At 32.0% G+C, this 144,179-nt stretch overlaps 4 protein-coding genes across 7 annotated transcripts; 1 reads left to right on the top strand and 3 right to left on the bottom strand.

The window, feature by feature from the left end:
- Window positions 1-7,458: 7,458 nt before the first annotated feature.
- On the bottom strand, window positions 7,459-23,251 carry LOC143043563 (transcription intermediary factor 1-beta-like). 2 transcript variants are annotated; one of them, XM_076215815.1, is made up of 4 exons: window positions 23,124-23,251; window positions 14,029-14,154; window positions 12,178-12,968; window positions 7,459-7,693 (listed from the first exon to the last, which is right to left on the bottom strand). In XM_076215815.1, exons 1-4 carry the CDS (start codon window positions 23,136-23,138, stop codon window positions 7,684-7,686), a joined length of 942 nt encoding a protein of 313 aa, XP_076071930.1. In that variant the 5' UTR covers window positions 23,139-23,251; the 3' UTR covers window positions 7,459-7,683. The 2 variants fall into 2 exon arrangements, with proteins under 2 accessions (XP_076071930.1, XP_076071931.1); XM_076215816.1 differs by lacking the exon at window positions 12,178-12,968.
- A 33,707-nt stretch (window positions 23,252-56,958) lies between these two features.
- LOC143042658 (heart- and neural crest derivatives-expressed protein 2-like) lies at window positions 56,959-70,809 on the bottom strand. 2 transcript variants are annotated; one of them, XM_076215074.1, is made up of 2 exons: window positions 70,051-70,809; window positions 56,959-57,598 (listed from the first exon to the last, which is right to left on the bottom strand). In XM_076215074.1, exons 1-2 carry the CDS (start codon window positions 70,607-70,609, stop codon window positions 57,579-57,581), a joined length of 579 nt encoding a protein of 192 aa, XP_076071189.1. In that variant the 5' UTR covers window positions 70,610-70,809; the 3' UTR covers window positions 56,959-57,578. The 2 variants fall into 2 exon arrangements, with proteins under 2 accessions (XP_076071189.1, XP_076071188.1); XM_076215073.1 differs by having other exon boundaries at window positions 70,055-70,809.
- A 16,808-nt stretch (window positions 70,810-87,617) lies between these two features.
- Window positions 87,618-121,983, bottom strand: LOC143043796 (coronin-7-like). The gene is made up of 26 exons (XM_076215977.1): window positions 121,916-121,983; window positions 120,957-121,056; window positions 120,165-120,245; window positions 119,457-119,527; window positions 118,111-118,309; window positions 117,031-117,155; window positions 115,884-115,970; window positions 115,099-115,181; window positions 114,035-114,089; window positions 113,092-113,149; window positions 111,266-111,408; window positions 110,727-110,822; window positions 107,579-107,704; window positions 106,727-106,964; window positions 105,820-105,998; window positions 105,181-105,289; window positions 104,249-104,335; window positions 103,464-103,606; window positions 102,639-102,743; window positions 100,365-100,450; window positions 98,742-98,880; window positions 95,645-95,851; window positions 95,144-95,279; window positions 94,716-94,807; window positions 93,454-93,540; window positions 87,618-87,644 (listed from the first exon to the last, which is right to left on the bottom strand). Exons 1-26 carry the CDS (start codon window positions 121,976-121,978, stop codon window positions 87,618-87,620), a joined length of 2,922 nt encoding a protein of 973 aa, XP_076072092.1. The 5' UTR covers window positions 121,979-121,983.
- A 3,112-nt stretch (window positions 121,984-125,095) lies between these two features.
- On the top strand, window positions 125,096-139,217 carry LOC143042657 (dnaJ homolog l(2)tid, mitochondrial-like). Of its 2 annotated transcripts, XM_076215072.1 has the most exons (13): window positions 125,096-125,257; window positions 128,096-128,238; window positions 128,945-129,028; window positions 129,468-129,576; window positions 129,971-130,119; window positions 130,981-131,133; window positions 132,722-132,869; window positions 133,706-133,770; window positions 134,335-134,463; window positions 135,198-135,313; window positions 135,905-135,999; window positions 136,738-136,878; window positions 137,208-137,345. In XM_076215072.1, the coding sequence occupies exons 1-12, from the start codon at window positions 125,101-125,103 to the stop codon at window positions 136,842-136,844; spliced, it is 1,455 nt and encodes a 484-aa protein (XP_076071187.1). In that variant the 5' UTR covers window positions 125,096-125,100; the 3' UTR covers window positions 136,845-136,878; window positions 137,208-137,345. The 2 variants fall into 2 exon arrangements, with proteins under 2 accessions (XP_076071187.1, XP_076071186.1); XM_076215071.1 differs by lacking the exon at window positions 136,738-136,878 and having other exon boundaries at window positions 137,208-139,217.
- Window positions 139,218-144,179: the final 4,962 nt, after the last annotated feature.

The raw sequence follows: 144,179 nt of genomic DNA, 5'->3' as shown, positions 1-144,179 counted from the left end.
GACGTTGGTCATGTGATCTCTGGTCGAGGTCGTTTTAACGTTGTGTATGCATTAATTTTTTGTCTTTCTGACCATAACGATCCTCTGTATTATTCATGTATGACTGTTCAAGCAAGGGATAATCACGAGGACTATCAATAAATGTTAAATTGTGTTTTGAGCCGAAAAGACCATGTGAAACAGGTGTGGAATTATTTTCAAAATTGTGATAATTGACGGCGTCCTGCTGACGTTCTTCAACGAAATCATTTTTGTTTTCATTACTTGCGATCATGTCTGGATCTCGGAAAGTGATATGTTCACGACTTACAAAAGGAGAATTTGTGTCTTGTTCATATGTATTAATATGACGAACCACAGAACTGTCGGAAAGCTGACCTCGGTTTGACCCCATTTCTTAAAGCAACAATAGACGTCATGTGATTACCATATTTGGGCATTTTTTTTCCAAAAAAAGTGAAGCCCGTTTTGGAATTTGTAGTTTTTTGCATGAATTAAAACTAATTTCATTTTAAGTGAACATTCTTGAGTATATAAGAAATATATTACTCAACTCAACTATGGATTAAACTCATTTTTTCTCTCAAAATGTGTCTTCAAAGTCAAGGTGTTGACGAAAAAAATTGGTCACAGAAAATTAAAATCGTAATTTTCTTTCTTAACTTCTCGGGAAGCTATGCTGAATTTAAATTATGTTATGTAACATAACTTGGACTATGATATGTCAAATGTGTGCCACTTGATACGCTAAGATACGCAAATGTGCCACTTTGATGTATCGATATTTCTGACGAAGCAGGGTGGACGGTAATTCACGAGTTACGTCCCTTTGTTTGACACTATCATGAAAAAACTATTGTTATATCAAGCACCATATTATGCTGTTATTTACATGTGGATATTATTAAAATAATCTAATTAAATATATTTTGATACTGTAAACATGTGCAAAAAAATTAGAGAAACACATTTTATCACTTTTCAGAACTCAGTCCAAGTGAAATAGGCCCTATGTGTCCCTATGTGCCATAATGGGGATAATATTTTAATATTAATTTAATATTCTAAGAGTTAATTTAATATTTATGTTTTGGTAAGTATTTTTACTGCTGTAACCAAATTATTTTAATACAGAAATAAATTTCTACTCAATTAATACAAGGGGTAGTCAAAATATTCATGAATAATGGATCAAGACAGGATCAAAATGATAAAAAAACAGGAGTTCCTTTTCATTACTGATACCTGGTCCTACCTTTTTCATTTAGACTTAAAAGAGATCATAATAAAAGTATTCTGAATGTAAAATCTTCATTATTTTAAATAAAAAGAAATTAGTTTGCAATCCTTGTATGAACAAACTAAATATAACAATAAATGTTGTCTCATTGATTTTATGCAAGTTAGTTCTTATGAATGGACTCAAATTATAAAAAAAACCACACTAAACCAATAAATAAATGGTGCTTATCATGAACTTGAAAATAAATAAAAACAAAAAAGACTCAGTAATATTTTTCTTCTTCTATTTGAAAAAAAACTATGCATTTTTATATTTATATAAAAGTATTTCAGAGCAGTTTCTGGGGGCTAAGTCAACAATTATGTTTTAGATCACAAGTCAAATTAAGTCACACTTCATGTCAGTATGATCATGCTTTGCATAAGATTGATTAAAATGCTACTCTGGAAGAGATTGTTTTAAGGCAGCAACCATTTGATTTTCGGGGAGGGGATGGGGGGGGGGGGGGCTATGGATTTTTTTCCAGACAAACTTTTTTTCCGCAAACAATCAATTTTTTGGCGACAAGTTGAAAACAATTCTTCTCTTTCAATTTTAGCATTTCATTTAATAGCAGTTGAGGGTAAAACAAACATTTTTTTTTTCTCATGGTCAAAAACAAATTATTTTTTTATCCAAAAATTGGAAACAAACTTTTCAAAAAAAAAATCCCCCCAAATCCCCCCCCTCCCCCAAATCTCCCCACTCCTTCACCAGAGAATCAAATGGTTGTTAGCTGCCTAAGTTCAAATTTAGGACAATACTTTTTCGTTTATCACAAAAAAATTATATTATTATAAACAATGAATGAGTTTTGTGTCAGTCATCTAAAGCAGTTAAGGTTGTGCAAAGACAGTATAAGATTTCCTTACCTTGTTTTTAGTTAAGTCAAACATTTCACTGACTTAAAGAGAATTGTTAATCCAGTCAAATATTCACAGCTGAACACGCTGTTGTTATTTTTACAAACAAACACACTAAATGTGTGTACATTGTGTTCAGATGCCGGTTGACATCGATGTGTAAGATTAAAAAACTACAATGTCAAAAAATGTCTTTCGTTTGGAATTTAGTTCCACTGGTGGATTCCTAAGGGGTGATAGAACGTAAGATTGTTTTTTTTTAACTTTGAGATACGTGATCATACGTATTAGTTATCTTTTATATAGTATATATAATCCTTGTTTATCTGTGAAAAACGAAGAAAAATAACACTGTGACACTATAAACAGACAATTTCGCATAATTTATAAACGTCGACCAACGGCGTTACGTAATTGTTAAAAGACGGCCAATTTAACATGTTTAAGTATTATTATCTTTAATAAGAAGAACCATGATCAACCATGCTTTAAAATATCAAAGGAAATCTATTTCTGACCTTTATGGCAATTTAAAAACAGACAAAAGAAAAAATTCCAAATTGGCGCAAAATTATTTTTTCCGCGAAATTAACGCAATTTCAGAATGGCGGGTTTTTAATATCAGTCCCATTGTTGTCTTAATAAAGAAGCAACAACGGTCGTTTCTAAGGGCTTGATTCCGACTGAGAAGGAGTTACTGTGTTTTGTTCGTGTATCAAATGTGTACTAAAATCCCGATTCTGTGTATTTACTGTACTGGGATTTTCAAAGTTTAAAAAATGTTTTTGGATGTTAGTTTCAGACTCCGGTAAGTCAATTTGTTCATTATTATTCTCTGAAAACTTATAAACTTGATTGCCATAGGAGTGAGACTCCGATTCCTTACTTTTACACGGAATTTTTTTTTTGTCCCGGCCGGTCCTATCGGAAGTGGACTGACAAACCCTAATAGCAAAACGACCATAAAGCCGTATAAAAGCTATTACAAATTAATAAACATAAAAGCAAATTCCATTACAAATCCATACAAAATGTGTCATTTTGTCACAACCTGTAGCTTTAGAAAATGTGCAGTGACCTATCATTTTTATTATAATTTTGAACAAATAGCAATACTTACTACGTTTTGGCAAAGTATGAACAAATTCTATAATTTTTAATTTAGACTCCCATACCACCTTAAAGTACCAGTGTGATTAGCTGTGAAACCGTAGCTCTAATTAATTGTCTTTATGATATTTTGGTCCATAAATTGTCAAAAAATAGCATACTGACCAATTTGAGTAAACAAGGAAAGAAAATAGAATAATGGGGTGCAAAGGTATAAAAAATAACTACTCGAACTAGTGTTGAAAATAAATCAACAAGGCATTAAAATACTGATTACAGAAATGAATAATGTACATTATCAAGAATACATCTAATTCATACAGAAAAAAAATGATAGTGAAAGCTAAACTAGTCCGCCGTTTTATCTATAGCTTCGCACCGTCAATGTAGCGATGAGTGAACACAACATTGGTCCAGTTTAAGTGAAAGCATGTTCATGAAGTTTTGAGTATAAGCGTTAAAAAGATATAAAAGAAAGTCATGGAGATTTAAGAACGCAGAAATTAAAGCCCCCTCCATACGCAACATGTGTGTGTACTATCGCCGTAAATATTGTTCTTTGTTCATAATATTTTGAAAGAAAAAAAATAAGAACTTTCATATTATCTTTAAAAAGAGCGTTTTTATTCATGACTGGTACTTTTACATAGATGTATACATCTGCGTCTTCTAATTTGAAGTGACCGCCTTCAGAACTTTAAAACATTTGTACTCGGCGCTGAACGCTTGCGCTTTTTTATACGACATTTGCGCTTTTTTAGCTCACCTGGCCCGAAGGTCCAAGTGAGCTTTTCTCATCACTTTGCGTCCGTCGTCCGTCGTCGTCGTCGTCCTTCGTCGTCGTCATCCGTCGTTCGTCGTCGTTGTCAGTCGTCGTCGTCGTCCGTCGTCGTTAACTTTTACAAAAATCTTCTCCTCTGAAACTACTGGGCCAAATTAAACCAAACATGGCCACAATCATCAGTGGGGTATCTAGTTGACAAAATGTGTCCGGTGACGTGGCCAACCAACCAAGATGGCCGCTTTGTCTAAAAATAGAACACAGAAGTAAAATGTAGATTTTGGCTGATATTTCTGAAAATAAAGCATTTAGAGCAAATCTTACAAGGGATAAAATTGTTTAACAGGTCAAGATCTATCTGCCATGGAATTTTCAGATGATTTTGAGAACCCGTTGTTGTGTAGCTGACCCTAAATTGGTAATTGTAAGGAAATTTTGATGTTTTTGGTTGTTATCTTGAATATTATTATAGATAGAGATAAACTGTAAATAGCAATAACGTACAACAAAGTAAGAGATTCAAACAAGTCCACTTTGTTCTTCCCTCCAGTGGAATTCGAACACTTGTTTCTGTAACATCTTGCCAAAACCGCCGTGGCTTTTGATGGTTGATGTAATGCCTTTCCTTTACGGTTATATGGATTGTGATTAAATTTAGTTGTTGGTTAAACACTATCTCTAAGGAAAAAACACAAACAATACAAATAACATCATTTATGATTTTCATAGTTTTTTTATTTGTACCGAGTTTATTCAAAAGTTTGATTTGGTCATGTATATATTTTAAAAGGCTGTAGAAGTTACATTCACCAGTAATTTTAAATTGTATTTGTCTACAGCGGAGAGAAGTAAACTTTACTAACCCGCTATTGTGTGTTGCATTATTGCCATGTTTAATAAATGCACGCATCTTTTCAGGATTGGCACTTCGGATATCGCTACTGGATCAGAACTTTAGACCGTCCAAGAGCATTTGAGAGATTACTTCTGTTATGTTGGGGTGGAGTGTGTGTAGCATATTTTTTACAATTTTTGTTTTTAATGTTTTATAGAATGATGTTTGGTTTTTGTTTTCGAATTTTCTATGAATATGGTGTTGTCTGTTTTTCTTTTATGAAAGGTTGAGTTTTTCCGTGGTATATTTTACCCTTTTGTGCTTAATCATAATAATAATATCTTTATTTAAACTGTTAAAGAGAGTAACTCATTTGGATTAAATCAATTTCCAATAAGACTCTCTACATACAATATCAACTATATGAATAAAACATAATTAATCTACTATTTCACAAATGTAAACACTAGATGTATATAAACAAAATATATTAACAACAACAACAACAAAACCACATACAGTATTCATTATGGCTTTACTTCACACTCATTAAAAATATAATGACTTGTAAGAGTATTTGAAAGCAGATATACATTTTGATTTTTTAATTTCACTGGATGGTGAATTCCACACTTTTGGGCCACTAATAGAAAAACTTGATTAAATTTGTATAAATCTGTATTTGATTTAGGGACAAAAAAATATCCGATGATGAAAGTAGAGTATTGCACGATTGTTTACTATTTGTAGGCACATTAGATTGGATAAATATTTTGGTGCCAGTTTATGTTTTGATTTAAACATTAATAATCAGAAGACGCGTCACATCCAAAATTAGATTATATCAAATTGATAGAAAAGTTTGCGTGCTGTAACTCAAAATAAGAACAATGTTATGAGTTCGGTATTTTTCATATTTTACTTTTTTGTCCACTCTATGAGAGATATAAACACTAACAAACCATAACAGACAAGTGTTACCAGCAAAACATTAGATTGTTGAATTTTGCAATATATTTTGAGTTGCTTTGTCATTAGTTTACCCCTTAAAATCCCTTTATTAACCAAGCGTCAAATTGGTTGACTATAATACACACTAAGTATTATTATACTTCGCGTTAAAATGCTATATTTTGATGGCTAATACGAGGGTGTTAATTTACTCTATCACGTGGCTAAGCGGGTTACTATTTTTTTAATGTCACCGTCTCGTCTAGACCAATAAAAAATCAATAAGTTCTACCTTTTGGCTCAGCCTCTATTATTTTACTGTCAAAAAAAAAAAAAAAAAAAAACATCTTGCTTCACTTCTGTTGATTTTTATAATACCCGTAACGTTGTTATGTACGTGACGTCATAGAAAATGCTTTTAAATAAAATTCATCTGTAAAAGGCAAAAATGATAGGACATTCAGTATAATAAATTAAATAACACATAGCTGAGAGGGTGATAGAGCAATTGGTATCCCTCGAAACAGCATTGTCAACTTCGGCTTCGTCGCGGTTGAGAATGTTTTCTCGGGGTGAGAATCTGCTCTATCACTATCTCAGCTATGTTTAATTTATATAATGTTATTTCCACAGTGTTAAATTTCGACCTTAAATTATAGTCAGTACATATGTTCCTAATATGCCGACGATAACACCCAAATGTACATGGTTGAAAGTAAAACATAATGTGAAAAGGATAACAGACGGAAAGTATTTCACCAACAGACGCCAGTGCTCAGATATAAACATATAATTATGCCAAGACAAAAAATCAACAGTTAAAATGTACGTAGGTTAACAGACAGTCGTCACACATGAAGTTTAAAGCTAAGATCATGGTATCTTGATGAAGTTTAATCTATAAAACGATCAAGCAGAAACTATGGTGACTACGCCATGCGAGTACTTGTGTATAAGTAAAGACAATAGTTTGCCGCTGTTAAACAGTCATAAATCGATTGAGACAAAACCTACTCCGGGTTACAAAGTGAAATCGAGGAAAACAACGAAACAATAGAAACAAACATAAATTATTTAATAAATATGAAAAAGTATGTCCAAATATGCCAATGTTACTGTCATACGAACTATATGATATTAACAATTTATATATGTATTCACTGAAGAGACATTAATTGTCGAAATCCGGATATGGTGTAAAAAACATTAGCACCTCATGTTTGTGGTTTACCATCGTTGCCGCCAGTTTATTGTTTTCTGTTTGGTATTAAATTAACATAAGATCCATTTTGTTTCATAGTGTGATCAATTTATTTGGCAATCGTCAATGGCAGTTAGCAGGGTTTAAGAACATCAGTTGTTCGATCTGTTAGTCAAATGCGGTTTTTTTAAATATACTTTTTAACTCTTTTGGTCTTTTTGAAAATTTTGTTTGTGCTGTATTTAGACCCTTCTACAACAAGATTTGTTTTACATTCAAACGTATAAAAATTGTGGGTTTTATTCAACGCAATCATACGTTTGAACGGGGTTTTTTTCAATTTAGACTTGTCTGTATTCATATAATTATAGCTTTCATATAAAAGTACTGTTGTTTTTATTTTAGGAAAACAATGACACTAAGACAAATATAACAAACTACTAAATAAATTTATAATTCTGCAAATGTCAATAATCATAATAAAATGTATAAATAACAATCACTTCAACTAAATCAATAAAAACAAATTAACAAATAATACTTAATCAAAAAGAGAAAAATAAAAACCGAACTAGAGTTAATATATAAATAGCAACTTTGGACGCAAATATTCTGCTTTCTTTTCATTGCAGATTATGCTGTACACTCCTGGCATTTCTTCTATTTTAATCTGTTAAATATAAGAATTTATATTTTCAGGAAAACAAATCTATCATATCATGTAAACTGCTTTAAGCAAATATAATGAGACATAGTCATATAATTGTGTATGTAGATGTATCTTAATGAGACTCTCAATAAGATCAATGTTGCATGCTCATACTCTATGGTTAATAGTTATAGGAAGATGTGGTATGAATGCCAATGAGACAACTCTTGATCCAAAAAAACAATTTATAAAAGTAAACCATTATGTCACAATATTTTAGATTTTAACGAGAGAAATTTATGTATTACTGAAAAATTATTACACCAAGGTTTTCGATATCACAAACTAGTCAAAACATTTAGTAGATTTGATCATCGGTATAAGGACATCATTCGTAAATATAGCTCAACATGCAGACTTCTTATACGTTCAGGTATTTCACATCTTAATTTTTATGGAAATATTCTTTATAAATCACAAAAATGTCAGTATTCACCTCAGAAGCTAACAAAACCTTTAAATAGACTTATTAAGAAGGGATATAGTTACGATAATGTTGTCAGGTTATTAAAGATTGCATATTTTGGCGTTAATATTGATTCACTTATACCGTCTTTGCATCGGAACTAAACACATTTATTTAAAAACCAGTTGTTGCCATGACACAGGTTATGTTCTTCTCATATATGTTATGATGGTATGATACTTAACCCCTAACGGGAAGGATTGTGCCTGATATTCATATGATGAAGACATAATCTTTCAATCAGTTTAATTGAAGTCTGGAGCTGGCATGTCAGTTATATTTTCAAGAATATTGGACATTTCCAAGCGAGAAAATCCAAGTTTTTTTAAGATTTTTTTTGGAAAAAACTCTGATAGTTTTAAATTGCTCACCGAGATATAATTTATTATGACACATGATATCTCGTGTGTGTGTTTTAATTAAATTAAATTTTGGTAAATTGACATAACCTCGGTTTTGAATGTATATGTGTTATTCTATTGTTCACTTTTTTTATCGAAATATATGATCGGCAGTACGGTATATCAAATTCATAAACAAAATACGTCATTTTGATACATTTTTCTGTATCAGATCTCTTAAAATTCGATAGAACTTTGAATAACAATTACAACTTTTTATTTCTAAATAATGAAAGTTGACAAAGCAGAAACTTTTATAAACTTCAGGGCCAACATTAAAAATATCTTTGTTTCCCCTCTCCCGACTGAGGTTGTTAGGGTATGGGTAGGTAGGTAGGCAAATTATTTTATTTTATTCCTTGATATGGTTTTCTATATTGAATTTGTACAAAACTCAACTGGTTAGGCTCAAGTCAAGTAAAGTGGGGTATTTCCTGTATTCTAATTCAGTGTACACCCCAGTTTTCTGGTGTTAAAAAAAACAGTATACAGGGACCTCCCTTTTTTCCTATTCATTTAATGTAATGAAATCTACAAAAGTGCACATTCTACTTGTGATAACCATGCTTAATGATTGCAAGTGTTTTTTTAGTTAAAAAATCAAGCTTATTGCAAGTCTAATTTGATGCATAACTCACAACAAAACAATTCCTTTGTTCACCAATTCATACCTTGATCATCAATTATGAGATGACAAAAAGATACATGCTGGGAACAGTATATATATATATATGTTCCTGATGTATGTTAATCACTTGGGAATTAAAATTCAATGAATAATTTTTTTTAAATAGAAGTGAACATAATTCAGTTATGTTTAGTTACACCTGGATCTTGCAGCTTGGTCAATTGATTCCTTAACAAAGATTTGTATGTTTTTTCGAGTTCTAGAAGAAACAAGGCTTCACTTTATATTCATGTTTTGTATTTCCTAAAATACTTTTAATAAATATTTACGAATTCTACTGATGCAGTTATATACGTGGCCTTTTGTAATTTTCACGCCATAAATTAAAAAAGGAAACCCCATTTAAACTGGGTTTGTTTTACACCAGAAAACAGGGATGTTCCCTGAAAGCAGGGACTACATGTATCCCACATTTCCTGACTTGTGCCCGACCTGTTCAAAGACAAAGTAGATAGATTTTAAAGCACGAGTCAGACCATTTTTACTCAAAGTCTTTAAGATTTTAACCTTTAAACAGGAACAGAGGTTAGACACAAAGCAAATCAAGATGCAATCAGCGAATTGAAAGATGCTTCAGTTTTGTTTTTTTTTCATAAAAGATCACCCTTGCACAGAAACAAATCGTTTGGCAAAGCATTTTGTTTGTTTTCCTTGATTCCGAATCATGTAGACGCTTCAATGCAAAAATACCTTGATTTAAAACGCTCGTTGACTACAGCATCGGAAAGGTATCACCAAAACCCAACGCTCGTTGACTACAGTATCGGAAAGATACACCAATAACCAAAATAGAAGAAGAAAAAATAGTGGACAAGAATGGCCAATAAAAATTTTCGGGTCGCGGTGATTTTATCGGGTCGTTCGGGTGAGGGGAAACAAACAATATTTTATTTTTGGCCAAGTCAACCTTTCTATTCTGTCGATCCATTTGTATTCTGTACATACGACACCTGTCGAACGGAGGTTTGGAGTATGCTTTTCAAAATGCAGTTGACAACAGAAAACATTGATTTAAAAAAAGAAATTTCTTGATAATTAGATTGGTTCATTATTTTTCAATCTTATCTGCTATGGAAAAATTAACTGCGACGAAAAATAGAATTTTTATGATTTTTTTATAGTCAAAGGTGAAATGACTACAATAGAAACATAGAGGGAAAAGAAAAAAATATGAACGCTTTTTTCAAATGGCCATTGACAACAGTAAACGCTGACTTAAATTTGTTTTTTTGAAGAATCATATTTGGAAATCCTCCTAAAAGTTCACTTGCGATGGAAATTTTTTTTATTACATTTAAGGTAAAAAAAAAAAGTATATATTACAAATTATAACAGGTTATAAGTTTTTCCCATTTAAATCAATGATAAATATTTATACGATTTGTCAATGACATATCACGTGTTCTGATTAATGTAAAAAATACATGTCCTTCATTATTGTGTATGACTGCTAGTAGTCTGTTATCATTTATGTATTATTGTCATTTTGTTTATTTTCTTTGGTTACATCTTGATTAGTTAAAGTGTATTGTCGAGGTTCATTGCCAAGGTAGACATCAACCTTTTTTCAGTCATTTCCACACATTAATTACATATAACTTCACAGACTTCAACACAGTTTTCATTATTATGAAAGGTTTAACGGGTGAGATAACTTTGTAATCGTTATACTCCTGTTATTAAATGTACTTAAATTATATTAATGTTCTGATTTCTAAATTAAGGTTTATGACCCCTTCTGTAGTCAGTTTAGTATGAACGTTTCAAACCGCAATAGTATCAAAACAGCAAATGTAATGAATAAAGAGTAGGGTCATTTGTACATTTACTAAGAGGAAACTTGGTGCAAAACATTATTATTTACGGTTTTATTGCATTTAATAGAAAAGAGGGACTTGGTGGAAAATAATTTATATAGAAATTCCCCAGACCTTAAGTACAGCGATTTTTGTTATAAAATTTTAAACATAGATTACTTTATTTTCTATGATGTGCTAGCGTTTATTGTTTACAAAAAGTTCTAAACAACTTTTAAATTTAAAAAAAAACGTGTGCTAAGTTACTAAAGTCGAGCGAACCCTAAAAGGTGTACTTGATTTAGTCCATATTTATATTTGTTTCAACCAATAACTGAATAAATAAACTTGTTTTAAGGAAATCAATGCTAGCACTGCATGCAATAATCATCTATCTGTCAGTCGTCGAATTTCCAATTATGAGAGTACAAGGGGAAAGGCTATGAATTTTCTATGAAATTTCCATTAAGCATTTAAGGTTCATCATAACCTTCTGACTAAAATGGCCGTATTTAAACCACAAATTTTACTCTAGGAAAAGACAAACCTTCGCACCTGGAAAAGCTTTAAGGGATGGCAGGAACTAGATAAATAAATTTTAAATGCATTTTATGTTTCAGAAAATTATAAACTTAACTAGATTTTGCTATTCAGTTTTTTTTTCGTTCCTGCAGAAGGTACCAATATAAACTAAGTAGGGAAAGAGGTTTGAGAATCTCCTCTCATACAATTCATGTTATAAGTAGTATTGATTTAAATGGACAATAGACATCTGCAAACAATAGGTGATTTAAACTGTGTAACTGAGTGGACAGTATCAAATGAAACTCGGGTGTTTTGTTTATTTTGCTACCATCTACAGACTGGAAAAAAACTGCACATCAAAATCCAGGAAAGTTTTAAATTTTCTAAAACGTATACTACATATAACTTTTATATGTCTAGTTCCTGCCATGCCTTAAAACTTTCAAAGGTATATCAGTTTGTTTGTACTCAAACTAAATTTTGAGGTGTAAACACCACCATATTTTTCACTTCCTTATGCTGAACCTTAATCAACACAAGGGTACATAATCCTTAAATGTAAATCTTACTTCTTTCTGTACTCCTGCAAAGAATGAATGGTTTCATCGAGAAACCCTTTTAGATCTGGCGCCCGTGTGTGATATGGTTCTATATCATCCTGTGCCTCATTGGTCAGATCGCACATATCCCTCTTTAGGGTTTGATAAGACATCAAGAATGATACTGCATGCTCTTCTGACAAAAGTGTTTTAAGACTTTCATACACAGCTGTTTGTTTTCTGTGAATTCTTTCTTTATTTTTTAAGACACTTTGTAGCTCCTCTTTTTTCCACTGAGCTACATCCTGAACTTCGTTGACTTTGATATCAGCTTTTGTGCTAATTAGCTTTTGTAAATCCTTTTCAAAAGAACGGATCTTAGCAACAGCCATTTCTGATTCGTTATCCAAATTTGGTATGTGGACCATCTTTGTTTTCTCAGCCAATTTTGACACGCTCTGAAGTTTGGCTTTCATATCTGTTAGTTTGGTTTTGGCTAGTCTTTTAATTTCTTCGGATTTTTCTTTCATACCGGACAAGCCATGTTCCTTGTGATCGGAAGTAACGCATATGTTGCATACCAACGTATTGCATTTAATGCAGTAAAACGTGAATTCAGATTTGTGTAATTCGCATCTTAATTTAACTGCTGATGGATTAACACTTTTTAAGTCGATAACGGAGTGTTTTTTTGAAGGTGGTAGTTTATCATGATTTTCTCTACATGGTTTACAAAATGCTGACTTGCAGTCATAGCAGAAGAAAATACCTTTGTTTTCACAAAAGACACAAATGCTTGTTGAAGTCTGTGCTGAAGATATCTAAACAACGATACATTAAGGAGAATTATTTTCAAATCGATGTCTCACCGAAAGTGTACCTGTTGAAATCTCAAAAGTGTATGCCATTCACAGTGGCGGATCCAGAAATTTTCATAAGTGGGGGCACATTGACTGCCTAAGAGGAGGCCCTCTCTTAACATGCTGAGGTGAATCCCTATCTAATCAACCAATTTTTCCCAAAAAAAGGGGGACACGGGCCCCCTAGGCTCCCTCTGTTTTAGATATCCTATAGTATTTGTCGTTGATAGAATATGTTCGTTGTTGTTCTCCAGTTTGCATGTTAAGTCGACTATTATATTATTTGTTTATGCGTTTCCCTGATAGAATGTAATTGTGTCTGTTTGTGTTCTATTTTAGACTCGTTGTTGTTGTCAGTTATTTAACATTGTGTTTTTCTGTCACGAAGTGTTTTAGCGTTAATGTTTTGTTATGGCAAAAAGGCCAAACATTCCTACATCTACAGATTCATAGATCGATTGAATGATTGGATGTTGATCTTTAACGCCAATTTCAGCACCATTCGCTTACCGTGGTGGGCTGTTTTCATATTAGGAAGAAGCCGGATTCCCACCCTAAATAAGCAACGACCTACGGCAGGAAAACTGACAATCATAATTACAAACTTGAAAAAGATTTACAAAAACTTGCAATAAAGATTAGTAGAAAAACAATATTGAGGTACATGTACTAGTATTTATTGGTCAAACAGACAATAATAAACCATCCAAGGTCAAGAGCCTAGTTCTATAGGTGTCTTAATTTATTTCCAGTCAGTCATTTGGTATTGATAACAGATTTGTTGTATTCTTTATTTGATTCAATCCCCAGACATTTGAGAAAATGTTATACATGTTATATGACAAAGAACCTCTTCCACTGTTGATGATTGTTTCAAACCTAGTGTATTCCTTGTTTTTGTGTTGCATTGTTGCTGTCTCATTGACGCATTTTAAAATTCATCTTTGAAGAAACGGAGCAAAAGTAGAAATATGTATGTTGTATATGGTCGAAAAGATCTGATAAACCAAAAAAATCTTACGTCTCTTGAAGATTGTGATGGTGTACATGATGTTTTTGGTTGTAAATTTTCTATGCCCATAAGCTTTTCATCCATTTCCTTCTTTTGTTCAGCCAATTTAGCTAGTATTTCCGTTAACTGCCAGTTCTATTAAATAAAAATCATTTGACGTATATATATATGTATAAACAGTAAACAAGTGCATTTTTTTCCCGTTTATGACGGAATGAATCTTTATGAAGACGTCTCGAGTAGTTCAGATAAAAAGAACTTATTTTGCACTCATACCTGAAGATACCCTTTTCTTTTATAAACGATACATCGTTCAAGTAAAATACACAATAAAAAGCAGTACTACTATAAACAAGTCATTCTCCGCCAGTTATATATTAAGTAAAATTAAGATAACAAAGAAGATACTTCACTGTTGCAGTTTTTAGTACAAATATACTTCAGAAAGTACAAAACAAAACTAGCAAAAAAATTACGACTGATCGTTGTGCTACAGAAAGGCTATAACGAAAATGATCTATATCAAAAATGGAATCCAAAACAGTTGTACACCTTCCAAGTGTGGCACAGGTTCCTTAACTACAATCCCGTTTTCTTTTCAAGAATGTGTCAAACCGAATTTGACTATTTACCGCGTTTGTAATAACATGAGCAACACGATGGTTGCCCATATGGAGAAGGATCTGCTTACCCTTCCGGTGCCCCTAAGATTAATCCCAGGTTTTGATGGGGTTCGTGTTGCTAAGACTTTAGTTTTCTTTGTTGTGTCTTGTGTAATAGTATGTTTTATCGGTTTGTTAAAGGGATGTGTAGTTCATTCATAAATAAAATGGATTAATGATTTTGATTCCCAATAAGGATTAATTTCAAAGATATGGTGAGTAAATATTTGTTTATAATATGAACCTGGTGATACAGCATGTCTTGTTACAATTATATGATATACATGAATATATACACAACAGAAATTACATGTAGGGAGTTGAGAGCAGTGTACATATTATTATTTAATCAGTATCAAAGAGGTCATTGCACTGACCTGACCACGCAAAATATATATTTATATACAAAAAATGTCACACATAGTGGAAAAAGCTTCGATTTTCGTATTCGGTTTAAGATATTTGAGCAAAAACTGCATTTCATGTTTTATCATATTTAAAATCACCGATTTACTTATCCCTTTCTTTTGATATTTTGCGATATTTCTAGTTTTCCAGATAACCCATTTCGTGATTAAAAGCACCGTATCTAAAATTTGGGTATAAGATGCATCTGCATTAATGACCCCAAAAATCATACTTGTTTCCGATTTTTGTAATTTTTGGATATTTAATTTTGAACAAAATTCCCTTATTTTCTCAAAAATTTCCCGCCAAACGTCTTCCACCAGTTTACAATAAATAAAAAGATGAAATAGTGATTCTTTTTCATTGCAAAAGTGACACTTCCCGTTTGAGCGATTCATTTTTTGTAATTTTTCTTCAGTGTAAATTATATTATGTAGTAACTTCCATTGAAATTGTTTAATTTTCCTGTTAGCTAAATTGTTATTCAAAGTTTCCCAAATGTAATCCCATGGTAGTTCATTCCCAAAATGTAAATTCCACTTCAACTGACTATTTGGAGCTGTTTTATTCTCATAAAAGTATCTAATATCTTTAAGGCATAATTTTTTGGCATCAACGACAACTCCATTTTTTATAAATTGACAAGAATTTATTATTTTTATAGGTCTATCAGAATTACTTTGTATGCTAGAATCTGTTTTTAAAACGTCAATTTGTTGAGGTGTTAACGAAGATTTAATGCGACTATATTGTGCAATCCAATTCCTTTTATCTTTAAGACTTTTAAAAATATCAAAAGAAGTTTTAAAGGATTTATTGTTTAAGTCCCATATATCTTTAATTTTTTTTTTTATTCCACTGGATGCAAAGTTTGCAAAATATAATGCATGTCCCTTGAACTTAAATTGACAATTGCCGAAAATATTTTCTTCTAAAAGGTCCTCTTTCGTGACCGATTTTTGGATTTTCTGTAAGTCAGTCCAGGAAATTAAAAGTTCTTTATAATATTTGGACATTTGTATTTGCCTAAAACATGTAGTGTCCGAACAAGAACATATAAAAAAATCTGTATCATATTTTTCGTCTAGTGACGTTAACCAGTATTTTCCTATTGCATTTCATTTTTGTGTTTTTGAGTTGACAATACTGTACATACTTTCCACTTGTTTTGATTTAATAAAGTCCCTTAAGTTTATCATTCCTATCCCCCCTTTTTCTTTCGGTAAACAGCACACTGTTCTAGCGATTTGGTTTGTTTTCCCATCCCATATAAAGGACCATACAATATTATTTATTTTTTTTCGTATATATCCGGGACGTGGTAAATGATCACTCGACCAGAAATTTAATGTAATAGCAAAGATCGGCTGTACTATAAATGAAATTAACATAACAAAAGACTTGATGTACGATAAAATTAAAACTGCTTAATAAATACAGGTAGCCTTTGTGAGAAATAAATAACGATAAAAACATACATTATTTAAATAATTATATATGGTGAGAGGTATAGATATATAGATCGATAATGATTGCAGGTACATGTACATTTGTCCAAGGATAGATAATATTTATAAAGGTGGATGTTAATAATTTATAGTGGGAGGTTTTTTTTTCTCATTTGCTTTTTCCCCGACAAATGAGTCTGTAAAAATTGGGGCCCCCTTAGTTGTTTCCCTGGGCAACTGAGGGTTGATGTAACAGGTGATTGTTAATAAAATATGTTTAATATTATAAAAAAAAATTTAAAAAAAATTGACAAATCGGTTTGATGAGTACACCACAAATAATATTAGTCATGAATACTTGATTGAATATAACCTTGGGATGTATCTATGGTGAACGTTCCAAAACGGGCCGCATTGAAGAGTAGATGAGTGTTTTAAGGCGACTTTAGTTGAAAGTTGTCACAGTTGAAATTTCTTATCGTAGTAAAAGTTAAAGCTCTTGACAACGCCGAATAATTCTTTCTTATTGATCTTAATCTTCGATCGTAGATCTGAATGATAAAGCTTGGCGTACGTTTTTTTTTTTGTCCTCCTTGTACAATTATGTACCTTGCCAGTTAACACACCTGTCCAATACGTCACTCGTTCTCTTGGTACAATTATGTACCTTACAAGTTGGTCTTACAGACTTAAACTTGTCATATAAGGTACAACAATACGGATCACCTTGTAAACGTACAAGTCCGTATTTCTAACAGGCAACAACCTGTTCTTTATTACACTTAGTAATATTATCTAATATATACGAGATAGCGATCTTGAATATCAACGTACCGTACCTTGGTCTTATGTCTCCGTAGACTTGTGACAATCGACCCTGAGCAAGGAATCTCTCTTGCTTATATACCCCAATGGTAACTGTACCATTCTTAAAGGAGGGTTGTTCTACCAAAGTGCCATGTTACTAGTATCCGAGTTTCCTTTGGAACACCCCTTCACATTTGACCTGACACAAGGTTTACCCGCGAAACATCTGATTCTTTTCTCTGTTTATTATAGTTCATATAAATGTATACAATACGGCTTCTGCTGAACTGTAACTAATGCAAAGTATTAACCTATGATACAAACTCATCACATAACTTACGCCTCAAAAATACCTAAACCTTAAAACGGATAAAACATAAAAAATACTATGTACACATTTTAATTCAGATAAATGTACAAAATTTATTCAGCAATATAGTCTGCCATCCATGCTGGTTTTCGCATTGTACGGCGCCCTTCAGGACTATTTTCTTGTGTATCTTCCTCGGGCAACGTTGCCTTGTGAACAGCAATGTCTTGTAAATAAGGAGTCTCTTCTTTGTCATCTTCGGCATTATTGTTTTCAGCGTATAAGGGACTAATAGTGCTATGATTTTGTTCTGTCTTTAATGTCTGTTTGTTCTTTTTCTTTAGTCTGTCGACCTGTAAAACTAGTGGTTTCCCTCTGTCTACAGTCAACTTTATACGTAAAGTCCCCATATTTTTCTAGACTTTTGAAAGGACCCTTCCAGAAACTAGTCAGTTTTGAAGAAATCCCAGGTTTCTTTACTGGAAAATAAATATACACCTCGTCATCTTTTCTGAAATTTTGGTATGACAATTTGAGGTCGTGATAGTGTTTCTGTCTTCGAATTTACCCTTAGGTTTAACCTCTGACAAAACTGTGAGAGTGTTCTAACTTCTCCTTAAGCTCCCTAGCCCACTTATGTGCAGGTATGTCTTTAACGGATGGTTGTATTTCATACATAAAATCTAAAGGAGTTGAAAGATCTCTACCTAACATGATACTTTTTGGCGTTTGTTCAGTCGTCTCGTGTTATGATGCTCTTAATGCCATCATGACAAAAGCAATGAAGAATAGGATCCCAGTTACGGCAACCAGTCCGGTACCCACGAATGCAGTTTAAAAAAAATATATAACCTTTATTTAAAATGGTGTAGTGTTATTATTGCACTAGTTCTGTAACTGAATGTAGATTTATTTGAAAGGGTAGGCTTTCTAGTTTGAATTTCTGTAAATCATTTGTGTGACTTAAATGCAATATGGCATCAGTTTATAGACTAAATAGCCTTTATTCTTCCCCGAAAGTAGACAGAGTGAGACTGACCCTATTATCAATGAAACAAAATTTTGAAACGGAATACCTGTCATGAGGCACTGAGATTGTACTTCGACACTTCAAAACAAATGCCTGACATGAACTAGAAGTTCCAAGGTGGCTATCAAAATTATTAATTGAACAGGACCCCATTTATTTACTATGATTTTCAATGGGACAATTAAATGGGTCCCCGTACCATGTATTCATCCCAGTCTCTGGTTCTTATCCACAATGTATTTAACATTGTTGCAAGAGTCTTATTAAATCTTGCAACCATACCATCAGATTTCGGATGATATGGGGTGGTACGTGTCTTCTAAATGTTTGCCAGACGACACATCTCTTGAAACAAAATCTTTCAAATTGCCTGCCTTGATCTGAGTGTATCCAATGAGGAACATCAAATCTTACAATGACTTCTTCAACTATAATGTAAGCCACATATCTGGCATGGCAAAAGATTCAGTCCACTTAGTGTAGTAGTCAGAAACTACCAATTTATATGTTTTGCCATCCTCTGTTTCGGGCAACTCACCACGGATATCTGTGGCTATCCTTTCCATTGGCCCATTAGCTTCTACTAAAGCCATTGGAGGTCTTTTGGACCTTTGTGAACTTTTTCGCTCTGCACAATTTTGTCCTGACGTCATTTTGTAACCCAGGCCAATAATGAGATTGTCTAATTTTTGCCAAAGTTTTATGAATACCTAAATGAGCAGAACATGTATCATTATTTAAAACCTTTCAGCGTTGTGATAAAGGAATGATAGCCTGCATTTAAACAATTTTTGTTTCAGGGTCTTCGAACCGTCTGTAGATAAGTCCGTCTCTTAACTCTAAATTGTTCCATTGATTCCAAAGTGATCTTAAGAAACTCCTTTATCAGAAATATCTTTGCTATCAGGTCGTTCATCTATTTCTATCAATTATGTCACTTTTTCAGGCTATGATCATTTTTCTGAATTTCTTTAAAAAAAGATCATGATGTGCACTGTTATCATCTTTGTCATTACTACCATCAACACGGGTGATAGCATTAACAGTGTCATGTTGGTCTTCAGTCTCAGTCGAAACAGTCTATTTTTCTAAACCGGAATGATACCCGCATTGTTTGCAGGGGGTGCGACTAAGTGCGTCTGTATTCCTTTGTCGAGTTCCTGGTTGATTTTTGGATTTGCACCTCTGTCATTCTGGGTTCTTGAAGTAAGCAACCACTTTAATGATCCGTGATCAGTTCTTACTCTGAACTTTCTACCGTGTAGTTATGGTTTAAAATGTTTAACATGAGTTTGAAAGAGTACGACTAGCGTAAGCCACAACATGATTCTAGCCCTTCGTCAGATTTCTGAGACAGGACAACTCCGACTGCCAAATTACTTGCATCAATTTTCAAAATGAATTCTTTATTTAAATCTGGATATTTAAGAACTGATACGTTTACTAATTTACCTTTCAATTGATCAAAAGATTCTTGACATTCTGAAGTCCTGTTATTGTCGAGCCTGCAACTTTTGTTGCAGAAAGCTCTACATACGGATAGTGATCAGGCGGCGGCGGCGGTGGCGGCGGCGCCGTTAGCTAACTTTCTAAAAGCTTTATATTTTAGAAGGTGGAAGTCCTAGATGCTTCTTACTTTGTAAATAGATGCCTCATGTTACGAAGTTTCCGTCAGTCACATGTCAAATGTCTTTGACCTCATTTTCATGGTTCAGTGACCACTTGAAAAAAAAGTTCAGATATTTTGTAATGTTGAATTCTCTATTATTATAAGTAATAGGATAGTTATATTTGGTATGTGCGTACCTTGCAAGGTCCTCATGCCCATCAGAAAGTTTTCACTTGACCTCGACCTCATTTCATGGATCAGTGAACAAGGTTAAGTTTTGGTGGTCAAGTCCATATCTCAGATACTATAAGCAATATTCGGTGTATGGAAGGACTGTAAGGTGTACATGTCCAACTGGCAGGTGTCACCTGACCTTGACCTCATTTTCATGGTTTAGTGGTTATAGTTTTTGTGTTTTGGTCTGTTTTTCTCATACTTTATGCAATAGGTCTACTATATGTGTTGTATGGAATGATTGTAAGGTGTACATGTATAGCGGGCAGATGTCATCTGACCTTGACCTCATTTTCATGGTTGAGTGGTCAAAGTTAAGTTTTTGAGTTTTGGTCTTTTTATCTAATACTATATGCCATAGGTCAACTATATTTGGTGTTTTGAAATATTTTATGATCTATATGTCAGTCGCACAGGTTTTATTTTACCTCGACCTCATTTTCACGGTTCATTGCTCAGTGTTTAGTTTTTGTGTTTTGGTCCATTTTTCTTAAACTATAAGTAACTATATTTGTTGTATGAAAGCATTATTAGCTGTACATGTCTGCCTGGCATGGGTCATCTGACCTTGACCTCATTTTCATGGTTCATTGGTCTTTTTGTAGTTATCTTGGTTAATGTTAAGTTTATATGACAGTTTTTAATAAAGCTTTATACTTAGGACTATCAACATAATATCAATGATTAGTAAAGAAGGCGAGACTTTCAGTGTGTGCACTCTTGTTTTGTTAAATGGTTTAGCAATATTTTGATATTATCCATGTTGGGGACTTTTATAGCCGATTTGATGTATGGGTTTTTCTCATTGACTAAGTCCGTACAGTTGCCTATAGTTGCAATCATCCACTTTATCCAAAATTTGGCATCATACTTCAACTGCTTTATGTAATATATAAGCTGTTATTTCTGTAAAAGTTCAACAAAAACATTGCGGTTTGATAAGTTGAAAATATGTGGGTCTGCTCCTGATCATATTGAATGCACATATACTGAGCCAAAAAAGTTAAGCAACACTTATTTTAAATATTTTTTTTTGTTGTTTCTGGAAAAAAAATATTTAAACATCATTAATATAATCCTTAGTTTTACCTGTAATTCAAAACAGACGTACTTTTTCCTGGGGATTTATTTCGCGCCATTTCAGCTTTGAACGTGTAATTGATGTTTTACCTTCTGTGCCTGTACTTTTCAAACGATTTAAAAAAAATCTTTTTCACTAACGTTCAGAAAAACACCATTGGTAAGAAAAACACATACACCTTTGACAAAATTGCATGGGGCGTCAACCAGGCCTCCACGAAAATGACCGTCAGAAAGCTCTTGGAATGGTTGATGCCGGAATGAGTGTTGCTGACATCGTGGCTCGATTTAATGTGCATAAGGCAACAGTTTAGAGACTAACAAACAGATATCGACAAATTGCAACTGCACAGGAAAGGTCGATATCTCGTAGACCAAAATAAAACTATCGTCAAGGGAGGAGCGCTACCTTCGCTTTACGTCAACACGTGACATTGTTTTCCGGCCACAAAAGTAGTGCATTGACTAAGGGCAGCTGCTGGTGTGCCTGCCAATCCTTCATTGGTGCACTTAGGGCATGGCTGAGAAATTGATTTTGAATAACGCTATACTAATTTCTGCATTTTGACCCTTCCGCGCTCCATACAAAGAAAATCCTAATGAATGTGAGTGATAAACATTCATGTTGCTTCTGACATGTCATAATTCCATTTTGTTATTATTAAAATTATATGTTGTTATGATTTTGTAATAAAATAAAATTTCACATTTTTGTTGCTAAACTTTTTTTGGCCCAGTATATATATACTGGGCCAAAAAAAGTTTAGCAACAAAAATGTGAAATTTTATTTTATTACAAAATCATAACAAAATATGTTAACATTTTATTGATTACAAAATGGAGTTTCATTTCATATATATATGTGAATTTAATTATGCCACCTCTATCATGTCTATTAACATAATCCTGATGGTAGGACAAAGTTTTTTTATGATGACATTGTTAATATCCTACCACTTTCTACTACATGACCTATATATAGGTCATGTAGTAGAAAGTGGTAGGATATTAACAATGTCATCATAAAAAAACTTTGTCCTACCATCAGGATTATGTTAATAGACATGATAGAGGTGGCATAATTAAATTCACATATATATATGAAATGAAACTCCATTTTGTAATCAATAAAATGTTAACATATTCTTCAACCTAAAGGTGTATGATCACGATTATTATATAAGACTTTTTTATGTATAAATTATGGTTAGAAATTCTTTATTTAAAGAACTGCATGTCTGATATATTGTTTCCAGACCCCCTTTTTCAAAGTCCTGATTCCAAAAATTGGTTTTGCTGCTGTGGCCATAACAACAACTGCGAGTTCAAGTTACACTTAGGTCTTGTCATTTTCTTTATTCATCCGATAGTTTCATCAATATTATTATTCAAATAATCCTTTTTTTCCAAAATTTACTTTCGGTTTTGAGTTTTACTTCCTCTTATTTCACCATTTTTTGTCCTTTAAAATGTATTTAAACATAATGTTTAAGATTCTAAATAACATTTACTTACGCCTTTATCTGCCATCTTTCACCACACAAAGATTCAAAATGAATTAATTACTTAAATTTGTTTGGAATTCTAAGTTTACTTCTTGACAGTTCTTAGGACATCACAGATTTTAAACTATACAGAGTTATCTACCATGTTAAGTAAACAATCTATTATTGTTGTCTCCTTTTTCCCACAAATATTTCAATTTTCAATTTTTTGTATGATAATTTTTTCAAAAAGTCATACATTTCAATTCATGCAATGCATTTGTGTTTTGAATAAAAACTTTGATTTCCAAAATATAGTGTCAACTTAAACAGAAACTATATACAAAGCCGACACTTGGTTACATCTATGGGTTAAGTTAAGCGACCCTCGTTGATATCGACCCTCGTTGACACAACACATTTTTTACCAAAAATTTCCCGTTAAGATCCAACTCCTAATGATTCTATGTATTATTTAAGAATTGAAAACTTCTTTTTTTTAAATTCCAACAATGGAAATTTTGGCGGTTCTGGCAAAATAGCCTCTTAGACACGGAAAACTTCAAAATGTTTTACAAGTGTTAAAAAAACAATGTTTGTTTTGGTGTATTTTTTAGTCGATGCTGCTAACTACAAGTGCACATAAGACTTGATAGATGTTGTTGGGGTTGGGTTTTTTTTTAAATAAATGTTTTATTAAATGTATTTTAGCGATTATATCTCTGTTTTGTTGTAGTATAATGCACTATATAAGAACGCACTTGTTAGTGCATTTTGGGTTGATCAACAGAGATCAATAGAAAGATGTTGAATAACGGACAATTTTGCAAGCATTGAAAATTTTAATTTCTGTCCTGTTTCTCATTTAAAATGCGTGCCGCAATTCGCAATTAAATATATTAAGTTATAAACGAAGGTACAGATAAAACAACTTGCCTCAGAAATAAGACCGACCAATTATCTAATAGTCATTGGGGTGTAAAAGCGTTGACCGAAACACATGTTGTATCACGGAGTACTATATAGTATAATTTTCAATTTGATTAATTAACCAATTAGTCTATGATCACTTATAATAAACTTGTCATTTTATGTTCTATGCACTAGATACCCGGTACATACCCAGCTAACACAAAATTATGTGTGAATTTCTGATGTAAACAAAATGTCTTTAAATTATTTTTGTGAAAATATTTCTGATAAACATATATATTACCAGTCAATAATATCATAAAATTATTTTGTTTGCTAATATAAAAACATTTTTTTGTAAATATTTTAATATATAAATAAATATTCTTTGCTGATGTTTTTTAAACGTTTAATAGACAGTTTTATAAATCAGAACATGTATGTCGAAGAGACATTTCTTTACAATCTTCAACAAATATCTGATGGACATTTTTATTTTATAATTATGATATATATTTGTAAGATGTGTAAAAGAAATGTTTATAACATTTCATATAAATATCTGCATAAAGCATTTGATGTATAATAAAATATCATTGTAATGTGAAAAAGAAAAGACAGTTCAAAGAGAAAGAAACGTAAGCTTTTTGTAATTTACAAAATACGTTATTGATATACGGATCCGACTGAATCTTATTTTGTCCTCGGCCAAACTTTAGCAAAACAAAATCTGGCTTTGAATGGTTTGTAGGGGTAAATATCACAAGAAGCTGAAGACGTTACTTTTTTAAATTATATGTATGCAGTGTTATAATTAAACAATAGGAAATCATGAAAAAGTGAACTACATCAAAAGTTATACATAAATCAAAATGAACGGTAATTATGTAAATGTAAAAAAGGGGGTACAACGTGAAAAAAAATAACACTTCAGGATATTTCTAAACGGAAAAGTGTATACAAAATTCGTGTTTCAATTAGTACCTGAAGTATATTCTTTTAATAACATACAATGTTACATTCTCATATAGATTTATAGGTCAGGTATTTGAGTACTACATAGGACAAATTAAATCAAAGTCCAAAAGGAAAAGTAATATAATCATTGAAAATATTCTGGCTAGAAAATGCATGGAAATGGAGATGAGACAAAATGCATTCTACCATTTGATAGCCCAGAATGAATTACTTGAAGTAAGTAACATAATAGCCATCCTTTATGCTACATCGGATTTGATATTCGCAGATATATATGCATAAAATTTTTAATTTTACCGTTAATGCTAACTAAGTATCACTTTGATTTAGATTTGACATTGTATTTTTTCACTTGAATTATTTATTTGGTTGGAACGTTTTTTTTTTTTTAGATAGTTCTGATTCCTGTATCCATATCATAATCAAAATAACGGCATAGATGTAATCTAATTAGTATAATACAATTAGTTTGATAACGTTTGAAAACAATTCAGTTTGACTTAATATCGGCTTAAAATTTTAAGTTTTAACATTTAATATGTATTTCTTCTTCAGAAAGCAAACAAGAAGAGGAGGGTTGCAGTAGAAGATACAGACTCTGACTAATCAATAAAATGTTAAAATGCTATTCAGGAAAATTCGTTATTCATTGACAGTCATAATTAAGTCTTGTCATATGATTAATAAGCTATAATTATATCAATGGTTTTGTGTTGGCAGTATACAATGTCATGCTTTGACTGCTTTTAATTGTCTGAAAAATATCAAACAAAAATTCAAATATCCACAAGTCGAAGAAAAAACAATCGCATTGTAAAATAAAAAATATATAATGGTAGAACAAGAAACGGGTGCCCTTAGGAAAGCTGATAAATGTTAGTCTAAATATGCATGATATATTTGCAAGCTGAGAGTTGACCTGAACTTTTTTGGAATATTTATATCATGTTTTTTTTACAAATATATTACCAAGATATTTTAAGAATATTGGGAAGACATCCATAATACATTGTTAAAATATTTAATTCACATTTTTAAGAAATAATTCTACCTAAAACTTGCCTCGGATATTTTAAAAACATTTGGTTGACATCCATAAATCATATTATAGGCATGAAAAGGATATTTTTGTAAAACGTTTGAAATATATGTTGTCTAGATATTTTCAATTGACACTGAATGCTATCAAAATTATGTTTATGAAAATATAGAATTAAAATATTAAAATATAATGTTCTTTAAACATTCGGAACAAATTTTTTCCGGAAAATATGTTTTTCACATGATTACAGCCATATATTTCACGTCATAAAATAGTTTTGAATGATATTTTTGTGACATTTTGCAATATATTTTAAAAATATCAATACAATGTGTGTGTGCTACCTGTGTAAACATAGTATGTGTGCAACATGGCATACACTCTTTGACTTTGGTATGTGATATAGTACTATTACTGTCAACACAAAATTAGAGAGATTTAAATGTACGATTTTCACATTTTTTCCATTTGGAAAAAATAGGGTACTGGAGAGAATTTGTTCGTGAGTAAACAAGAGAAATATGAGTTGGAGATGAGAAAACCACGTACAATTTCTTCCAAACTTAAAACAAATGATTTAGTATACATGCCTGTTTGATAAAAAGTAAAATCACAAAAATACTGAACTCAGAGGAAAATCAATTCGGAAAGTCCATAATCACATGGCAAAATCAAATAACAAAACGCATCAAAAACGAATGGACAAGAACTGTCATATTCCTGACTTGGTACTGGCATTTTCAAATGTAGAAAATGGTGGATTGAACCTGGTTTTATAGCTAGCTAAACCTCTCACTTGTATGACAGTCGCAAATTCCATTATATTGTCACCGATGCGTGAACAAAACAAACAGACATAATAGGTAAAAATGTCAAAAATAGGGGTACAGCAGTCAACATTGTGTTATCATCTTAATCACTATAAAAACAACAAATGTAACGAAGAAGCACACAAAGGCATACATCAAATTAACATCCTCAGTTTGATTATATTATACGATTATATTTGTCTATGTAAAATGCACCCATCAAGGAAGGAGGGTATGGGTACTGGTGTAAAATTGCGCGTTTGAAATTCGCACAGGTAGACATGAAATAATTTTGTCGTTCAAAGTATGACGGGATGCATAAATACAGTCACGTAAAATAGATATAACAAACACTGACTTAACAGTTAAAGTAATAATAATAAATAAAGTAATAGTGTGGTTCAAAGTATGACGTGATACATAAGTACAGAGTCACGTAAAATGTATATCACAAAAAAAGTTGGTTAACAGTAAAAGTAATATTAATAAATAAAATAATTTTGTCATTCAAAGTATGACAAGATACATAGGTACAGAGTCACATCATAAAATAATTTTGTCATTCAAAGTATGACAAGATACATAGGTACAGAGTCACATCATAAAATAATTTTGTCGTTCAAAGAATGATGGGATACATAAGCACAGAGTTACGTCAAAAGGATATCTCAAAAAACAGACAACAGTAAAAGTAATATTAATAAAGACAAATAAAAGAATAATATAATACGTAATTAAGACGATAAACAACGTCAGTACGCAAAATCTATACTTCAAGACCATCGTGTATTATTTGTGAAGTTGATACGGAATATTTATCAACAAGTTCTGGGTACCTTCCGATGAACTTTTTTAGGAAAAGGACGAGACGTTCTTTGACATACCCCTGGTTCATCAACTTTCTGCTCAGACACTGGTGACGTTTTACAAAGTCTGAGTAGGAGCTGCAAGCTCTTGAATACCGAATAAGTTGGGAAATGTATATTCCATATGCAGGTGAAGTTGGTATGTTGCTACTAAGGTGGGGGAAATTGATAATTTCAAAATCAAAATCGTCTCGTTTGTCATAGATTCTGGTACTAAGATGACTGTGTATGTCAAATTCGAGGTATAAGTCTAAAAATGAGGCGGATGAAGCCGTGTCTGTTGTCTCTTTAATTTCTAGTTCTGATAAATTGTTGCGCTTTCTGTATCAATAGTAACGGACCTTTTAACTAAAATGGCAGAAGGATGAAAAGTAAGTCTTGCGGCCGGATGGTTGGACGTCAACGCAAAAGGAAAAGGGGTTACTTATTCCGTGCAATAAAGCGTTTTCACATTTTATCTACTAATGCAATTATTTTGTATCAATAGTTCTGATTGGTTGACAGTAAGCGTAACATTCTTTATCTCCTTGTCTGTAACTAAGGAAGCCGATATTTTTAATTGCGGAATGTATTGACATGTAATTTCTACAATATTAAGCAAAACAACTCAGATGCTGCACCTAATAATCTTCTTTTTATCAAATTTTATTACATGCTGAAGCGGGAAAATGCACCCATAAAAGATTGAAAGGTTTTAGGTACTGGCGTAGAATCATGCGTTTGCCGTCACACAGGTAAATACAAAATAATTTTGTCGTTCAATGTATGACGGTATACATAAGTACAGAGTCACGTCAATGGATATCACACACACAGACTTAATAGTAAAAGTTATATTAATGAAGACATATAAAAGAATACTACAATACGTTATTAAAATGATAAACAACGTCAGTACGCAGAATCTATACTTCAAGACCATCGTGTATCATTTGTGAAGTTGATGCGGAATATTTATCAACAAGGTCTTTGTACCTTTCGATGAACTTTTGTAGAAAAAGGACGAGACGTTCTTTAACATACCCCTGGTTCATCAACTTTCTACTCAGACACAGGTGACGTTTTACAAGTCTTAGTAGGAGCTGCAAGCTCTTGAATAAGTTGGCAAATGTATATCCCAAATGCAGTAAGTTGGTATATTGAACTAAGGTGGGGGAAATTGATAATTTAAAAAATTTAAAAAATCACCTCGGTTGTCATAGATTCTGGTAATGAGATGACTGTGGATGTCAAATTCGAGGTATAAGTCTAAAATTCAGGTGGAGGAAGCCGTGGATGTTGTCTCTTTAATTTCTGGTTCGGGAGGGGGGTATATTTAACGGTTTCATTTCAGTTGATGAGTTTTGATTGTCCTTATGGTATCGTCCATCTCCTTTTTTATCTGTTTCCTTATTTAGACTGTTGTGCTAAGTAACAGTCCGCATTCATATTTGAGTCAACTATGGGATTCTCCGAAATAATCAAAGGAAGACAAAGAGTTCAGTATTTTTATGTTGTTTTTTTATTATTGACACGAGCAAAATGTTGTGAACTATTTGAGAAAAGTAACTGCTAATTCTTCTATTCCACAAGATATATTGATTGTATTTGTTGTGTATATGTGTTGTAAAATTCTGAGATATGTTTTGTGAACTGTCTTTTTCTCTCTTTTTTTTTGCACCTTATGTTGTCTTTTTTCGACTGATTGTTTTTCAATCTCCTTGCTGATCTATGCTAGTTGCAAGACTGGTATTTTTTATGTGTTTTATTATTACTTATTTGAAACCTTCATATTTTTCGCTGAACTGATTTGATAGGTTTATCAGCAGAATTTTTAGATATATTTTATAAAGTGTGTCTATGTACAACTTTATACTAGTGTAGATTTAACGGTCTCTGTATGTAGATAACAGCAACTTTGTTACCTGTGTTACGGTATCTCAAATATATATCCTTGGATTCATTTTCTGTTAAAATCAGTTTAAACTAAGTTCAATTTTGGACCCTTTGGACCTTAATGTAGACCAATTTGAAAACGGGACCAAAAAATAAGAATCTACATACACAGTTAGATTCGGCATATCAAAGAACCCCAATTAGTCAATTTTTGATGAAATCAAACATAGTTTAATTTGGGACCCTTTGGGCCCCTTATTCCTAAACTGTTGGGACCAAAACTCCCAAAATCAATCCCAACCTTCCTTTTATTGTAATAAACCTTGTGTTTCATAGATTTCTATTTACTTATACTAAAGTTATGGTGCGAAAACCAAGAAAAATGCTTATTTGGGCCCCTTTTTGGCCCCTAATTCCTAAACTGTTGGGATCTCAACTCCCAAAATCAATCATAACCTTCCTTTTGTGGTCATAAACCTTGTGTTTAAATTTCATTGATTTCTATTTACTTATACTAAAGTTATTGTGCGAAAACCAAGAATAATGCTTATTTGGACTTTTTTTTTTGGCCCCTAATTCCTAAACAGTTGGAACCAAAACTCCCAAAATCAATTCCAACCTTCCTTTTGTGGTCATAAACCTTGTGGCAAATTTCATAGATTTCTATTTACTTAAACTAAAGTTATAGTGCGAAAACCAAAAGTATTCGGACGTCGGACGACGACGACGACGACGCTGACGCCGACGTGATACCAATATACGACCCAAAAAAAATTCAATTTTTGCGGTCGTATAATAATAACTGAAATGAAATAGATGAATTAAAACGTATCCACAATCCTGAATCAAAACAGGCCACTAGCAAATTAGGCTCCTTTTAAAAAAAAAAAGTCACTAAGAATGAGGGCAGGGGTCCTTGATATAATATGAATCTCTTAAATATATATATATATATATATATATATATTCTATACTATTAAACGAGAAGACCTCATTTTGGGTGTCGCTTCTCTTCTTTCCACAATTAATTGATCAACACGCCTCTGTGTCTTATAGGTACAGTGCATAGTGCCATTTGTCATCCATTCATATGATTATTCAGATTGACTTATTTTTGGAGAAAAACGAGAAAAAAGGCATCCGGATATTGTCCCAAAAAATCTATGCAAATCATTATTCTTTTGCCTTATTCATGTATACTCTGTGTGCCCCTTGTGGGTCCTTAATTGGAAATAAAATATGTTCTGATCTGTTCTGTTCTGTCCCGTCATTGGACAAATTTTAAGTAAGATTATACTTCCGGTTTGCGTTTTTCTGTATACTTTGAACGTACATATACAAAGAATAAAGTGTATTTTCAGAATTCTATCTGCTATCATTTTCAAGTTTACTATCCACGGCAGTCACAGAGTTTATTAAATAAGAGGGTCTGTATACTATATCAATGACCACTATGGATCGATTAGTAAAGTAAATACATGTACACTATATTTATATAGTAATGAATGTTCATAATATACAGATAAGCGCTAAAAATATTCATGTGAACTTTTGATACCTTTTCTGAAATTCTCCTGTCATTAAATCTTTTACAAAAATCATTGATTACAAAAAAAGAAGATGTGGTATGATTGCCATGTTGAGACAACTCTTCACAAGAGACCAATATGACACAGATATTAACAATTATAGGTTACCGTACGACCTTCAACAACGAGCAAAGCCCATACGACCTTCAACAACGAGCAAAGCCCATATTCAGCTTTAAAAGGCCCCGAACTGACAATGTAAAACAATTCAAACCAGAAAACTAGCGGCCTTATTTATGTACAAAAAAATGAACGAAAAACAAATATGTAACACATAAACAAACAACAACCACTGAATTACAGGCTCCCTACTTGAATGTTCATAACATACTAAATGTATGTTCATATTGAAATTGATAGAAAACCAAAAAATGGGAATATTGGAAATAAAGGAGGAGGGATAAAAAAAAAAAAGCATTTTCCTGTCCCCAATAACCTATGACTTATGATACTTTTGCTGAAATTCTCCAGTCATTAAATATTTTACAAAATTCTTCAAACAACACTTTACATACTTTAAACTACGCTTTGAATGCCCGCGATTTCGCGGGTGTGTTCTAGTATATATTGATTTAAAGAAAGACAAGGATTATAGTAGAAAGTGTCAGCATTGTTTATTTTCATTGTTTATATGTAAACTGTGTATACCTATCTTCCAATACCTATATGTATAATGTTTTTTTAAAAGCTTGGGGCCGTGTCAATGAAAGTATCCTAGGACATGTCCCTAAGATAGGTCTTATGACATTATTTAGGATGGTCTTAGGACGTGTCTGAAACATGTCTTAGGATGTAAAACAAAGCTATCTTAGGACAGTCCTAACTACGATGGTCCTAGGACCATCCTAACACATTTATTTAATTGAAAATATATGTAGAGATTTGTATGACATAGATTGAATTGTATTTTAGAACATATATGTAAAGAGAGGGAGGATGACTCTTATATAGAAAACAATTAACGCAAAATAAAAGTGTTTACGGAATACTAATAAATACGTTATTAAATATGATAAAAGATATAAATGAATTTAATACGAAAACAAAAGAAAATGGTCACAAAACTTTGTGATATTCGTGCTGCAATTTTAGTACATAAACTAGTTTTGTCCTTAGGTCCCCTCGATTTCATTACATGTATCGAATCAGGATTAGGTAAAAAAACGAAGTAAACTTTTTCCCATATTTGAATTATTTAAAATATGTTGCTTATGGTGATAGGCTTCAAAAAAGGCAGCACGAAATATTTTAATATAATACAATTAAATCTTTAACAAACATTAAACAATATTTGTTTTTATTAATTTTATCTAATGATAGTTTAATATTGTATTACATGTAGTATTTTTAGTATTGAGTTTATGTCATTTTTGTTGTTTTTATTACGTTTTAGGACGATGTAACCTTTAGGACTATCCTACGACACCTAATTGTATATCCTAACTTTATGACCAAATTTAGGACATATCTTATTTTAGGAAACTTTCGTTAACCCGACATAGGACTAAGACGTGTCCTAAGACCATCCTAAGACATGTCTTAGTCCTAGGACAGCTTCGTTGACTGGTTGACACGACCCCTGGCATTTGCCCATATGGGCGTGAAGTGCTTTTCAGTAAAGTAATTAATTACTCAAGTTTAGACAACAGAACAATTAGAACTTGCTTAAACATGGAAAATGGACAATCACTGGAACTAATTCACGTCCATAATGTTTGGTTTGCGAAATTATGAAAAAAATGCCAGTTAACGAGCAATCTTGTTTTTATCCAACATGAAAAGCAACAAAACAAAGTATAAACTATGCAAGTCTTATATTACTATATAATAACTCAAATCAATAAATGTGTTCGTAGATAGTAGATGCATGTTTTTGTGTTCTGTTAAATTGTTCCTTTTAAAATTGTTAAACGATGATGACTGATGTACCCATATTTTGACTATTATATTTATTGTGTCTGTTTATTTAACGCATCAATGTAAAAATATCGGAAATTGATGAGACTGTCATTAAAGTGAGAGGGTTAGCGCTATAGAACCAGGTTTAATCCACCATTTCTACATTTGAAAATGCCTGTACCAAGTCAGGAATATGACAGTTTTGTCCATTCGTTTTTGATGCGTTTTGTTATTTGATTTTGCCATGTGATTATGGACTTTCCAAATTGATCTTCCTCTAAGTTCAGTATTTTTGTGATTTTACTTTTTATAATATATATTGGTAAATAACTTCCATGCAGAGACGTGTAATAAGTATCTCTACAATGTTCAGATCAATTATGAATAAGAAATTCATTAGTCAATTAATATGCAATTGGTATCAAAAGAGTTTTTTTAAATCTACTTTTGGTTTTGAATTTGAATCTTACCTCCTCTTATTTTCCAGTATTTTCTTATAAAACTTTTATTCTGATTTTAAAATGGTCAATTCAACAAATGAACTAAATTGTACTTACTATTGTCCGGTTCATTATCTTTTTGTATAATCAGCTTTAATTTTTAAAAGCGATTTCAATTTCAAATTTATAAGTCTTCCCAGCGATCAGTTATTTCGTCATTTATGATTTTAAACTTCACAGAGTTACCTCCCGTGAACTGTTAATAGATTTGGGAAAGATTCTATGGAATGTGTAGACGTTAACTTAAAAAGTATTAAAAGATTTAAAATTGTAATCTAGGTCCTGGGAACTATTTAATAAAACACGAACCCCCAGTTTTTGGTTGGGTTCGTGTTGCTTTGATAGTCTTAATTTTTTCATTCTCTTGTAACACCCTTCATTCTGTAGTAAACTTCACTATATATATAATACTAGTCTCATGTACGTCACCCCTTGATAATGTATGCCTTAGAAAAACCTTTACTGTGAAAGTATAAAGAATACAAAACTCATAAATAAAGTGCAAAGCTACACGACAACGCCGCTGCTATGTTTATTTAATATGTTACACATGAACATTCATATATATATAAACACTCAGGAATCTGATGTACAGTAGTTGTCGTTTGTTTATGTAATATATACGTGTTTCTCGTTTCTCGTTTTGTTTATATAGATTAGACCGTTGGTTTTCCCGTTTGAATGGTTTTACACTAGTAATTTTGGGGCCCTTTATAGCTTGTTGTTCGGTGTGAGCCAAGGCTCCGTGTTGAAGGCCGTACTTTAACCTATAATGGTTTACTTTTTAAATTGTTATTTGTATGGAGAGTTGTCTCATTGGCACTCACACCACATCTTCCTATATCTACTAAGTATATATATATTATACACATATACACAACTATATACTCCACACAATATATTACCAAAAAGAAAAAACAACCCTCCAGACCTATCAATCCTATATATCTTATAAATAATTAAAAAAGGGGGGGACTTATTGAATAAATTAAAATTTACCAAGTATTTAGAAGAGGACCGATCGCTTTGGCGCTGTCGTGCTGAATGACCGAAACCCCCGTTTCGGCGGGAAACTGACCACACGATAGGTGCGACACCTATATACATCATGAAAAGACAAGAGAAAATAATTTCACTCTAATTCATTACGTTCAACCGTATGCAATTATATATATTGTGTTTCGTTAACTGTCGTTTGTTTGTCATATTTTCTTTTTTAGCCATGGCGTTGTCAGTTTATTTTCGATTGATGAGTTTGGATGTCCCTTTGGTATTTTTCGCGCTTTTTTCAATTTTTAGCATGGGAAGGGAGAATTGTACTAAATATCACTAAAAGCTGTGTATTCAAATTGCAAAGATCTTGCATCCTCATTCAAGCATTGAATGAAATTACGGGTATATTCAAAACTTGCTCTGAAACATGACATTTATTACAGCACATTTATATTAAATGAATTTTATTTTAGGTAAATCCAATTTAAGCTATGAAGGAAATTTTAGGGTTTATAAAAATCCATTTAACTTAGCTTCGCTATAAGAACTTCAGTTGTATTATCAATGGTGAACTATTGATTTACTACAATGTAATGTACAATGATGGTTTACTGTATAATATTTGTAAGTGTAACAAAAACATGCCTACTTATAATATTGCCGGTATTCATCCATACATTATATCTTTAAAAAAAAAAAAGAAGCTGAATATTCAAAATTTAGAGGCTGTGAACGAAATGTACTCTTAATTTTTTTGAAGACGAACAACATTTATTACTATTTGTCCAGCATACAATGAAAGGGAGATATTTTTTAAGGAGATAAACAGTATTTTTCATTATTTTTTATGTTTCACAAAAGAGGAAAAAATTGTTTGGTTATTTACTAATGAAAATGCGTCCGTCCTAAATTATTTAAGAAATAATGTTATGTAATGTCTAAATGTCTAGATGTTAGACGAAATGTAAATTAATATAAGTAATAACAATGCTATGATCTTATTGTTCTGGTCCTTGCTGGAATTAAATGTACAGGATTTATATAGAATAAAGAAACATGTGGAGTGGTTTTATGATAAATCATTGTATATTGTTTTATGTGTATTTATTTCATGCTGCCCATCTTAGGTCCGAGACCACAATTATTTCTTAGTGCATTTATTTTAGAAGATAAATGAAAATTAAAAAAATCCCACCTGCGCTTTCTTAATGAAATTTTTACAGTGTGTTGTACTACTTTTGGGACAAATTATATCAAAATTATAGAAAACTTCATCGGCTCTAACTCAAAATATGGACAATTTTATGTTTAGGGCGTCTTGAAATCTTTTGACAGCTTCCGAAGTGCTAATTTTCAACCTTTTTCAGCTGAACCAAATCACTACTTTCCTTCAAAATTATGAACCAAAATTTTTTTACAGTGTAATTTCACCCCCTTCTTGCAATTTGAGACATTAAACATGGAGAAATAAATTTGGAAGAGGTATACAAATTAATGGCAAGTAACCCACTGTCAACACTAGGGACTATATTTGTGGTCTCGGACCATCATGGGTCCTTAATTTTCTTATTCTTACAACAAAAGCCGTGGTAGTTATCTAACTTACCTCACAAATACTTGGATGCATTATTGTGTATCGTGTAAAATGCATTGTGAAGTATATTCCGAACTAAGATGAGATGAAAAACTTAATGTTACATACGAGGTAATAACTAATAAATAGGGCGGTTGGGCAGTAGATGAGGCGCGGATCCAGCCATGTTTAAAACGGTGGGGTTCCATTACGTGTAAGTTATTAAAAAAGGGAGTGTCACCAGATATTCCCATACAGAAGCGATTTAGTTTGTAAAAATAAAATCGGGGTTTGAACTTTACTTAATCTCCCTGAATACAATATGATTTAAATTCAAATATATCGTAATTCGCTTAGTCGTTGATCATGTACAGCGAAATCAGAGATCTACATCTTAAATTATAGATTTCGTGAATTGAGATTGACACAAATTCCAAAAAATAATAACTTATTTTGAAATGAATTTTTATTTTTTTTTTATTTTTTTAACGTCAGGTACTCTGGTCCAAATTCAATAGAAAACTTGGCCTTTTTCCAACATTTCAAGTCCCTTGAAACGGTGGCGAGAAGTGTTTTTATTCCAAATTGTTCAATTCAAATTTAAGGTTTAAGATTGGGCAGTCCTTTACAACCCATGTATTGTTTTCTGTAGATTGTTGTACTTGTTTATAAACCTAGGATCGATGAAATATCTCTTATAGCCTCTGTTTAATTTATTACGTTGCATGTCTGTAGTTTAGAGCTAGATTTTTTTAATATGCATATATAGATACGTTTCTTTAATAATGTCAGTATGACAATGTTTCATTTGTAGATATCCTTTTGAGTTGTTGATTTTCGTCTTATTGATATACAATGTATATATTGTTTTTACATTTATATGATGTTTGCTAAAAATAAAAATAAAATATATTAAATGACCCGTTAAAACGTTTTATTCCGTTCACTTGATTTTTTTTTTCAAATTTGATAAAAATAACACAAAAAAAGATTGATTTGGGCCTCCTGTATGGATCTCAACGAAAATCAATTTAAACCCGGTTCCAAAATGTAAATCTAAATAGACCGTTAGATTCTGCATACCATAGAACCAAAGACTTTGAATTAAACCTCTATACAAACTTATAGAAAATTGTTATAACTGGCCCCTTTTCCTTAACTGTTGGTGGCCCATGACCCCAAATCAATCCCAACCTTCCCTTTTTGATATGGAACCTTGTGGTACAATTTCATAAAGATCCATAGATTTATTTACTCACGTTATTGTGCGGAAACCAGAAAATCCTAGTCTGCCCTTTTTTGCTCCTAATGATTAAAGGGTTAGTGCCATAACCCCCCCCCCCAAAAAAAATCAATCCAACTCCTACTTTTGGGGTATACAACCTTGTGGTACGATTTCATAGAAATACACAAGTTTTTGTCCTCACAACAAACACAAAATGCTTTTTTTTGGTGTCAATGTTTTGACTCTGTTTGATCCTTGATTCCCCAGATTCAATCCCAACCTTCCTTTTTATTGGAACGAACCATGTTGTTAAATTTTAAAGAGATCCATTCGCTTCTCTTGAAACTAGATGTATTCGAACAACAATAACAATATATGACCGCAAAATGTTGGATCAAAATGAAAAAATTTGAATTATCTGAATTATCATTTATCTTTGATGGCGTAGAATAAAGGAAAGATTGTACATTGATTTAGTAGATCATCGAATTTACTGATAACATACATGTTAATTGTATAAAGTGACAGACAAGTTCAAGATCTTTCCTTAATCATAAACATTTATGATGAGAAAACTCTTATTGAAATTAGTCAATCAATTCAGAATCTCTGTGTTTTCATTGTCTGCATAAACATGTCAAACTTTATTCTGCAGCCGAATCTACCGAAGTATTCAACTGTTCAACTTTGAACAAAACACATAATATCATGAATATAGAAGACAAACTACTCTGCTTGACCATTATTGTCAACGGCCGGGTCGCTGGGAACATAGAAAACGGGCGTCCGTCTGCATGTCTGTTCGTCCGTCTGTCAGTTCGTCTTGTTAACGCTCTCACGTGTAAATTTTTTTCCAAATTTTTATGAAAGTTGTATTATAGGTTTCTATCAGCAGTGTCTTTGACGAACTCGAAAGTTGATGGGCTTTTTAATCTATTTCCGAATAGTAAAGTTTTTTTTTTAATAAATGCAATATTTTTCTTTTTTGGGGGTTCCAAAAGTTATCGAAAAATTATGAGAGAACTGGAGTTTTAAACGGATTTTTTTCTGCATTACTCCTATAACCACGATTTCAGTAGAATTTTGCAAGACGACAGCGCTTCTTATAGCTAGAGCGCATGAAACCCTTTATAACTTTCTCAAGGATTATGATAAGGTATACGCGTTTTTCCCAGAACAATAATTAGGGCACGTGATCAAATTATAACAGGGAAAGTTATATTCACATGATTCCATCATTAATGTATATATGTTTACTGAAATCATTCTAATTACTTATAATGACGACTGAACATGGGTTAATACTACATCTGGTGTATCTCAAACAAGATGGCTTCCTTCCGCACTGGCTACTTAAAAATAATTTATTGAAGAATTTCTTCTCATTCTTTTGAAGAAAACATTAAAATAAGTGTAGTAATGTCTCGTTCGAATTATCATTATCATTGATTAATTTGTTAGATGATTGATTGATTGATTGGTTGATTGGTTGATTGGTTGGTTATTTGATTGATTAAATAATATTTGTCACATTTCAAGATTTTTTCTCAAAATTCCAAATTGTGTGACAAAAAGTTTTATCAAGGATTAAATCTCGAAAAGGTTAAACGATTACCTCTCTTCCATTTGCTTCTCGTTGAGAGTCAAACTCGGAAAATTGATAAATCCAGATGCGGTCATAAAACTTTCGAGTCAGTTTTTTGTACTCGTACTCGAAAATCAACCAATTAAAATGCTGGATTTCATCTTTCGAGCATGATTTTTGTGCTCCGAACACTGACCAAAGTTTAATGCCTTCAGGTGCTTTGAATGATACCAGAGTCATATAAAGGCAGCTCTACAAAGATAGTTTTAACATTGATATACAATTGTATCTTTCTTCTTTCTTTTTTCTTTATTACACATCAAATGTCATGTGTCTGGATGCATGTATATAGTCATTGGGACCAAATAGTTATCAAAGGTACCAGGATTATAATTTCATACGCCAGACGCGCGTTTCGTCTATATAAGACTCATCAGTGACGCTCATATCAAAATATTTATAAAGCCAAATTACTAGTACAAAGTTGAAGGGCATTGAAGATCAAAAATTCCAAAAAGTTGTGCCAAATACGGCTAAGGAAATCTATGCCTGGGATGAAAAAATCCTTAGTTTTTCGAAAAATTTAAACTTTAGTAAACAGGAAATTTATAAAAAAAAATGACCACATTATTGATATTCATGTCAAAACCGAAGTGTTGACTACTGGGCTGGTGATACTCTCGGGGACGAAACGTCCAAACTGATGAATAGTTCCTGAGACTACTATAACACATGTGTTTTAGTAGTCTCAGATTGTTCGTATCTTTAAAGTATATCATATATTTTTTGAAACATATTTAGATTTTGACAGATCTCAAGCTTATTATGACATATTACTATTATCCTGACCAGGTCCTGTTCCTCTGAAATTCCATGTTTCAAATTAAAGCACGGTTTCATTTGCTTTTGTTTTTTTTTTCATGTGTGTAGCAAAATTACAAGTATGTAATGAATTTGAACAAAAAAAGAGGTGTCGGTTTACGTCCATGAGACAGCAAACCACCGACAAAAAGACTACGTATACTGACATACAATCGATTATATGACGTTTTAATCTCGCTGTTTAGTAAGGCATTGAGATAAACAACAGCAACAAAACCGAGCACTATTACATTGTTTATAAGGTTTTTAATGTCTTTCATATTTTTATTCACCCTTATTCTCATTTGTAGGAAAAAAACAGCCGCTAGCAAAATTTAAGAGACTATTTAGTTAACTTTACTTTATTGAAAAGCACTTTACGCCAATATGGGCCAATGGCTTAAAACATTATACATAATATACATTTTACATATATAAAACAATGAAAATAAACAAAGCAGACACTTTGAACTATAATCCTGGTCTTTCTTTAAATCAATATATATATGTATATATAAGAGATTCAAATTATATCAAGGACTCTCTGCCCTCAGTCTTAGTGACATTAATAGTATTTGTTCTGTTTAATTTTTAGAAAGTACATCTTTGAAAATGTCGATTCTATAAAAAAAAAAAAACTAAATAACTTTAAGTTCACTTAATTTGGTTTTTATTAAATCAACGTTAAACTATAAATTTCACCAAATATTAAAATTAAGTTATTAACACCATAGAGCGATTATATATTTTCAAGTTCACTTTTGTAAGATAAGACAAACGCACTGATTAAGTACTACTATAATTTAAATGGTTCATTAAAAATTCAGCCACTTTATGCGAGAATAATTCTAAGTTCCGACACTTTTTATTGAATTACAGAATAACATGTCGCTTATGTCAACGAAATCTTGTAGTGTCGACGGAACGAAAGACGAATATCCTCCCACAGGACTTGATCTTAACGAACCATTACATTGTTAAGATACCGTGAAGATTTAACCACATCTGACACCAACTTCGTAGTAAAAAGATTTGTTAGATTAAAATACTGTGACGAAAAATTAGATCGCACTAAAGTGTCTGAAAATATCCAGTAGCTATTTTAAAGGAAGATTTGAATATGTGAAGAAAAGTTAGGGAAGTTGAAAAAAGTTTAAATTCGATTTATACCTATGTGAAAATAAGGAGATGTGGTATGGTTGCATGTCTATGGTATATTTTTTTTTTCACAACAGATGTAAACAACTACTAACCCATTTCAAATTTGGAGCAGTGGAATTAGGACACTTATTCCGGATTTTTTTTCCTTACTGTTAATTTTCTTTTTCGACCATTAAAACAACCTTAAAACATAAAAAAAAAAGAGACTAGCCCCTCTTAATCCACCTTTGATAAAATTAAACTTTGAACCCACGCATGAATCTATAACTGTGATTCTCCATAAAAGAAAAAAAGAAGGTAAGAGACAATGCCCATCGGCACCATATGTAGTAACCCTACCCCTCGCTGCCTCCCACCACCTGGCAAAATAAGTCGCAAATATATCGTTTTTCAAGTTTTGTTTTACTTAAAATCTTAAAGAATTAACACAGAACATTGGGACTCCAATCGCATCTGGATATAAAACCTATTTTCGAATCTCAAATTGTAGTCTGCGAACTTCTTGCACAGTTTTCCATCATTCTTACTTTCCAAATGTATACAAATAAGATGTTATTAAAATACGCGTTCAGAAATTAACATGTTTTATACAGATAAATGACAATTCTTCTCATTTTCCAGTGACATTTTTCACCTAATCCTATATACTCTTTGAGGGAGGTATATTATGATTGACGTTCAACACAATTTAATATATCAAGGAAGCGTCCCCTTTCGCCCTCAAAGAAATAAAAGATGGCCATGTGTTTTATGCAGGATTGTAAAAAAAGTACTTTTAATCTTGGTTTAATTTTTTAATTGGGATTATCATTATCAGATTAGATACAAATCATAGTAAGACGTAAACAAATCTTTCCAAAACACTGATAACTGTATAGTCCTTTTTTCTGTAAATATTTTTTTAAGGGAGCGACCTTTTTTTATTTTGACAGGACGGTCTTCGTAATTTTGTTTAACGGAACAGATGAATATCAATTTTCAAATTTTTACCAGAGAGAATATTTGCCTAATAGTTCCCTACAGACAAATCGAAGGTGGCTTTTGGTTTGCATTCCGTCCGTCTGTCTGTCCGTTCGTCAGTCAGTCAGGCAAATCAGTTTTCCACACTTTTTTCACTGCTTGAAGATATTGATTTTCTTTTTAGTGTATTAATGTTTTAAAGTTCGGTAATAATATTGTTTAAACCTCAATCGTTAATCCACGGTGAATCCGCCACTCTCCTTCTAGATGAAGGTACGGAATTGGCCGAGTTGTGACGAAAGCAAGTTGTCGGAGACTTGAGAACTTACTTGTCCAATCGGCAATCCTCGGTTGAATCCGGTCCTTCTACTTGAAGGTACGGAATCGGCCGAGTGATTTTAACCTTTTCGCCATAATATTGTTATTAAAGCAGCCTGTCGAATTGTCAACGTATATATAGTTATCCCTTCTCACTAGCTTATATTTTTGTTTCTTAAAGATTTTTTTACTATGCGTAATTTAGTTTTGTGTATCATTATCTTAAGGTAAATGTTCCTGCTACAGATTGGAGTTTGCATGACAATTTGAGACGATTTTTTTTATATAAAAAAGAAGATGTGGTATGATAATTTGTCTAATTCAAAATTGACGACTTGGCTTAATCATGAAGTATGCCAAATTGATTTGAATTTTAAAAGTAGATAGAAACAAGTGTAGATAGTTATTTGTATTTTAAACATTACATCTATTCAAGTTCATTTATTACATTCAATCGTGACGAGATGACACGAGAGTGGACGAGATTTTTGAGTGCAGTTCAGCAGTAAATAAATTGCAATATTGTTAACTTATCTTCAAGTGCCATGCAAAATTATGCTTTCGCCCAATTGAATCATAACCTTCCATTTGTTTATCTTCTTTTATCAATCGGTAATTTCCTATATTACCCCATTAATGAATGATATATCTATAAACATGTTGTCTGAAGAAAAAAAACATTGATTCTTTTTGGTTTTATTTTCAGTGAGAATCTGAATGCATTAAACGTTTTTCGGCGACCGTCAGTCTGCCATGATCGAATTTCTAACTACGAGAAAGATGATCACTTGGGCGGTCTGGTTTTTATTTCATTCAGATGTATATAAGTAATTCATTGATTTACGTACTACGTTTAATACTTCTTTAATAAAAGTTGTATATATCAGCCATTTACTCAAGTGCGCCCGTTGACATTCCACGAAAAATGGCATTTGTGTCACGTGACTGTAGAAAGTTAAAGCAATACACAAACGAAATGGATTTTTCGTGTTAACCAATCAGTCAGCTTCTTTCCCACAAATAATTTGGATTAATAAGTGCCATTTTGGGGAGGCGAGGATATGGTGTCCCCGGACGTGATACATTTTCGTATATCTTAAATGTGATGATTGACCAATGGGGGTAGGGGATAATGCGTCCAATGAGAATATATAAGATCGAGAATTCGATGCCTGTATTATCTGTAGTTCGAACAACATATTTTAGAAGCTTGAATTTCAAAAACCACTGAAATTCAACCAGTGTACGGTCCCTCCCGTTTGTATATGTAATGTTTTGGCACTTCTTGTCACCCCTAACAATTTGATTAAGCTTTCATAGAGAGGATTATCGTTTTGGTACTGATTGTTAATTTATTTCTGATAATAGCTTTAGATAAAAGTAAGTAAGTTACCAATCCCTGAGGATTTCTTGCTTGTAGATCTAAATTGGTAAATTTACGTTTAATCAATGGTAAAATTTAAGAAGATTACAGTTCTTGTAAAGAGATAAGGATTAGGAATTCTCATTTCAACATTCCCGCCTTTTGCATAATTCATCCTGTTACGATTTACTGCGGTTTCTTATAGGGTTGAGATTTAAGTAAAATGTTGACAACCAATGCACTCCTTGTGTTTTTTTAAGCTCGCATATCTACGAGCATTCACGATATAACATCCCGAAAATAATGAACAATACAGGGAGGGACTGAAATGCAACCCGTTTTGAGTAAATTCACGGATTATTTTTTTTTTATATAAAAACTGTCTGCTACTAATGCTTTCTTACATGTTCATATAGGACTGCTACTTCGTAAATATAATATTTAAACGGTCTTAAATTTTCTCATATTTTATTTTGTATTAATTTCAATCATGATTATACTCCCAACTGCAATAAGACACATTTTGAGTGAAGTTGAACTCCTTTCTGCCACTTATGTTATTTTTTTAGTTACTTTTTATAATCATTTTAGCGCGGAGTTTACACTGAATATACATGCTTAACTTTAACCATAAGAGTTGACTGTTCATACAATGTGGTCATCTTTGAAATTCTGCCATCAGTCAAATGAACAATAATCAAAGTTTTCCGTTACATTTGGCTGTTTGTAATGTGTAAATATCCAGTCACGTCTGGTCGAAACGGGAACGTTGAATCCTTTCTTCTTGTACAGTGAGTTCCACGCTCTCTGTTCGACAATGAACCATAGAAAAAATTTCTGCAAAAGGGCAAAGGGTAAATATCATAATTTTTCGGTTTCAGCCCACAGTTTCCGTCCTTCATCCCGTTAAATTAATTTATAGACCTATTGTTATACCGGTTATTTTTTCGTCGTCTTGTTTATATGAGGGTGGTAATACCCTTTACCTTTAGGCGTCAAACGGTCATTTTCGGCTACCGTTAGCATCAAATTGGTTAAAAAAAAAAACCGTAATTCGTCAAAATATCCTTATCGGGATTCGTCAGATGTCTCAAATAATTATCGTTATCGTTATTTTTGGAAAAAAATAGCATGATTCGTCAATTTCAGCTGATTTTTTTTATCGTTTAAACGAAAGTGTACATATCATCCTCTTTGCATTAAAAATTACCGATAACGTCATTTGGCAAGAACTTTTACCGTTATACGTCATGAAGGTCACTTCCCTCATATATATGCATAAAATAATTGGCTCTGGACGTTGAACAAACTTAAATCTGGCTTTCACTTTTACTTTCTAAGTGTCGTGATTGTTAATCAAGATAAACTGGTCAAAGGGCATTCAAAAATCTGAAATCAAGGCAAAGAAAAGACTTCAAATTCAGCATATTATTATATACACGATTTATCTGTGCTTGTACATAAAAAAAGAATTGATACGTAATCACCCCAACGACAATGCTGCAGTCTCATTGAACAATTATCTAGACGTAAAAAAATAGATATTACACAATTTTGACATCTACATCGTTTATTATTACGTATATTTACTTATCTCAAAACTTAAGATTAAAAACTGTAAAACGAGCGTAAATGTCATTTCTAATTTAAACATGTTTATATCATTCTATCCTAGACGGTAACGTACGGTTAAAGACTGTTGTAACCTGCCATTCATTACGTCACGAAAGCGGGGATGCCAATTGATCGTGTATTTTATATGACGTAATTCTGCGGATCGTTTTGGAAACAACCGGAAGCATCAGTCATTATATTCTTTCAACAGTTCGTAATTATGTGTCTAATTAAATTAAGAGGAAACCATTTTCAGGAGAGTTATAGTTTTTCATTTTTAAGTTATTTAATGTAAAGGAATATCAAATGATTTGTCCAGATAAGAACCATTCAAAGTACCATATTGAGGCTCTAAACACCGAGCCGCTATTGTCATTCAACTAGGCCTATGTTCAACTTAATGGACACTACAGCAATGAAGACTGACTGAAATCTATCTTTTTTATTTTGTATCTTGATCATTTTTGTTTTTGTTTGAATTTCTTTCATCCGCACGACAATTAAAGACAATAGTACCTATAAAGACAAATGTAGTAGATGGAATGTTATGGTTTCTTATGTATTTAATTTGAAGGGATTTGTTAAACTACTTGGTCAAAGTTACTTCTAGTGGATATTACGTCCATGAGTGTATGGTCGACCCAGTCGTCCATATCACCAAATATAGATTAATGTGCATGGTCTTTGTCTGTAAAATAATTTTTCATAAAATGTTAATAAAATCATTTGTAACACTAAGGTTTTTCTCCAGGCATAGATTACTATATACCTTCTTATATATAGAGGGGACTTTTGTGGGTAGTTTTCTACGGTTAGGGATGGCTTAGCCAGATATAGGCCAACCTTTTAGGAAGTTGTGTGTGCTCTTCAGCTACATATTATTGATTTGAGGTTTCTGGTGTTTTGTTTCGAGCGCCACTGGCGAGTCGTAGGTAGACGAAACTGTTCTTTACCAATTATTTTTTTTCATTATTTTTTATCTTAATGACATGGACATTTTTATATTCAGGAATCAATATTTATTGTGACACACTGGGATTTCGGGATTATAAATAGTTTGAAAAACAAAGTTAGCTACCATACCCTTATTTTTTACATTTTTACCTCTTATGTCTGTTTGTTGTGTTCACACATCGTTGTCAATATAATGGAATTTTATGCGACTGTCGTACAAGGGAGAGGTTTAGCTAGCTATAAAACCAGATAAGAAATTGCCTGTACCAAGTCAGTAATATGACAGTTGTTATCCCTTCGTTTGGTGTGTTTAAGCATTTGACTTTGTCATTTGATTAAGGAATTTTCGTCTAGAATTTTCCTCGATTTTTTGTTATTTTTAAAAATTTTTATATAGATTTCGGGATGAGAACCATTAGTATACCTTTTATTTTAGAATAAAAATAAGACAGTCTGGATAAAACGTAAAACATGTCTTATATTTTTTGTGGTATGAAATTCATTATCTTATTAACCAACAGCAATTGTGGAATATCTGACGCCAAAACTGTTGTTTTCCTAAATAGAATGAACTTGGAGATATGCGGAAGCATGGTTAATAATTAGGGCCCTCATGGGGTTTTTGATTATGTGATTACTTGGCCGTTTTTTTAATGATTATTTGATTATTAAGCCAAATATTTCATGATTATTTGATTACCTAGGACTGTATTTTTAGTTTATGATTATTTGATTACTAAAGATAAGCAAATATTTAATGATTATGTGATTATATTGGCAAAAAAATGGTGATTATGTGATTACTAGGACCCCCCCCCCCCCATGAGGGGCCTCAATAATTATGTGCTCTCGCTCCTACAGTTACCAATGTCCGCTTAAATTATTGTTATTTAAAGATAATTATCTGTATATGCTTGGTAATAAAAATTCATAACTTTCACAGGGAGGGTTAGTCTGGTAGTTACAAAACATGGCCCCTTAATCAATTATTTATTAACTTCGTAAAAATGGTAATCTCGTCATTAAAATATTTCAGTGTTCTTACATGCAGCAATTTGATAATGAAATTATACAATCACGGCGCATGTGTAATAAATTTGACAGACATCGTTCTCCGCTGCTAAACCAGTTAAACTGATGGTTATATTCAGTAGAACATTTATTAGGCAGACTTCGTCAACACTGTGACATGTTTAAATGAAATTGATGTTACCTTGTAAAAAAGGTCATGTTTTTGGATTTTCTAGTAAATGATCGTTATATAAATTTTTCTTGCAGTGTAAAATAAAACCTGGTGCGCTCTAAGAAACACCCGTGTTCCCTAAAAAAAGAAAAAAAAGATGATAAAATCGTTTCTTGTATCTTGTATCCGACCAAAGAACATAAAGCATCTCAAGGCCAACAATGGGTCTTCAACTCATCGCGAAAATCTTCCACCCCGACACGGACTTTATTTGTCCTCCAAACAAAAAAGAATACTAGTTCAGAGAAAATGAAAGTCCTAAACATATCGATGAACCAAAATTTTATAACAAACAAAGGCCAGAGATTCCTGACTTAGGACAGGCGCAACAATGCGGCGGGGTTACACGTGTTTTGTGATATCTCAACCCTCCCCTACACCTCTATAGCCAATGTAAAATTAACACACACATACATGTAGCAATACGAACAGTAAAACTCAATTTAAAAGAATCTTTACATGAAAACATTCCTTCGTTTGTTTTGCAAATCACGAATGTCTATTCCATTTGGTATTTTGGTAAAGGGTTGTTGTATATATATAACCTAAGGTATATACTATCTTGAAATTAAGATCAAAAGTATTTAACTAATTTCCTTGATCAGCTGATTACAGAATATATTTCATATATCTTGTAATCCAATCTCTTGTATATTACTTACTAACATTTACCTTACTTCAGGTGATGATTTTGTCACTTTTTGATAATGATCCTTAACATTAAAATTTAATTGTTTAGGGCATAAGTTTCCCCGCATTATCACTGTACAAATGTGTATATCGAATTCTTTGTTTTCTTTTTCTTAAAGAGTAGTTCGGTTGTGTTGTGATTGTACATGTTTCTGTTCCTATATATTTGGGGGATGTGTGTGTGTTTATATAAATTTAGGGTTATCTTTGGTGGGTGAGGGGTGTGCTTTTCTTCTTCCTATGTGTTATACTGATATTTTTAGAACACCTGACCCGAAGTGTGGGATTATGCCATCACTTGGCATCTTGATCCGTCGTCGTCCATCGTCTGTCGTTGGCGTTGTCGTGATAATATGTCGTCGTCGTAACCTATTTCAAGAATCTTCTCCTCTTAAACTACTTGGCCAAATACTATCAAACTTTAACAAAATGTTCCTTCATTTTTAAATTTCATTTTGTAATGAGGCAAAAATAGACTAAAATAAGACTGAAACATTTTACCCAAGTATAATAATAGGACGTTAGACCCCTTTCTAATGTTATAAATAGACTGATAAATCTGCCTTAAATCTGATCGATATTGAGCGAAGGTACCAAGCCAGGGGACAGCACTCGTATGACTACCACTCCCAGTCATAGTTTCTGCTCCCATTGCTCGGTATCATGTACGCTGCTATTTTATTTAGAGTATTGCCCCATACTATCCCTTATCAAAAACTAATTTCCAAGACTTGACGTTGATTAATGTCTTATGGTACGTCATCAGAAAAGACCAACGGCGCTAATGGGGAAAACCGCATTAACCTGCGTACACTTAATCGAACAGACCGTTATCAACAGAGGAGGCGGTATCCGAATTACACACTGCCAATTCAACGTAAGTAAAGTATTTTTGAATTAAGATTTGATGTACGAACGATCAGCGGGCGATTATTAAACTACTGTGTGTAGAATCAACGTTGATTGCATATCATCTCGATCATAACTGGAACACCGCTGTTACCCCATAAAAAAGGAAATATATATAAATGTCACGAAGAAGAATGTATATGAAAAGTTTTGCAAGGTTAAAAATATGCTATAAAATATTTACAAATCTGCATGATGAAATGTAAAGATTGGTATCATGAAATATCGTTTTCAAGATGAAAATATAGGATTTGTCTGTACCAATTATAATTGTAGTACGACTTGAAAAAAGGGGTTTGAACGAAAGAAAAAAAAAGAGTTAAAAAGAAAAAAGAAGGTAACTTGGTTAGGGCAAGTCAGCCAGATAGGATATAAATTAGCTGTATCATTCGCAATGTTTTGGAATATAGGGAAAATTTTACAGTACAAACGAGTAGAATAAAAGACAAGACATTTCGGTGAACTACATTTCAGAATACCTTGTTATTCAAGTACAAGATTGATTTCTGGGAAATCAGAGCGATCAATCTTTTAAGTTTCCTGAAAAGTTGTTAATTTTGATCAAAACGATTGCTCTGTTCAATTTTTTTTTCTAAAATAAATTACTTTGATCTTATTACTCCGCAAATCTATCTATTTATCACATTTCAGCTATTATACATATCTTTACATATATATCTTTATTTCCTCCAATAATGAAGAGCGTTAGTCCCAATCTGGTGACAAACGGTCTGAAACAGGAGAAAGGAGGACGATATGGTTAATATTACGCATCATAAAACATTGACGCGCAGGTTACACTATACTTTTTGGACATTTTAGATTATAGCTCTTCATCTTTTATCTAAGCTTCGGATTTCAAATATTTTGGCCACGAGCATCACTGAAGAGACATGTATTGTCGAAATGCGCATCTGGTGCAAGAAAATTGGTACCGTTAATTTTATTAGAATTGTGTATAGGAGACATCATGTATTATAATAATTTGATCTCAATTATTAGGCTCGGCATTCTGGAAAAAATTCGGTTGCAACGAAAACAAACAAGCAAATGCGAAAATACTTTTTCATATTGGCTTCTCTTTGCTGTATGAATTGACTTAACTGAGAAACGTCAATGAGACAGCAACCCAAATGACAAATACATTCAACACAAATAACTCCATGGCCAATTTATGTACACGGTGTTTTAGTTTTCATTTTCCGTCAGTAAAGTCGAAGTCCATGCAGAGATATTTAATTCAATAAAGAAACTCCTAAATATGTTTTTTTTTATACTTTTATTAGTACTTACCGCATTAAATATAATGATAGTCCATTATTTCATTATAAAACAGTTAGCACTTTTAGATATACTCGCAAAAACTACGAATATACAACAAAATCAGTGTAGAAATGACAGTTTCGTCAAGTTTCGGCCGTTATCTTACGTCGATTGGCGCCGACATGCTGGTTTGTGAATTAAATCTACAAAAATATGATGGAATATTTTGTGCCTGTCAATTTTAGTTATCAAATATAGATATGAAATATTGACATCTTGTTATTTTTTTCTTTACTATACGAGTTTTCATTTTTTTACAAAAGAGGAAAAAAGGTGTAAAAAAAGATAAGAGTTTTTTAAACTGCTTTATCGGCTTTTAAGGGGCGGCAACAGTAGAGTGGGAATTTAACAGAAGTATATATAACATTTTGCATATACAACTGAAAATTGAAATAAAAAAATTATTCCATTCACCGATTTTATTATTCGTGTATAAGACGAACTGTTTTTATAATGGATAATTACTACATGGCATAAAATATGTATGAAAACTTAGGGACAGTGCAAATAATTTGCGTGGTTTATACCAGAATATATTTGCGTTTTGATAATAGAATCATATTCAAAACAGTGTAGCTGTGGCCATTGATTGACAACCTTAAATTATCCCATTGACTAGGGCAGATTAGGTGAACGTGTGTCTGTAACGACAATTGCTCACTACTTACTTATTATAGAATTTAAACTGTGGGGTCACCAAAGGTTCTTAACGCCTTTAATATTAAAATAGTTCGAAAAATTAATCAGGAATTACTTTATGTTTTGATTTATATTATTGATATAAATCAAAACATCGTGTTATTCCTGATAAGTTTTTCTAATTTCTTTATTTAGCAGTTGAGAACCTTTTGTGACCCCATAGTTTAAGAGTCTTTTAAAAGTGCATAATGAGCAGTTGTCGTTACATACAAACGTTTACCTAAATTGTCCTAGTCAATGGATGAATTTAATGTGTCAATCAATGGCCACAGCCACACTGTTTTGAATTTCATTCTATAGGTATAAAAGTGGTTCTTGTGTAAGAAACAAAATTGTTCGTATAGGCTTTATGCTCCGAGAAAACGACGACCCCTTGGTATAATGATATGGTCACCTGCTATTTTACAGAAAAATAGTTAGAAAATACTAAAGTGACAATGATATTTTATCATAAATTACGAAAATACCATGACAAAAAAAATATCCAACAAAAAAGACGAAAGGACAAACAATAGTTTACCAAATAGATATAGGAAGATGTGGTATGAGTGCCTATGAGACAACTCTTTATCCAAGTCACAATTTATAAAAGAGTGTAAACCATTATAGGTCAAGGTATGGTCTTCAACACGGAGCCTAAACACCGTTTCAATGTCCCTCGTGATGCATCTATATTATTTATCAGAGGTACAACGGCAATAACTAAAAAATCACTTTGATATATAAACCTATGATGTAAGTTTCATAATATTTGTCTAGAAATGTACTCATAATGTTCTTCACATTTAATAATTTTAATTTTTAATGTAACGCGTCTTCTGGTTGGTTGACGTTATTTTGTTATCAACCCATAGACCTAATTTAGTCATGTGGCCGTGACATCATCAACGTTGTTTCATGGTTTTCTATGGTTTAAATGGAACTTAGAATTATATTAAAAGAAATGACTAATATTTTTTCTGTCTATTCGAAATAACATAAAAAATGTGGTGCACACTGTTAAATAACCCACACTGTTAAATAACCCGCTACGCGCGTTATTCAGTGTGCACCAATTTTTTTTATGTTATTTTGAATAGACGAAAAAAATATTACAGTCATTCCTTAAACATGATGTTTCCAAGGGACATAACTCTTTTTAAAATAATTGATCGGCATTGATTTTTGCTGATATATAAACCTTTGATATAAGTTTCATAAAAAAACTGACAAAAATTGGACACTTGAGAGTGATAACGATGCAATTTACCATGTGACTGATATTTCCAAGAGACATAACTGCTAATAAAATAAATAATGATATGAAAAATAATTGATCGGCACTATAATTTACGAATTTGTCCAGCAAATTGCTGATATTAACCTTTGATTTAAGTTTTATAAAAATCTGGCAAGAAAAGCATACGAGAGAGCGGGCGGACATCTGATGTGTGTAGCGGTTGAAAAAACTAAAGGCGGAACATTTTGAACCACACGAAATCCTAGAGGTGATAAAAGGGACTTTGCAAGTGTAAGAAGGTCCTACTTTACTCATTCATTCGTCGTTTTGGTCATGACAAACACAATTTCGGCGAAAATTTGATGTACCCCACAACCTCCCCGGTGTCTATTGGTTCTTTTTGTCCTCGGATTGTTTTCTCATTTGTGTTTCCAGCACATTCTTTTTTACGAAGAGAATAACACCAATAAAAGTCCATTCTATAAAATTTGGCTATCTTCCTTTTTCATTATTTTCTTACAATTTCTTATTGGCGTTTGAATCAATATACAACGCCATTTTTTTTAAATTTAAAAATTTGGCATTGGTATATTGTTTTTGTTGTTTATTTCATATGTTTTGTTTATCCGTCCCCCCGCCCCCCCCCCATTTTTTAGGGGTTGAAGGAGAATGGAGTTGAGCTCTTATGTTGTTTTTTTTAAATACCATTAAACTAATATTTCATTCGACATGAAAAGTTAATTAGATACTTTGGTTGTGTTTTCTTTCAACGGTTTACTAAAATTCACGATATTTACATGTAGTTTAAATATACCCTTGAAATTCCCTGACGGTCGCGTGAAAATAAGGCAAAGAATGCTACAGTGATATTTTCACCATAATTAAGGCAGTTGTCCGTGTTTCTTATAGTTGTTAACCTTGTTATAATCTTTTTGATTAACAATTCAAAATGAGTAGAATAAGAAACAATTTTTTTCAGATATCCCCTTCATCTTTACTCAGAAACACGTTCCCCCGTATGCTGTTTTTGAGCAAACGTATATATAGACTTTTTTAAGCGTCTTTTATATTAGTCTGGATACTATCTATTATAAGAACTCGTTCATTCATTACTATCCTGTGAACTTTCAACGAAGTGTTTATATGGTTGCCTTTATTTATACTGTTTGTAGAAAAAACACTTTGCATAATTCTTCTTTTCTTGGCATAAACAACAGTATCTTAAGCGGTCAGCAAATGCCCATTATATCACTGAGAAAAGGGTTAACTTGCTCCGCCAATTGATCAGCACTTTAGCAAACATCAATGCTAATTTGCTTACACTGGCGTCTAACGATAACCATATGCGTATTAATTTAATATCAGAATTGACAAATCAATATAATGACTGAATTCATCGAGAAACAAGGGAATTGCATGATAGTTTATAGGATACATTGGTCGTACAAAGGGGTAATAAATGACAGTACGCTACCTATGGCTATGTGGAAAATATAAGTGCAAAGCGCTGTGGTATCAGGCAGTCGAGAGATGCAATAAAGATCAATAAACTATTCGTGGCGAGACAGTAAGATAAAATGGAAGAAAAATAGACCAGACGAAAGATATGCCTGTATTTGCATTGAATTGAGTGTAAACGTTTTCCAAAATAAATAATCGTGTGTCCCCTTTTTGTTTCTTTTGAGGGTCAGTTGTTGGTCTGTTGAAGGGAAAATTATTTGTCCATTTTCATTTTTTTCCAGTAGCAATTCATTTTTTATAAAATTTAGGTAAAGTTATTTTGAATCATCATTGATTTATTATTAAGAATGTATACTTCTATTGATTATACATCAAATAGTTGCCACTAGAAAAAACCAGATGCTCCGCAGGGCGCAGCTTTATACGACCGCAGAGGTTGAACCCTGAATGGTTGGGGCAAGTATGGACACAACATTCAAGCTGGATTCAGCACTAAATTTGAATTGTGATGAAATAGTTGACACAGCATAGGTTTCTGACACAGAATGAATGTGGTCTAATGAACTTAAAATATTTGTTTTGCCTTTGAGTAATTCACTATGATGTTGAATATTAATCCTCTCAAAAAAATGATTGAAGAAATTTTCTTTTTATTTATGAAATCTGAAATGAGAAAAATTTACCCCCCCCCCCTTTTCACATCCCCCTTTCCCTTTTTCTAAAACTAATCTCAATTCAAATTTCATTTTGGACCCTTTGCACCTCTTATTCCTAAACTGTTGGGACCAAAACTCCCAAAATCATAAACCCAACCTTCCTTTTATGTTCACAAACCTTGTGTTTAAAATTTCATAGATTTCTATTTACTTATACTAAAGTTATGGTGCGAAAACCAAGAATAATGCTTATTTGGGCCCCTTTTTGGCCCCTTATTCCTAAACTGTTGGGACCTCAACTCCCAAAATCAATCCCAACCTTTCTTTTGTGGTCATAAACCTTGTGTATTATTTTCATGGATTTCTATTTACTTATAATACTAAAGTTATGGTGCGAAAACCAAGAATAATGCTTATTTGGGTCCTTTTTTGGCCCCTAATTCCTAAAGTCTAAAGTTAGAGTGCGAAAACTAAAAGTATTCGGACGACAACGACGCAAGACGACGACGACGACGACGACGCCAATGTGATAGCAATATACGACGAAAAATTAAAATTTTTGCGGTAGTATAAAAAACAATCTTCCAATCTTAAGTTAAGCCTTTTTCAACTGATTTATATAGTTCGTTCTTATGTTGAACTGTTATACCACTGTACCTGATTAGGGGAAGGTTGGGATCCCGCTAACATGTTAAACATCGCCACAGTCTGTATGTATGTGCCTGTCCCAAGTCAGGAGCCTGTAGACTGTAGTTCTTTGGTTGTCGTTTATTTAAGTGTTACATATTTGTTTTTCGTTCATTTTTTGTACATAAATAAGGCAGTTAGTTTTCTCGTTTGAATTGTTTTACATTGCCATTTCGGTGACTTTATAAATGACTATGCGGTATGGGCTTTGCGCATTGTTGAAGGCCGTACGGTGACCTATAGTTGTTAATTTTGGTCTCTTGTTGAGAGTTGTCTTATTGGCAATCATACCACATCTTTTTTTATATCTAATACTGTATAGGTAGCTGAATATCAGTATTGGTTTTGCTCATTGTTGAAGGTCGTACGGTAACCTATAGTTGTTAACTTCTATGACATTTTGGTCTTTGGCAGACTTAATTCTTTTTCAACTGATTTCTATATTTCGTTCTTATGTTGTATTGTTATACTTATGTACCGGATTAGAGGAGGATTGGGATCCCTCCCGCCAACATGTTCTACTCCGCCACAGACTGTATGTTTGTGCCTGTCCCCAAGTCCAGAGCCTGTAATTTAGCGGTTGTCGTTTGTTCAGTGTTGTGTTATACATATTTGTTTTTCGTTCATATTTTTCTACATTAATTAGCCTGTTAGTTTTCTCGTTTGGATTGTTTAACATTTGTCATTTCGGGGCCTTTTACAGCTGACTATGCAATATGGACTTTTGCTCATTGTTGAAGACCGTACTGTGACCTATAGGTGTTAATTTTTGTGTCATTTTGTCTCTTGTCTCACTGGCTACCACTCCACATATTGTTTTTGATATTATTAAGTAAATTGTGAAAACGTAGAATTTGTCAAAGAGACCACAACTCGACAAAAGAACATAACACAGCCGAAGGCCACCAATGGATATTCAAAGTAGCGAAACAATCATGCACCCAGGGTAAGGTTTCAACTGACCCCACAACAATAATACATTAAACTAGTTCAGCTAAAATGACACATTAATGTTTTTGTTTAGTCTGTATGCCTAATATGGTAACAATGGTTGGAGAAAGGTGGATTTGTGAGTATCATAAACAAATTAGTTTTAACTCCTCTGTATTATCAAATGCATCAGCCGAGTCAGGTCCGTTATCCCAGTGCATTTGTTGTGTATGATTTTTTTAGTTTTAAGTTTTAGGGTTTTCTTTTTGTTTGTTTGTATTATGTTTTGAATTTTGGGCTCATCCGGCCAGATTTTAAATATAACATATTCATTTGATTCACGGTTTTTTTCACTCATGCCGATGGTTTTATCTATTTTGATTTTTGTGACTGTGTATGGTTTTCTTCGTGTTTTGAATTTTGTTGATATCCGAGCAGATATCCCATTGACCTCATTTATTCTATTTCATGATTTTTCTCAAATAATGCCGATAAGAGTGCGAAATGTACACTTCGGATTTTTTCAAGTCCTGTTTGTGTTGTTCTGTTGCGGTTCCGTTGATGTATGCCCAACACCTTGCATCTTTTCAAAGTTTTCAAGTGTTTGTCCCTGTTTCGTCTGTAGTTTTCTAGTTTAGTTAATATTAAGATCAATCTCTTTAAAATACAAATTCTGCATGTCTAAGCTTTGTTTGCAAGGGTCTGAAAAAGTTCCGTTTTACCTTCCATTTGAAATCACTTTTCGGGATCCTCTGGTTTTGTCTGGTTGATTAACACTTTCAAATATTTGAAGGCTGACATTCCATTGGCTTATATAATAAATACCAGAATAGAAAGTAAAACTAAACATTTTCCGATCATCAAAGCTTGGGCCAATATGATGTGTATTTAAGTCAGACTGCATTAATTTGTTTAATGGTCTCCAATCTACACTTTCAAAAATAAGTTGTGCATTGTAACAAAACTAATAAGTTCAATAAAACATGTATTTGAGTATCTCATATTTAATTATAACATCTCTGAATAATTAAGAAAAAAACAAACATAACAATCATTAATTTGGCACGAATAAGTTGTGTTCGGATTTCGGTATCGTGTCATAGTTGACCTTGGACGACTGCCACTTGATTTATCGTAAAAATTCGATAACCTCAAGTATTGCAATAAATTCCGTATCACAAAAGTCTATTAGATAATAATTGCTCAAATTCTCACACACACATATATGCAGATAAATAGTTCGTTCTACAATCATTCATAAAATTAAAGAAATGCTGCAAAACACAAATTGGAAAGTAAATGTTTACCGGAAATGTCTTTCAATTCAACCGGATATCCTGTTTTGTCCAGCGAATAGCATTCGTATAGTTCCGTTTGCAGTACTTTCTGTCTGTCTAATTTGGTTTTTCGGAATTTCATGTCATAAGACCCGGATGTCCTGTGGAATTCACGTATCCTCATTGGAATTTAATTGCTATTGATTGTCACTAAATCTAATGATAATTCACGGTTTTAACTCGGAGGCCCAGACATGTTGAGGCCAGCCAGTTCGTCCTCGTCCCTTACTTTTGTCACTTTTGTCACTACCTGAGTCACTCTCCAGAATGTCCATCTGAAAAAAATGAAAAGAAATTTAATAAATCTTTTTATACAATATCAACAATCAAATATAACATCATTTAATATAGTACGCTATGTGTCATGCTTGGAATTCTATAGGTTATTATACGGTATGGCTTTTGTGCATTGTTAAACCCTGTTAATCAACTATAGTTCACAGTACAGCCTTCAGCAATGAGCAAAGCCCATACCATAGAATCAGCTATTAAAGACCACGAATGACAAATGTACAACAACTCAAGTGAGAAAACAAATGGCCTATTTTTTATGTACAAAATAATGAACGAAAAACAAATATGTAACACAGCAACAAACGACAACCATACTCGTCATTAGGTCCGTGCAGTTGATTGAATAACATCCCAAATTTAATCTCCTTGTTTTTTTATATACTGTGTTCTCTTTGACCCGAAATACTTAAGAAGAAAATTTAAGATATGTTTACTTAAGAAAATATTTTGTTTACAAATGATGTCATTTACAGGTTGGTAAAACATGTCATGATATCTAAGAAAGCATAGATCAAGATAGGGGAGTTCCGAAATAACCGTAAAACACTTGGGTGATCCCATGCAACCTTTTGACCTTGTAACTGCAGCTTTATCAAGTGTCTGTCATACGTCCATTTAATCTTCGCTAATTAAAATATCTTTCAGCAGAATAAATGGTATACTGAGACAAATTTGTTGATAATAAAAGTAAAGAAATCGACCACCGAACGTAAACATAAAATGCTATCTCCGACTTCAAATCGTGTCTCAGTTTTCATACAATAAAAATAGTAGTATCATTGTCTTAAATTTTCAACGTCTTTATATGTCGTCTAAGGACACAGGGTCCCTTGCTTAATTCTTCTAAGAGGCATCCATTATCGCGACTTGAACTTGAAAAACTGCAAACTGACCGATGGGCAAGATTTGACTTCTTCCGGTATTTCCGGTCAGTCAAGGAGTAAGAATAGCTATAAGGGATTTGTTTAAATTACGAAATTCAATGAACTGACCCCTTTTTAATTTAAAAATTTAAAAATAAGTTAGCATGTTAAGGTATCTTTCACAATAATCTGCAAACAGAAAGAAAAAGATGTAGTAATGAAATGACTTATTCTCGCCTCATAAAATGTATTAAAAAGATGTTAACAGTTAAATAAAGAATTGTTCCCTTAACACATCAATTTCAACTTAAGTTTAAAGAATTGACTTAACTTAAATTAGACCCATATTCCAGATACAGTAAAGTGCACATATACTTTAACTGGCATGGTCAGTTCTCACATAAAATAGCAGAATTCGAAACCCATTTCCGACGTTTGAGATTTCAATTTTTAGACAGCGGATTATGGGTGGGCTTGCTTAAAATGATTCTTCGACTATAAGACGCCAACATTCAGTTTCTACAAGTCGTGATTAAATCAACTTACACAACTACGATTTAATTATTTCCTCTCTTAAAATGTTTTAAAAAACAAGAAATATAATGGCTTTAATGTGTAACTTAGCTACTTTAATTCAAAACAATAAAATATATTATAAAGCGTGAAAAATGCGTTTCCGTTGTTTAAAGTCGTATCAGTCAAAACTACGTCAAAATAACGTAAATATATCATTTCCTCTCCGGGTTAGTTTTTTTTTGTTAATACATTTACATCTTGTAGTTTTTAAATATTTTTTGCATAAGATAAGCGAACATATAATCAAATATTTGATAAGTTTGCATAAGACATGGCGGGTAACTAGTGGTTCGCCGCAGGAGTTCTGATTACATTGATATCTTCAGCAAAAAATGTTTTAAAATTATTCCATTCATAAAAATTATGAAAATAAATAACATAAAGTATTCATAACATACGTCAATTTTCATTCTCGTAAATAACGTAAAAAAATGCATGACTTAAAAATCTTTGCAAATAAATTGAGTTTTTTCCTCTCACTTTTTTGCATAAAATGCTGAAGTTCATTTGATTTTTTTTACAAAAATCTTTACTGAAAATGTCAAACTGCTGTTGGATGCAACATCTGACGTGGAAAAAATACTTTTCTAAAAAAGGAGGTCGAGTCCGAAGTAAAAGTACAATACTATACAAAACGGACTATTCCTTTTTCTAGTGTGCAGACTGATCAATGCAAAAAATGTTTCTTATTTCAAGAACATTTTTTGAAACAAAGTTATTTTTTTTAATTTTTTTTCATGCCGAGTAGCAAAACAAGTTAAATCATTAAATATAAAAAGAATACCTGAAATGAGACATTGAGGGACAAATAAGAACCGGAAAGGGGAGAGTCACATAAATGTGTGGAAAGGGAGGCAAAAGTTCTAAATTAATCCGCAGCATTTCCGGTTCCCCCGGTCCCCTCCGGCCTTTGCACCAACTCAGTCCCTTAACAATATTCTGGAGTACGAACACTCGCATGGTATTTGATACATGCGCGTTAACCCGAATAATTCAGTCGTTATATTCCGCTTACTGCAAGTAGGAGAGATCGATTACGGGGAGGGACTGAATTATTCGGGTTACATACGCGTGAATTTCTTCGGGCATTTTTTTAACCGACGTATTTTATTCTTTTTCAATCGGATTTTTTTTTAAGAAACGTGTTTCCAAAACAGTTAATATTTTTTTTCACAACGTGTTTTAAACAAACACAATATATTTAAGCAACGTGTTTTAATAAAACTGTGACAAGCAGGAAATATTGACTATAAATGAAGAAACAAAATGCGATAAATTTTATCAGTAATCTAGTTCCGATCTTTCCATAGCTCTTCGTTATGGAATTTTGTAATGAAATTAAATTGCCATTGATACATCTTTTTCATTGTTGGGATAATCATTTTATTTGATAATTAACAACGACCAATCGTTTACAATAACACAATTATTTCAAATTCAATTGAGTTTGATCTGATGATTATTACGGACCTTCTGCCTTCAAAAATTTTCTTCGCAGACGACAAGTGTAGGAATCGATTTCCCGCTTTCTTAATATTTGATTTGAATAAACGTTTTACTTTGAATGTTTCGGGGTTCGATTTGTTTTAATTTGACATTGATATTTCTTATCAAGAATAATATAGAATTTAGTCAGGCAGTATTCACCGGAACCCCTCCAAATTCTTAATTCATAGTCAATCTGAACTACTTTTTCCACATTGAGTTTCCCTAGGAACAACTGAAACTATTTGCATTATTTTCGGAATAGAAATACTATAGTTGACCCCCCCCCTTCCCCCCTAGCTGATGAGATATTCTAACCAAGATACAAACACAGTGAAAATATATTGCATCCATTTTTGTTTTTAGTAGTTTATATTTACTTTATTTTCCCTCTAAAAATCTTACTTCTGGTCCGAGACCACAATTATTTCGTAGTGCATTTCTTTTACAACATAAATGAAAATAAAAAAAATCCCACCTGCGCTTTCTCAAAGAAACTTTTACAGTGTGTTATACTACTTTTGGGACAAATTGTATCAAAATTATAGAAAACTTCATCGGCTCTAACTCAAAATATGGACAATTTTATGTTTAGGGCGTCTTGAAATCTTTTGACAGCTTCCGAAGTGCTAATTTTTAACCCTTTTCAGCTGGACCAAATCACTACTTTCCTTTAAAATTCTGGACCCAAATTTTTTACAGTGTAATTTCATCCCCCCCCCCCTTCTTGCAATTTGAGGCATTAAACATGGAGAAATAAATTTGGAAGGGGTATAAAAATTAATGGCAAGTAACCCACTGTCAATACTAGGGACTATATTCGTGGTCTCGGACCTTCTGGACGTGAATAATGTTTTAAATCATGTTATGCATATTGCGGCTTACCAGATTCGCGTATCCAAACTGACCAATTTGTTCCGACTTTGAATCCGCCATTAAAAACAGAAATTCACAGAAACCCTTAACAAATTTAAGAAAGATCCTCTAATCAGCTTTTAGTTATACAACCATTAATTATGTCTTATTTTCAACATAAAAAGTTATCAACATGTACATAATTAGTGGAATTTTTTCAGAGTTCATTTAAGTGCAGTTTTGGCATGTTCTTATCGTTTTCGTCGTAAAGAACTGCCATGCCAGATTCAAGAAAAATCATTTAAAAAATGATTTACATTCAGAAATAAACTTAACGACAATCAGAAGCATCGTTTGCACTTATCTTTTACAAGGCACGTGCACGTGAAATGTAGAAATGAAAATTAAAAAAGTTTGGGCAGACGACAGATAGCGCATGAACGTAATAATTGAGATAGCGTGTAGTTTTTCTCATCTCAAAGACTTCATTCATAAAGACAATTATTTATCTGTAAATATTTATAGTTTGTATATGTATAATTTACAAACAAAACATTTAAGCGTGATCAACTTTGTTATCTACATGTATATACAAACTATTTTTGTATGTAGGCATGATAAAGAATGGAATATATTATTATATCATTTCTCAGACAGTTGGTCACATTTAGTTTCGCATTTAGGTTTCATGTGCAATCCTTCAACATTTGTTTAAAGTATCTGTGTTATTTATTATTTTGGACTGTTTTTTTACTGAATGTAATTCGAACAATTAAGTAAAACATATTATGTTTGTTCAAACGAAGGAATTATCTTTTCATAAAAAAGTAATGTTTTCGATTACAAAAAGAAAGTTATGTGTTAATTTATTTTGAACATGTGACCGCTCAGGACTATCCAAACCTCCAAATTCTTGAGCCGAATATTAGGGACTAGGAATGCCCTTTATTGTCAAGCGTCAAACCTCCGATTTTTGCTGCCGTTAGCGTCAAACTATCCTTTGTTTTTTATCTGCATCCGTCAAATCTCTTTTTGTAGCTAAGGAGTATAATGTTATTGTTAACGGTATTTTAACAAATATTTTACCGTCATTCGTAATGTGTTGTGGTACACATACCTATAGTTTAAAATCAAACACTGTATCATGCACCCATTTACGAAAAATCAGAAAATGTTAAATAAAGTTTAATTTTTCTTGCCACAAACTGGTTTAACCAATTGTTTTGTTACATTTTTTTGTGGTTCATTTCTTCTATAAACAGATGGAGTGCTGTGTATCACAACAAACTAACCTTGCGCACAAGGGACTAATAAAGAAACCATTTTAAGTTTGTGCACGTCAAATGATGATCAACCACCGATAATTAACGTATCAATGTTAATTTTACTATATTGAATAGAATACCCAACTGCCTTTTTATGGGTACTTCATCAATTAGCTATATTAAATTAAACCGGCTTAATTCCTGCGGAGGTTTTCGTAACATGAAAGAAAATTGATCAAAAATTGAACAAGATGAAGAATCAAACACAAATCGAATTAGGGAATTATAGCCTCGGAGATTATTCCGATATCATTCAATGATGTATAGCCATTTTAATTTGATGGGCGTTGGATTGTAATTATGAATAATTCCGCCGATCGTTTACATGGACGTGATGTTAACTCCCTCGGCGAAACTTTCCGCGACAAGATATAGTATCTAGTTTCCATAATATGTGTAAAAGAAGTGTTTATAAAAACTGAGAGTCGTCCCTTCGCACCTGTTCTTGAGAAAATATGATTGTTATTTGTTTTAGTTTCTAAATTTGGTGCTAAATTTTACAGTTTTTATAACACATTATTGGTATTTATTTTCTTTAGAAAACAGCAAACTCTAATTCGTTATGATGATAATATATTACAACAGTGCAGTTTGTCGCCTCTGTAAATATTTTTAAACTTTTTTACAAATCTTAATTAACGCTTCTTTTTTATCAAATCGAATATATATTTTAACAAAATAGGTCTACTTTCTAGACAGTATTTTAGAAAAGGTTGTTTAACAAACGAAATATATAACATTTCCTTGAGAATTTGATTGCTATCCCCTTTCATAAGTTGTCGATTATTTTCAGTATTTAGTTTAGCATCTTATGTACTAATGAGTCTGAAATATCCACTAGGTCTTAACGATTTTGCATATATTATATATGAAATCGTGCCGTTTTTTTCCTTCATAAAACTGGGTTCAATAAGTGGGGTTTTTTTTAATAGAAATTCACGATGAACGGAAATTTTGTTATTGAAATAAAAAATAGGAAAAAAACATGTGAATAATTATAAATTCATACAGAACTCATTTTAATCCTTTTTTTTTTATAAAAGATGTAGTCAGAATGTTTCGTTTCTCTCGATCTTGGATGGCTGCATACTCGCAAATAGAATAGTTCGATTACGAAGAAGACCTGAAATATTCCAGTTATGAGAAATTTGTACTGACATTTTTACGGCTTTACAGATGCATATCCCAAGTCCCCGTTACAAATGTCTTTGATGAAGATAACAATCAAATATTTAGTAAACAAATTATCCACGCGCCTTATGTAAACATGTGGTCGTAACTTTATCTATGACGCGGTCTTATTTTTTTGCCCGTCGGACATTTATTGCACATGTTCTTTTAAATATACAAAGCAAGAATTACCCGGTCTCTATTTAGCGTTTTTAAAACGTTACCACTACAACTTATATATATATATTTTTTTAACGAAACGTAAACACACTAAAAGTATATTTTGCCTTTTGTATTTTCTTAATTTCTCAATCATTATATATAGGTTTGTATTTTTGGTGGGAAATGTTTGATCCGGTAACCGTTAAATTTTAAAACGTTGACATATCAGATAAAGCGTAATTCAAATGATTCTGCGTCCTCTTACGTTCAGAGTAGGACTGTAGCGACTGAATAATTCGGATGAATGAAACCGAGTATTTGAAGTCTTCTCTGTAAACATGTTTCTTTCACAAAGTTCCAGGTTGTTTAATATATTTTTTTTGGGGGGGGGGGGGGATATTGAGAAAAGGGACCAAATTTCTTTAAGTAGAATATTTGTTGTTTTTGATCATGTAAACACTGGACAAACAGTCAGATTAAAAAGATTCTACTTTTTTTCCCTTTGATTCATCAATTGACCACGTTATTTGCAAAATAAATGTTGATGACCCAAACAGATTTCTAAGCCAAATATATCTGACAGGCAACCAGCATGACCTAAAGCCAATGAAAAACAAGTTCGTCCTAAAAAAAACGCTACACAGAAAATTTTAAACTGAGAAACATGAAGCCTCATTCTTAAATTTATCTCTCCCTCTAAAAATTTATTTTTCTAGATGAATTCTACCACGAAATATAAACCGTTGCAAAACTGGCCTTAGAAAACCATCAACTTCCTTGCATGTCTAAATGAAATAAAATATGCACTCCAAATAATAACACTCAAAAACACTGATGAAGAAGAGGTAAATGCAGTTAAAACGGTGTTAAGTGGGACATAATTTCCTTGAGGATGTTAAAGAGGAAAACGTGTAAGCTAGTACTTGTGTATCTGATCTTATAAATTATCTTCCTATTATAAAAGCACTTTTGCGAATTAATGTAAATATAATATTGTTGTAAGCTTCAGTTGGGTCAAAAGTATATAATGTAATTTGCATTTTGTTTTGATCGTATATTTTGTAATTTGAGATGTTATTAAAAAACACGACAAAAGATGTATAGTACTTTTTTTAGTTTTTTTTTTGCTAAACGTTTGAATGTTTATGAGAATAAAAACAAAATAAATCGCAATATTTAATAGTGCTGAATATGTTTATTTTTTAAAATTTCGCTCTAAAATATCAACATCATACGGTAGAATCTGCAATTATACTCGTATACTTGTATGCCAAATTATGGTGTACTTTCTCTCATTACAAAACGATGATTTCAAAAAGTACATGATTTCAAAAAGTACATGTTGGTCATGAGTTGTAATCTGGAAAATCATAGGTGGCATATATCAGGTACACTAGAATGTGTTTCAGCCACTTATGAAAACAATGAAGTCAGCATGAAATGAAATTATATATGTTATTTTAGATTAAACATTATATATACACTGCCAGTAAATTGTAAATTATTGGACAAATTTTATATTTTATATTCATCCGTTTCAACCAAATTTTATTATTTTTTAATCATGTTTCATGAGTTTACTTTGCCCATTTCCTTTGTCTATTTCAACTTAATTTCATTGTCTATTTTTAGCTTATTTTCATTCGTCTATTTCGACTTATTTCACTGTCTAGTTAGAGCTAGTTTCATTGCAGTGTACAACTATATTTCATTGTGTATTTAAACTTATTTTCAAATAATTTCACTTTCTAGTTAAAAATTAGTTGCATTGCCTTTCAAACAAGTTTCGTGGTCTATTTCAGTTTTTTAATATATTTTTCGATGGCTAGTTCAACTTTTTATCGATGTATATTTCAGCTTATTTTCGTTGTCTTTTTCAAATTATTACCGATGGATATTTCAGCTTATTTCCATAATATATTTTGACTTATTATACTGTCTATAGTTTCATCATCTATTTAAGCTTATTTTTATTCTCTTTTTTAAACTTATTTTCGAATATAATTTCACTTTCTAGTTTAAATTAGTTGCATTGTTTTCAAATAAGTTTCGTTTTTCAATGTATGATCTTTTTCGTTGTCTATATCAAATTATTAACGATGTCCATTTCAGCTTATTTTCATTGTATATTTCACTCAGAAATACATCTGCTTTAGAATGAAATATATACGAAATGCCCTCCGTTAATTTTATTAGTGGAGTTATAGATTTTTCACAGCAGCTAAGCACATTCATATAGCAGAACATGTAAAGTGGAGCCGTCTACACATAAAAACAGCAAATTGATTTCAAATGGTGAAATCTACACCTAATTTTTGAAATGAAATAAGACATCACTTGTCATTTAGACGATTAACCTCTCGGTATGAAAGCTAGTCAAGTGTCTTCATCTTTAAATATGTACCTTATGTCTCTTTTCTGCTGCAGATTCCGACGAAATGCTTCCGAGTTGGTTTGTTGCAGTTTAGAGATTATGAAATTTAGAGAATATATTGTTCTTCAAGTATACTTATTTTCATAGTGTTTATATAAACGATTAACCTCTCATTATGAAAGCTAGTCAAGTGTCTTCATCTTTAAATGAGTACCTTATGTCTCTTTTTCTTTTGCATATTCCTAAGAAATGCTTCCGAGTTAATTTGTCTGTTGCAGTTTAGAGATTATAAAATTTAGAGAATATGTTGTTCTTCAAGTATACTAATTTTCATTTTTAATACAAGAGGAGTGAGTGATATAATAGTTTTCAATTTGTTTTCTCATAATGTTTTTATATTTATAATGTTTTATTTTATTTAAAACAAACTATAATGGTGTATACTTATTGAAAGTCTATCTAATTAAAAATATTTAAATTCTCAGAAACGAAATGAGATTTTTATTGCTATTTATAGAGTAAGAAGGGTATACGAACAATATCCGAAATTATTTTAGAACAAAACCCAAAGGGAACAATCAGTTAAAATAGTATTATAGATTTACAGAAAGCAGTCGTCATAAACATGAGATCAAATGTATAAGTTTTCATTCTTATCCATTCTTACGTTTATTAAATAAAAATAATTGAAACAATGCTGGTACGCTGTTATTTAAAAACGGGATTTTAAAAAGATTTGTAATGTTTTGGATATAATGAATTCAGAGTTTATGATTGATATCATTTTTATGTTTTTAATCACGGTGCTTCATTTCAAAACTCGCGGGATCATAGGGTTAACATGGCCACATAGAGTTTAACGAGCTCAGAAGTATTTTTCTTAATGAAAACATTTTGATAAAAGATATTCAGAAACAAATAACTGAATGGAATTGTTGATTACACATCTAATTTCTGTCGCCGGTTGTTGGTTTAACCTCAGCAGGACGAGCGATTCGAAGCTGGTTTTTGACGGCCATTACTGGGCAGTGGAATGTTGCAATGCTCTTATAAAAACGATGACAGTTCACATTAAAACGGAAGAGTTAAATAATGTGAGAGAACTTGAAAGAATCTCTTTATTCATTTTATTCATTATTATTTAACTTTTGGATATTGTTTTTGATTATGACACAGTTAAATAAAAATATATTTTAAAACTTTTATGAGATCATTGAACCATTGAAAATAATTTAGTTTTTCTGTTGTAACTTCAACATTTTTTTTTATAATTTTATCAAGAACTTTATAGTGCCCATATAGAATTTGGTATGAGTAAGTATTTGGGGTTTTCTGTGTTAAATGGTTATCAAGATTATTGACTTCAAATATGAATAATCTTTTACCAAAATAACAGTAAAAAATCTAAAAAAAACCCCGAACATTTTTCTCGTTTTGAGTAAAAAAATAATCCGTTTCTCTTCAAAAGCTTCTTTTCAAAGCGAAAAACAATACGAAGTTAAAGTGCAAGAACAGCATTTATAGTCCGTTATATCATACCATTGTAAATTCTTTGTTTTTGGTGATTATTTGTATCTATTTACACATTAATAAGAAATATTTGTAAGTAAACACCTCGGGTTGTAGTAAATATAACTATCTACATTGCTAATCTGGCTACATCATGCATAAGAATGTCTGATAAGCCCCTGTTATTAACTACTTATAAAATCTCGCTACGGTTAAAGGGGGTCAGGGCAAATATACGTGAGGGGTCGCACCAGGCATTTCAAAATTTTACATTTTAGAGTGTAAACAAATTTCAACATACTTGAGACTTTTTCAAGAATTTAATTCATAAATGAAAGTTAAATTTGCAAAAGAATTACATAATTGTGATTTTTTTTAGAATTTAAATTTTCTAACGGTTATAAATACTTTCAATGTGATTTTCCAAATGAAAGATCAATGAAAAATGTAAAAAAAAAATGTTTTATTAAAGTCAATACTTTTCTGCAATAAACCTTTTAGGTCTGTGTGGGTTTTTTACGGACATACGATACCACATTTGCCCGACCAGTGCATGCATATTTGAAATTTAATCAGATATATAATATTATATTAAAAGATGAAAATAAAAATTTAAAGTACAAAATGATTCTGCACCCACATATGAGTAATATAATTTTTGGGGGTGAATTCTAATGAGACAGCATCACAAAGACATACATCAGTGGCGGATCCAAGGGAAGGGGGGGGGGTTCCGGGGGTTGGAACCCCCCTTTTTTTGGCCGATCAATGCATTTGAATGGGAGCATATAGTTAGAACCCCCCTTTACTCTTTGTTGAGAACCCCCCTTTTTAAAATGGCTGGATCCGCCACTGTACATAACCGAAAGAGGGTTTCACATATAGACAGGACTGATGTCTAAACAATATACTAGGATCTAAATTGTCAAGAAGGTAAGAAAGTTGAGAAGGAATAATTAAAAATAAACTAGTATGTATTGAAATGCACCTTGAACATTTCTGGAACCAATTTTATCATAAATATCATTCTCCCTAAAATTCTTGGCCCCAAAGTCTTCGTCCATGAGCACTTTGTGAACCATTTTGAGAATTAATTCTGTATTTGAATAATCCACCCTTAACGTTTCTTTCCGTTTAAAATGGGCGATTTATAAATATGGATATTAATTTAAAATGTCATAAAAGATAAGTGGTATTCATTACGTTAAGTAGGAGTTTTTTATGCATTATAAGATAATTTGAGATTATGAAATTTTTGATAAATTGGTACCTCGCTAAAATGTATAGCATGATAAAAACACAGTGCTTCTGAAGTAGGTCTATTAGTTTCCTGTCTTCGTTTAAAATATCTATTTCAAAATGTTGTCTTTAACATTTTTTGATAATGTTTATCTTAAAAATCTAAAAGTCTGTTGAATGTTTGGATGTCTTTACCAATTAAGAGAGAACGCAATTGTATACGTCATGTTGTCTCTTGTGAAATTGTCTCCTTGGCAATCATAGTACTTTATCTACTTTTTTTCTTATAAAACAAATTTCTTGCAACCAAGGATGTGTAAAGTTGGAACGAATTTTGTGTTATCTATAAGCAAAAAAGATAGTATTGTCCTCCACACTCAATCAACTTTTTGAATTCTAAAAGTTTACTGTTGGCGTGTCAGTATAAAATGAAGTTTTCGAATAGTTTTGAATTTTCGCACAATAATAAACACAAATTAAGAACGAGTAGATTGTAGAAAAATACATCTCAAATAATATATAAAATTCGCCAAGAAGTGTATTAATGGAAAATCATTATTATTTGTATTTAGTTACACCTTTTATTATTTAAATAATACAAATCATTGTACGTATAAGTATGACTTATGCGATATTCTTTTAACTAGACTATTGTGACTATAAAATAAGAAGTGCATTTGTTCCGATATTTCATATTTCGTTTCAATTTTTTTATAACCATGGAAAATTTTGTATTTACCCGTCCAAAAGATTAACAGACTTCTGGTAAAAGCAAATATCTTTTAGAATTCATGACCACCTCGTATGTATATATATATTGACGAGTTCAATGTACAAAATTTCAAATTTACAAAATAATTTATAAAGTAACCTACTTACTGGTTCGGATTTAATGGCTGTCTTCTTGTCTTCTTTTTTGTCATTTTTCGGCTTCGTTAACTCCGCTTTAAACCCATTCTCCGTCAAAGTGGGATCGTCTTTGGCTAGTACATCCATGAGATAAGTAATATAACTTGTAGCAAGTCTTAATGTTTTAATTTTGGATAATTTGGTATCAGATGGTACATTTGGTATACATCCCCTAAGCTGAGCAAAAGCCGTGTTAATACTTTGTGTCCTTCTTCTTTCTTTTTTGTTAGCGGTCACCCTTCGTTTCACAATTCTGTCCCCATTTTTATCAATGTAGTGTTCGTACTGTACCCCACCTAGGGTGTACGTCTCGGGCGACGATGGAGTGCCACCCATTGCGTAAATATCGGGCGGCATAGGAATATCTGTATGATGGCCATTCAAAACCCAGTTCTGAAAATAAGCGGCGTCCGTGCAGTGGTCTGAATATCGAGGCATGTGCTGGTATGCTTGGTAAAAATCGTGTGTCATTGGTCCCGGGTGGTGGTATCCTTGATGGTGATACCCGGCCACACCCAAACTCATCCTGTTTCTTGTCAAATAATCCACAATAGTTGCAAGTATACAAATTTTCTCCCAACTGTCACTGTTCAGTCTTAATTTACAGAAACAATCGACAGAGGCTGGATGCTAATTGTGTGATCTTGAGTTTGTCAAATATTAACAGATGTCTTTTTTCGATTCTCTAATATCAGTAAGGGTACAACGTATAATCACAGAATGCCAAAGCATCTTTTATTTACACGTTTTTCTTAAGTTTACGCAAAATTAATCAAAACCAATCAGATTCCGTTATCGCTGTAGGCAACTGTAAAGCTCCGCCTAGTTGCACCGTTAGCCACGCCTACATAATGATCGCATGTTGAGATAATCACTTTTGATAATTATGACAAATTTACTGCTTCATTTTATGCTCTTTTTTATTTTTCTGTTCTGCTTTTACCAGTGCAATAAATTAGAATAAAGGAGATTTTCAGTTTTCTCTAATATATGAATAAGTATATCAAACGAATATTCGCTTATATATAAAAACAACAAAAACACACACTTTAATTTAAGTTTTCTTCAAGCTAAACGAAATAAAAAAATACATCTCCGAAAGTAAATATGGAAAAATATAAAACAATGGAAAATTTTATATTAAGTGAAAATAATTGTGTATGAAAAGATAATTAATTAATATACAAAAGAGGGCAGTTGTCTCCGGATTGAACACAAAAGGGGGATGAAAGTTAAGTAATCTAAATAGAATGAAAACCTCTATCTTAGTTTATTTGCGGTACAATTTGAACATTTGGGGATGCATTTACCAAATAAACGTAAAATATTTAATGCCAAATTATCATCAATGTATAGAATCAAATGCGTAAAAACTAGCAATCATTTGACTTTTTTTTTCTAAAAAAAAAAATAACAACAAGGTACTTTTGGTGTAATTTATTAATGACCGTATATTGTTGATTGAAGTGTACTAAATGTATAGTGTCAGATATATTGAAAATCTTTATGTTAAATTGCGGCCTATTTTTTTTAATATGACTTCACTCAAAACCAAAATTAGCTTTCAATATTTAGAAAATTCCACTATTCCAGCGATCAATCAGATAGTAAAAAAGCAGGCGATTCAAATCATTGTAACAAGTGCTCATTTTCAAAGATAACGATAAAAGATAAACAAACATCGAACAAAACATATACCAAAGTCCTGTGAAACTGGAAAATTAACCGAACTCTAGTAGAATTTTTCAAAACCTCAAAAAATTTAGAAAAACTCTGTTCAAAAGTTACATGCAAAAATCAACAAATTCTACTCCTTAACTTTTCAATAATAACAAAAATCCACGTGCAGGTATGATTCTTATATCTGATACAGTACAAAGTCTTTCATTTAATACAACTCTAATTTTTGCTCGTAATTTCCCCTTTTCATTTTATAAAGTATATATTTGATTTGCCATCCCCTATTTTCCTAAGCTCGTTATAAAATCTTTTTTGATATTAAATTGACCAGGGAAAATTGAATAAATGATTAAGAATAAGATACAAAATCAAATCGAATATGATATAGATATTCCAGGACTATGCGTTATTCTATATATCCTTCAAACATATAGTTTTATATTTTAGAACATCATATTCCGCAAAAAGTTAAACCCAACCTATAGGTAGATCTAGGTAGAGAAACGGGAACGAGACTAAATTCAAATATATGACACTATCGTTTTGACGATAATAATATTGTTGTGTATTGCAATGAATAATTCAATTAACACTCGTGTCATTAGTAGCACCGGAAATTGTTCTGGCACGTGTAAAATGGCTACTGTTGTTTATTTGTCAGTTTCAGTGTAATATATCCTGCCGCCAACTTGTCAAATATAATTAAATCATTTCAATTTCATATATAGCAATTTTCTGTGTATTTTCTTCTAATGTGTAATGCCAGTTTATATAGAATGATATATATTACACATTTATGCAAAATTTAGTCTTGGTACATCAAGAATTTGAAATGAACGAGAAAAAGAATCACGAAGAAAAAAAAAAAGAAGACAAAGATTTATAAAAAAAATGTATACATATTACATGTAATACAAAAATAAAGCCGTTAGTTTTCGCGATGAACTGTTTTACATTGTCATTTCGGGTCTTTTTATAGCTAACTATGCGGTATGGGCTTTGCTCATTGCCGAAGGCCGTACAGTGACCTATAGTTGTTAATTTCTGTGTCATTTTGGTCTCTTGTGGAGAGTTGTCTCATTGGCAATCATACCACATCTTCTTTTTTATATTTACTATACAAATCCTTGGTAAACTACTGTTAACAATAAATGTGTTTAAAAATAATATTAACAATATTTATAACATTTTATTACGAAACGAAATACAAAACCTAATCTATAATAAAGCATTTTTGCGATTTCTCAGTTTTCTTTAGACGATAGTAACTTTACAATAAATCTTCATAATCATTATTCTTCTGGGAAATTATTTCAACAAATCTACATGCTACGTTGATTTCGATAGAGTCCATAGCTCCCAGTGAAACAGAGGCAGTAAAATTTTGAGATGTCAACTTTCGTAATTTTCTCGTTACACGCATCATTAATTTGTACATTTCGTGAATACTAAATGTAAGTTTCTCCCGGGACAACTAATAATTACCGATTAGTATATATGACACGCCTAATTGTTTATTTTGAAAATGAACACGTGCAAAGTGGTCAATTTTGACAATTTCTATATTTTTCTTCTAAACAGATAAAAGGCGCGTTTGTGGTCCAGGAATGGTCTTGGATTTAGAATTACTAAAAGTCTTTGGGATAGGAAAAAAATGAATATGAAAAAAGAGCTAAAAAAATATAAAATAAAAATATAGTATTTAGTGTAATAATTTGTTTTCTAAAAAGTTGTATTTTAAGCGCATGATTTAAATTTGGCTTCAAAAAGTTAAATGTATATAATTATTCAGAGGAGCTCTAGAAATTATAGGTGTGACAAAAAACGCATTAGGTTTTAAAAATAGTTCATAGTCTTTAACAAGCGGCAAAATCTAAATATTAAAATATTGTTGTTTTATACTCGAAGTTCGACATTTACTGTAAGTTTTGATATATTTAAATTCATATTCAAAATAAGTTATATACATGTATTACAAAAATATCTTCAGAAACTTGAAATTGTACAAATCTAGACAGCGATATATATATAAATATATAACACTTTTGATGACGAATCTCATTTCTTTTTATCAAGCTACAGATAATATAATTCAAACACTCCATACACAAACCTTACCAAATACCACACAGGCCCGTAGACAGGAATTTCCAAGGGGGGAGGGGGGTATTTGGACCCACGAACTCGACTTTAACAGTCACAATTCCAACAGAACGTTGACTTTAACAGTGCTTATTTGTTTTCAAGGGGGGGTTCGTCCGAACCCCTCGAACCCCCTGGCTACGGGTATGCCACAGGAAAAAGAACTTGCAACAATGCAACAAGATAAGATAAAATTGTCGAAGGAGATCTTCGTTTTAACCACTTTGTGTCCCCTCTGTGTTTCCGACGGTATAGAAAGGGGTATTTCTTATTTTGATTCATATTTACATCGTTGAATCATGGAAGCATTATACTATAATACTTCCATGGTTGAATTTGTATATAGCTATAAGTTCACTGTGCTTAAACGGCTGTGGGTAACTTAAGTTACCCACAGCCCAAGATGGCGGACTCTAAACTCGTTGATATTTAATTCATACAAAATGTACCTTTTGCGACGTTTTTCATGCAGAATGTAAATATTTAAAGGATTATTGAATAAAGAAATGACTAACAATTACCATAAATTTGTTAATATAGAGTTCACTAAAGCGCAAGGTCAACTTTAAAAAAAGCATAAGATGTCCGTAACTTTTTGATCGAAACTAAGCAGACTGTCCGTAACTTTATTTTTAGATGTGGGTAACTTTTGATTTAAAATTTTAAGAATTATAATTTCAACAATTAGAAGACAATTAACATCATATTTGTAACCTTCGCGGCCGTTTATACTACTCATTCACCACCAAATGTGATTTTATTAACGCATCATACTTACACCACAGAAGTTTTATGTGGGGTTTGGGGTACTCCATCCTGGTTATGGTTTGAACTTTTATTTACTGATGTGCGTCTTATCGACGTTTTTCGCTTGTCAGACCAAGGCTTTTCCATACTCTTTAATGTTTTGAGTTTAATTATATGTTTGCGGTTTACCTTCACCTCTGTTTCTTTCTATGTGTATTTTGATGAATACTCTTTGACGCGGCTCGGTATTTATACATCCCACCAGTTAGTTATAGTGTTATGATTTTTTGAATATGTTTCCTAGTATGTTTTTTTTCTCTCTTTGTATGTTATCAGGGGTTGTTAGACTATTAAATTACCCTGTTGTCCTACGTAGTTATTTATATTTTTATATACTATGTCGAATTGTTACACTATGTTGACTGCTCTTTTCCTTTTATTGTCACTGACTTTTACCTATTGTGTCTTTCAGTTTTATTTAGTTTAATGAGATTTAATGCAGCTTGCATACAAATGAAATATGCAGCTGCTGTAAAACTAGGTTTATTCATTTATACAAAATGTCCTTTTTTTTCTTTTTTTTTAAAAGTTTTCCCATTTACTGTAAATCTTGGTTTTTGTGGGGATGAGAGAAAAGTGTTTTTGGCTTTTTCAAAAAGACGGAAAAAGTTTGTGCACTTAAGTCTCGTATAGTCTATCCACTGCATGCCTGGGCAATTTGGGTTCCCCTCCAAAATCCAAAATCCCGGATTCACGCTACCCTTGTCGTTGCTGGCAGAAAATCAATAAGTGTATACATGCTACATGTATGTGTAAAAAATACTTGTGTAGTCTACTTGTTCAAAAATAAAAACGAACAATGATATGTTTCAACAGTTTATCATACTGCTATGATCGGAAACAACCCTCCGAACTTGGCGATTCGGATACCCCGACGTTATACAAAGTAAGACCCGAGTTTTGCGGATTTATCGTGATTTTTTCATATTTTTCCCAATTTTGTCTTCCATCGATACAATGAATTATATCATACTAGACATCTACTTCGTTTTGTGAATATGTATTTGATGCAATCTCTATCATCAGTTTAAACATTACATCCGCGTATGTCGATTCTTTGAAAGTTACGGACATCTCTATTGGTATGATGAAAAAAGTTACGGACAAGTTGTTTTGAAGTTACGGACAGCCTAAGTGTTTTTTAAAATCGTGCTGTGATCGTTTATTTTGTAGAATTTAGTCACCTTTCCAGTTTAGGGGTTTCCCTAAACGATTAATACAACTTTTAAATTCAGTTGTTTAATTGATGCATTCGTGGTATTGTTATTCTATAGAAGAAAAGTATCTAACCGACGCAAGGCGGCTCCATCTTGGGCTGTGGGTAACTTAAGTTACCCACAGCCGTTTAAGCACAGTGAAGTTGACCTCTTTTTAAGTGTAAATTGTGGTTATAAAATTAAAAAATCATCACAAATTGTAGCCGGCATATTTAATGTTTAAAACCTCTAAGAGAAAATTCTTCCTCGAGAAGGAGAGGATATTAATTTTCAGCAATTATTATTCATTTTGAGCGATTGAGACTGGTCTCTATCATTATACAGTTCTTTCGAATATTTCACCATATTTCAATTATGATTTATACAAATCAATATTAAAATCTAAGCAGTTTAAGCATTTGAAAGACGTATTTTTGGAGTTTCGACATTATCATGATTTCTGTGAGGAGTTTATTGTAAAGCTGTCATTTTTATCCCAAAGAACATGAAAGATAACTTAATACAAACGTTTTCATATTTCAATGAAGGGAAACATTGTTCAAAGGTTCCGAATACTAAAACCATTTTCAGCATCGTCGCATTTCTAACGTTTTCCGCAGAGGTAGCGAGTGCACCCTGCTGGCCAGTGCCGATATTGTCTAAAGACTGAACAGTGTCCACTACAGGACCTTAGGTGGCCATTTTAGATGATACTGATGCATTTGCATCGAAAGAAGTAAATCTTATTACGGGTCCTTAGGTGGCCATGCTTTGATCAAAACACGACGGAAGAGTGACCAATGTCCAGGGGAGGACACCGATAATCTTGTTACTTTACCTCAGGAGGTCAATCTTTGATCCTAGATGAAATTAACATAACAATTTGTAGATAATGTTCATTTCAAGAGTATCTGTGAAACAAGTTTGCAAACAAGAGATTAGCTTCTGCTGTGAAACTCTTGGTTAGGATGAAACAGAACTATAGTTATGTAAACCATTGTACAGTCTAATTGGACATCTGGGATATTTTATGTTTATTTATATTGATAATTAAGGATATTATCTACCACGAAATGTAAATGTAACGGTAGTAATGGATTATTTACCAGATATATGATGTAGATACAGAAACAAAAGAACAATTAAATTTTTTTTTTTAACTCTTGACGAATATTTAGATTGTAATAGGAGTCGTTTTTGTGCTAAAAGTATGAAAGGAATATCTCAACCTTTTTGGAAAATGAAAGCTGATAAAATGTATAAATTCATGAGATCGTGGAAATAATATAACTTCCATGATGAGATTAATTAAATGTCTATTATTAATAAGATTTAAAAACACGAGATTATTATATTTACAGACTGAAATTAAAGACGATGTATAATACACGATTTAAAATAAATCGTCCTTTGTTTTTTTTATCTGATTGAACCTAGTGTTTCGAAGCAATTATTGCAAAACGATATGGTAACTAAAAGAGAGATTTTTTTTTAAATTGTTGGGAAATTCAATTTTGATATCTTGTATGTTCTAATCCGTTTTTACCGCGCCCAACACAGCAAAAAAGTATTAATCAGAAAGAAACAAAATTTTCTATAAAAATTTAAGCGTTATCCCTTACATAAAGATTCCAACGTGTCTGTAGCATATTGAAAATTTTCGACTTTGAGAGCCTCCTACGTATTCGTAAGGTTCGGTTTCTTAAATATATTTTCTAAGGTTTTTTTTCTATTGGGACAGTCACGTTTATTAGAAAAAAATCATGGGTCAAGTTAGTGCATGTGATAATAAAATTAACGGTACCAATTTTCTTGCACCAGATGCGCATTTCGACACCGTCAAATAAAACTGTAAAAGTATGAATGCAAAAGCTTCATATATATGTTATCGTCCTTAATGTGCATGAAATATTTGCCACTGGACGTAAAAAAAAACACTTAACATATCAATGAATCTTAACTTGTGTGACATGCATAGATAAAGGCAACAGTAGTATACTGCTGTTCGAAACTCATAAATCGATTGAGAAAAAAAAACCAAACAAATCCGGGTCACAAACTAAAACCGAGGGAAACGCATCAAATATAAGAGGAGAACAACAACACAACAGAAACACAACATTAAAATGTAACACACACAGTAACGAACTATAATATAACAATGGCCATTTTCCTAACTTGGTACAGGACATTTTAAGAAAAAAATTCTTAAAATGGTGAGTTGAACTTGGTTTTCGGCATGCCAGAACCGCCCGCTTTTATGGCAATGTTAAATATAACATTACAATGACAACATAACATGACAGGACTACAATACAAATAAATGGGAGAACATATAGAACAGAGAAACACACGAATACTAGCTAACAAAAGGTACCAGGTTTGAAAATTTAATACGCCAGACGTGCGTTTTGTCCACACAAGACCAGTGACGCTCAGGTGAAAAAAAGTCCACTGAAAAGCTAAAACAAGTACACAGTTGAAGAGCACTGAGGACCATACTGAGTTCCAAAAGTTGTGCCCAATACGGCTAGGGTTACTGGGCGTAAGTTAGTTGCACTGAACGTAAAGAAACAAATATTAATGTCAACGAAGTTTAGCGTTGCATGAAATAGTTTCCACTGGACGTTAAGGAAGCAAACAACACATGAAGTATCAATGTTGACCGTGCATGAACTGTATCCGAGTTCTACTGGGAAAACACCGAATTCGATTCTCTCATGATCATCCTAAACTGTAAATATATCTAATAACATTTTCATATAAACATATTAAGGCTTGAAGACATTTTTATATTTTTTTACGTTTTGATGCCACTAATGAATTAATTTAAGAGTTAATATAATTATATACATAAACCGGATGTACGCCATCATCTTAAATCAACACTGAATCTTTCAAAGATCGTGTAAATGATTTATTCTTGGTTAAAGCGACGCTTAAATAATGTTCTCATCTCCCCTTTTAACCGAAATACATTTATATGTCTTCTTTGTTTATGCTTCGTACAAACAAAAGTAAGTATTAAATTCCCTTGTAAAACTATGAACATCTGAAAGTACTTCGCTTTGGATCGTTATAGCTAGAAAATTAATCATTAATTGAAAAATGGTGCCTTACTTATCGACATAATATTTTTATTTAATATAAGAAATTATTTTTGATACTGAGATTTTGGAGCCAAGAGTCTGTACAAAAGACCACCCAATCGCCAATGCCCATTAGGTTTACATTTTTTAATTAGCTGACTTTTCCAAACTGAACGTTATAATCATTCAATATTTCATATGCATAATCGGCGGAGGTATATTGAAAGAAATTATTTATTGTACATTTTTTGGTAAAAAAACCCTGTTTTATTTGAATTACTTTCATTCATTGTTGCTGATTTCGAGGTTCGTCATTCAATATAACAATCTGACAGTCAGTATACTGCATGGTCATTGAAGTTGACTAACATAAAAATGAAGTCAAGGCTTCGTGGTGAGTTCTTAGGTGGTTGTGTTGTTTCACCATTGTCCAAGGTTTTCAAAGGGGTTTAAAACACGCAACTATTTCAACCCAGTAACATTCTGCATGTGTCGCTTTGCCATCCGATATATATCTGTTATCTACTAAGTTAACGCCGTAAAATTCTTATGTGATCTAAAATACCCATATAGACATACAAACATCCCATCAAATCACATGAAAATTGTAATTCACAAATTCAGTGATTTTGATTTTTATCTATAAGCAGTGCTTTGGGTTATACGAGGGGAATTTAGTGTAAACCGATTACACGATAAACCTATATACTGCTAGAGGTAAAGATCGACACAAGATATGGTTCTCACACTCTATGGACGGACGAACAACGATGCCGGTTTAGTACAATTTTTAACTCATCTATAATTTTTTTCGGAGACTCTCTTGCTATTTACGAGGGTGAATAACTAGAAATAATCGAGGACGAAACGCTACATATATCAAACGGCACGAATCAACGTTTTAACTCGGTTAATTCAAAAACCTCGAATGACAATTGTAAAACACAATACTTAGGAGACTTAAGTGATCGATCGACCTATATTGTTCTCAGGTGTTGGTAAGATTGCATATTTTGAAAAAAAATGTTTACAAAGTAACATGCTATTGTTTTCTTTTAATTAATTTGCATTTATTTAAACTTCCGATTCCGAATTTGTACTTTATTTTGAAATGACTGACAAATCTATAAAAACCAGGGGCCGGTTTCACGAAGCTATCCTAAGACATGTCATAAGACATGTCTTAGGACATGTCTTATGATCCTCTTATGACTATCCTAGGACATATCTCAGACCTCGTCTCGAAGCTGTCTTAGGATCATCTTAGCTAAGACATCCTAAACCTGTCGCAAGTTCTTTAAATTTTCAAATATAAATATGATCTACGGGAAAAATCATGTAAATGTAGTATGTCTTACCATAAATTATTCTAAACGTATTGATTAATATAATGACATAATTTGCAAAATAAATATTAAAAAATAAAAGTAATTTATATATAAATTGTCTTTAAACAATACATCAATATAAATATGAAATTTTCAATGCAAAATTAAGAAAAAAGAATATAAAATTATGACATTGTTTTGGCACAAGTGAGTTGAATTCAATTTCGACTTTATTGGTTATAAAAGGTCAAGAGATAAAATCGTGCAATTTTTAAATCAATACATCGAATTTTCATTGTTGACAAATCCCGATAATCCGTCAATGTATATATGTTTTAAGCAGGCACAGGAGAATAGATAATTAGATAATAATAAGATTTTTTTTTTTCAAAATTAATATAAAAAGTGAGTGTTATTTATATAAAAAACGTATAACTATCCTAAGACCATCATAAGACACCTCTCGCGTTGTCCTAACTTTATGACCAACTTTAAGAGATGTCCTAATTTAGGACCGCTTTGTGAAACCCACTTAGGACTAAGATATGTCGTAAGACCATCCTAAGACATGTCTTAGTCCTAAGACAGCTTCGTGAAACTGGGCCCAGAGACATATATACATCTCTGATAAAACGCAGGGCGGATCCAGTCGTTTCAAAAATGCATGGGGTTGCCATTCGAATGCATTGAACTTCCAAAAAGGAAGTTCCAACCCCTGGACCCTCTAAATCCGCCACTGAAACGATAATTAATCGGAATCTATTCGATATTTTATCGTTGACGACGGTTACCGGCTGTCTTATTAACGTTTATCCAACTTCATTTGTGTCTAAAATTTGTAAAGACACATTTTTTTTTACACAAAATTGCATCCTTTTAATTGAGAGATGAATGCAAAGCGAGAAAGATAGATAAGAGGGCAATATTTCGGTATTTTCAATGGATATGTACATTACTATATTCACAAGAATATAGTTAAAATCAGTATTAAACCAATATACTAGATATAAGAAGATGTGGTATGAGTGGCCAATGAGACAACTCTCCATCCAAATAACAATTTATAAAAGTAAACCATTATAGATCAAATATAGAAAAGAAGATGTGGTAGTATGATTCCCAAAACGAGACAACTCTCCACTAGAATCCAAATGACAGAGAAATTAACAACTATTGGTCACCGTACGGCATTTAACAATGAAACCAAAGCCCACACCGCATAGTCAGCTATAAAAGGCCCCGAAATGACAAATGTAAAACAATTCAAACGAGAAAACTAACGGCCCAATTTAAATTCATGTTATAAAAATATAACATATTTGTAGTAATAACTTTCATCAAATCATCGCACACCGTTTTCTTCCCCGACTCCTAACTAGTCTAAGTGCCCTGGGAATAACAAGAAAACATTGAATTAACATAAAATACAAGTAAACAATTTGTATATTCTTCTTTGAAGTAACTGCCGCCTAGATTTTATCTAGGTATATCAATATCACAAATCTTAATGTTTATGCATCTTACTCAGTATTGTTGTAACTGTTATTTAATTTATAACGATATTGGAACGTGATCAGATGAGATTTGTAAGATGTCTCCGGCAATATAGCATTCCACACATTGAAATTGAGAATGGAAACGGGGAATGTGTCAAAGAGAAAACAATCCGACGAAACAACAGCCAAAAATTAATAAGTTCTTTTGAATATATCTCACTAAAATCAATTACAATTTTTAGTTTCCAACTTTTTACAAGAGAGAGAAATTCAACGTATATTTTTAGCCAATGTCCTGAAATAAAAAAAATGACAATTCATTTCTTTTAATCGAAAATTGGTATTTTTAAAATTGCACTGCTCCCTAAAAATTCATGACCGTTGCTATTCGAGTTGTGGTTCCTGGAAATTGGAAAGATTTAATTATTATTTTCATTTTTTTAAAACTGGTCCAGAGTTTTACTTGAGTACGACACTATCAAATAACTGTATATACGTTGTTTCAGAAAAGTGAGATGAATCTATAGAAACCGAACTATTTCAACTCTAACAAAGCACAGAGAAATTTATTTAATGAATATATAAAGTGCTTTAAAAATAAACAAAACATAAATTTTGTGCATCTGGCAAAACTAGTCATTATTTTTTTATTTACTTTTCTTGAAAGTCGAAAAATAATTAAAAATCGAAAATTTATTTAACCCAATTTGTTGATCATCGAGAAATGTGAACGATAAGTGCATTTTCTGCCATTTTGATGATGAATCGATGAAAAAGGTATCAATGAGCATTTGTAGTTATAATTGGAATTAATAATCCCTTTCATGTTATTGGACTTATCTTCAATCCCCCATTAATATTGAGTGCATCAAATTTGTTTGGAAAGTTGATAATATATTCATTTGTAGCAATAGAATAATTGCATCATTATCAACGAAGCAGACGATTTGAAGACTGCGCGCGGCTTTGATCAATGTCTGTCTTCTGCTGAAATCGATGAAAGATTAAAGTATTCTTATCTTGATCAAACAACTAAATAAACTTCACTAAAAGAAAAACGTTTTATATCCAAATTGACGATTCTGAAAAGTTTGGTACTTAAGGTGTAAATTGGTTTCATCTACTGTTCAAAGTTTTGAAATCTATAAATTCTATATAATTGAGCGATTCGGTAAAAATAGTTTTTTTGACTAAGCAGTTAAAAAAGAGCTAAATAACGCATAATGTTTCTAATGAAAAGAAATACATAAATAATTCATCAAAATTTGTAAAAAAAAATATAAAAAACAATTAAAATTCTAATGTATAGTATTCGATTTAAAATTATGTGTTATAAACCTTTTAACATTATTTGTTCTTTATTCAAAACTTGATATAGTAATAAAATTTCAAAGATCTTATAATTCTTGATCCATGTTTCTATGAATACGGAATTAATTTCAAAACTAGTTGAATGGCTCCAGAATTTTACTGAAATCATTAGAGTTTGACATCTAGCCGGACGAATAGTGCCAGGGCTATTTGTCCGGCCATTGCAATGCGCATGTCATATAATGTGCTTTCGGAAGTGTGTGTAATATTATCTTCAGAAGCACCGAGGGGGCGCGTGTAATCCGATCACTGATTTTCAATTCTAAGATCATGGCTGAAAACGGCGATATCAATATTTGTGATAAATCTTGCAGTTTTCGGAATTTGACAATGAAAAACGATAGTATGAACTTCAAAAAATGATATAATCTTATGAAAGAGACTAAAGAAAGGGGGGGGGGGGAGGTTACAACCTTGAAGTGGGTATGTTGGATATAGGATTATAAAAAGTGGGGTACTGAAATACACGGGACAACAAAGATGGGATTAGGAGAAAAAAAGAAAAGAGAATTTTGGGAAAAGAACTTGAAGCACACCGTGTCACTCCGACCCCTCACGTAAATAAAATAAAATCCAACCTAGAATTTCTGAACAAGATTTTAACAGTGTTGTTCACTTTTTTTCTTTTTTTTTGTGGGGTGGGGTGCTATTAAAGAAAAATCTCCAATCTCTCACTCAAAATATGGATAACTTTATGTCAAGGGGTCTATAATTCTATTTGACAGCTACAGACATAATAATTGTGTACCTTTTTTCAGCTACACAAAATCCTTTACGTTAACTTAAAATGAGTCAAACAATACTTAAGTTTGTTTTTCTAGTAATTTATTCTCTCTTCTTATTTAAAAAATAAGAATATACATTAATTTTTTTATAATTATTCGTCATCCACATTGGACTATATTCTGGTATGAAGAAAACAACAATTTCAATTACTAGTAACAAGATTAGGCCCTAACAATAAAGATTACAAACATGTGCTACCCCCTGGTGCTGCTGAATATCATATTCCACGCACACACAAATAGTGACATGCGCATTGTATTGGCCGGACAAATAGTCCTGGTACTATTCGTCCGGCTAGCCGGACAAATAGCAACTGCCATATTTATTATCTTATTATTTACATGATTATTTTCTTTATAGAACTACTCGTGACCACAAACGATCTTCACACATTTCAAGGTCTTTACACGCGCCTGTATACGTGCAGCTCGAATTTAGCATCTAACATATGTCTTTTATGTGTTGCTGCATATACTTAAAACCAGATGACAAAAATGTTTATATAAAAGTGTATAGTCACTTATTCAAACCAAATTTCTTAAAATAAAATAATAAACTCCGATTATATTAAATATAGATGGCATTTTTAATTACGGTCTCACGAGCGCACGTGCCACTGACGATCTTTCAGCAGACGATACAACGAATGAAATTAATTACAAATTAAAATCAGTTTCAGGACCATTTCGCGATGACATAGTCCATTTTGATTTAATGACGATGTAGTGGTCACTACAATAACAAAATTAGAGAGTTACATAGACATTTATTGCTTAAAATTTCATGAAATGTCTCACTGGGACACTATATGGATTTTTGACATCTTCAAAGTCCCGAATCAATAAGCTATCGAGTGTCGCCTCTATTGAAAAGATTATGAATTAAAAATAAATAAAATAAAATTATAATATATTAAGTTCCTTTTTTGTCGTAAAACGGAACGGAAGAGTGTAGGCATGGTGTATCAACTGCAAAACAAAATTTAAAAGGTTAAAGGATTAGTGCTTTCATACTTGTTTCAGCAAAGTCCCGGGGCAAAGCCTTCAACACGGAACAAATTATCAAACTGTATGTTGTAATTTTACTGAGTTCATCTCATGTTTTTTTTTGCGGGGTTGGTGCCGTTGGTCTTTAGTTTTCTCTGTTCGTCTGTTCGTCTATTCGTCGATTTTGTTTGCCTCGGCGCTGCCAGTGTTTCTGAGTTTTGAATGTCCCCATGATATCTTGGGTTAATAGATAAATGTATAAGTCCAAGATGATATCTACCGCTTCATTCAACTGCATGTGAATTTAATATCATTTTTAAAAAATAATAACGAAAACTGAGTCTGAACAGAAATTCCTTAAATGCCAATATACTAATGAAAGGTCTTCTAAAATTTTCCGATTGAACTCTTTAACAATTGAAGAGAGTTTCCAAAAATCACTAAAATTGTTATTGCAAAATACTAGTTAGCAATTATCCTGGTATTTCAAAATGTCTTATTTAACAGTTTTACTTTTAAAACAATAACATATAATGTTTTTCCTTACGTATATAACAATATAACCGAAAAGAAGATAATTTAAATTTAAGAAAGAATAGTAAAAATGCTTGTACTACTGTACAGGTGTGTTCCGTCAATATACTTGCAAAACAGTTACGTCACCCTTTTAGTGCCGGAAATATTTCGTTTCAACAATGACGTAAAAAAATTACTTAAAATTTTGTTCTAACCGCAAATCTTACTTATATTACGGATTAACGGAAATCCTTTCAATTGTCAATTAGTGCCACAATACATTTTATTAACAATTTTAAATCAGATTTATGTTTTTGCACGTGACCCTTTTCGACCGTCAGTTTAATTGACTCTCAGAATTTCAAAGCCATGAAGATTTTCCCTATTAAAAGTCTATAATTTCAAGCGTGACTCCTTTCTCTCACAGGTGCGCTGTAGGTCGACTAAAATACATACTAATATAAAGAATTGTTTCACAAAGTTTACATTTAATTAATTTGAAATACACGTATTTTTTGGCAATCAATGGCAAACTATGACAACGATGCCAAAATATTTACAAATAATGAAAATGACAGACCGCGTGTTATACGTATCAAAACCTGGCTTTCTGTGTGATCGTAATCTATTACTGAAAATGCACTTTCTAGATAACGTATCTTTTAATCTAGTACTGAATTTAATTGTGCAAATAAAGTGAAATGTTCTTCAAAGTTACAACGGTTTGATGGCTTTACAGGTGGCCAAGTTGAACTTTTAAAAATAAAGAAGGACGACTTATATCACCTTTATAGTTTATCCTTTTACTCCAGGGATTTTTTTTCTTAAAAATCGATGTTCCGAAATCGGTTGTTTTGCAGCCTCACTGAAAAGTGAATTTTCAAATTGTAACAGAACAATGTGATATTGTCGTCGAAGTAAAATTGAGAATGGAAACGGGGAATGAGTAAAAGAGAAAACAACCCTACCAAAGAGCAGAAAACAGCCATGGAGAATATCCCTCACCCGGAGGCGGACTTCAGCTGGCCCATTAACAAATATGTGTGTCTACATATTATTTTAAATGTTTTAGAGCTGGCTAAATATCATAATTTTTATATATTAAGATTTTGGTAAAAGGTGTGGCAGGTTTATTTACGATGTCTGGTTTCTCACATGCAAGGGTTGGAGTACCCTACTATCAGAAAGTTATATTAAATTGGTATTGGAATTATGTGAGAATATTAAATCTAATACGTGTACAACAATTAGTACTTTTATTTTATATCTATGATATCAAAATGCTGCTGAATACAATTTTGTATCGCAAAATAAATTAAAAAAGAGTTGTTTAACCAGAGACATATATACAGTATATATGTCTCTGGTTTAACATTTAATTGCAAATCCTTGCAATTTGTAAATTATATCTGAAAAAACAAAACATCTTTATTAAATTCTTTATTTGCAAAACAAACAAAAAACAATGGCAAATACATAAACAAAACAAACATAACGAAAATTGGTTTTTGGTTTATCATGTCTTCGTTTTCATTCTATGTTCTAATGGCTCTATCCAAAATCTTTTTTAAAATGTCCAATTTATAATAATTATATTATATATATATATATATATATACCCTTTGAGATACAATGAAATTCATTTTGTCATAGAATGTCCACTGGTGTAAACTTTTATCAAATATAAAATCAAAATTTGACTCTAGCTGGTATCTCTTAATTGTGAAGATGCTTCTGTAAAAGTTAACTAAAATTCTAGGTATAAATTTACTTAAACAAGAATGTGTCCATATTACACGGATGCCCCAATCACACTATTATTTTCTATGTTTAGTGGACCGTGAAGTTGGGGTAAAAACTCTAATGGCATTGAAATCAGAAAGATCATATCATAGGGAACATGTACAGTATATACTAAGTTTCAAGTTGATTAGACTTCATCTTCATTAAAAACTACCTTGACCAAAAACTTAAACCTGAAACTTGCACTATCCTTTTCTGTATTCTATGGACAGTGAAATTGGAGTCAAAACAAACGGACGAACAGACGAACGAGCGAACGGATGCACAGACCAGAAAACATAATGCCCCTCTACTATCGTAGGTGGGGCATAAAAAAACAACCTTGACTATATTTTAATGTAAGCATAAAAGTCTATTTATCTGTAAATACAGAAGGATAGAATACTTTAATTTAAAATTTTGGTCTGGCTGGCTGTCGTCTCCTGGTAATTAAAAATAATCTGTCCAAGTTTCATAAAAATACCATGAAGATTTGACAAAGTCATTGACCTCCAAAATAACTTTACACTTGTGGAATCATCACTTACTGTTGGAAGACAATTTAATTTTGAGACCATTGAATGAAATACGTCAGAGTGCAGTCTTAGTTTAAAGCACTGTAAGCATTTGATGATTGCAGCTTAATCTTTAATATTTCTGTTAAATTTATTTACAACTTCTTTAGACCATTTAGCATGTATATTAGACATATAGATTCCAAAACTGCAACAAGTGTGTAATGATATTTCTCCACTTGAGACAATTAAATTTCAATATTTAAAGCGCAAGGCTTGCTTAGTGGAGAAATATCATAATACACAAGTTATAAATGGTGGAATTTGTTTCTCTTATGATTTTTATCCTTTGTTTTCAGAGATTTAAAGAAAGTTGTGTACTTTTTATTTGACGTCATGAGGCATGGTCACCTTTTATCATGACGTCATAATAGGAAAATTCAGAAGAAAACAACAAAATTAAACGTCACAATTAAATTTAGACCAATCATTGTGGAGAACAGATTTTTCACTAGTGATGAGAACTTTTTTTCTTACACCGATCGAGAAATGTGAAAATTGCGCAAAAATGAGAGAAATAGATCTCTCTCTTGTTGAAGAACATAGTGTGCATTCCTGTGGGAATTGCTAATGGTTGTTCAGCAGCAAATATTACACACCTTTTCAAGTTATAATGTTCCATGGGGTTGAAGGCAAGTATGATAAAATTGAGAATGGAAATTGGGAATGTGTGAAAGACACAACAACCCGACCATAGAGCAGACAGCAGCCGAAGGCCACCAATGGGTCTGGCATAAGAGTTCACAAAGCAGCAACAAACAAAATAAACAATATCTGCAGAATTTAAATATTGCACTTTATTAACAAATATAATTTAATAGGCAACAATAAGTTAATGGTCCAGTAACAATGTCTATAGACTGGAAATTATTTCATATAACAAGTAATGTGTATATAATTAATTAATGTTCATTATAAAATACTGTAAAAAATAATTCAAAAATTCAAATGATGAAATGAAACACTAAACAAATGCATTAATCTTCTTAAAAAGAAGACATATTTGCCAACTTCTTAAAATCTCCTTCTAGGATTATCAGCAATAGACGACCTTATGCATCTCTTACAAATTAATCTTACATTCTAGGGATTTGAATTACTTAATATGTGCTTAAATGCCATTTTAGCTTCTTTGAATGCCTGTTTTGAGGTATTCAGTTTACTTTGGCAAGTAGAATAATAACACTAATATAAAAAGTCGCAAATCTGTTAAACTTGGATTTTTCTTTATTTATCTTAAGTAAATTTCAGAATCACTAAGCGCTATAAAATATCCTCGAAAATAAGTTGGTTCACTGTACTTAAAGGGATAACATGTTCACCGATTTGACTCAAATTCTTATATTTTATTTATAACAATGTAAAACATTTTTCCAAACTATCAAAAGTATAAATTAAACAATTTACAGGACATGGTCTCAATAAGATTTAGCTTCGTTTCGTGTGAAATTTAGCCAAGACACTATCTAATTATCTATCGAGTTGACCTTCTATGACCATATAAGCGATGTAAACATAAACATAGATATAAATAGATTAAGCAACTCGAGCAATTTGATTTTTATAGGTCTGTTAAATTTTGTATTATAGATTAAAAATTTATGTTTATGGTTGTTTTTACTTATAAAAGAATGATTTTTTGTGGATTGAATCAGTTAATCAAATTATTTACCTTTGTTTCACTTTCAATGTTGACATTCTGTTCCTTTAAATACCTGTACACAGACAATGCATGCCTTTTTCTCTCTTTTTCTACAGGGTTAAATTCGAGTTCACATGAATAAGGATTTAATGAGGTCAAAGTATTCACTTGCAAGTGAATAACTCATTATCAAAGTTTATTACCTTAATTTGACAAAATTGAACCATTTTAGCTGATAAAAGCAAATTGTTATTTCACTATTTCACTTTCATTAATGATTGAACAAAACAAAAAATCATACTTTTGATTTTTTATATATCTCGTAGCTAGTACCCCTTTAATGCAGGATTTTAAGAGTTTGGTTTAAATCGAGAAAATGTGCAGGTCTTGTCAGGTTTTGTCTAAATTTGTTCTGGTAAGGATGTAGAAAACCTCAAATAGTGCAATATTACTTTTTGTAGCATAATTTTACTAAGCAAACTATTTCACATAAAATGTGTTTACAATACTTAACAAAAATTATTACTCTGAAAACTTTACAACAATTTGTGCTAAGATTGTCCAATCAATGAAAATTATAGTAAAAAAATGCATTTTCACTCATTATTTTGTGGAATAAAGGTAGTGTATGATAGATATCTTATGTAAAAATTTAACTTTGATGTAAAAAAAAATTTGAGTGACATGCACATAATACATGTATTTTTTTTTAAAATTTAGATTATTTTGTCAGATTTTATTGTTTTTCCCCATAATTTCTGGAACAATACATTTGACATTTTAAAATAGTAATTTTTTTATAGTCTTTTAGATTTGACAGTGATATTTTGGCAAGGAAACAAATCACCTGCCTCTGTTGTCTTTTTCAATAAAAATGGTTTTAGTACTAAGGAATTTTCACAGAAATTAATGTTTTATCTGAAATTGATTTATGATTTGGTTATTTTTTTTAAAGTGCTTAGTTTTAGTTAAAGGGAGACAATTCAAATATAATAAGGAGTTAAAATCCAAAAATAAAAATAAAATTTAGAAATAAGTTAATATTGGGATTCAAGCCTTTTCATGTGGTGGTTTTTCATTAGAAAAATTAATTAAAAAAATGTGTCTTCTTTAATTAAATATCACAGTTATGATTAAGGTTCTAGCAAAGAAAATTTAAGACAAAGGGAGATAATTCAAATAAAATAAGAAGTAAAATCCATAATTCTTTCCTAACAAAAATAATTAGCCATTTATTAGGCTATATTATAATTGTAGTCTTTCTCTGTGGTTATTCAATACAAAAACAAATCAGTACATAATTGTTTGTAAAAAAGATGGAATGATAATATAAAAATCTGCACCAAAACATGCTCATCAAAAATTAATATAGTCATATGTTTAAGGTGAAGAAAAATTAAAACATTAATATAAATGCATATTTGACCAATATATAATCAAATATGATATAAATATGACACGAGACATATGCATCAATACATAATTTTAAATTTCTGCATTGGTTATTGTTTAGTTTAGAATGATTCAACAATCATTATTTTGACCTAAATATTGCTATTAAAATTGCTATTCTTTGGTCCCATGAATTGTATACAGGCTTCTTTCAAATCCAATGAATTTTACTGGTGGAATTAGGACATTGCAGCAGTTTTAATTTCAGTACCAAACCAGTGTTGAAAAATAGCCCTATATAAGAAGTTTTAAAAATCCCCAGTTGCCAAAAATAATGTTTTAACATATAATTGCTCAGCATCCAAGTATTTCTTTTTTTTTCAATCTTCTAACAATATTTGTTAAATGTGCATGGAAGACAATTAAACTGGACACAATGATGAAATGTCTCTTCTTTGTTCTGCTATAGATCAGTCATCACCCTGAGAAAAATAATAATATTAATTATTACCCTTTTCCCTTCACCTGTATGAAAAAAATGATTATGGCTTTGTGATATGTTTCACCTGTCCTCAATAACTGAGGACTTTTATATAGAGTGTTCTTCTTATATATGTTAGCGGCAATAAGTGAAATTAGGCATTAAGCTTAAATCCTAGGCAATAAGCTAACGTCTAGGCTGTAAGACTATTACCTAAATGGTGTTAGGCATTAGTCTTAAATCCAAGGATTTAAGCTTTTAAAATCCTGAAAAATGTGTGCAGGCATTAAGCTTAATGCCTAAAATATAAATCCGGGTAAATAAAAGTTATTCATTTAAATAAAAATATATTTGTTACATAATAATACAATGAGAACTGAATAAAAATATTGATAAAATAATATTTGTTTAGGAGAGGAATAATGAATTATTTGCAATTATTTTCTGTGAAATACAAAATGAATCCCTGTAGAATATGGTGATGTTGAACTGTCTTTGTGGCATTGATCCGCATCGGATTTTCTCCAGGTGCAATGCTGGATTTTTTTTAAAAGGGGGAGGGGCTTGATTGAAAAAATAAACGAATAATACTTATGAAGGCAATTTGAGTATTTTCATTAGAATATCGATAAAATAATAATTGTTCAGGAGAAGAATAATAAATCATTTGCAATTATGTTCAGTGAATTACAAAACGAATCCGTGTATAACATTAGCAGTTCATCTTTAACTGATCTAATCACAAACTAATACATGTTAACTAAGATAAGTTTCAAAGTCATTAGACTGTGACTGAGGGACGAGGCCAAATATTCTCCATGAAAATGAGATGTGCCAATGCTTATATAACTGAATACCAATCAACATTGGCCTACCACTAATTGTTCCCATTGAACTGACCTAATCACAAACTAATACATGATAACTAAGCAAAATTTTCAAAGTCAATAGACCATGATTAAGGGCAGGAGCCAAATTATCTCCATGGACATGAGATATGCCAATGCTTATTCAACTGCATACCAAAATATTATTGACCTACCACATGTGGTTACCCATAAACTGACCTAATCACAAACTAATACATGTAAAATAAGCAAAAGTTTTGAAGTCAATAGACCATGACTGAGGGGGCATGGCCAAATAATCTCCATGGAAATGAGATGTGCCAATACTTATACAACTGCATACCAAATGATTGACCCACCACCTTTGGTTCAGCATAAACTAGACCTAATCACAAACTAATACATTGTTGACGCCATTGCCGCCGACGCCGGAAACAGCATACCTATGTCTCGCTTTTTGACTCCATCAAGGCGAGACAATAAGAAACTACTTGATATCAGGAATACATCACCGAAAATACAAAAATTCAAGAGTTCACTTATTGCCTGAAATTGTGTTCGTCAATAGGTTGAATAATCATCATCAGATTTTAGGAAATAAGCTTAATGCCTGAAAATTTCAGGCAATAAGTTAATGCCTAGGCGTTAGCTTATTGCCTAGGATTTAAGCTTAATGCCTGATTTTACTTATTGCCGCTAACATATACATATTTCAGAAAACGTATGAATCTTTCTTAGCTGCGGTAAATGGTGTTTTTGGGTAGCTGTATTACTTACTTTTATCTTATTCATATATCCCCTTTTATTAATATATCTTGCTGTTGTCTCTGTCATGCCTCCCCATCCCCCAAAAATAATGAAAAAATAAAAAGTTTTTTTTAATTAAAGGAGTTTCAGCTAAGTCGAATAATTCAGTCCCTCCCCAGCATCGATCTCTCCTACGTGCGAGGGCCTGAATTCCTTACACGATAAAAACTCTTCATGAATACTGTATTTTGATTGGTGCCCTGTAGAAGAGGTGACCAATCAGCAATTTTATCAAGTTTGGTTAATCCCTAACTAATTCCAAATGATTTTTTCATTGTCAATGCATTCAGGTGTTAATTGAGTAATCGAAGATCAGCGGAATATAACGACTGATTTATTCAGGTTAAGTTTCAGCCTGATTATTATAATTTTTTTATGTGACTATTAAAGAAATACAAATGTATAAATCAACAGTGAAACCAACTCTTGACATCTATTGACTTACCCATTCATCATCGTCAACACCTTCAGCTAAATCTTGTGGTAATGGCGATTCTTTTATTTCTAATTTCTTTGTCACTGCATCAAGTAACTACAATATATATAAAAGTTTTATCATCAATTAATGATAAATATAGTTCATGTATAATTTATCATATACAATATCTGGTTCTGATACCCCCCCCCCTCCCCCAAAAAAAAATAATATAAAAAAAAAATGAAGAAAAAAAATGGAAAAAAAACCGCAACCATATCAGCACAGCTTGTAATGAAATAGGTCACTAATACTTTGTTATGTAAACTAACTGGTTCAAAAAGTTTGTCCCCCCAAAATAATAGCAGCTTTTTTTTAAAATAAAGCAATCCTAATCCATGTTAGAATTTCCAGCTTTTCAAAAGAGGAGACAACTTTAACTGAAAATTCCACTTGATAAAATTGAGAATGGAAATGGGGATATGTGTCAAAGAGACAACACCCCGACCAAAGAGCAGACAACAGCCAGAGGCCCTAAATGAGTCTTCAATGTAGCGAGAAAATCCTGCACCCGGAGGTGTGCTACAGCTAGCCCAAAATCAAAAATACTAACTTTGAAATACATTAAGGGGACAGACCTTGGTTCAGGGAGATAACTCTTTAAATCAGTTAAGCGTTTGTAAAAGTCAAGTTCATCAATGTAATTTAAGCATTTACCTGAAACAGATTGAAAATAATCAATGTAACCTAGAAGCTTAGAATATATTTTTGAAAATGGTTGACACAAACGTACTGATGATTTTAAGAGTTATTTCCCTTAATCTAGGTCTACCTCCTTAAAAAGAAACTAAAATTAAAAATCATTCAAGACTAATAACTGACTTGGGAAAGGCACAAAAAAAGCCTCATACTACACCACTTCTACTGTTTCAATTGTTACATAAATTCTGTATCTACTCTAGCATACACAAACTATGTAGAGAAATATTGATAATCCTATTTTGTATAAAATCAAGGCAATTGTATAAATCTCTGGTTTGGTTTTAACAATACATGAAAATTCATTTTCCATATAAACTGTATACTGTTGAAACAATTAAAATGGTTTTACAAACAAATATTCTAGATACATTTTTTTTGTGTGTCAATTTGAGCGGATTATGAAATTTAGATTTTTCACAGATATTTGGTTTGGCAAATGAGTTCATACAAGATTTAAGAAAATTGTACTGCATTTAACACTGAATTAAATGATCCTCAGTATATAACAGTTTTATAATCCTATTTGTTACCTCTTCTTTCTTCTGTTCATCACTTTTATATGTATTAGGATTAAAACTTTCATATTTCCTCTCTTTTGGAGCCTCTACAGGTGCCTCACTCACTATAATAAAATGGATAACTAATATATTGATTCTACATGAGGGATGATCATGGAAAAGGGAGGAAATCACAGATGGGTCAAGATTAGAAAATTGCAAAATTAATTTGCCTCAATGATGACTAGAAAGGGCTCATTGTGAAATATAGTAAACCACTAAATATTCCTTCACAAAAAATAGGGTAGTACTTTTAATCTCATGTTTATTCTTTTTTTAATATCCACAGTTCATATTGATTAATACAATATTTTAAAATTTAAAAGTAATATGGTTAGACATGTCAAACTTTCATGATTATTTTCGTTTTTGTGTTATTTTTCTTTCTATATAAACCTTACATGGCTTCATATCCTTTGGTCTCAGACTGACAGTTCGGGGAGGAGTATTGGCCCCTGAAAACCACTCTGCACTGGTCATAACTGGTTTGTCAATGACCTTGGTATCAGGGAAGACATCATCTTGGAAATATTCAGTCTAAAAAAAAGAGCAAAAATATTTAGTTGCTTATCCTTCTCTATGTGGTTCATTATATGATAAAAACAGAACAAATATAAAAAGGCATTTTGCAATATTTAACATTTGCTTTTCATACAGTTGTGTCAAAGTACTAATTTTAATGCTTCTCTTGGTATTATGAAATAAAACAAGATATGGGGTATGCATGAATGAGACAAGGTCACAGATAACAAGGAGTTAATATACATCATGATGTTCTATTTGACCTCTAAATCTTTAGAAAATGAACATACTGCTGAACCATGAGGTTTTATTTGACATTATTTAATACTTAATTAATCTGTATGACCTCCAAATATTTAAAATATAAGCCATTGACTTACCTTAACTCTGGGAAGTGTAAAGGAAACTGGTTCAACAGTGTTATTTGTTAACCTCCAACCTTTAGCAAACTCTATTTTCTTGACATCACAGCATGTCTTGGGTAGGAATGATAGAGCCTGGTGGAGTCCGTCAAATTGGACCGGAGACAGTGGAAAGATATGTGGATGTTCTGTGGATATCTCAAAACTGTGGACAATTCCGTCACCCTGTTATAACAAAACAAATTTATACATACATACATATTTAATAAGAAGATGTTGTATGAAGAGACAACTATCTATCAGATATCAAATGATGTAAATGTTTGCATAGGTTACCTTAAGGCCTTTAACAATGAGCAAAACTCATATCTTGTAGCAAGCTATGTTAACCAATTTGGATGAGTTAAACCAATAACCTGATTGATGTAAAATTCAACAAACTAAAAGAAAAAATGATATACAAGGGGTCCCTTATGGGGGGTGTCAAAGTAATCACATAATGTGGATTCATTATTATTTGTTGGATACCATGTTGGAATTCATGGGTACAGTTAAACCACAAAATCAATTGTTCAACAAATGATAATTTTATAGACGTGTATGCAGACATCTTCAAAACCACGAAATTAAATATCCACGAACAAACAAGTTTTCCTTTATCCATTTTCAAAGAAATCAACATAGGTAAAGTATGACCCCAAAATGAACAGTTATGCAAAAAGAAATATTTACATAAACACTTGCTCAACATTAAAGCCGAATGACAGGAGACTTTATTAACAAGAGTGCACACACTGAAATGTCTCCCCTTCATTACTAATCATTGTTATTATATTGATAGTCCTAATTATAAAGCTTTATTACAACTGTCACATAAACTAACATTAACCAAGAAAACTAAATGACCAATGAACCATGAAAATGAGGTCAAGGTCAGATAAACCATGCCAGGCAGGCATGTACAGCTAACAATTTTAACAATGATTTTATTGGGTTGGGATGTACAAAGATATTGACTATTGGTGCAAATCATGTGTAAAGTGTGCAATGAGAAAAACTCCAAAAGGCCGGAAACCTGCTCCTATGTTGCCAATTCCAGTGGATGGACCTTTTGATAGAGTGGGCGTTGACGTTCTTGGCCCATTTCCTCCAAGTTTACAAAGTAATCGATACATTGTGGTGTTCACAGATGATCTGACTAAATGGACAGAGGCCTTTGCAGTTAGGAATGCAGATGCTGTTACTACATCAAAGCTTTTTTGTAGAGGAGATTGTGTGTAGGCACTCAGCACCAAGGACATTACTGTCTGACCATGTATATATTTAATGTTTAAAAGATTTTAGACTGAACAAAAATCCTAGTCAGTTGAAGTTCATAAAAGAACCTTTTTCAAATAAGTGTCAGTACAATAAGTTATGAGTGATTTAGCCAAAAATAGCAAATTAGTTAAACAAGAGTGTTATTTTTTTTTTAGAAATATGACTTTCCTTTCATAATGCATAAAAACCATGCAATACTATTGTTATTGTTTAAAACATTTTGATGAAAATTTGAAGAAAAAAAACAATTTAAAAGACAATTTTTATTATACGCTTACATTTACGACAAAATTTATGTCGATAAAAAACCTCCTGATCTGAGTCTTAATCCCCTGACCAAAATTTCCCAATCTCCTGATCTGAGTTTTACAGTCCATCACATGTATGATTCTTCCATACAACAAATATAGTTGACCTGTTGCTTATAGTTTAAAAAAATAACAGACTAAAACACAACAAGAGTGCACACGCTGAAATGTCTCGCCTTCTTTACTAATCATTGATATTATGTTGATAGTCCTAAGTATAAAGCTTTATTACAACTGTAACATCAACTTAACATTAACCAAGATTAGATAACTAAACAAAGACCAATGAACCATGAAAATATGGTCAAGGTCAGATGAACCATGTCTGGCAGACATGTACAGCTAACAATGCTTCCATACAACAAATATAGTTGACCTATTACTTATAGTTTAAGAAAAATAGACCAAAACACAAAAACTTAACATTGTGCAATGAACCGTGAAATTGAGGTCATGGTCAAATAAAACCTGCCGGACTGACATATAGATCATAAAATATTTCCATACACCAAATATAGTTGACCTTTGGCATATAATATTAGATAAAAAGACCAAAACTCAAAAACTTAACTTTGACCACTGAACCATGAAAATGAGGTCAAGGTCAGATGACATTTGCCGCTAGACATGTACACCTTACAATCATTCCATACAACAAATATAGTAGACCTATTGCATAAAGTATGAGAAAAACAGACCAAAACACAAAAACTATCTATAACCACTGAACCATGAAAATGAGGTCACGGTCAGATGACACCTGGCAGTTAGACATATACACCTTACAGTCCTTCCTTACATCGAATATACTAGCCCTATTGCTTATAGTATCTGAGATATGGACTTGACCACCAAAACTTAACCTTGTTCACTATCCATGAAATGAGGTCAAGGTCAAGTGAAAACTGTCTGAGGGGCATGAGGACCATGCAAGGTACGCACATACCAAATATAGTTATTCTATTACTTATAATAAGAGAGAATTTAACATTACAAAAAATCTTAACTTTTTTTTTCAAGTAGTCACAGAACCATGAAAATGAGGTCAAGGACATGTGACTGATGGAAACTTAGTAACATGAGGCATCCATATATAAAGTATGAAGCAGCCAGGTCTTCCACCTTCTAAAATATAAAGCTTTTAAGAAGTAAGCTTACGCCACCACCGCCAGATCACTATCCCTATGTCGAGCTTTCTGCAACAAAAGTGGCAGTCTCGACAAAAATTATTTGTATACCTGTTATTAGTTGGCTAATTGCAGGATAAATACGGGTACATCTATGGACTCATTATATTTTATAATGTGAGTACAGTATGTTTTGCTGTCATAGTCGGTCCATGTCTCATCTTGAGTAAATGTAGGGCGACAATATTATCAAGAGCAATAACACTTAGTAGGGGTCAAATGACCATTTCAGTCATGTTGACATTTAGAAATTTTCCTGGGGCTGAAGACAATTGGTCTAGTATCCTGTTTACTACTCACCCTTCCTGTTACAAACAGTGTTTGACTATCATCATCATAGTAGGGTACCAGTACTGCAGGATTAAAATCTAACTGATGAATGTACAGAGGAGATTCCAATTTATCTACGTCATAAACGTATAGCTGTCTGCTGCAGAGTCTATAAAAAATAAAACAAATATTTTCATTTTTTCCCGTTTTGAAAATACAAAGTACTGGTACATGTAGTAACTCATAGCTAAAAAACATACTTTTTTCATCAGAAATATGTTACAAAAATGAATTTTAATAGCAGAATCATTTTTATGGCCCCGCAACGAAGTTGTCGGTTCCATATAGTGTTACCCTTGTCTGTAATTCCGTCAGTCATGTCAGTCCGTCATTCTGTCATTCCGTCATTCCGCTCAAACCATTATACAGAGATTTTTTCTCAACGACTTCAGATATAGGGCTGATTTGCCTCTCCGTTTAAGTCACATAAAAAAAAATCCGCTTATTTCAAGTAAAAACTATAAACTGAGTTTGGAAGCTTATTCATTTTGCTCTACGATGAAAATTTGTATATGAGTTAACCATGATGAGTTACAAATCAACTTCCAGTTTCGTTCCAATCGGCTAATAAATGCCGAAATTACGGGCTATGGACTTTGATAAATTGTTGAAAATCACAGTTATACAGACTTTTGTTCTAAACGCCTTCAGATATTGGACTGATTTTTGGTATGCAAATTAACCGTGATGAGTTACAGACCAAGTTAAAGTTTTGTTACGCTCCGCTAATTTTTGTTGAAATTATGGGCTATGGACTTCGATAAATTGTTGAATATCACAGTTATACAGACTTTTTTTCTAACACTTTCAAATATTGGGCTGATTTTTGGTATGTGAGCTAACCATGATGAGTTACAGATCAAGTTCAAGTTTTGTTCCGCCCTGCTAATTTTTGCCGAAATTATGGGCTATGAACTTTGAAAAATTGTTGAAAATCACAGTTTAACAGTTATACAGACTTTTTTCTAAACGCTTTCAGATATTGGGCTGATTTTTGGTATGTGAGGTTACCATGATTAGTTACAGATCAAATTTAAGTTTCGTTCCCCTCTGCTAATTTTTGCCAAAATTAAGCGTTTACAGCTTTCAAAATTGTTGACAATCACAGTAATAGACTTTTTTTCTAAGGATTGTTCTTATACTGAATATGCATATTAATTTGCTAATGGATGCTAAGCAGCCATCCATCATTATTATCATCACCTACTTTGTGCAGACACAGTAATCTCTGCAGAAATATCTAGTAAACAGGGCATTATGAAATACCGCCTTGTTTCTAGAAAAAATAGCATCCCACTATCTATAAGAAGTAAATTTCAGATAGCATCACATTACCACAATGCTAAAGCCTAAAGGGAAGAACACTGCGAGTTCGATTGGTACAGGTAAACCAAGAATTTTAGCATTCAACAATCTACAAATTTCTTTTTATGGAGACTTTTTCATTACCACACAATCAAATACTAGTACCCACAAGAATAAAAGTGTTGTTCCTCAATAAATGAAAGTTGTCAACATATGAATGCTTTCTTTTGTTACATTTTTCAACCAAATTTTCTTGTAAAATCCAATAATAACCAGATAAAAACTTACTTGTCAAATCCAGTTATAACCAGATATTTCCCGTTCAATGCCCAAACAACTCTGGCTCCTCTTGGTCCATCTGGGCCTTCTCCTTCCTGGAATAATTAAAGTTTGAATTCTTTTTATTATATCTACACTTCTGTGTTGACATCTAATATGATCATAGAAGTTGTCATGTTTCTAAATTAATTGTGAACCAAAATTTAGATTGATCGAAAATACTAAGGATTATCGCTTTTTACGAAAATGTCCTTTGATCTTGCAGACTGATAATTTTCTTTCTCAGCGGGGTCGAGTGATATGAAAATTATTGCTAGAAACTAAGGGGCATGTGGCGTTGCTAATGAAATTGACAATATCGTCATAGGTAAAATAGTGATAAACAGATTGTCATTGGTCATCTAACTCAATTGCTTTTCTAAAGAGAAGTAAACCTTTTCTCACTTGAGCCGGTATGGTGAAAGTGGGAAAAGCAATCTCGTTTAGATGAACAACGATAATTGATAATTCTAGCACAGGAATCTATTTATATCAAAGCTCTTTTGGAAAAACCTTATGGATGTTTGGTCCTGAATGTTCTTGTTTACTTTGTACTTTGGTACTTTGTTTGGCCGATTTAACTTTTTAAATAATTAGCCTGGTATCTTTCATGAGTTATTCTTTCTCTACATGCTATTTAGAGATGATATCTGAAGATTTTGACCTTATAAGTGCCAGGATCTGGAAAGGTAAAGATTTATAAGAATGTGTTTTTGGCCTAAAGTTCAAGTCTCTGGACCAAGGATCCGGAAATTTTTTCACCTAATTTCGGTCATTTTCAAACAACTTAAAAGTTGATGCCCCTTTTCAAAAGATGATTGCCAAAATCACATTACTGCATGAGACTTATTATTAGTATGATCATACTCGATCGTCATGTTCGTAGCATCAACAAACTTGTTTCACTGTTGCATCGCATTTACTGCATGATTTGTCCTACCATTTTCCAAAAATCGATCAAGGGCAATTAAGGGAAGGCAACAGTTTAAAAATAAAATGATTTTAATGACTCAAAACGATAATATTCTCAGTTATCGCTTACTTTTCTTTCGATTCTGAAGTCAAAATTCAAACCGGATGTACTCCGACAATACTAATACGAACAATTCCGGACTCATTTCCGGGATTAGTTTTGTTTATCCAAATCACAGGAAATCATCGGCTTTTTAATATTTTACCTTTCATAGTGTAAGAATATTTATTAAAATAGTTGCACTAGCTTTATTTAGGATGAAATTATTTGAAATTTACGATTAATTGTCTAAATCTGTGGAAGAGAATTTCAAGCATGCGTATAACATAGTAAACAAAGCACGTGTGTCAGAAGTAAAAAAAAAAAATTCTACAAAATTAAACAAGTTTTAATTTGATTTTAAATCTTAATTGACAATTGTCTGACCTGTTGAGTAATTAAATAATGAAGCCAGTTCGTATGGAATTTTTATTTCTTTATAATAATAGTTTGGAGCTTGTGATTAATTGCCAGGTGTGAATTAAAAACACAGGTAAAGAGATTAGCAATTATTAGCCAATAGCTCCCCGGAGGCATTGTTTATATAGTTATTAGGAGGGCCCTCAGGATTATAACACTTTATTGGAGTGGCAGTTTAATTGCAGGAAGTCGATAACAAAACAAAAATATGTTCAAAATGGCGATTTTGAAAGTCGATCTCAACGGAATGACCAAAATTATTAATGTTGAAAAATAAAATTTGACCTAAATCCCAATTAAAAGTTTAGGACATTATAGTTTCAGTTTAGGACATGACTGGCAAATATGACCGTTTCCGGACCCTTGCTCTGGACTATATGTATATATTTTGGTCAGGGGGTGTGGACAATATTTCTAGAGAGAGGTAAACCTTTAAAACGCATAGACACTACAAATTTGGATAAACCACAGAAATGAACTAATTTAATAACATAGTCAGCTGAAATTAGAAGGTTACTATAAATTCAGAAATTATTTCAAAGTTTTTATTATTGTGAAAAATGCGACAGGGTTTTAAATGCAACGATGTCAGCTGGCATTTTGAATTTTTATATGATTGAAACAGGATTTTTTTCAATATCGCAAAAAATAGTAAATTAAGATTTGGATCCCGATGCACCACCAAAATGTAGGGTTTGAATTTAGAACCTCACTTTTCACAGGCTAGTGATACAGTAGTTTGTTAGACCAATTCTATACAGAGGCCCTCAGTATTATACATTAATGCAACAGATTTTTATAGTTTGTCGTACCTTTATAGCATCTGGTGACTTTCTTGGATCAAATATTCTGACTTTTCCATCTTTACACACTGTAGCCAGGTATCTGCCATCAGGACTCCATGCTACACAGAACACCTACAAAGGGAGATAAACCATTCACTACTATTTTGTATGGATTCATTACTGATCATGGGATACCAATGTTTGTATATTTTGTGGGAACAGGTACTGGTGAATCACCAATTTAAATGTTTCAGAAATCAATTTTTTCTCTAGGCTTATATGCAAATAAAACAAAAATGTGTCCCTAGTACACGGGTGCCCCATCCGCACTATCATTTCTATGTTCTATGACAGTGAAAATGGGGGAAAATCTCTAATTTGACATTAAAATTAGGAAGATCATATCATAAGGAACATGTGTACTAAGTTTTAAGTTGATTGGACTTAAATTTTATCAAAAACACTTATCAAAAACTACCGCAACTAAAAACTTAAATCTGAAGCAGGACAGACACAGGAACGAACGGACATACGCACAGACCAGAAAACATAATGCCCATAAATGGAGCATAAAAATATCAAATATCCATGCAAGATTTCCACAATCCATGAAATTTGGTACCCCAATCTCCTGTTTAAGTAGGCTATGTACTAAAAATGTTTGCCTTCAAGACCTGTATATATATACATATATGAACAAAATGTTTTCCTTCAAGACCTGTATATATATATACACACATTTCTGGGGAAAACTTTTTGAATTCTTGTAATTTTTAATCTAATTCTAGCATCTCTTCTTACCTATAAAGTAAAAAAAAACTTTTCAAAGCCAAATTATAATAAACAATATACCTGATCTGGATGTGTTGTGAGCTGTAGTTTTTCCTTGCCTTCAGTTAAATCCCATATTCTAACAGTAAAGTCATAAGCTGATGAAACAAGTATATCACTGGCTAATGGATGGAATCTGACAAAATACAGCTTCTCTGTGTGTCCTACAAATATTAAAAATAAAATTTAGAAGGAAAATGGGGAATATGTCAAAGAGACAACAACCCAACCAAAGAACGGCCAAAGGCCACCAATTGGTTTTCAATGCAGCGATTAAATCCACATCTGGGCCCTAAATAAAAAAGTGTACTAATTCAGTGAAAATGGATGTCATACTAAAAATGTTTAGAAAAATTATTTTATGCAGGCCATAACTTGTTTGTCTGGGCCCTAAATAAAAAAGTGTACTAATTCAGTGAAAATGGATGTCATACTAAAAATGTTTAGAAAAATTATTTTATGCAGGCCATAACTTGTTTGTGATTTACCATGAGAAAGATTTAGTTGCATAGAGTTGCTATCCTGGGTATTGATAACATAATACTGTTACACAGTGTTCTCCCCAGAATTTTCAAATAGAACAATGGAAATAAACATAGCACTGGTTTTCCAAAAAAATATAGCACCATAGCTCCTTAACATTCTATCATGAAATTATCCAAGATAGCACCATGGTGGAAAGTATAGCACCAGGGTACCACAGAGCCTTAAGGCCCTTGGGGAGAACACTGAACAATATAGTACAATATCTGTCAGATTTGGGAAAATAAATTACAGAACTTGAAAGTCTGAATATTGATTGTTACCCCTAAGATACATGGAAGGTTCTGTAACTGTTTCTGTAAGTCCTCCCTCTGGTATGTTCCAGATCCATACTTTAGCATCATCACATGCTGAATAAAGAAAATAGATATACACTTAATCATTTGCTCTAAGGAATGAAAGTTTAATTGATTGTTTATTATTTACTTAATATCTGTTAGTAAATATACAATCATGTTCAGTTCAGCATGTACCTGTTTGGTTTTCATAGCCTTTACCATTTATTGGTATAGATTTTTTTTGGTAATATTTTGGCTTCAAACATTACTGAAAAGACAATGAAATACCCATCTTGTGTGCAGTAAATTTGGTATTGTTATATATTAATCAGGACAAGAACAAATCAACATCATCTCAATAGAAGCAGGGCAGAAAATGTAGACATCACTATTGTTTAGAGGTCTAGAGTGTGAAGTCACTTGGCTCTGAATTTATTTTTACCTATATACATTAATATAACACAAGGAATCTAACTAACATATGTGAGAAATGTCTTTGGGACGTGCAATTCCGTTATATTTTGATTCTGAGGTTGCCTACCTCTCTGAAACGTGTTGTTTTGTAAATCTACATTAAATTAACTACAAAAAGGGGAAAAGCACACCTTTTTTTCTATTGTAAGAATCATTTGTAACAGGTCTTTCAAAATATTTCAACATTGAAAATATTTAGGTAATTTATTTTTTAGAGACAGGTGCCTGAGGGAAAAGTGGGAAAAAAAAAGAATGTGTCCCCAGTACACCGATGCCCCATCCGCACTCTCATTTTCTATGTTCAGTGGACCGTAAAAATGGGGTAAAATCTCTAATTTGTTATAGTTTAACAATCACTTTTTGCTTGTAGAACTGGGTTCCTATCAGGGGATCATATTTAAGGCCTATGTCTAGAAGGGGAGGGAATATACACATATACATACACACAGCTAGTCTGCTATCATTGAATGGATCCCACACATAGTCAGTAGCTTTACTTTTATGTTGTAATACTGGAGTCCCAGTGTCTGCTAATCTTCCTGGTTTATTGAACTGTAAAAACAATTACATACAAATAAGATGTTATCATGAGTAAAGGCAGTTGTGACAGTAACCTAATATCAAGAGCAAATAAAATAAAGAGCTGCGCTATAAGGGCATGATACACCTGTTGCCCTTTTTGTTTTTTTTCATGCTTTAAATGATTTTTTTTTTACATTAATTAGACTGTTAGTTTTCTCATTTGAATTGTTTTACATTTGTCATTTCAGGGTCTTTTATAGCTGACTGTTAATTACTGTCTTTTTCATTTTTTCTCAATTGGTTCAATTTTTTTGTGGATCAAAGAAAAATTATTTTTGTGTGGACATTTGATTATTTATATTGATAATGTTGCCAGTGTTTGCATATAAGCCTAAAGAAAAATTGAAATTTGTTGAACATTTAAATCTGTGGTTCACTTATACCCATGAATTCCATGAACAATGGTATCCCATGAAAACTAATGAATTCACAGTATATATGCAACTGTATAAATAGTTTCACAATGAGGTAAAAACACCAAAGGAGTATAGCATACCTACCTCTAGAACAGAGAGAAGGCCACCAGCTCCTTCCACTGGTACTACACATCTTGTTTGGTTAGCATAGAACATGTCACTTTCTCCTGGTACCCCATGATAAAGTTTTCTTATATTATCTATATGAAGACTTTTGTGTAGTGTGTGACCTTTCAGATATTTGAACTTTGATTGTCGAACAGCTGCAAATTAAAGATATCAATACAACCACAATCAGATAAATTTATGTTAGAAAACTCTTGCGACATAATGTGACAAAGATTGATTTAGTAGTATTAATCCCTGTATAATGACGAAGTTCGTGACCTCGTTCTATATTACAGATTTTGCTGGCATTATGTCGACCGAGCATGCCAGAAAGCATATAAAAAACAAACATGACTAATTGATAAGTGGATAACAGTCTCCAAATTGGCGTTTTCTGTGGAAAAAAAATATTTTTGTTTCAAAGACAAATTTAAGAAGTACAAAATATACATTTACACGTCTTATCACAAATATTTCTGACTGTGTATGGTTTAAGAGGAGTTGCAGCTCAATAACATTGGTCTCTTCTATTAGTAGTATAGGTACCACTGTATTGATTGAGATACAATACAACTCATCTCTATTTGGAAATATGTTCTATTTTACCAGAGAATCTGCACCACTTGAACTATTATTGCATACAACAACCACTTTTCCATTGCGATGTCAGATATTTTTTAAATAGTCAAAATTTTAAGGAAATCTTTGAGATGTCCAGTTTTGCTGGACAAATAGGGATAAGGTGTATAATGTACATTCAATACAGGAAAATTTCAATTTTCAAAACTTTTTTTTATTTAAAATTTGAAATTTGTTAACAACAAACATGAATATAGCATGAACAATTTTTCAAAATAAAATACACTTATAAATCAAAATTTACCTGTAAATACTTTGGTGACAGGTTTATTAGCTGAAGTTAAGGCAGGGCTTTGTTCCTTAGGTGTGTCTGAACTTCTTTTGGTGGGCGTGCCAGCACTTTCCTTGGTGGGTGTGTCTGTAGTTACTTTAGTGGGTGTGGCTTGTTTTGGAATGACATTTGATGTATCTTTTCCTGAGTTCTCTGGTTTAGTGGTTTGTGGAATGTCTTTGGTATCTTGTATCACAGATTTGCTTGTTTCCTGTTGAAAATATTAATACAACACACTTAAAAATACCAATGAAAATTGATTTCATGGCTAACAATCATTGTGGAAAAAACTATTCTTATTAAAAAATCTAACATTTAAAAAAACATTTATTTAAAACAAAAACAAAAATGCTTATTGTAGTGATTTAACTATTTTAAGATATTTTTTCTTATCTATAAATCAAACATTTGGATGTGAGTGTTCCTGTTGAGCGTAAATCCAGAAAAGCAGTTTGCATTTATATAGTGATTCTATTTCAATAAGCATTTATTTACAAAAATATGTAATGCTCATTTTTATAGTTTATGAATGAAAATACAGTTGTTTTAAACGCAATAGCTGTAAACCCAGTGAAAATCAAAAACATATTTTTTTTTCAATTAATCTCCCTTTAAAAAAAAATAATCTCCAAATAATATTGTTTTTATTACATCACTAAAGTCATTCTAACATATTCTGAAAATGTCGCTCCCTGTTACATTTATAACTATGTTTTTTTTCATGTTTTAGTAGTTCTTCGCTATCTGTATTAGATATGTTTGTGTTTGCTTATCCCATATGGGTGTAATTTGCAAATAAAATTATAATTAGAATTAAAATGCTACCTTTGGTTTTGTAATCTCTTTGGTTTTACTGATGCTATTGGTCTGATTATCTCCCTTGCTGCCTATTGTCCTACTTCCTGTTTGCCTTTTCTTTCTCTTTGCTGGATCTAAACTTGTACATTGTACCTTTAAAAAAGTAAATTTACTATGTACATATAATTTAATTTTGGATGTAATGCCTCTTCTGATTGGCTCATATCAGCCCATAGACATAATTTAGTCATGTGACCGTGACATCATCAAGTTTTTTCATGGTTTTCTACGGTTTAAAATGGAATTTAGAATTAAATTATAAGAAATGACTGTAATATTTTTTCTGTCTATTCGAAATAATATAAACTAGAGGCTCTAAAGAGCCTGTGTCGCTCACCTTGGTCTATGTGAATATTAAAGGAATCAGATGGATTCATGACAAAATTGTGTTTTGGTGATGGTGATGTGTTTGTACATCTTACTTTACTGAACATTCTTGCTGCTTAAAATTATCTCTATCTATAATGAACTTGGCCCATTAGTTTCAGTGGAAAATGTTAGTAAAAATTTACAAATTTTATGAACATTGTTAATAATTGACTATAAAGAACAATAACTCCTAAGAGGGTCAATTGACCATTTCGGTCATGTTGACTTATTTGTAAATCTTACTTTGCTGAACATTATTGTTGTTTACAGTTTATCTCTATCAATAATAATATTCAAGATAATGACCAAAAACAGCAAAATTTTCTTAAAACAAACAATTAAGGGTCAGCAACCCAACAACGGGTTGTCCGATTCATCTAAAAATTTCAGAGCAGATAAATGTTGACCTGATAAACAATTTTACACATTGTCAGATTTGCTCTAAATGCTTTGGGTTTTGAGTTATAAGCCAAAAACTGCATTTTACCCCATGTTCTATTTTTAGCCATGGCGGCCATCTTGGTTGGATGGCCGGGTCACCGGACACATTTTTCAAACTACTAACCCAAAAGATCATTGTGGCCAAGTTTGGATTAATTTGGCCAAGTAGTTTCAGAGGAGAAGATTTTTGTAAAAGATTACTAAGATTTACGAAAAATGGTTAAAAATTGACTATAAAGGGCAATAACTCCTAAAGGGGTCAACTGACCATTTCAGTCATGATGACTTATTTGTAAATCTTACTTTGCTGAACATTATTGCTGTTTATAGTTTATCTCTATCTATAATAATATTCAAGATAATAACCAAAACAAGCAAAATTTCCTTAAAATTACTAATTCAGGGCCAGCAACCCAACAACGGGTTGTCTGATTCATCTGAAAATTTCAGGGCAGATAGATCTTGAACTGATAAACAATTTAATCCCATGTCAGATTTGCTCTAAATGCTTTGGGTTTTGAGTTATAAGTCAAAAACTGCATTTTACCCCATGTTCTATTTTTAGCCATGGCGGCCATCTTGGTTTGACGGCCGGGTCACCGGACACATTTTTCAATTTACTAACCCAAAAGATGATTGTGGCCAAGTTTGGAATAATTTGGCCCAGTAGTTTCAGAGGAGAAGATTTTTGTAAAATATTACTAAGATTTACGAAAAATGGTTAAAAATTGACTATAAAGGGCAATAACTCCTAAAGGGGTCAACTGACCATTTCAGTCATGTTGACTTATTTGTAAATCTTACTTTGCTGAACATTATTGCTGTTTACTATTTATCTCTATCTATAATAATATTCAAGATAATAACCAAAAACAGCAAAATTTCCTTAAAATTACTAATTCAGGGGCAGCAACCCAACAACGGGTTATCCGATTCATCTGAAAATTTCAGGGCAGATAGATCTTCACCTGTTTAACAATTCCACCCTGTGTCAGATTTGCTCTAAATGCTTTGGTTTTTGAGTTATAAGCCAAAAACTGCATTTTACCCCTATGTTCTATTTTTAGCCATGGCGGCCATCTTGGATGGTTGGCCGGGTCACCGGACACATTTTTTAAACTAGATACCCCAATGATGATTGTGGCCAAGTTTGGTTTAATTTGGCCCAGTAGTTTCAGAGGAGAAGATTTTTGTAAAAGTTAACGACGACGACGGACGACGGACGACGGACGCCAAGTGATGAGAAAAGCTCACTTGGCCTTTTAGGCCAGGTGAGCTAAAAATGTGGTGCACACTGTTAAATAACCTGCTATGCGCGTTATTCAGTGTGCACATTTTTTTGTTATTTCTTCATAGACAGAAAAAATATTACAGTCATTCCTTAAATAAATAATGATAAAATAAAATAGTAAATGGTTAATCTCTTTTATTCTAATCCTAAGACTTGTCATTAGGGCTGTTGCATAAAAACATACATAGGACCCAGGGTAAGGCAGCTTGAATTTGCCACTACAGGTGAGAACAAAATACAATGTTAAATATGCTTGAATGTACGAGGACTCTAAATTTGCTCCTAAAGAAGGTTACTTTATTTTTAAGGACTCCTCTTGGTACAATAAAATGGAAAAGCCCTTCACATATATGTTATTTAAAAATGTACACCCAATGATTTTGTTCTTGTATTTGTATAAATATTTGTAGATGAAATTGAAATTTCTAACTGCTAATGGTAATTTAAAATCAAAGTTTTTGGTAGGCTTTGTATTGCCTTGTCTTCTTTATAGTGTTTTCTAGTTGTTTGTATATTTGTTGTTTTTATATTTGTTGTTTTTATATTTGTTGTTTTTATATTTGTTGTTTTTATATTTGTTGTTTGTATATTTGTTGTTTTTCTTTTCTGTTATGGTACATATTAACATTCTCCAAGACTTTTAGCCATGGCGTTGTCAGTTTGTTTTAGATTTATGAGTTTGACTGTCCCTTTGGTATCTTTCGTCCATCTTTTATATCTGATTGTCCCCATGGCATCTTTTGACACTTTTTTTAAGACCACACGAGTGCCCCGTGTTAAGAGAGAGTCATATCTCTTGCACGTTAAAGACACCCTTGTAGATTTAAAAAAAGAGTAGGCTAATGCCGCTACAAGGCAGCACTCGCAACCGCAAAGTAGAAAGGGATTAATATAAGTTGCAAAACTTCTTTCCAAATCCACTATAAATAAATATGTTTAAACTAAACCACTTGCCATACTTAAATGTACTTTTTTTTATAAAACTGGTTGACTGTTATATCTTAATTAACATACCTGAGCATTTTGACCAGAGAACCAGTCATCAGTGGATAATGCTGGTTCCCCACAAGGTGTGTCTGGGAACAGATCGTCATGGAATTCTTTGTAAGACTGAAAAGAATTTACCAATCTTCATACAATATGATGTTATAAATAAATACAAACAGGAATTGATTTAAGATAAATAAGGGCCTGGTAATAAAGGACTTGGGATAACTATAGAACCTTTATTCAATGTTTTTGACTAACAAAAACAAATGTTGAAATTGAATAAATAAGGCACATTTTGCCTGTTTCTCGTGATAAGATTTAGCCAAACATCTAAGAACCAGCCTACTCTTTAATGCAATTGAATTTTTCATTCATAGAAATATTTTCTGCAATTCTTTTTCATGTGTAATCCTTACATCTTCAACCTGAATATATATCAAAATATTCTAACATCTAAATGCGCTCAACTTTCTGGGTACTATATAGGGAGTAGGTAGAACGTTTGATTTTGTCAGTATCAGAATTCTGTTAACCTCCCCTGCCATTACATTTAATGCACTCACCTTTCTGGGTACTATATAGGGAGTAGGTAAAACATTTGACTTCGTCAATATCAATATTCTGTTAACCTCCCCTGCCATTACATTTACCGCTAGCTTAGGTACCAGTCCTGCTCCTTTTATCTGTTCAGTGGAGGCTACTGAATCTAAAAAAATAATGAATTGGCAATTTCCCAATTAAAGAATTCTATAAATGTGTAACAAAACAATGTAAGAAAAAATCTTTCTGAAAGACAATACGTTATTTACAATAAAAAATCTTAAGTAGTATAAGTTCAGTGGTTGTCTCCTAATTCTAATGCAATTCATTTGTAAAGATAGTTTTCCTTGGATATTTCCAAATGTTTTGAAGGGGCAAATTCCACTTTCTACCAGTCCGTAACAGTAAGCCACCATTTTGAATTCTGCTAATCGCATTTTGTCTACAATGTATTTTTAAATTGATTAAATTGATGAAAAGATTAAAATTAAACTGATTTTTTTGTGGAATGTAATTTCTGAGGCCCCTCATGGGGGGGGGGGGGTCCTAGTAATCACATAATCACCATTTTTTTGCCAATATAATCACATAATCATTAAATATTTGCTTATCTTTAGTAATCAAATAATCATAAACTAAAAATACAGTCCTAGGTAATCAAATAATCATGAAATATTTGGCTTAATCAAATAATCATTAAAAAAACGGCCAAGTAATCACATAATCAAAAACCCCATGAGGGCCCTCATTTCTCAAAAAATAAACAAGGTAGTCACATTTTGAGCTTCAAAATCTCCTTTTGACAAAAATGTACCAATCTAAAGTGTACGAAAGGTATAAATACGTCTAGAGTTTTATGTTTTACATCGTGAGTATACATATGACGTCAAATTGTTTAGTTGCTAAAGACATTGCGACAGTTTCACAGACTTTTTCATTTATGCCATTTTATGCCAAAATATTTATCATATGGTTTATATTTTAATATGCAACAGTTTGGTAGATTGTCGTTTGTTGATGTGGTTCATATAAAGTGTTTCTTGTTTCTCGTTTAAAAAAAATAAATCGATTAGACATTTGGTTTTCCTGTTTGAATGATTTTACACTAGTCAATTTTAGGGCCCTTTATAGCTTGCTATTTGGTGTGAGCCAAGGCTTCGTGTTGAAGGCCGTACATTATTCTATAATGGTTCACTTTTTACACATTGTTATTCAGATGGAGAGTTGTCTCATTGGCACTCATTCCACATCTTCTTATATCTATGATTTTGTCACCTGTCTAGTGCAAAATCAAAATTACCAATTTTTACAGATTTGTGTGAAAAGGTAAAATTTAAATGTTCAGCAAAGTATCTATATTCTATAGGCTTGTCGCTAACATGTTTAACCCCGCCACATTACTTATGTATGTGCCTGTCCCAAGTCAGGAGCCTGTAATTCAGTGGTTGTCGTTTGTTTATGTGTTACATATTTGTTTTTCATTCATTTTTTTACATAAATAAGGCCTTTAGTTTTCTCGTTTGAATTGTTTTACAATGTCTTATCGGGGCCTTTTATAGCTGACTATGTGGTATGGGCTTTGCTCATTGTTGAAGGCCGTACCGTGACCTATAGTTGTTAATGTCTGTTTCATTTTGATCTTTTGTGGATTGTTGTCTCATTGGCAATCATACCACATCTTTTTTATATTGTATGTAAACTTTCGCAAATCTACAAAATATTCTTGAATAGTTAATATTCCCTCAGTCCACAAAAAAATAAGGTAATCATGAAAGTCAATGAATCCACCCCAAGTATGAAATTTCATTTCCTGATGATAAATTACTTCAATTAAATTAGAATCACTTACTTTCCTGTAAATATGGAGTCTTGTCTGTGATTTCACAATATTTGATTGTGTTGTCTCCCTGTAATATAATTAAATTTTCTTTTTACTAATATAAACAATAAATAGAATTGAGTCCTCTAGAAAATTTTGTAATTTTTTGGTTCCTGATTTTTTTGTTTGTTTTGTTTGTGTATATTAAGAAAATAAAATACTTTCTGTGCGTAAAGGGGAGATAACTCATTGGACAGGAATTCCTTTAGTTTGGTAATTGCCCAACATCCAAAACATGTCACAGAATTTTCGATAATAATTCTGCTGTAAACTAAAATAATTTTAAATCTATAGACTAAAACATTGCATGAAAACATAAATATTTTCACAGCCTCAATTAATGTATTTTATTTCGTTTGAAATAGGGTTTTTCCCGTTTTCTATTTGTAGTAATTATTTATAGATGGGAACTTGTATAACTAGTTCGGAAACTGGTTTTGTAACAGTATGTACTATTTATAAATTTGATGTGAAGTGCATAAGGCACGAGGAAAGTTTTGGCGTTTTTTACGGGTGGAGTTAAATGGAACTATATAAAGTTTGGCATTTAAATGTATAAGTATCAAAGGTGCTCTCAGTTACGTCGAATTGAAGTTGGTCACATAGGTATATATGCAGTTGCTGCTGTGTTTATTGTACGTACAGGCGTTGGAGGTATTAGCCGAGGAAAAAGAAATAATGCGAAAGAGGAACAATGTTATATGTCATGTATTTATATATTGTTTCAATCGGAGAAATATGTACAATAAAGTAAAATAAAATATTGTATCGCAAGAGAAAATAAGATGTTACTGCGAGCAACTAATCCTATATCTGTGTTTGTCTTGTTTATAGCCTATTGAATTTAGAGATTAAATACTTTAAATTCAGACGAGCAGGGCGAGGGAAATTTAACAGGTATTATTCTACATACCTTGCCAGCAAAGAAGATCATACCAGTGTCAGCATCATACAATGGTATTAAAGTCCTGCAAAATAATTTCATGTAAGAAATACTGTGAATTCATTTATATTTGTGGGTACAAATTTCTAACGCTCTGGAAAATTGTACTATTTGGATATTCGATTGCATTGTGTTTATAACTACAGCATACAAATCTCACACAGAAATAAGTACATTATAGAACATTCAAATTTGTGGTTTCAACATTCACAAGGAAAAATAAGTATCCCTGAGTAAAAATGAATAAACAGTATCATATATTATCATTATATCATAAGTAGTTAAATTTTTTGTCTTTTTAAAATTTTGATTGCAGATATCTTCGTTAAACCTTGAATGTAGAGCTGGATCTGCTTACCCTTCAGAAGGACTTGAGGTCACCCTAGTTTTTGTTGGGGTTAGTGTTGCTCAGACTTTAGTTTTCTAAGAAGTGTTTAATATTCTGTTGTTTGTTGATCTTATCTTTTTCTCACCATTTTTTTTCAATCTGTTTTGGACAAACTAGTTTAATGTTTAAAAAAAAAAGTTTTGGTTTTTATGTTTGAATTTTTACACGAGTTGAGGTCCTTTTATAGTTTCATGTTTGGTGTGAACTAAGGCTCTGTTTCTCGTTTCTCGTTTTTTAAATTTAATATAGATTAGACCGTTGGTTTTCCCGTTTTAATGGTTTTACACTAGTAATTTTGGGGCCCTTTATAGCTTGTTGTTCGGTGTGAGCCAAGGCTCCGTGTTGAAGGCCTTACATTGACCTATAATGGTTTACCTTTTTTTTTTTTTTTTTTTAAATTGTTATTTGGATGGAGAGTTGTCTCATTGGCACTCACACCACATCTTCCTATATCTATCTGTGTTGAAAGCTGTACTTCGACCTATAATTGTTTACTTTTTTACACATTGTGACTTGGATGGAGAAATGTCTCATTAGCACTTATACCACATCTTCTTATATTATTAAGAGAAATAATGAAAATTCGAGATTTAACCCACACATGTCTGGCAATAAACTGATGAGGCTGCCTGTAAGATAAACCTACCCTGAGGATGCATCAACTGATACTGTGTTTAAAGAAGAAGACATGTTTCTACTGTCCCAGATACTAATTTCTCTATTTCTTGACTGAAATGAAACATCATAAACATTGACCAATAAAGTTTTGTATCATATCAATAATCTCTATATATAAAATGTTTAAAAATGCCATCATAATTGTTACTTTGATTTAAATATCAGTGTTCAATCTTAATCAGAAACGACAAAAGAACGGGTTGATTGGTTCAACACCACTTTCAGTGTTATTGGCTATATCATGGCCATCAGATTTTATTGGTGGAGAGAACCACAACCATCAGGAGGAAAACTGACAATTTTACATTATCCAAATAAAGGCAACAGTAGTATGCCAGTGTTCAACAAGAATGTGTCCATAGTACACGGATGCCCCACTCGCACTATCATTTTCTATGTTCAGTGGACCATGAAATAGGGGTAAAAACTATAATTTGGCATTAAAATTAGAAAGATCATGTCATGGGGAACATGTGTACTAAGTTTCAAGTTGATTGGAACTTCAACTTCATCAAAAACTGCCTCGACCAAAAACTTTAACCTGAAGCGAACGGACAAACAAACGAACGAAGGCACAGACCAGAAAACATAATGCCCCTCTACTATCGTAGGTGGGGCATAAAAAGCATAAATCCATTTAGAGAAAACAAATTCGGGTTACAAACACTTGCCAAATACTACCAGTTAACTTTTAAAATCTTTACTTGCAGTTAGGAAGTTTTCATAACTATTTCATGGTATACAACTACTTACACTATCAAATCCTGTTGTAACTATGTTGTCTTTATTACCTAACCATACAGCCCTGGAATCTTTTATATTCTGATGTCCTGATCCTTCCTTTAACATAAGAGAGAGAAATATAAACATCATTAACAAAACAAATTCTAGAACTGCTGATCCTTCTAGATACCCCCAGTTAACGTCAAAATGTTGGTGAGTTTCATATTGCTGAAGCTTTAAGTTTTTGTGAAGGATTTAGTTGAATATTATGGATTCATTTATTTTCGTGGGAACCAATTTTTTTGGTTTGAGAAATACTTACATAATGTGGATATCTAATTTCGTGGTTTTGGCAAAGTGTGCACTCATTCTTTAAGAACATTTGTATTTCGTTGAACATTTAAATTTGTGGTTCTCCTGTAAGCACGAAATCCACGAAAGTTGGTATCTAACCAATATAAATGAATCAGTAGCATTGAATTGTCTTTTTTAATTTTTTGTGATAGTTGCCCGTCTTTGAATTTGAATTTTGGTTGTCATTAAGGTGGTACCCAACACTTTCACTAAAATTAATTTGGCTCATTTAATTTTCAAAAATTTTGTCAAAGTATTTACTTTGACACTTTAACAAAAATATAAAAACTTCAAAAAAATTGAACCAACCAATTTATTAAAAAAATTACACTGGTTATATAGCAGTTTGACAAACACTGATTTTGATCATTGAGAAGCTTAATATTCCCTTAACGACAACGTAATTAAAACGTTTAGCTGATTTTACAGAGTTATCTCCCTGTAGTGTTAGGTACCACCTTAATTCAATTTTGTAGTTGTCATTTGATTACTGTCTTTATGATCTCCACATGTATTTAATTCATTCAGGGCAATAGTATGAAAATGTGAGCCATGCAACAAACTGACAAAGTAAAACATCATGCAAAAATATATATGTTTTAAGGACAGCCCTATGGAATCTGATAATAAACAAGAGGAATCAGAAATTATTCCTAGAATAGTATATGAGGTAAGAAATCTAATGTCCAAAAATATCGAAAAAGATTGTAATTTGACCCATTTATCATACTTTCAGCTTTATAAGGTCTTTAAATCTAATTTCTTCTAGTGCCACCAAATACTAAAATCAAAGTAAACAAAAAGTTTCTTGTGTATCACACACCTGTTGCACAGCAGATGAACGAGGATCTATAACTCTGAGAAGTTTATCTTTACATGAGGTCACTAAACAAGATCCATCACCTTTCCAGCTAACACTTTGTATCTGGTCTTTGTGACTGTCTATACCTATAATTAAATGAAAAACAAATGATTACTGTTATTTCAGAAATTAGTGTGTGCATTTATTATTGCCAAGACTTTACTTCTGGCAAAAAATTGCAATTTAATTATTCCAGTTGTAAAAATTTTATGACAGAAAATCACAATTGAAATCATTTTTTGTTTGGTACCAATTTTCATGCATGTTAGAATATTTGGGTATGCAAAAGTATGCCTAGAGTGGGGTGCTCATTTTCGCCATTTCTTGTCATGTTTTCTATTTTATGTTCAGGTCTATATGTTTTTGAAGTATACTGATATTTCTATATGAAGATAACTTCAAATGCAAAACATTCCTAAGCTTGAAAACATGTTTGTTTGATAATAATCATCTGTAAAGTTAGATTAAAGGGTGTTTGAAATTCCTGATGTTTTGTCAATGGGGGACACATATTCGCCGTTTTTACACTCCTATTTAAAACCAAATAACTGCAGCTTTATATAATATTTATCAAATAAATTTCATTATAGATGAACAGCAGACATTTCAAAGGTGTAAAAACAGAACTTTAAGCCAATCAGTAAAAAAATTACTAAGAAAAACTTCTTTGAAAATGGTGTTTTTCAATCAGAAAATTGACCGAAAATCGTTGTCCTATTTTCGGTCCTTTGCAGTAAGTGCCACATTTTTTTTTAGTTTAAAAAATAATCATATTTGTTATAAACTTATAATTTGTCGACACATTTCTTCCATTTCAGCCATCATTTTAAGTTTTTACACCTCAAAATCATAAAACTGCAAAATTGTGTCCCCAGCCAATATGTGCACCCCACTCTATATAAAAAAAATTCTAAAGAAAATTTTGTGGATGACCTTTACCAAAGAAATGCTTTAACAATGATATAATAAATCCCCACTAACTAAATGTAGCTTTTATATCCAATCAAACTTCCACGTCACTGAATTAAAACTGGTACCTACAACATTTTTCTGTTCCCTGAGATACATCAAACAATTTAACTGTATTGTGTGAGGTAACAGTCAATATGTTATCAGCTACTGGGTTCCATGTAACATTCTCTATCCTACGCTGTTGGCCAGGTAACACTACAACAGGACTAACATCTGATATGGTCTCTGTCAGGTTAGCATTGTCCTCTGGAAACTGCCAAACTTTTATCTGAAAATAAAAAATTGTATAAAATTTAAAAAAAAAAATTTGACTTTTGAAACAAATGGTTCAAATTCTTGTTATGGAATACTTTGATTAAATTTTAAGAATTTTAAGATCATATGTTTGCTAAAAACAGTGATTGTAGCAAATGTCGTCTTAATAATATTGTGAACTACAAAGTCAAATGCAGAAAGATTGCAAATGATTTTGGTTCTACCACACATAAACATCTGAGACTTCTTTCTATAATTTTCTAACTATGAAAATGACGCTTATTTCATTCATATTTCCCAAATTACTAATATACATCTGAGAGTTATAAAAACAAGACATTTTTAATCAATTCAAACAAGAATGTGTCCATAGTATACGGATGTCCCACTCACACTGTCATTTTCTACGTTCAGTTAACCGTGAAATTGGGGTCAAACTCTTAAGTTGGCATTAAAATTAGAACTAGATGTGTCAAAGCGACACAAATGGCCCCGTCTCAAAATGTTGAAAAATCTGCAATTTCAATAACACATGTGGTCACAAACATTATGGTAGTCTCACATGTCAAAAATCAGCTCAAAATCTGGAGGCTTATAGAAAAAAAGATTGTATAACTGTGATTTTCAACAATTTTCAAAGTTGTTAACCCTTAATTTTGGCAAAAATTAGCGGAGCAAAACAAATTAAAACTTGATCTGCAACTCATCATAGTTAGAGCACATACCAAAAATCAGCCCAATATCTGAAAGCATTTAGAAAAAAAATGCTGTATAAATGCGATTTTTCAAAAATTTATCAAAGTCTTTGTTGCGAGGCCATAAAAATCATATCATAAGGAGCATGTGTACATACTAAGTTTCAAAGTTGATTGGACTTCAACTTAATCAAAACTATAACCTGATGCAAAAACTACCATTCACTATGTTCATTGGACCATGAAATTGGGGTAAAAACTTGGCATTAAAATTTGAAAGATCATTTCATAGGGAACATGTATACTAAGTTTCAAGTTGATTAGACTTAACCTTCATCAAAACTACTTTGACCAACAACTTAAGCTGAAATGGGACAGGCGGATGGATGGATAAACAGTTGAAAGGACTGAGAAACAAACAGAGACACAGACCAAGGTTGTGCATAAAAAAAAACTATAACTTACTGTGTTATCTGCTGAACCAGTTGCCAAGAGGAAGTCATCAAAGGGAGAAAACTCAAAATCTGTTACAAAATCTGCAGAAAAATATTGGGAAATCATAAGTTCATACATGCAAAGTGTTAACTACTGTAACTGACTAACGTTTATCTAAAAAGTAAATTACTTAACCAACCCTTGTCTTCAATGCAGACATTAATCAAGAGTATGGCGAGTCCAAACTCCAAAGTCTTGACAAAAACAATGTCAAAATCTCAATCGATAAATTACTGTTTCTTGTCAAAAAAACAAGAGGAACTAAAAAGTTACACTTTTATCATTTTGAGACTAGATCATTAATTCAAAAATTCTAGTCTGATTTTTTCTGAGGTTTGGATCTATGAACTATTTATTCTTAGTGTGAGCCCTATGTTATCTTGTAAAAAATATATCCTGTGGATTCATTTAATTTCTTATTCACCAATTTTTGTGGATTGTGGAAATAAAATATTTTTGTGGACATTTGATTTTATGGTTTTGCCAAGCAATGCCAAGTCTCCATACAAGCTTGTCTTTTGCTTTTTTAGTCATGGCATTGTCAGTTTATTTTTTATTTATGAGTTTTACTATCCCTCTGGTATCTTTCACCCCTCATTTCTATACCTTTGAAATCAACAAAATTTGGTGTCCCAATGAATAATAATAAATTTACAGTATACAACTTATTCAACAAACCTCCATGTGCCTTCAACATTGGCAATGCAGTTGTCAATCTCCCTGACGTATTTATTGGTAAAATGGCAAGATTACCTCCTCCTGAAATATAAATATTTATATTGTACTATTTTTTAAAGCAAAGGACATTTACAAAGAAAGTGAGTAGTAAAATCTGTAGTCACGGCGAGATTCAACTTTTAAATATTTACCTAACTCTCAAAACAAAATATGTCCAAAATACAGTTTGTAAGCAAATTAAGGGAATAATCATGATAATTGAGTTAAACAATAAATCAAACAGAAGCAAATTAAATATTCTATTATAAAAGTTTATTAAAGGCAAGAAAAATAAAAGTATTGTTTTGTAATACATGCACTGACAATGCAAACTCACAGATTTTTTGGGCAAATATTTTTAGCAAATTTCATTCACAGTGATGTTTACTTTTATATATCATTGCATTTGATTGCAAAATATAAAAACTCTAAAATGCAATTTTAATATACCGTATAGCGGGTTATTTTCACGGGGTGTAAATTTTCGCTTATTTTCGCAGATATAACAAAACCGCCAAAATAAATTCCGCCAATTTTAAAGGGTACATGCAAAGTTAATGATAAAAGATTTGAATCCACCAAAATAATAACCGCTAAAATATTTCGTATACCTTTTTCAATGAAAATCGCAAAATTTTACCCCCGCGAAAATAACCCGCTATACGGTACTAAGGATTTACTACAAAGTTCAAGTTGATATGCAGTTGATCATTGCAACAATAATTGCACACCATTAAAGCTAGCCAAACTTGCCTGAAGTATCTACATTAAAGGCCATATATTGACAACTAGCTTTGATATGGTTGCCACATGAGCTTGGTAAATTTCCAGCAGAAATATCTCCAATCCATTCCTGTTGAACAATCAAGTACATAGTTATAAGATATTGCAATTTGAAGATATATTATAATTTGAGATATCATAAAATGCAATTACATGTATTAAAGTGATGGATGAAAAACACAATTTGCAGATCTATTATAACTTCATATATATTATAGAATGCAATCATTCAAAGTGATGGTTGAAAAACACAAATACTTGAGATTAATTATTGCCATTTTATGCCACAACTGCTTAGACATAATATGCTATCAGATTCTGTATAATGCGATACAAACTTGATTTATTTTGCAGGGAAATATATCTCTAATTATCATGATTATTCCTGCTCCTCTTAAAAGTATTTCTTTTGAACCATTGATGAATATTTACTATTACTGTGCTGCTTGAATAAACTTAAAGATTGATGAAAATAAACCACACACACAAAAGACTTATGTTTTTATTAAACTTTGAAATCAGATACATGTATAATCATTATAAAGGGAAGTAACTCAAGTTATCTAAGTCTGTGTAAAATTGTACATATTTCCATTTTACGATCTATGTTTTGTTTATACACAGAAATCAAATAATTACAAGTTGATCCCTTTTTCTTTTTTTCTGAAATTATTGAATATTTTTACATAATACCATCTTTACGATCATATATTTTGTTTTGTTATGAAACATATTTGAGTTTAATTATTTTTTCCAAGAATAAATGTTTTAAAAAGTTGAGAATTTTGTCTAGCTAAGACTACATACAACTGTGTAAGTGGCTTTTTTGTTATGGTTTTGGAAATAATGTACCTTGTAGTCAAGATTAAAAATAATATATTGCTTTTTTGGTTTATACTGTCTTATAGTGTGACTTATATTAGAATTACCTCTCTTTTAAGAAGTTTAGGTGCTGAATTCTTGTACTTTGATGCCTTAAACCTCCAAGCCATTCCTGTTTCCTACAATGAATATAAAACTCTAACTATTACTTGCTGTAAACCTTGAAAAATGCACACAAACTAATTAAATAAAATACTAAATACAGTTACTGTGATGCACCTTATCGCTATTTGTCCACCATTACCCGACATCACAAAGATTCCATTTTATCAGTGAGTCGCACCATATTGATTATGAAATGTAATTATTATTATACTTTTTTTTTTTTTCATGTTTATTGATAATAAATGCATATTTTTTTTATTTTTTGTCTTAATATGTTCAGATCAGTTGCCAGCTACATGTATAAGTATAATTAAAGTACAAGTGAGTTGTTTACCAGAGTGAAAATTGTACACACAAGGCTTTATATTAAAATATTTACAAAGAAGACAACCCAGTGTCAACAGCGACACATACATGTATAGAGAATACAGAATGGTTCCCTAGAATTTTGACGTCATTTTACAAAATATCTGACGCCCAAATGGAAAGTGATTGTTGTATGATGACAATAGTTGAACTTAAAGCGGGACAGATTCTCAGATACCTGGGACAGATATTCCAAATACATACATACTAACAATTAATATCCCTTATAAAGGATTGTGAGTCGGACTCTGAGTCATGGCACAAGATTTCACATAGATAGATTTCTGTACCCAAGATAACTCTTAGAATATAAGAGTTTAAATTTAACTTTAAAATAAAGATTTCTGCATTGTTTCCTAGTTTATCTTTATTTATTGAGCCAAAATATAATAAAATTAAGGGGCGGATCTTGGATCAAGGCCATAGACAACATATTTTCGAGAAGAAAATAACATTGTTTATTCTTTTCACAATTCAAAATATGTTGGGTAAGGTTAATTTCATGTTTATAAGTATTTACTGTTAGGTTCTTTCCTTTCTTAGAACTGTTTTTCAAAAGACTCTGTCGTCTGTTATGAAAATTAACAGGAAATCAGTTTATCAGGTTTGAAGTTTCCGGCTTTTGAAGTATCGCGGGGATTTCCGAGATTAAATGAGAACCGTCTGGGATGAAGAGCAGACGATTTTTCAATTTTCAATCCGAATAAATCAAACTGAAAATCAAAATTTTACTTCTTAAATAAACCTCAAACAATACAAAATGGATTATTTTACATGTTTTTGATGTATACTTTTCTAATACCAAATCTATAGAATTACATAATTTGTTTTCGGGGGTCTCACTAATTAGCGACAACAAGCGTCAAGAAGCGACAACAAGCGACAACAAGCGACAACAAGAATTATTTTAGCGACAACAAGCGACAAGAAGACTATTTGGCGACAAGAAAACATTTTTTTTTATTAGATATAAAGAAATTTGTATTGAATGTTTTTTTTAAATATACGAGCAGATATGTCTAATTAAAATGTTTTATTAGAATCTATATAGAGGGGGGGGCAAGGGGGGTCCCAATAACAGCATAACAACAAATTGATTTGGCTTATAACAGATAACAAGGAATTAAAATGGACAAAAACAGATAACAGTAAATGAAATATTAAAATAAGTCAGGTCCTGGACTGATTGAAAGATTATGTCTTCATCATATGAAAATCAAGCACAATCCCTTCCCTTGCTGAATTTTTGCATTAATTGTAACTCATAACAAAACAGAAACAGGTCAGCAATAAGTGGTGCACAGTTATTCCCCATTGGAATTCTGATACGGCTTGACAATATACGTAAACTCCATAGCAGACAAAAATGATATCTAGTAAAAATTTAAGGGCAGTTATGGTATCAAAGCAGGTCCAATTGACATAGTTCTTTTGTTCGTTAGTAATACTAAAAAATGACCTGAAAGAGTTTGAATATATATATTTGCATTCTGAATTTTTTTTAAATGCACGTTCAATGCACGAGGTGTGGGATTTTTTTCTTAATAAGACTACGAGGCACAGTGGTATATAGGGTAGAAAAATCAAAAGCACAAATTATAAGCATGCAATTTATCAAGTACTTCAAAATAATTTTGACACTCCAATTATTCCACTATTTTCAAAGGCCTTATTTGAACATCTTATTATCAGGTTTTTGAGTGTACCAAGTGTACTAGTAAGTAGAATACATAGTTTAGTAGTGGAACAATGGCTTAAAGACGAAATACATCTTTGTTTGTAATGAGTTATGTGCAGCTTCGGAACCCAGTACATGGTTTGAACTTTCATCGTACAATGTATTTGGTTCTGCTTTGAAAAGAATCACAGATCTGAGTCTGTGTAGTTTATTATATAAAATGTTAACTGGTAGTAAAGACCTCCATGTAGTTCTTAATTGAGATCCTCATCAGATATCCCTGGCCATATACTTTCCTTTTTGTCATATTAAGAAATCATAAGTGCTCGAATTTAATATGTACGTACGGGAAACAAGGAACATTATTCCCATACAAAAAAAATGTCTAAATACATAGATAAAGCAAGATGTTGAAAACTCAAGATTGTCATTAATTTCCTTTCATCTTCAATCAATATGCATAAACATGATAAATATCGTTTAATGAGGCAATAATTAAGCAAATAAAAAGATGAAAACATTCACATTTCAATTTTCTTTTCCTCTTGTTTGATTTCAGTTCTTTGTATTTCACAATTTGTGTCAATATTTTCAGGACAATAATGCACAAATAATTCATTTTGCGAGCTTAATATATATTGCACGAAAAGAGTTTTAAAAAACAAATTATAAGATAAATAATATGTTCTAAAACACAAGGAAAAGTAATCTCATAACACAATAATTAAACGTAATACTGGCTGTTATACATAATAGATGATAAAATATTATGTAAATAATGTTTCATTTTTTTCTATCAATTTTAACTTTCTTGTCGCTAAAATTATTTTCTTTTGCACATTCTTTTAATATTTATTGCAATAATTAATTTTAATTAAAAAAAATATGTTTTCTTGTCGCTAAATAGTTTCTTGTCGCTTGTTGTCGCTAAAATAATTCTTGTTGTCGCTTGTTGTCGCTAAAATAATTCTTGTTGTCGCTTGTTGTCGCTTGTTGTCGCTAAAATTCTTGTTGTCGCTAATTAGTGAGACCGGTTTTCGGTATTAACTTTTTATTTCCCTCTTGATTTTCAGCAGACGGAAAATGGCTGCTCTAAGGGGAGCATGCTGTCGGCTTGGAAATAAGAAACTAAATGCAACAGTGGTTGTCTCAGGAAGGTCTTCTTTCCCTGACGATACATGTCATCACATCGAAAGACGTTGTTCCTCATCTCTAATTTTGAAATCAACTTCCAAAACAAGTAAATCTTTAAATATGCACTAAACATTCTGCATGACCGACAAGGTCGAAACGTCCCCGGCTTAGAACTTAATTGCGTCATATGTATTCAGGGTCTATTCAGTCAATGACTGAAGTTTTCTATCAATGCAATCAAAGAAATCAATAGGTAAAGCCGTCTGATATGTAGTTTTGACATTTGTTTTGTTCCCTTTATTAATGTTAAAGAGCTTTAGACTGTTAGAGGTACTAAAAAAGAAATCACAGGGGCTTGTTTTAGTGCTGTGGTCTGACTCACTAAGCAAGACCCTGTGAAGATATCAAATGGGCATGCAAACTCACCATTGAAAGATTTTAAAAAAACCAAGGTAAAGACAAACAACAGTACTGAAAGAATATAAAACTCCATAAGCAGAGCAAAACAATTTTAACCAACAATGGGTTAGGTGTAGTAAGCAGATCCTGTCCCACATGTTGCACCTGTCTTCTTGCTTGTGTAAATGCTACACACTTTTGTTTGAAAGGTCGCACTCGTGGAAAAGAGGTCAGGACTGAGTTAAAGACAAGCAGAATATAATTAAAAAAATGTTAAAATGTTTGAAAAACTATTCAACCTATGATCTGAGATGGCTTGGTAAAATGTAAAGATATAAACTATAAACAAACCTAGTTTTAAAGTCATTCATTCTCTACCTGACTTAGCACCAATGAGCACTGGAAACAATTATAAAATCTGTATGAACATGATGATGATGAAGATAGTCATTCAAAATATTCTGTCTGGTCAACATTGATAGGAGTGTATTATGGTTTCTGCGTTAAGTAAGAATTGAGGTCTCCAAGCAAGAAATATCTATAAGAGTGTAGTGGTTAGACTACTATACTAACACAAAGGTTCCTGCTTCGATTTTCATTCTGGGATGAAAATTTCAGGTACTGAATTTTCTGCTTTCCCTTGAAACCATTTGCGAGTATAGTCTTGAGGAAATGATGATAGTTTGCAGGGGTCACCACACCAGGCGAAGTGAGCGACAAAGTCGCTCTAGGTCTCCCCACTTCGCTCTAGAAAAGCTCCAGGGAGAAGTTTATGTCGCCCTCGATTTTCAGTAAAATTCCCCAATGTCGCCTCATGATTTTTGAGAAATTCTCGAATCAAACGTAAACGACCGTTAGGTATTGAAATTCAAAGCATGTTTTCCTCAAATTCAGAACTGATTTCTCCGCGATAGTATCATACTTTAACATAAAAATTGCTTTCCCGGGTGTACTATAAGCAAAAATGAAGCGAGAAAAAAGAAAAATCTCGATTTTGTTATGATTGTTTATTGTCCGCCATGCATCTTTGTTATTGAAAATTGTAGATGGCGCCATTTCATCTTTTCAACTCTCATCATTTACTTAATCCATACTGATATGCACTATTAATTTTAATTTTCTTATATTTACTGACAATATGTGATGCCCATAAAAAAATTCAGATTTCTTTTCAAAAACAGAATATTATCAACTGGTATCCACTTGTATATTTGCTACGTACGTAGTTTAGTACACTGCCTGGAACCAACACAACGATTATAAACTACAAAACGCAGTCGGTTTTTCGTTCAGGATTTTGTTTTACAGACTGATACATGTGCTTTGTTTCAGCTAAAGGTTCTTAAAACAGTATTTCAATGAATATCTGCTAATTAATTTGATTAGGATTGGCAATATTTACTTCCAAAGTCGTATATTTTTGAAAAATATAAAGTAAGAATTTTTGACGCGGATCACACCGTATTTGTTTTTGATTTACAAGTACCTATTCAAATCCGGTTATGAAAAATACGACTTTTCCGATGTTACTTTTTGTGATTTAGTCATATTAAAACACTCATGAAGTGTTTTAGAATCAATTACATACATTTCTAACGGCAACTTGATTTTGGAAATCGGCATTTCCATGAAAATAACGCAAACGTGTGCGATTACATGTACACGATTTGAAATGAACAGTTTTACTTTACGTTTTCAACACATGTCAGACAGTTTTTTCTCTGATTTCTTATTAAATATTATTTTAAGAACGAATACATTTTTGAATCATGATCTTAGCTATGGAAGACAGTGAAACCATATTTTAACTTTTCTTAATTGAGTATTATTTTTGTTTTAAAAGGTTCTTAGACTTTGTTTTAATTTTAAAATCTTTGAAATGCAGCATAGTTTGATCCATGTCAAATCTTCAATTCATCCAGACCTACCAGAATAAACATAGCTCTTATGCCATTAACTTATGGTCCTTATGTCATGATATTTTTTGACAATTTGCATAGGTACACATGTAAATAAAAAAGTATTTCAGACTACAAGCATGGCAAGACAAGAACTTACAAAATGTACTTCCTTAGCAATTGTCATGCAAAAATGGTTCGAAAAGTAACAAAAAGGATAGATTCTTTGAAAATTTTGTTCATAAAAAGTATAAACGCGATCTGTCGATTTTCCCTGAAGTCTCCCTGTTGGGCCTTCACTTCTCCCTGAAGTCTCCCTGTTGGGTCTTCACTTCTCCCTGTTTGGGTGCCAGGGAGAAGTGACTTCTCCCTATAATTTTGAAGTGTGGTGACCCCTGGTTTGTCAGAAGGTGACAATGAATGGCTAACCCGTGTTAAGAGAGAGCCATATATCTTACATGTAAAAGGCGCCCTTGTAGATTTCAAAACAGAGCAGGCTAATGCCACTACAAGGCAGCACTCGCACCCCAAAAGTGGAAAGGGATTAATATAAAATTTAATTGCAATAAATTGTGGTCCAATCCACTATAAATAAATATGTTTAAACTAATAAATATCTATATATATATATCTTTCTGTAATTTCAGATTTATTGTCCGTTGCTCACAAAACCTGTTGTTTACACAGAAAAATTCACAGAAGTTCGCCCAACAACAAAAAGGACTATTATGAACTTTTAGGGGTTCCAAAAAATGCAGATGCTAAGGCTATTAAAAAAGCTTACTATGAGGCAAGTATAAGTAACTAACTGGAGAGCCTTAATATTATAGGTGATGATTGGTATTAGACCAAACAAAAAAGTATGTGTGTTTACTGTCACATGCTGAAAAAAACCAAGGGTAGGTGGGGATTTTATTTTTTATTTTGAGTCTTTGGGAGCAACATTGTGACTTTAACAACTTGCTTAATCAAAAATGGCAAAAAAAAACTTACGGGTAAGGGATAAAAATTAGGGTAGGAAGGGGTACATTGAACACGCATACTTTTTTTTTGGCCTTAACTTTAGGGGTCACACATTTCTACTTGGATAATTACAAAGTGCAATGAAATAGTCAGCTAGTTGATCTTAATTTTGTTATCAAATGATAAAAATCAACCTCATGCATGTGTACATCTTCAAGACTTTGATTGACCTACATGATTAAGGAAATTTGAATACAAAAAAAATGATGAGTATGATGAATTTTGGTCTGTTTTGTAGGTTTTTTTTACATAAACTCATTTTTTTTATATAAAACAGTGAAAATAACATATCTGTTTGTTTGATCACACCTTATGTGAATCTACCTACTTTCCAGCTATACTTCTAGATCCTGATTAGGGATAACTGCACAGAGTTACTAACCACAATAACCAAGATGATATATTTTTTCAGTGAATCTTGTCAAACTAGTCAATATTAATCTATTCTACTTTCTGTATTTCTTTCATTGTAGCTTGCCAAAAAGCACCACCCTGATGTGAGCAAGAATGATGCCGGGTCTGCTAAAAAATTCCAGGACGTGTCAGAAGCCTACGAAGTAAGGACTGTACAAGGAAAAGTGACAAAAGATAGATTAATAAGCATGATAAACCTTTACATGAGATATAATACACCTATTCCATCAATACCAACTGACAGTATAGTGTTGAAAGTGGCGTTAAACACAAATCAATCTATATCAGTGTTGTAGTATGATTGCAAAGAGGCTACTATATACCATTTTTTTGTGGATTTGGTGGGTATAGGTAAAAAAAAATGGAGATGTTAAGCAAAAAACAAATTATCCAAAGGTTAATCTTTAGTAACTTTTAAAACAGCATAATCAAATATCCACAAAATACAATTTCCCTCAATGCTCAAAAATTGGTACCCATGAAACATAAATGAATCAACAGCATGAACAGCAGATATTTTTTCTAACAGCAATTATCAACTCTTGTATGTCATGAATTAAAATTATTTTTTCCTGTTTTAAGGTTTTGAGTGATAGCACAAAAAGACGTGAATATGATACATTTGGTATGGGCGGCGGTATGGGAGGTATGGGTGGAGCTTCTCGTGGACAGAGTCGAGGACAGGCACAAGGTAGGTAGGATAACTGCTTAAGATTTGAGGTATTCAAATATTTTTGTCCTGAATATAAGTATCCACCGAAGTTTAAAGAAAGTGGATGTAAGCAATTATAGGCAACCGTACAGCCTTCAACAATGAGAAAACTCCATATTGTATAGTTGGCTATAAAAGGGTCCTGACATGAAATATTTTAAACAATTTAAATGAGAAAACAAATGACATAATTAATAACAAAAGAATTTTCAAAAAACAAATATGGCAGAAGTGAGCTTAGAACAAATACTGAATAACAGGCTCCTGACTTGGGACAGACTCAAAATGATAATGCTCAACCTCTCATAGTTGAAATGTTGAAACAATGATTTTCAAACTTAATAAATTAACATTGTCTTCTTTTTCTCTCTAGGATTTGAAAATTTCCATGGTTCTATTGACCCTGAGGAATTGTTCCGTAATATTTTTGGCCAAGCAGGATTCAAGATGGGAGGAGCAGGAGGATTTAATGACTTTACAGATTATGAGTCGTCAAAATGGGGATTTGCTCCGGCAACTGAGGTAAGAATACTATTCAGGTGTAACTTGGGTTCAGATCATGCAGAATGCAGTCACAGCACAAGGTGTATTTCTGACTTTGGTAACAGTTTGTGTGACGTTTCAGCAAGCAGCCATTGTGTGAAAAGCATACTGTTAATTCATTATCATTCTTTAGATACCAGTTATCAATGATTTCTTGGTTACAGGCTTATTGTGATGTTAAATGTTCAACAATGAACAAAAAAAACTTATAGTCAAACTATGAAATCAAATATCTTTTATTAGATAAAAATATGAAAATTGGTATAAACGAAAATAGATGAATCCACAGTATTCATTAACTTATTTGGTTCAGAGCTTATACAATTTGTGTATTGTTTGCATGATTTCAAGCTAAGCATAGAGTAGAGTAGAATAGAGCAACCAAACAGAAATAATAAAAAATATGTTAAAGGTAACATACAGTCTTCTAAATGTATCAAAATTGTGAATAGATAAATGGAAACTTTTAACATCTGCCTATACCAGCACCATGTCTATGTATACCTTTATATAGGAAGACAACTTCCCCCAGTAAGGGGGAGGGCTAGACACACCGCTTACCCTTTAATTTCATTTATCATTTGAACAGCATAACACTATTTAAATAAAAAAAAAATACAGTAAAAATCATTACAAGAATAAGAAAAGCTCTAAAATAACCCAAACAAGCACAAACACAAATAATTTTAAAGTAAATGGTACAAAATTGCGGGAAACATGTTATACAAATTTAGAAATATTCATATAATTACACTGACAATATTTGGAAACATATTTTGTTTGAAACATAGGAAAATTTCACTCATCAATTTTCATATGAATTTGAATTCTGTATTTCAGGCCACATTAGATTTAAGCTTTCAAGAAGCAGCCAGAGGAGTTAATAAAGACATTAATGTGAATGTGAAGGACACTTGTCCTAAGTGTAACGGGAATAAGTGTGAGCCAGGAACAAGTGCTGTCAGATGTCATCAGTGTAATGGCACAGGAATGGTATGTACGGCTAATTACATTAAGGATTCTGGTATTGAGATATGTGAAATTGGAATTAGTCTTGTTAGAAGATGTCATTACTGTAAAATGATGCTTAACCTGTGTAGAAAGAAATTTTGATGAGTAATAATTCTTCAGTGGTAGAGTACTAAAATCCTGTATACCTAGGCGGTATTCATTGTCAGAATGGTCATGAGTCATAACTTGTATATTGAGAACTCTGCCTTTAACAAGACATTCTACAGTGATCTGGAAGGATTTTTTCACTATGGGCCCAGGGCCCCCCAAAAATAAATTCAATGGGCCATTTTAAAAAATAATGGGCCATGTTGTCAAATGGGTGGGCCATTTAAATTGACTACTGTAAAAAAAAAAAAAAAAAAAAAGTATATGTATATTTGTGCAAAGAGGAGGTGGTACTTACCTTTATGATTTTAAATTATATCATGGATATTGTTCCTGTGATTTTGTAATTTCAATTTCAATGAATATACAATAATAAATTTTAACTTCCTCCAAACAGGACAATATTTAAGATAACCTTTATTTACAATATTCAAACTGTTTTTGTTGCCTTGTACATGTTCATGTATTTTTTGTACATTGGTTCCAGACGTTCCGTATCAGAGGACATTTCTGGCATTTCCTCTGCACTTCTTGTATTATTATTACTTCATGACAATGACAAGACTAACAGTAGAGAGTATCATTAATTGATAGAACAAAACAACAATTAAATGAAGTCATGTTTACAAAATGTCAAAACGAGCCAAAGACCAAAAAATGACAAGGACAGTTAAGCGCCTTTTATGGAGACAAAAACTATATTTATTAAAAGGCTTTGGGCTTTTTCAATCGAAATAATAGCAAGCTTAACTAACTTAAAGATTATAATTAGAGACAAATCTCGTCTTTACTTGCCAAATTTCACAAATTTATAGTTGTTTATAAAAAATTAAATCAAGAATGATGGTTAATTACGTTTTTTGGGTAATTTAATCAGTTAAACTGCATGGTTCTATTATTACCATCAGAAAACACCTGAGACGTTAAACCGCATGTTTCTATCACAATAGGAAACCACCCGAGATGTCCCAAAAATATATAGGTGCTCCTATCATTGGAGGAACATTACATAGTTGTGTATACACACATGGCGGTACGGAACACGATCGGAAATCCATTTGACGATATCTAAATTTCGAAATGAAGTGAAAAATATTGTGCGCCACGTGGGCGCTTACATTTGTCACCCTATGTGCCCTTTCTGGTCGATATGCGCTATAGGCGCAGGGCGCACGTCCTTCCTGATCACTGATTCTATTCCAAACGCTGTTAACAAATATTGACATTTTTTTAGAAAATTTAAAAATGTTGTTTATACATGTTTAAAGGCCATAGTTATCATATATTTGGTTTAATAAAATTTTACAAAACAAGTTGGTAAGTTGACAAAAATTAAAAAAAAATTAATATGTCCTATTTGGCAAAATTTAGGTTTTGCAAATTCTTTAAACTAAAGATATAGTGACTATGGCCTAAACTCTACTGGAACTTAAAAACTTAAAGACTAGATTTCTATTTGTAGGAAGATTTACAAACGGGTCCTTTTGTAATGAGATCAACTTGTCGGGTGTGCTATGGTGCTAAAAAGATAATTAAACAGCCTTGTACAGAATGTCAAGGGAAAGGCAATATTATAATGAGAAAAAAGGTTGTTGTACCTGTTCCTGCAGGTAAGTGCGTTAAATTGGTGTCAAAATTAAATCATTCCTACAAAAATAACTGAATTTGAACAACTGAACAATTGTTCTTCAGATAAATTTCAGTAATTGTTATATCTACTATTATTGTATCAGTCTGCACAGTTAGCCACTAGTCCGATGCCCCAGACTTGTAAAATTTCATTCGGACTAGTAACTTTTTGCAAAACTTTGTTTTGACCAATAAGAAAAATGTCGGAATATTTGTCTTCAGACTAGTAGTTGAAAAAGTTTTTGGTGCAGACTGTTGTATAAAAATAAGAAGAGCTGGTATGATTGCCAATGAGACCACATTTCACTCTAGACCAAAGAGTTGCAGACATCCTGAAGAGATTTTTTCGCCCAGAAACATGTTCACAGATGTATAGATGTTCATTAGCTTAGCCACAAGGATGATTTTTATAAGACACAGCTCCTATATTATTTAACTACATCCTTGCTAAATATTTAGTTATTTCAAGATCATCTCAATAAACATGATAGATACAAATCTGAATTATCAAGAAAAATTCAGATTCCAATTAAATTTTGAAATACTGATATTGAAAAACTAATGCTTTATATATAGTCATACAATGATTTATTTTTATTTTGTATACTTGTTTTAGCAAATGCCTGAAGTACAATTTGTTTTTTTATCTTGAATCTAATGAATTTCCTGACAATAAAAATTCTCACTTTGAGTTTTTTATTTGAAGGTATTGAAGATGGCAGTACATTAAAAGTGGGCATATGATCTGATTATCTTTATGTTAATATTAAAGTAAGTACCTTGTGACTTATCGTGTCTCCTTTGTATATATTTAAAGGTGTTGAAGATGGTCAAACGGTCAGAATGATGGTAGGGAAGGAGGAGATATTCATCACATTTAAAGTAAGTGATTCTGATCTCGTCTTATCCTCTCTAATTTGCAGTCACTCTCTACATGGTAATACATGCAATAAGACTGAGCAAAAGGAAAGTTACCTGCTTTATAAAGGAATACATTTTAATGAAGACAGGTATATGACAAAACAAGTAAATAGTGACCATAGTTTACATGCAGGATTTAAGAAAAGTTCCTGTATGCATAAGGCTAAGATTCATCAAATCCATGACCACTTACAGTAATTTTTACATAATTCCTTCAAAGTACCTAAAGCTATTGTTTACTGGAACAGCCATATAGACAAAAATATTAATCCTGTTTCCATAAATGTTTACAGTGAGAACACCACCAATTTAAACATAGATGTTTTTTTTTTATGTTACTGGCATTATATAAGAAACTGAATTTTGAATATAAATTTTAAATTTTTATTTAGGAGTATTTAGAACACTAGTTCAAATTTTAGATGTAAGAAAAATATATTTATGACTATAGGATTATTGAATTACAATCCAGGTGATGAATATTTGTGAAATGGTCATTTGTTTTATATTACATTTATATTACAGGTAGCTAAAAGTCGAGATTTCAAAAGACAAGGAGCTGATCTACACAGTGAAATACATATAAGTGTAGCACAAGCTGTATTAGGTGGTACAATCAGAATTCCAGGGGTTTATGAGGAAATTTTACTAAATGTAAGATTTAGTACTGGAAATTAAGATATTTCTTTTATCAGTAATTTATACACAACACAAAAGACTGATGAAGTTTGGTGGCATCACTTTTACTGTTCTAGAGTGAAGCCCCTTTACAAATGGTAAAATAGCTGAAATATTTTCGTTTCCATTCTCTTAAGTTTGCTTCAAACAAATGTTATGAATCTTATACAAAATGCTTATTAAAACAAAACACAGATAAAGTTTGAATTATTGTGGAGTCACTATTACCGTTGGCATTCTATCTAGAGTTATGCCCCTTTGCAAATGAAAAAAAGGCTGAATTTCTGTACTCCTAACTTAAGGTTGCCTTAATCAAATGTTATGACATTTATACACAATGATTATTACCAGACATAATTAGATCAAGTACAGATTTGGGTTTTCACCATTCTTGAGTTATGTCCCTGTATGTTATATGCGAGTGGGGGCATGGTCTCTGTCCCATGGACACATTCCCCCTTTATGTTTTGTTGATAAATTAAGTTGGTATATTCTTTTGAATCATTAGCTTGCAGCAGAAAGTAAACAGTTTTCATTTGCCTAGAACTTTATGTCTTTGTTTCTTCAAAATTGTCTAATTCCCAGTGTGTTAATCCAGATCAAGTTCATCATTTCAAATTTTATTTATAAATAAGTTGACATGAGTAACTCTATATTTATTTGTTTCTTTTGTTTGCTATGCCTGAAACTAAAATATATTCTGTTTATAGATACCTGCAGGTAGTCAGTCACATGATAGAATACGATTGGCTGGGAAAGGTCTGAAGAGAGTTAACAGTTATGGACATGGTGACCATTATGTACATCTTCATATAAAAGTCCCTGTGTAAGTAAAAGTGTTGACATGGGGAGGCTTGAAGTATAATATTGATCTTGTATTTTGTTATTTTTTTTATGAAACTCTAGAAGAGAGGTGAAAGGTACCAAAGAAACATTCAAACTCAAAACTTGGAAATAAACCAACCAATGTCATGGCAAAAAAAGAGGGAGAAAAAAAAAACAACAACAGAAAACAAAACACAACATAGAAACTAGACTGAGCAACTGGAACCCCATTAAAACAGATGATTGGGGATCCCAGTTGCCCTTAAATGATAAACAAATCCTGCTCCACATGTGGTTTTTTGTTGTTCAGTTGCTGTATCAGTGATGCAGCACCTTTTATTTGTTGGTAGAAATTATACACCCCAAAAAAGTTAATGCAGAGGTGAATTAATAACTTTCAAAGGGGGTCAGCAGATAATCAATGTCACAAGAAATTAAAATTAAAGAAAATTTTAGTCATAAATATTGTATATAGTTTCATTTTGTGAAACTGAAATATCCAAATTGTGAAGTTTGTTGGCCTTGCATGATGTCCAATTAGCAACTGTTTCTGTTTTTCAATCCTTACATTTATTTGTCATATTTATAACAGATCTTTAAGTAAAGAACAAGAAGCATTAATGTTAGCCTATGCTGAAACAGAGAAAGTTAAAGGCACAGTAAACGGCATTGTAAATACAGCACAAGGTAAGTTTAAAACAAAGAATGGTATTTCTTCATTGAAGGTACAACTTTTGACTCACAGTTTTCACACTGGTAATGGGTAGGGGCTGTTTACAGGCATGTGAACTACAACTTTGTGAAAGTTGAAAAACGTTGCTGTAGTTGATAAACCAAACTTTTTTTCATTTACACTTCTTGTTTCCAGTTATTTCTCATTTTAAAACTTCCTAGCAAAAAATAGACAGGCTTCTTGTTATTGTTTTTTTAAAAGCAACTTAATCAATAAGATGAGATTTTTAGCTGCACTTGATTAATGCTATTTTAATTCCCCATTCATTTCTCAATTTTATATTTTGAGACATATCTTCTTGAAAGGCAGTTGCAAAGGGGAAGGTTTATGAGAACTTTAAAACTATTGGTTTAACCCCACCATATTTTGTGCATGTACCAAGTCAGGCTGTACATCAGATTTCTTTCAGATGGGAGGTAATGGTGATTGATTATTTTGGTGATTTTTGTTATCCAGTAAATTAATTATTTATAAAAATTTCATTTGCAATTATTGATAAAAATATAATACTTAAAATTTCCTAGAAGAATATCAATATCTGGTATTTAAATGCATGATGACAATAGAACACACATTTCAGACGTAAAACTTACTCCAGAATCTTTCTGTTCAAATCTAGAACATAAAAAGGATTCTATAAACTTGATATAATTCCATTTTGAGATAAGCTGACAGTCCCTTCTCTGTTTTAGATTCGGGAGAGAAATCGGGTGAGAAAACCACTTCTGGGGAAAGATTGTCTGAGCATGATGATGATGATTCATTTCTTGGGAAGATAAAAAGAAAAATCTTTGGATGATGATAGCTTCTTCTAGGAAATTTTAATTTAATAGGTATTTATTAGATGTATGTATTCATGTTTATAAAGAATAAATTAGGTAACTGTGATTTTTAATTTGCTTATTAAAGATATGAATGTTTGGCTTTTTGTGGTCCGGCATGTAAACAAGTAAAAATATCTCCCAAATTTTGAATACCATACTATTTCAAGAACCTTGAAAACAAATGCGTGTGAGCATAGAATTAGAATAATAAAAAAAATATTAGGATATAATTGTAAGTTAACAGATAACAAATATTATAATAATATTGTATCTAGAAATTAATGTTATAAACCAAAACGATGATATTTTTAAAAACACTTCTCTGAATTTTAATTCAGGACAAACAGCTGTTGATGAAAATGGACTTGTTGCACTAATACGGGAAGCTTTAGCAGAAGTGGCAGACAAAAAGTTAGAAGATGGGGATAAAGAGACAGGAGATGAGGAAAAAAAGACAGGATCGGGGAAAAGTTGATGAAAGGAAACATTATCTTGTCTTCTCCTCGTGGAAGATTGTTTATATTAAACAAACACAGAATGTGGATACCTGTATGCTGAAGTTTATACCTGCATTTAACAGATTTCAATGCTTATAGGAACACATTGACTTGGTGAAGCTCAAAATCCTTATGTGGGTTAAACTAATTGAAACAAGTCTAGCATTTAATGAATTTAGGGCTGTTCCAAAAATTAAATATATTTATATAGAAAAGGTGTGTGTGTTGGGAAGGGGGAGGGGGGAGAGTGTACAGAAGAATGCCTAAAATTTCTGCTGATTATTTCTATAATTGTTGCTGAGCGAATAAACTTCAACCAATCTATGATTGTTCAGGCTAATAATCTATAATAACCAACACCCATTAATTTTACAAGATGTCCCCTCCCCTTTCCCCTACAATTTATTCTGGAACAGCTCTAAGAAACAGATGATATAAGTTGTGTGTGGTAAAGTTTCTAAGAGATCTTGCCATTTCTGTTAAAATATCATGATTAATGTAATAGTGCTGTATTTTTTTTCCATCTCTGAAATTAAATTTATGAACAATTCGTCATTCTGGCTAAGAGTTGCATACACCAAAGGACATACAATGATTTTATTATGACCCATGTCTAAAAATACAATTCTCTTTCCTTGCCACATTCGTTTTAACTAAATAGCTCAAACTTTATAATATTTTAAACCATAAACATGATAAAAAAGATATATAAATTGTGATGTCAAATGCATTTATTATTTTACAGTTTATTTAATTATTTAATTTAACATAGCATACTGTGTAAAAAAAATTCTGTGGAAGCCAATATTTTATCTATTGAGCAAAAATGTATTTTCATGGAAATTGAACCATAATCCTTTTTAGTTTTGAATTTTCCTTGGAGTTTAGTATTTTTGTGATTATTTTTTTTACAAAGTGTAGAAGATATATTTTTGACAGTTAATATTGTGGTACTCATTTTTCAACAAAATCTCTGAAAATCAGTACATGAAATAAATTAATGAAAACACTGGAGCCAATATATTTACTCCACAACTTACTTCTGTAACAGATTATAAGTAGTATATGGTGTTGAAGAATGTATTGTGAAAATGTTTGAAAAATATGAATAAAAAGTTTGTGACTGTGTTCTCAGAGTCCAATAGTAGGGTGTGAACAATTGTTAGAGGTGTTGAGTGAAATTGAATGTAGTTATTGGATAATAATGTTTGTTATGTTTAGATAAAGCTCTTACTTTCATTCTAAGTTACAGCAAAATGCAAAGAATGTGTAGGTAAAAGTTATATCTTTGACTTGCTTACTTGCTAGCTGAACACTGGAAGTCATTATTCAGTAAGGTATACTACCCTCATTTTGGAGTAGTCTAGTCCTACAGACATATAGATCGTTAATCTGTCGTACTTGTCTACTTTTAAAGGAGTGTAGTATACCTCACCTTATAATTACTGTACAGACTTTTCATAATTGTATGAATTTGTGTTCAACACGTTATTTGTTTTAGTACAATTCGAGTCCTTGTCTGTCTGAAAAAGGCTGTGCATTCAAAGCCATAGAAATTTTTTAATTGTTGAACATTTGAATTCATGGTTCACCTCATGAAACCATAAAATTGGTATCTAACGAATAATAAATTAATGAATCCAAATTATATACTATAAGTAAGTAAAAGTTTAATAGCTGTATGACTTTTTAAAAAAGAAACCAATAAATTATATTAATGTTGTATGTTTTAAACAAGTCCAGTAAGAGTGGTTGTTTGAGAATGTATTTAATCTTGATCATATATGTGATATTTCATGCAAAGTGTTTTTATATGTTACGAAATGATTAATAAATGTAATACTATATATAAACTAAATTTATTTTCCTTGTTTTAATGAGAAATTTTGGATGGAAAGCATTTGGTAATTATTAGAAAACATACATAATTAATGCTATATGGCAGCAAATCATCCAAAATAAATTTATTAATAGATCGATCACAAGTGGCAATTGGATTTAATTCCAGTTGAAGTGGAAAAAATCACTATGAATAATATCAAAGACCTATCATAGACCTGCATGGGAAACTGGAAAAGAAATGTATGTCCTTCTTTTGATTTCAAAGCCAAAGTTGTTATAAAACTAAGAAAATGTGATATGACTGCCAATGAGACAATTACCTGGTATCTATATAGACCAAAAGATAACAGCTGTGAAAATTACAGGTTAAGGAACAGCCTTCAACAATAAACAAACTCATACCATATAGTGAGCCATAAAATACAGGAAGGTGACTATGGAACAAATGAAGAGAAAATAAGACTTTCAAAATAAACCAATGAAATGATATTGCCAAGATTATTCCCCTTGATCACTAAAAGTGACTGCATTACCTATTGTCTATTAAGTTCAAATATAAGCTCAACAACAGCATGGAGTGCTGTAGCAAGCTAGAAGAATACTGTCAAGTTTCACTAAATTTTCTTCATGAAGGGCTATAATTGGGCAACATGACGAGAAAAACTGGTGTGTAGAGAATTGGATACAACACCAAAAGAAAAAGAAAGTGCTTTCACTGCTTCTCTTTATCTCAAGTCAATCTGGCACCTTCAACATGGAGCAAAACTCTAAACCTATTTCTTACAAGTTCAAGAAACCCCTCCGCCAAGTCTTTGCTTTATGTAGATCATGTTAAGTCTTTTCATTGGAAAAAATCTGCTGTAGGCATATATCAACAAATTATAAATTTATTTTTATGTCCTACCTACAATAGTCGAGGGGAATTATTGTTTCTGGTCTGTGCATGCATCCCTTCATTCGTTTGTCCATTTATTCGTCTGTCCTGCTTCAGGTTAAAGTTTTTGGTCAAGGTAGTTTTTGATGAAGCTGAAAACTTAGTACACCTGTTGCTTATGATATGATCTTTCTAATTTCAAAGCCAAATTGGACTTTTGATCCCAATTTTAGGGTCCATTGATCATGGAAAATGATGGTGCGAGTGGGTCATCCGTGTACCTTGGACACATTCTTGTTTAAGTTGCTATTTTAGTTCAATCAAGCCAAAAGAGATCATTCTTGGTTTTTGAGGGTTTTTGTTGCTGTGTTTTGATAATTGTTGCCTTGTCTATAATGTATTTGATAAGTTTTTAATAATGCTATTTTAGGGCTTGTATTACTTTAATGATTATCTTGATAGAGGACTGCTGCTCACAAGGAAGTATAAAACCAAGAGATACAGGTAATGAAGGTGAAATTGTCCATTTGTTAACTTACCCTAAAGTTGACGCCTTTTTATTCATTTTAGCAATGGCGTAGTCGGTTTATTTTCCATATATATGAGTGAATAATTATGTTCCTGATAATTTTTGTAGAGCCTGCGACTTGTGTACCAGAAAGCTCGACATAGGGGTGGCAGTGGCTTAATATAGGTAACCTACATGCATTGCATACAGTATTAGAACAACAGATAAACACACAAAACTGAACCATGAAAATGAGATCAAGGTCAGATTATTACACCTGCCAGATGGACATGTAAACCTTACAAATATTCCATACACCAATTATAGTAAACTTATTGCATACAGTATAAGAAAAACCGACTCAAACACAAAAACTACATTGTGTATATATCCATTGAACAATGAAAATGAGGTTACGGTCAGATGACACCTGCCAGTTGGATATGAACACCTTACAATCATTCCATACACCAAATGTGGTAGACCTATTATTTAAAGTATCTGAAAAATTTATTCAACCAGGAAAACGTTCATGGATACAGGAAATGAGGTTGAGGTTAATGTCAAGTGAAAACTGTCTTGATGGGCATGAGGACCTTGCCAGGTATACACATACCAAATATAAATACCCAATAAGTCATAATAAGAGCAATACAAAGAAAATTAGATTTTTTTTTACATATGTTTACTAAATATCTTAACTTTTTTTCAAGTAGTCACTGAACCATGAAAATGAGGCCAAGGACATGGCACATACATGACAGACGGAAACTTCATAACATAAGGCATCTATATAAAGTATGAATAATCCAGGTCTTCTACCTTCTGAAATATTATGCTTTTACAAGTTTAGCTATCTATGTTGGACAGAAGTTGCAGGTTTGACAAAAACATGATAAAAATTTGTAACCCGATGCTCTGCAGGGCGCAGCTTTATACGACCCCAGAGGTTGAACCCTGAACGGTTGGGGCAAGTATGGACACAACATTCAAGCTGGATCCAGCTCTAAATTTGGATTGTGATTAAATAGTTGACACAGCATAGGTTTCTGACACAGAATGAATGTGTTCTAATGAACTTAAAATTTTTGTTTTCTCTTAGAGCAATTCACTATGGTGTTGAATATTAATCCTCTCAAAAAAATGTTTGAAGAAATTTTCAATGGAGTTTGCAACAATAACTACTCATTTAAATACATCATAAAATATTAAGATGTAAAAAAACTGCTTGTTATCATTGAATGGTAAAGATTGTTTTAATTTATCAGTTGGTAGTAAAAAGTGAATATACATTGTATATTGTATACAACAAAGATTTAAGTTGATTCTGGACAAAGAAAGATAACTCCAATTAAAAAAAATTCTCGCTATTGCACAATATTGTGCAATTATATATATATTTTGCTTACTATTCTGGACAAAGAAAGATAACTCTAATTAAAAAAAAAATTGCTATTTCACAATATTGTGCAATTAGATATTTCTTGCCATTGCGCAATACTGTGCAATTGAAAAGACTTGCTATTGCACAATACTTAATATAATAATTTTAGATCCTGATTTGGACCAACTTGAAAACTGGGCCCATAATCAAAAATCTAAGTACATGTTCGGATTCTGATCATTCAGCATCTTGTTCAAATCAAACTTAGTTTAATTTTGGACCCTTTGGACTTTAATGTAGACCAATTTTAAAACGGGACCAAAAATTAAGAATCTACATACACAGTTAGATTTAGCATATCAAAGAACCCCAATTATTCAATTTTTGATGAAATCAAACAAAGTTCAATTTTGGACCCCGATTTGGACCAACTTGAAAACTGGGCCAATAATAAAAAATCTAAGTACATTTTTAGATTCAGCATATCAAAGAACCCCAAGTATTCAATTTTTGTTAAAATCAAACTAAGTTTAATTTTGGACCCTTTGGACCTTAATGTAGACCAATTTGAAAAAGGGACCAAAAATTAAGAATCTACATACACAGTTAGATTCAGCATATCAATTATTCAATTTTTGATGAAATCAAACAAAGTTTAATTTTGGACCCTTTGGGCCCCTTATTCCTAAACTGTTGGGACCAAAACTCCCAAAATCAATACCAACCTTCCTTTTATGGTCATAAACATTGTGTTTAAATTTCATTGATTTATATTTACTTATACTAAAGTTATGGTGCGAAAACCAAGAAAAATGCTTATTTGGGTCCCTTTTTGGCCCCTAATTCCTAAACTGTTGGAACCAAAACTCCCAAAATCAATCCCAACCTTTCTTTTGTGGTCATAAACCTTGTGTCAAAATTTCATAGATTTCTATTTACTTAAACTAAAGTTATAGTGCGAAAACCAAGAAAATGCTTATTTGGGCCCTTTTTGGCCCCTAATTCCTAAAATGTTGGGACCAAAACTCCGCAAATCAATCCCGACCTTCCTTTTGTGGTCATAAACCTTGTGTTAAAATTTCATAGATTTCTATTCACTTTTACTAAAGTTAGAGTGCGAAAACTAAAAGTATTCGGACGACGACGATGACGACGCCAACGTGATAGCAATATACGACGAATTTTTTTTCAAATTTTGCGGTCGTATAAAAACTATTAAAACATGGATCAAAGAAACTTGAAAATGAGTTCAAGGTCAGTTGTTGAAGACTGTATTTTACCTACTAGATATATTTTAGTTATTTCTGTTGGAGGGTTGCTGACTCATTGTCATATATTCTCCAGTATTTTGTTTTAAACTTACATCTTTACAAATTTTGGTTATTCTTGTACAAGCTTAAAGTATTTAAGAAACATTTCTAATCATAAAAAAATAACTTAACAATGATCTTTGATCCATGAGAAGAGGCTGGGTAAGATAAAACCTGTTGTACAATCAAGTACAAAAAATGTATATCATTCAACATTTTTTTTACACCAAATGTTAACGTGACCTTTTTTTACTGATAAAAATAACATAACAGAAATAGATGTTTATAGGACAATACGACCAATTCTCACAATTACATTTCTATTTTCAGATAACTGAAATCTACGACAAAACCCTAATTTGTCATATTTTTAATTTTACACAAAAATGAAAATGTTTACTTAATACCAAATTGATTTCATGGACAACACACAGAATATGCCAAACCTAATGTGAGATCATGATAATACATCTATAAACAAGATACAACCTGTTCTACTTTGTAAAGGAGTAGGGGCATTAAAGCCTAGCTTTGGCCCAAGAAAATAAAATGTTTGATAACCATTTCAAATTGGCACATAATGTTTAGAAATGCATAGGGTCAAGACATATAAATTAAAAACAGAAAGATTTTAATCTCATGACTTCACAATTACGTCATAATATGTATTGTTTCACAAAAATGATGAAAAATACAGAATTTATGCAGTTTTCTATCATTATTTCCGTTGAGGAAACATCCTGTGCAGCCGAGAAACAACAAAATAATTTAACAGAAGCTTTATATTAACTATTGGCATAATCTCACAAAATATAAAGTTGTTTCTTGGGTGCGCAAATACTTTTTCAATCTAAAATATACTTAAAATTTGATGAAAAAAACAAGGAAAATCACG

Source organism: Mytilus galloprovincialis, chromosome 8, assembly GCF_965363235.1.
Source record: "Mytilus galloprovincialis chromosome 8, xbMytGall1.hap1.1, whole genome shotgun sequence".
NCBI lineage: Eukaryota > Metazoa > Mollusca > Bivalvia > Mytilida > Mytilidae > Mytilus > Mytilus galloprovincialis.
Note: the sequence above shows the minus strand (reverse complement) of the source record. Positions and strands in the feature narration are given on the sequence as shown.

Bases quoted from the DNA above. Each gene is read 5' to 3' on its own strand.
- LOC143043563 (XM_076215815.1), bottom strand. The intron at 12,969-14,028 runs GTAAGATTTTTT...ATCGTTGTTTAG, and splicing joins CATCACAATCTTCAAGAGAC to ATATCTTCAGCACAGACTTC.
- LOC143042657 (XM_076215071.1), top strand. From the start codon at position 125,101: ATGGCTGCTCTAAGGGGAGCATGCTGTCGGCTTGGAAATAAGAAACTA. The intron at 128,239-128,944 runs GCAAGTATAAGT...CTTTCATTGTAG, and splicing joins TTAAAAAAGCTTACTATGAG to CTTGCCAAAAAGCACCACCC. The intron at 132,870-133,705 runs GTAAGTGCGTTA...ATATATTTAAAG, and splicing joins TGTTGTACCTGTTCCTGCAG to GTGTTGAAGATGGTCAAACG.
- LOC143043796 (XM_076215977.1), bottom strand. From the start codon at position 121,978: ATGGCTTGGAGGTTTAAGGCATCAAAGTACAAGAATTCAGCACCTAAA. The intron at 103,607-104,248 runs GTAACAATCAAT...TAATATTTGTAG, and splicing joins ACCTTCCATGTATCTTAGGG to GACACACAGAGAAGCTGTAT. The intron at 94,808-95,143 runs GTAAGGTTTATA...ATTTTATTATAG, and splicing joins ACCAAAGGATATGAAGCCAT to TGAGTGAGGCACCTGTAGAG.
- LOC143042658 (XM_076215073.1), bottom strand. From the start codon at position 70,609: ATGAGTTTGGGTGTGGCCGGGTATCACCATCAAGGATACCACCACCCG. The intron at 57,599-70,054 runs GTAAGTAGGTTA...CATTTTTTTCAG, and splicing joins CAGCCATTAAATCCGAACCA to ATGGACATTCTGGAGAGTGA.